The sequence below is a fragment of the Desmodus rotundus genome, chromosome 5 (genome assembly GCF_022682495.2).
Source record: "Desmodus rotundus isolate HL8 chromosome 5, HLdesRot8A.1, whole genome shotgun sequence".
NCBI lineage: Eukaryota > Metazoa > Chordata > Mammalia > Chiroptera > Phyllostomidae > Desmodus > Desmodus rotundus.
In genome coordinates, this window is record NC_071391.1 from 145,887,254 (window position 1) to 146,031,375 (window position 144,122).

At 44.7% G+C, this 144,122-nt stretch overlaps 1 protein-coding gene across 2 annotated transcripts; it reads right to left on the reverse strand.

Annotated features, from left to right (window-relative positions):
• Nucleotides 1–964: 964 nt before the first annotated feature.
• VIT (vitrin) lies at nucleotides 965–97,084 on the reverse strand. 2 transcript variants are annotated; one of them, XM_024553031.4, is made up of 16 exons: nucleotides 97,032–97,084; nucleotides 96,433–96,536; nucleotides 74,747–74,816; nucleotides 65,112–65,177; nucleotides 53,139–53,295; nucleotides 48,462–48,595; nucleotides 44,381–44,458; nucleotides 38,741–38,935; nucleotides 33,651–33,707; nucleotides 28,649–28,693; nucleotides 26,992–27,054; nucleotides 23,173–23,320; nucleotides 11,416–11,519; nucleotides 7,415–7,641; nucleotides 5,281–5,794; nucleotides 965–2,055 (listed from the first exon to the last, which is right to left on the reverse strand). In XM_024553031.4, the coding sequence occupies exons 3-16, from the start codon at nucleotides 74,796–74,798 to the stop codon at nucleotides 1,877–1,879; spliced, it is 2,019 nt and encodes a 672-aa protein (XP_024408799.2). In that variant the 5' UTR covers nucleotides 74,799–74,816; nucleotides 96,433–96,536; nucleotides 97,032–97,084; the 3' UTR covers nucleotides 965–1,876. The 2 variants fall into 2 exon arrangements, with proteins under 2 accessions (XP_024408799.2, XP_045045262.2); XM_045189327.3 differs by lacking the exons at nucleotides 33,651–33,707; nucleotides 97,032–97,084 and having other exon boundaries at nucleotides 96,433–96,640.
• Between the last annotated feature and the right edge of the window lie 47,038 nt (nucleotides 97,085–144,122).

A 144,122-nucleotide genomic window follows, 5' to 3' on the forward strand; every position in this document is an offset into this window, starting at 1 on the left:
CAGGGCAAAATTGTATAATTTCTATAACTAAGGGTGACTATATAATTTATTTCCCAAACTGGGACAATTTTGTGAATGTAGGAAGATACCAAAATAATTAAAAATATTATTTTGGGGAATATTTACTTATTGATGACAAAATGGTTTTTATACTAAGGCCCCTATAAAATAATTATATTCCAAAACTATTTTCTAAAAGAAAATTTTTCTTTAAAAAATTAACTTACTTGTGTATGTACATTGAAGTGACATTGAAAAAAACTCCTTTGTATTCATTATCTACACACTTAAAACTATAGGCAGAATAATTCCTCTAAGTACTTAATTAGTTTCTTAGCTGAATTGGTCACGAGTAGTGTGTCACTAGTGTCTTTACAAAGAATTTCCTCTTTGAAAATAGTTTTATATTTTGAAGTTTTTGAACATATTTGTTTGCAATTGCCTTTAAATTTATGGTTAATAAATGTGAAATTGCTGACACCTTTAATTGATTCTTCTCTGTAGCCCACGTTGTAAATTGACAATATACTGCTCCCTAGGTACTGAGAGATTTGTTAAGCTTTATGCAAATTCTACTAAATGGATGATACATTTAATTCAAAAATTTTAATGTAAATCTTTTGTCCCAGGTATTTGCACAGGTACCATCTTTTTGCCTCCATTCAGAGTAGCATTTTTCTACACACATTTTACAAAACATAACTTCTCAAATGTCATCTCTATTTATGGTTCTTCATTTCCTGGTGGCACACGATTTCACATCCTAACCCCTGAGTGCTTGGCAGAAGCTGGAAGCAAAACAGTCCTATCCTAGGATAGGAGTTCGACTAAAACAGAGTTCACCCAAACCTATTCCATCTTATTTTAATAATAATTCTAGTTATTAATAATAATATCTAGTTAATATCCAGCCATCATTGATGATGATATCTAGTTAACAAATGAAAAACTCCAGGACAAATGCTAAGCTGAATGGAACCAAGAAGAACAGGCGCAAACAGGGGCTGTCTCAGGAAATAGCTGTAACACCGACTGCTCAGTGGTGGATTGGGTCCCCTGCATCCACTCTAGTCCCCCATTCTGGCAGCATTTCAGCTTCAACAGAGAGCACTTCAAACATGCCAGTAATCAGGCTCCATTCCTGGAGACTCAGATTTCACTGGTGTTGGGACGGAGGCTGGTAACCAGCATTTTAGTCTCCAAGTGATTCTTAGACACAGCAGGGGCTGAGAGTGTCTGCACCAGCTCAATGCACCGCTTTTAAGCCAGATCGGCTTGGTTCTCCAGGGCTACTTCCTAACTGGTCCTAAAGCTAGAAGTTGTGGGAACTCAGTCGCTCTGCACCCCGTGGGTGAGTCGGCACCGTGGGCCAGGAGTGAGTGCACAGCAAGTTCTCTGGGGAAGGCGAAGAGCAGAGGGTGTCCCTGTGACAAATACTGTGACCACTACCCATGACACAGAATTATCCATGGAGTCCATATTTAATGAAGCAACTCCTGTGTTGTCATGACAAGCATGAAACTTGTGGAAGGTTACAGAGTTCTAATGAGCAGTTAAGTTTTTTTAAAAACCTCACAAAAGCTTTGGTTAAGCTTGTCATAAGTACTGTACTCTACTCTGAATACTTATTTTGAAAACAGTTGTCAAAATGTAAACCCTCAACATCCTCAAAAGGATGTATCATTTTGGCTCACTCTACAAAGGTATGATCATCTCTCTAACTCCAAGTTTTGAAGTGTGAAAAACCCACAGTGGCGATGAACCATAACAACACAGTGTTTCTCAAGCCCTACGTGCCTCACGGCCCCGTGCGTGCCCGCGCAGCACCGGGACTGTCCCAGAGTCGTCAGAAAAGCAGCCTTTGCCTGCTCGGAATTCAGTTCCGAGGCCGTGAGTTGAACTCTGTGCAAATGTTCTGGATGACTGTGGGGACCAATTTGTAGAGGTTGTCAAACTCGTCCACAAAGAAGGCATGGTCCTTGGCAGGGTGAGTGGCGATGACTTCCAGCTCGTCCTGTGCAGCCCAGACGATGCCAATGGCATAGGTGATCACGCCTGTGAGGACAAAATTTCAATGAAGCAAATGGGCCCAAGAAAAGGTACTGCTAATGAATCCTTGCCTTCCTGATGCTCTGCTGGCTATTGTGTTTGAATGCAACCAAAGCTAAAATCAGAAATGTGCCTCAGCCCTGGCTGGTACGATTCAGTGGATTGAGCACTGGCCTGCAAATCAAAGGGTTGCTGGTTCGATTCCCAACCAGGGCACATGCCTGGGTTGTGGGCCAGGTCCCCAGTTGAGGGTGTGTGACAGGCAACCACACAGTGATGTTTGTCTTCCTTTCTTTTCCCCTCCTTTCCCCGCTCTCTAAAAATAAATAAATAAAATATTAAAAACAAAGAAAAAAACATGTGCCCAAGGCATGAACATCTGCTACATGCCCACAGTAACACAACTGATACAGTTGCTATCTCATAGGAGTTTATCATCTTTTGAGGGCACAAAACAGACAAGATCAGAATTTCATGTCCACGAGTTGCAGAGGGGATTTTGGGACAGGTGAAACTTTTCGTGCCATGCAGATCATACCACATGGCACTCTGCTCAACCTGTATGTAGAGCCAAACAAAATTTCAGAGTCTTAAATGTATCAAAGAGTCAGCGCAAGATCTTTTTAACTAGAATGGCATTGAATCACTCTAGGCTTGCTTGAGGGTGACTTTACAAGCCATAAAGTCCAAGCTCATTCCCAGTGCAGGAACAACGCATCTGCTCCATCACCGCCACGAAGAAAGGGTTTCGAGATAAGGGAATGGCCAACAGTGTTGAATGCTGCGGGGAGGTCATGTGGGATGGAAACAGAAAAGTACTCATTGGGTTTAGAAAACACAAAACCAAGACATTGTTCGTCTGGAGAGAGCAGTTTCAGGGGAGTAGATGCCAAAGAAACCAAATGAACTGCTGTGAGTTGAGGGTGGAAAAGGAATGAAACTACAGGACAGCACAGATAACGAACCCTTCCAGAAGTGTGCTGTAAAGAGGAGGCAGGTTGGAGTGGGAGCAGAACATGGAGTCAAAGAAGATTGTTTTGTGTTTTAGGAAGGGGGAGGCTCAAGGACGTCTAGATGCAAGTGGGAAAGAATAAGGCAGAGTTAAAGGGGTTGGACTAGGACAGGGAACAATATGCCCCCGGCAGCAGAGGACAGGTTCAGAGGCGAGATGTCTATTCTCAGTGGGGAAATGGAGACTGCCTGGTATATGGGTCTTGATTTGGGTTGGGGGCAGCTGGTCAGCAGGTACAGGACCTTTCTCTGCGGAAGTCTATTCCCACACCACCTGCAGGCTGGCCAGGGTTGGGTGAGCAAGATGCCCATGAAAGAGAGGGCAGAGCCTGGGTACGGCCTTTTTGCCCAGGCCTCACTCCCCCAGCTGCCCACAGGGTCACTATCTCCGTGTGGTTATCTCCAGGGTCTCCTGGGTGACCCGCCCCGCTGATTAAAGAGCCATCCACCCCTCACGTGGTTCTGGTCTCAGCTCTTTTCCACTGGGGCTCATTAAACTGCAGTTAAGCTCTCAGCTCTTTTCTTACTTCTCCAGTGTCTTCTCTGAATATTGTCTACATTGCGCATATTCAGCTTCGAGCTTCGAAATGCTGGCAAGTGGCAGAGGACCAGCTTTGCTGCAGGATGGGTCTGGCTTAGAATGACAAAGCCCTCACGTCTGCTCACAGAAAAAAAGGCTGCCCTGCCCCCAAATAAAGACATGCAAACAGTATTGAAATGTAGTTGGTCAGGTCCTTAAGCCCACCCTTGTCATTGAGAACCTTGAACTGGCGCTTAATGAGAGATGTTCAAGCAGCCTTGGCTTGGACGCTCCCAGGGACATGGTATCCATTGCCGCTCTGTCAGTTGTATCTATTGGTCCCAGTTCTTTAGAGCTGCCTAGAATATGACAGCCTTTGTAGCTCCTAGGACATCTCCGTCAGTGTGCACTTTGGACGAGAGATGGCCGAGGCCACCCCGGGATGAGGCCCAAGGGAGGCACATATAGAAAACTAAATGAGAGTGGAGCTGAGCATGAGGGGGGACAGGTGCGTGGAGAATGCAGGAGAGCCCTGGACCTGTAGTCAGGAGCTGCCCCCTTCACTCTGCCCACTCACTTTGGAGCTTTGGGCAGGGTTGCCTCTGAGCCTTAAACCATCTTCACTCTGCTGACACGAGCCCAAGGGACACTGTGACGGCTGGCACATGGGCCATCTACCGCCCTGCCGTTCTGAGAGCGCTCCACAGTGGCAAGCACGGGAGGACTCTGCCCAAACCTGGTGTCTGGTTACTTCGGTTTCCAGAAGTCAGAACTGCTGGTTCATTTTAAGGCTTGTTTATTTTTACCCCTCCTTGTTTCAGAAAAGATTAAAAGCAGCTTTAAAGAAAACTGAAGATGCTGCAGACAAACACAAATTAGGAAGAAGAAAGAAACCGCTGCAATGAGTGAGCCCCGTTTACTAGTCCTCCTCTCTGGGCCTTTGCTCTTTACTGGCCACCTGGAGGCAGGTCGAAGCTGGAACTACATTATCAGTATTGTTATTACTGTCACTTGGGGTTTTGGTTTTCTTTAGGTTGTTTGTACTTTTATGATATTTTATGATCTTTTTCAAGATGGTGATTATACATAGATTCTGTGAAAGAGGTATTAAAATGTTACTGATTTTCTAAACATTTACAGAAATAACCTGGTTCATTTTTCATGGTTTTCAACTTTCTGTGGCCCTCATACAAATTTTTATATGGAAATATCTCTTTGCATATTTTGAATGGAAATTCCCTTGTGGTCTCCCCTAAACCCCCAACATCTGGTTAGCAGTTGCTTACAAAAATAGTACTTTTCTTTTAAAACATTCATTTTCTTCAAAATTCTAACACAATTTGGTGTCTTCAGTAACAGTTAAAGAAATGAGCCAAACTCCTTTTTCATGTGTCACACCTTCCTGTGCAGTGACTCGAGGTGTAGGATGTAAAGGAGGGGGTGATGCTCCCCGTCGTCTGCAGCCTGGGGTTTGCCATAACGCTGGGAGCCGCCTCTGTGTGCCCTGCCTTATTTCTTCTTCGTTGTGCGGAGGGGCGAGTGGTGTTTAACTGCACCCCCATACTCTCCTATGGTTTTGAGCATTCTATTAAGTGGTAGACAAAAGCAACACATAAAAACACAGCCCCTTCCTCATCCCACTGGCCCACCAAGCCACAGAGGGATGCTCGGCACCAGAGTGGTTAGTGAGACCAGCTTACCCTTGTGATGGGCAGCCATGGCTGGTATTCGGATGTCATCGTAGGACCTGCCATCAGTGATGAGGATCATTAACTTCCTCTTGTTGGGCTTGGACTTCTTGAAGAGCTGTTCCAGGGCGTAGTTGATGGCGGCTCCCGTGCTAGTCCCACCACTCCAGTAGCCCACCGTCTTGATGGCATTGAGGATGTCAGGCTTGGTGCTGTACGTGTCAAACCCAAACTCAAGCCGCTGCTCGTAGGTGTACTGCACGGCCCCGATGCGTGTGTCCGTCTCCGAAATCTCAAACTCTTTGCTGAGGTTGGCCACAAACTGGAGAACTGTGCGGAAGTTGCCCGTCCCCACGCTGCTGGAGCCGTCAATGACAAAGCCAATGTCAGCTGAGTTGAAGCAGGTCTTGCTGCAGGCCAGCCGGTCAGTGTCACAGACCCGCTTCACCAGGGGCTGCACTGTCTTGTGGAGACTGAACCAGCTCTGCACACTGAGTGAGTAGAAGCCATTTGTTCTGCACGCAGCCTGGAAGACAGAGCGGAGGGACCCCTGCCAGGTCAGAGATTCAAATATCCAGTCTGTCACAATTACCCTTGGCCACCAGCTCAGGGCCAGTAGCAGACAGACTCTTTTTTTCTACACTAGTTAGTCCTTCTGAAGCTCTTTCTCTGTCTCTGTTCACCCAGTTTATCATTCCCTGGGGCAGAAACCCCTCATGTTATCTCTGAGTTCGCTCCCACTGCCTCAGCCAGGTCTCTGTTTAGAGGAGAGCCATCCGTTAAGCAAATCCAAGTGGAGGGCTGAGGCTCTGCTTCAGCTTCCTATGTCTGCCCCTGCAGATGTGTCAGCTCATTTGCGCCGGCAGCCGGCCATAGACCGGCGCTGGTGGGCACCAGCGTGTGGGAGGGTTAAATCACGCTTTTGATCTGATTGGGAAAACAAGACACACGGGAGAAATAGCTCAAGAAATGTCTCCAGAGCAGCCCTGCACCAGTGACAAGGGGGCACTATGTGTCAGATGTTGCAGGCCGTGCCCTGGGAGAGATTCTCTGGTGGCATCCCCACCCCCTTCTACCAGTTGGAATTATAACCCCTCTGAAAGGAGGGCCCACTGGGAAGGCACATCCTGAGTCCCTGAGACTGGAACATAAGTCTCTCTGCCTTTAAAACCCCATCGCTGTCCAGCCAACAACCCTGCCTCCAGGCAAAAAACTATTTACTTGTGCCCAAGCTTGTTCCAGAAAAAATATAACGCAGCTGCAAGTAAGCGCTGAGCCACCTGGTTGTGTGCCCCTGGAAGTGACCGGGCTGGTGTCCCCAAAGTGGAGCCTCCTCCTCACCGCTCCCTGTGCAGGGGTCACAGAGGAATCGCAGACCCGATGTCGCCAGATGAACTCGTATAATTAAAGTTTTATTTTAAAACAAGAAGTGACTTAAAAGTGCCCCAGGAAATGTTTTTAATTGGTTTTATAAAAACCTAAATGCAGTTAGTTCCCAGAACTTTCCATGGACTAGGTGACATTTGAGGTGAGGGTTGAGGCTGAGCTGAATTCTAGGTGATGGGTGGAGAGAGGGGTTCCCCCCATGAGTCTGAGGAAAGGCCTGGCAGGAGAGAGAGGCGGTGCTGGGTGCGGACAGGAGCCCAGTGGCTGCAGATAGGGCCTGTGTGTGGCAGTCGAGGCAGGTGGCCAAGAGCAGCGTTCGAAACCATGATCTCCCTGACCTGGCTCAGTACCACCCTCGGCTTGTTTATCAGATCGGTTAATTTGCAGTGTGCGTGCATGCACACGCATGTGCGAGCTAGTGTATGGTGCCCGTGTGCATGCTTGTGTGAAGGCTCTCTGGGCTGCCTGGTTGATCCCATGCACTGTGGGAGGAGCCTGGGAAAGCCTCTTTGTGAGACCTGGGGGACACCAATCTTCGAAGGTGCTGGCGTGGCCATAGTTCACTAGTTCTCCTGAGGGGTTTTGCTTAAGGAGGGCAATTCCAGGTTCCAGAAGTACTAGTCCCTCATGGGAGGCCTTCCCGCCTAAAAGTTGATCGGAACACCCATTCGAAGGAACAAAAACCAGCCTCTATGGCTCTTCCAGCTTTGCAGAGTGCAGGGAATCCTTACTACGGGTGGGTCTCTGGGCAGTTACATACCTTGTTTGCAAAGTTGGGCTCTGTCACGTACTGTTTCTCATTTTCCACGGCACCTTCAATGGTGATGAAGAAAATGTTGATTCCTGACTCTCTCGCAAGCTTAGAAGCCTCCTCCACCTTGTCGGTGGGCCAGCCATCCACCATCACCACGGCCACGTTGGGAGCGCCACCTCTGTTTCCATTGGCTTTGGAAAAGAAGTTCTTGGTCACGAAGGAGATGGCCCGGCCTGGAAGAAAAGGAAAATTCATGCTTGGAGTGACTATGTCGATTATAGTTATAGGAATAGATCGCAGCAGCACGAAGAGGTCCGTATTAACACTGCATTCCCCCCCTTGTTTGTGGCTTTGTTTACCACGTTCACTGTTTTCAGACGGACAGTTCAGTGCTTTTGTGCATCACAACATTGTACAATCGCCATCACTATCCATTTCCCTTTCTGCTTTCACTTTAAGTCTTTAATTTCTAATTGTCTCATATTAAAAAAAAAATCCAGGGACCAGCAAGCAGGTAAGAAACACTTTCATGGGACCAAAAAAGTCCCTTCTCTGCCTAGGTGCTGGAACCCCACCCAGCCCCTAAACTGGCCCCATATTTTTTTCGAGAACATGAGGTGGGGGATATTGAGCTGCATGACAGGAGCCTCTGCTTGGCCTCCTGCTGCTTGGGATGTGCCTGGTGCTGTAGGAGCTGCTGGGCGTGGAAGCTGGTATTCCTGGGTCAGTGGTACCTTTTGTCCAGTTCCACGCCAGGGGTACAGGGGTGGCTTGTCAGGGAAGTGCTGCACCCACTAAGAGCTGAGGCAGTTGTGTTTTAGCCCTGGCTGTTTGTCGCCTGCTGGCTGTGTGGCCCTGAGTAGGCCACTCCCTGTCTCTGTGCCTATGTTTCCATGACAACACACTGCATCAGCTGGGAGTAACTGTCCTGAGGTGTAAGGAAGCCTCTAACATGCCTTTCCCAAGCATGCGTCAAGAGCCTCAGGGTCCTGGCAGGCATGGCTCCATTGGTTGGGTGTCACCCTGCAAAGCCAGAGAGGTCGCATGTTTGATTCCCCGTCAGAGCACGTGCCTGGACTTCGGGTTTAGTCTGAGGTTGGGAAGCCCCTTTCAGGGAACATACAAGAGGCGGCCAATCAGTGTTTCCTGCATCAATGTTTCTTCCCTTCTCCTCTAACAATAAATAAATAAAATCTTAAAAAAAACAAGAGCCTCAGGAAATTTTTGGAGTCAAGTGGGGTAACCAGCTGTCCCCATTTGCCAGGACTTTCCCAGTTTCAGGACTGAAAGGCCCATATGCTCCTGGGCAAACTGGGATGACTGGTCACCCTAAAGTCACCATAGTCGTATATAGTAAAGCAGGGTCTTTAAACTAGGTTCTGTGGACCCCTAGGGTAGGGCAGTGGGGGTGTGTATCCCTAAATCCCCTGAAATTATACAATGTTTTATGTGTATAAGGATTATGAGGGGGACCTAAAAAAACAGAATTTATTTATTAAAAAATTGTATATTTATTCTTACATGTTTAAACTTCAGTAGCCTTCAATGTACTCTCCATTTGATGCAATACACCTATCGAGACGTTTTTCCACTGCTCAAAACAATTTCTGAATTCATCAATTTTGCTGCCTTTTAGTGCTTCTGCCATTTTTTGTTTCACCTCTTCCACATCAGCCAAGCATTTCCCTTTGACGATTATTTTTCATCCAGGGGAACAGAAAATGTCACTCAGGGTGAGATCGGGTGAACAGGGAGGGTGGGGCACGGGGGCATGCTGTTTTTGGTCGAACTGCTGAACACTCAGTGCGGTGTGGGCAGGTGTGCTCGTAAATCACCCTTTGTGAAACGGGCAAATGCTTTGAAAGAGTCTTCAAAAGATACTCACCGAAGCTGAACACAGCCTCGTATATCACCAGCTGGTGCACTGATACAGATGGGTTCCTGGGACACTCACCCAGTGGGGGAAGCCTGTACTACAAAGGGCCTGCCCTCCACAAGATAATTTCAGTTTTTCTTGGGTTCCCCCTCGTATTTGGGTAGAAGGGTCATAGCTTTCAGGTGATTCTCAAAGGGGTTCTCAATCTAAACAAAAGTTAAGAACTACCTTCCTAAGGCTTCAGGATTGGTGTCATTGCACACAATGCTTTTCTGGTTTGGACCAGCATCCTGGCCCATGGGGCTAGTGTGATTTTACCTGTCAAATGAAAGGATCAACTGGTTGCTGGAGATTCCATGTGAGCTGATTGCAAAGAACACAGTTGCTAAGGGCAAACCTTGGTTGCTGAGAACTGCTTTCGTAAGTAAAGCGTGATTTCCCTCAAGGCCCAGGGGCCTCTGGCTTAATGTTAGGTGCCTGTAGGCAGAACACAGGGAGCCATAAGAAGATCACCTTGACCTTACCCAATCTTAAATTGGGGGACCATAGTCAATGAGTGCTCAACAGACATTTCCTCCGCCTTCTAGTGTGTCTTGAAAACAGAGGCTCGAAATCTGACAACTGCATTTGTTACAGACTCCTGCAGACACAGCTCCAGATTTGCATTAGCTTCGAGGACTGATGTACCTATGTGAGACTTAGAAGGTGAAACTGAGGCAGACACCATACTTTTGATTGTGCTATTTCTTCTGACAAGTATCCGTAGAGTATTTGACTTCTCTGGGGCAGTGTTAGCGGAGGTGCCTATGTTTGGTCCCTAGCTTTGTCGGCATTGAGGTGGTAAGGTGCAGAACTTCGGTTTTACAGGTGTGAATGGAGCAGGCAAGGCATGGTTCTGGAGCTGGCAGTTGTATCAGAAGCTCCCTGATCATGGTGGCTTCCTGGCTGAAGCAGATTCCTGAAGAGACTACTGTGGCAGAATTGAGAAAGTGATTTCCTGGTCTTAGAAGAGGCAGGCCCTTGGAGTGCTGGGTCTGCAGGAAGCTTTTATTTATTTATTTATTTATTTATTTTTTATTGTTATTTAATTACAGTTGTATGCCTTTTCTCCCCATCCCTTCACCCCACCCCAGGTGAACCCACTTCCCTCCCCCCTCTCCACCCTCCCCCTTGGATTTGTTCATGTGTCCTTTATAGTAGTTCCTGTAATCCCCTCTACCCACTGTCCCCACCCCCACCCCCCACCCCCGCCTTTGCTATTGTTACATTGTTCTTAACTTCAATGTCTCTGGTTATATTTTGTTTGCTTTTTCCTTCTATTGCTTATGTTCCAGTTAAAGGTGAGATCATATGGTATTTGTCCCTCACTTCCGCAGGAAGCTTTTAGATGCCATCTTTGGAAGCTGGAGTTCGTTTCCCTGTGTGTGTACCATTCCAAGTAACTGTGGCTCACTTCTTCACTTTCTTGGACTTTGATGGTAAGAACACATTCCCTGGGAAGTGGACAATCAGCCCTCCCTGTGCCCCCAAAGCCAGACCGCCATTTAGAAATCAATACATTGGCATGGGCTCTTTAGCAGCCCGTAAGCTTGGTTAGTGGGAAATGGTTTCCTAATGCTGGGTCACTGCTCAGCGAACTTAATAAAATGGAGTTTCTGGACCTCCCTGGCTGAGAACCAGAACTTAGACTCCTGGGATTCCCCCTCTCCCACGGCTCAGAATTCACAGGTGAACACGAAGAACACGTCTCTCTTGGCACAGTCATCACTGAACAGAAATGGTTTAGAACAAGATTCCCAACTGAAGCTTCCTGCGTGCCACTGGTTGTGAAGTTTAATGGTAAATAGCTGGTGCCTGGTGGACCAGTGAGGAAGCAGTCACGGTAGCAGTCCTGCTGGTCCCGAGAAAGCTGCCATCCTGAGGACCTGGGCACACCGGAACGCTCCAGCGCGGGTGTGATAACAATTCTTGCCCCAAATCCTTGATAATACTTGAGAAAAGGCACAGGTATTATGTGAATCATTCCTTGAAGGATTATTATTATTATTTCATCCTCTTATTTATAAACTAGAAGACAGTCGTGGTGAATGAGAACCGAGATAGCAAGGCAGAATGAATCCGGGCCACATACCTGCATTAGACAGCCCTCCTCTCTGGGTAATTTTCTCTATGGCTGTCTTCAGATCTCGGGAATTCATGTGAGTTTTGAGGTTAAATTGGGTAGCAGGGTTGTCTCTGAACAAGAAATAAAAATTAGGTGGACAGTTATTACCTTTGGAGGAAAGCAGAAATCATAGTCGATTCTTCTATATACACATTGAATGGAAGCTGCCTCACTAAAATGCCCCACTGTGGACAGAGGTAATGGGGGTGTGTGGCGGGGGGCACTGGGCTCCTCCCCAGTGTGTGGTGAGGGGAGGAAAGCAGGCTGGTTCAGACTTCAGAAGGGGTGGGTTCTAGTTTTGACTGTGTCAGTTCTTACCTGTGTGACTTTGAGAAGTCATTTAACTTCTCTGGGTTTCATTTTTTCATCTAGGTAAAAACAAAGGTAGTAACAGTCATACAGCTAAAGAGCAGGACTGTTGTCAAGTAGGATTTTGCAAATGTGAGGATGTCCCCAGACTGCCCCAAACCCTCCTATCCAGAAAGAAACCTCAGCTGTTAGCCACTCCCTGGGCTAGCCCTGCACTGGAATTGTACCATAACAGCTGTGTCAAGCAAAGGACGCCCCTTCAACTTTTCCATGTTGTAGTTCCTGTGACTGGGTGAGCGTATTCAAATCTCACCCAGAAGATCAACATCTATTCTATTGAAGCCTGGCAGAGATGAGCTGCAGAGGAGCTGGAGTGAACTAAGTGGGGAAACAGGATGATAATCCTTCTCGAGGGAGGAGAAACCCTGGGGAAGTTGTGGGAACAGGCCGGGGGCCATGGAGCAGTGGGCGGGGAAGAACTTTTATGAGCAGGTGGAAGGCATGCAGGGTGGGATGGGGGTGCTGCCAGGTGTGTGTGTGTGTCCACGCCCAGGATGAAGTGCAGATGTGCAGTAAACCCCCATCTTATGAACCACCAACGCTCAGCGATTGGCAGGGGCTCATGGGGATGTGACTTCTGTGGCCCCACAGGGACCCCATAAAGAACCTGCATGTGGTTCATTGCTCTGATACTGCTGTCTCGAAATATTTAATAATTTTTGGATAGAGTCCCTGCAAATTATGTGGCTGGTCCTGGCTGCAGGTTTGCTAAGTCCCCAAGGAGAGGGTGAAGGAAACGTTTAAAAGCAGCCTTTTAAACACCAGCAGTGGGTCCAGGAAGAAGCAGTTCAGGCAGCTCCAGACTGGATGTCGAAGGGGCCTACAGTGGAGCCCGTGAGTCTTTCAGAGGACCCAGCAGTGCGGTCACCAAGGAGCCACACTCCCGAAGACCTGTGAGGGGACATTCTCTGCCTCCCTTCCTCCTTCCCTTGCTCTGTCCCTATTTGCTGACCTTCCTAGCTATCTCAAGGTCACCTATGTCAGAGGAGAATTCTAAAGATGCTGGGAAGATGGCCCTTGGTCTTCCATTGAATTAATAAATATGGGAGGCTGGACTGGTTCTTAGACAAAACCAAAGCAGCCACCTTGAGGGAAGACAAAGGAAGGTTGAAAACAAACTCAACAAAGGTGGATGTTGGGCAAAATCCAACGAGGTAAATGTTACCAGATGAAAACCAAGTTCTAGTTTAAGATTAAAAAACAATAACAACAAAGCAAACTGTAAAATGGAGAAATGTGGGCATTTAACTGACTTAAATTTACCATCACCTACAGTGTGGAGCCTTGTGAACTGTGGCTGCTGTGATACGGCCCACACAGGGAGGAGGAATCACAGTGATGTCACTTTGTCACTTTCTCTCTGGGCACCAGAGCTTACAGGTTCATATCCTTGCAGATCAGTTGCCTCTGAGGCTTTGAGGCTCAAAACCTGGACTCCGTCTTTATTCATGGAACCTGTCAGTACCTGTCTGTCAAGTTCCATAAGTTCCTCTATGTACGATCACTGGCTTTTGTTCCCTCCTCTGTGTTTCCATGGTGACCCTGTGAGTTCAGGTCCCTGTACTTCTTGCCGGTTCTGTAAGAGCCTCTGTGTTGATCTCTGCAATGTCAGCTGTGCACATGTCTGCTAGAGAACCCATCATCACATTCAGCTCGGACCATATAATTCCTCTGCTCAAAAATCATCAGAGGCTCCTATTGTTAAACTTCATATTTTGGCTTTCAAAGTCACCCATAATTTCATTCCACCCTATCATGTTTATACTGTTCTGTCTCTCGAGATCTATATTCTACTCAGAATGAGCTACTCACTATTTCACTGGTTTTCTAGCTTTGTGCTTTTGCTCATCCATTCCTTAATCTGGAAAATGCAATCGCCCACCCTACAAGCTGCAGCTACCTGTCACCCCGACCCCCCCAGCCCCAGGTGACAACCCCTGTGCCTGACTCAGCTTTCTCTAACACTCGACAGTGTGCACAGTGTATGGCACCTGCAGGTACACCTCAAAGTTTTGAAGAAACAAATACTTCTTTCTTCTTCCATCCATCTCTACCTCCAAAAGCTTGTGTTCCCCAGGGTGCTGCCTCCATCATGCAGGCCTCCGTAATTAATCTCTTCCCTGGGAGATCCCATCAACTTCAGCGACCATTCACCTGCCAGCAGCTGTCCCATGCATGTTGGTCTGTCCACTCTCTCGAGCCCCAGATGCACACACAATGACTTCCATATGTTACCATCTGAAATGCACCCTGTGGCACCTGGGGGTGGTCCACCAGCACCTCAGGTTTGATATTTCCAAAACTGAAGTCATTCGCCTCCCAAACGTGCTCCACCCAACCACCCATGACTTCTGCTATCATTGCATGAAATTATAAGTTCAGCTACTTTCTCATAACCTCAACATGTACTATAGATGTTACTTTACCACTTTCCAGAGCAGACTCACATACAGATCAGTGAATTCCCTTTCTTTTTCTAAATGTATCAAATCATTGATTCCTGAACATTGAACTCATGACCAACAGCACTATAACTCGTGCTTAAAGGCAACGTCCCTAACACTCGTGTTTTCCCCATGTGCACCTCACAGCCTTCTCCTAGTGAGAGCCCTGGCCTGCATTTCAGCACTACACTAGGGGCCATTTCTTTTGTTTAGTTTTTTAAAATTGAGATATAATGGATACATGACATTGCATTCATTTTAGATGTATAACATAATGATTTGATGCATGTACATATTGTGAAATGATTACCAGAATAAGTTTAGTTAACATCCATCACTACACAGTTACAATTTTTTTCTTGTGATGAAAACTTTCAAGCTCTCTCAGCAACTTATACAATACAGTATTGTTAATTAGTCACCGTGCTCTACGTTACCTCCCTGGGATGTATTTATTTTGTAACTGGAAGTTTCCACCTTTGACCACCTTCACCCATGTCATTGGAGACCATTTTAAGTAGTGAAATCACCAACAGAAAAGTGTAAAAGTGCAAACAAAAGCCGCATTAAGCAGACTGTGGAAAGAGTACTGGGTTACAGGACGAGAGCTGCAACAAGAGTGCAGAGTGTAAGTAGCCTTGTTTGACCTCCGGGAACGTGCGTGTTGAGGGACTCAACGTTTCCCCGCTCTGTGCATGTCTAGAAATGACCGAAAGTGCCACAAGGAATTGATTTGGGAGTTACAAGTAAGTTTTAGGGAGTAGGTGTTGTGCAGATACGGAATCTGTGAATTATGAAGATCAGCAGTAACCTGCTTGAGAACGGGCACTATGTCTTAGTATTTCCTGTCCCTAGTACTGACCGTACAGGGGTAACAGATACAATTGTGGAGTAACTAAGTGAAGAAAGAAAGCTCAACTGTCCTCTCCTCTCTTGGAACATCCCGGGTAGAGGTGAACGCCCTGCCTCGGAGCTCCACACAGAGCACACCCTCCCTCTATGACTTCACTGAGGTAGAAGAATCCATCTTCAGAGGCAGACACACGAGCTATTCACATACCCAATGAATAGATGCTTTTAATTTTATTTAATGTTATTTCTTTTAAAAATATTGCCTCCCATACTCGATGGTGAAATCCTGAAGAACAGAATCTCTATCACATTTATTTATTTACTTTTAATGGATTGAAAGTTTGGATTGAGAGGACCTCTGAAACTCCTTCCAATTGCTAAAATTATGATTAGGGGCAAAAACCGCAGGTCATCCACCGAGGGACTTACAGGCAAATGTGATCAAACCACTTAGATTAATTTTACCTCATTATCCCCTGCAAATGGCATGGTGCTTGGTACATGGGAAACACTCCATAAATCTTTATTAAGTTGTAATGAAATCATAGGAATGAATGATAAGTCTTTTACCTGCAGGCTGTGGCAGCTCTCGGCCCCAGCGCACAGTGTATGTGCCCTTTTTTCAGGATATATGGCCTGGTGGCCTGACAGCCTAGCCTGGCTACTTTTCAGAGGTGTAGACTTTGAAATGTTCAAAGAAGTGCACCACTACGTTTTCATGTAAATAACCTTTTAATTTGTAATTTTATGACAAGGTCTCATTAAAGGAAAACACAGGTTTTTTTTTTCTTAGCACCATCAAAGCTTTCCTTTGAAAATAAGAGAAAAAATAAAGAAGTTTATAGCTCAGAGAGAAAATATAAAGTTGTTTTTATGTTTGGAAGAAGAGTTAGAACTAATGAGGAGACATTCTGGAGATGCAGAATTTGGCTCTGCATGTAAAGGGATTATTTGTGCAATAGAAAATGTTCAAGAAGAAAGAACACCTGTAGGAAATGGGTGATTTCTCTGGATGTTTGGGGGCCTGAGGGTAGGGAACTGGGGCTGATATCAGTGATTTCAGACCTCCCTGATGACCAAACTCACCTGGGGCATTAATTAAACTACACAGATCACCAGGCCTCCTTCTGGGAGAGACTCAGTTCAGTAGGTCTGGATTAGGGCCTGGGAAGTTTTTAATAAACAAAGGATTCAGCTGAACGTGACCCTCAGGAAGGTTTGGGAAGCCCTGGATTCCAGAGGCCCTCTGAAGCCCGTTTTCAGTCCGAAGGCTCCCATTTGGTTACAGTCCCAGAGTCTGCTGATTTGCCCCACAGCACTTTCAGCTCCGTGAAATGAGCTTCTGGAATGAATTTTTGTGCCAGTAGAGACATATTAACTAATCATATTCCGTATGGCAAGAAACTTTCAATATGTTTCCTTCAAGAAGATGTCAACTTAAGGGTACAATAAAATAACCTAAATATTTAATTTATTCTTTTAACTTTCTTAACGGCTAAAATGTGGGGATGGGTGGACTTAGTCACTGAGGTGAACTGTGCCTATGAAATCAGGAGGATGTCCTAGGGTGACCCTGGTTGCCCAAGGACCTGCCGGCAGCTGCAGGTTGGGTGGCAGACTTGGCCCTCGAGGGCAGTACCTGGCTGCGAATGAAAATTACTTGGTCCCATGCTCTCAGAGGGCTGAGCAGTATGGCCAGCCCAGTGGCCCCTTGTGAAAAGACCCTGGCCCTTTCTCACACTTCCTAGGATCAGAGATGGAGAGTGGGGATTTATAATTGAATTTAGTTTTTAGATGAGTGTTTTTTAAAAAATGATTAGTAACGATAATTCCACCCATCCACCAAAAATTCAAAAATGAACCTGCGTGCCTCTTCCTGCCCAAGGAAAGGTGGGCATGCAACCTGCTGACCTGGGAGGAAGTGCAGGCTGGCTGATCTGGTCTGTAGCCACATCATGGGTCTCGGTAAGTGCTGGGACAGCAATGTCTTGGCGTCAGAGCATCCTGAGCTCATCCGATCATCAATCACCTGGTGGATCTTGTTAAAATGTAGGCTCTGATTCTGTTGATCTGAGTGAGGGCTGAAATGCTGCCTTTCTAACAGCATCCCTGATGGTACTTTAAGTAGCAGTGTCTCAGAGGATGCTGTAAGCATCAAGAACATCAGCAGTGGAGCAGCTGATGACAATAGGAAGGGAGGAGAATGAATAAGAAGCCTAGAGCAGGGAAGAGAAAGGCTGAGAAAAGGGAGGGGAATGGAGCTTGGGAGGCCCTCTAGACTGGTAACCTGGGGGAGGTGGGGGGCGGGGAGTCCAGGGGCCCAGGATTCACTGGAGGACAGCACAGGCCTGAGATGATATTTGTGCCTTCACTTTCTGCTTGCACAATGGAATCCTTGGGGGAGCACTAAAAATTAATGATGCCACACTCAGGAATTCTGATTTAATTGATCTGAGGTTTGGTATGGCCATTAGAAGTTTTCAAAAGCTCCCCAAGTAGTTCTAATGTGCATTGGGGTGACCATCTGCTTCTCTACGGATCTAGAGATCTAGGGAGAATGATCTCAGGGGGCCTGGGATAAGCTCTGTGCATATGCAGTGGGAGTCCAGGGGGAGCCGTTGAGGGGAAGTGGAGGAAGTCAAGTGCAGTCCTTGTGTTATTGGTACCTCTGGGAAAGCTGTATGGTGGGGAATAGAAAAAGGATAAGATTTTTGCACAAACTGTATTCGCAGCTCATTCAGCCTTGAGACTGTGTCCCTGCGGAGTGTGGCTCAAGGGTTCGCCTGCCTGTCTCAGAGAGGAGAGAAGTGGCACGGTGAGGTCTTTGCACGTGCCGTTAGGCCCTGAGAGCCCTTCCAGGCAGAAGACTGGCACCTGCTCTGGGATCCCATTAGTTGCTGTGAAGGTGAAGGAGGCCGATGGGGCAAAAATAGTGCTGGGTGGGGTTGTGAGGACTGTGTTCCAGGTGGGTGCTGCCACTCTGGACCTGGGAAGCTGAGCAAGTCCCTTCCCCTCTCGAGAGTTGGTGATTCTCAACCTGTGACTAGAGATTGTAATTAAAGGTTAAAATACTGACTTCTGGGTATTTGCCAGATTCTGGTTTAATATTATAGGTTTGGGTGAGGGCCAGGCCTCAGCACTTTTACAAGCTCCCTGGGAAGTACCAACATGAAGTCAGGTGGGCAGCCCCTCCCTGCTCTGTGGTCCTGGGGTCCTGGCCCCCCTCCTGCTGCTGGGTTGTGTGCCTGGGCCCTTGCACCCTGCCCTGGAGCAGACTCAAGACAAGGTGACAGAATGGTCCTCCCTCCAGGTGTACTTGCTTTCTATTTCTGCTATGACAAATGATTGTAAACTCAGTGGCTTAAACAATATACTTATTAGTTCCAGAGGTCAGAGGTCCACTGTGGATGTCCCTAGGCTAAAACAAAGGTGTCCTGGCTGTGTTCCTTTGTGAAGGCTCTGGGGAGTCATTTCCTTGTCTTTCGCAGCTTCTATCGGCTGCCTGCATCTCTTGCTCATGCCCCTCTCTCCATCGTCAAAGCCTGCAGTCACCTCTCTGATGATGCTCCCATAGGCACATCCTCTCTGACTGACGATAACTGGGAAAGGCTCTCTGCTTTTAAGAAATTGTGTAATTAGATCGGGACACCCGGATAATCCAGGATAATCTCCCCCATCTCAGAATCCTTAACTTGAATCACACCTACAAAGTTCCTTTTGCCAGGTGAGGTGGCAAGCATCGTCGCAGGTTCCGGGGATTTGGATGTGGCCAGCTGGGGGCGGGGAGGCTGTTATTCGTCCCCCCACACCAGACCTGACATTTCACTTCTTCCCTCCCCTCTGGTTGTCCCACACTTGGTGGCTCAGCTGATCCACAACAGCCTCTGAGCATCCTTCCTGCTTTTGGGGGCAAGAAAGGAGGCTCAGGTGAGTGCACGACGGAGGGTGCTCAGTCTGCGGGTGAGGGGAAGAGAAAGGAGATGCAGCCCAACTCAGGGCCGCTCCCTGAAACACAGGGCAACTGTCAGAATCATGAGCCAAAAAAAAAAAGAAAATCTACTTCCTTTTGTAGTGAAGAAACACCCACATTTTGCTTTGTTCGGAGCTGTTGTCTAACGTTGATACCCTAGGGCTGATGACACAGTTCTAAAGCACAGGTGCCTTTATGCGACCTGGTCTAGGGGGCACTGACCCTGTGGATCCGGGCCGCCGCCCCAGGCTGCTGGGCCTTGTTCATTGTTTACTCGAGTTCACCCGAGAGCTACTTGGTCTGCCTGTTCTTTCATTTAGCCTCTTAGTGTTCCTGTTGGCATCAGGTGCAATCGTGAGCTCTCGGCTGCGTAATTCTAAAGCAGATTGTGTGGGCAAAACAAGGGCTCGATCCTTGGCCTTTTGTTCAAGTGCAGTGTCTCGGTCCTCAGCTTGGTGGAAAGCGTCCGTTATCAGAAGCTTTCTGGGCAGGTGAGAAAATCTCTGCTTTGAAGCCCATTTTGTTTGACATTTTAGGGATGAACCCAAGATTTAATATCCGCCCTCTCCCTGGTGGTCATGCACTTAACAGTGTGTGCTTGGGAAAGTCCCCCAGCCTCTCCGAGTCAGTTTCAAATGCTGCCTCTCTCACAGGAGGTAGGTGATGATTGTGGAAAGGATGCTGTGGTTGTTGAGAGGGTTATGTAACTGGGGGTCACAAGCCTTTGCATGTGCAGAGAGCGGGGACGTGGCAGAGGAAGTATGCCACTATCACAGTGGGGGACGCTCACCTCTGGCCTGGCCAGAGGTAGAACACAGTCAGTGCAAGGAGAAGTTAGGACGGAGCAGAAACCAAGAGCCTGGCAGAGTGCGATGCTGGTCTGCTGAGAGGAGAACTGAGTGGACCAGTAGAGAGACAAAGAGAGGCAAGGAAAGGAGGAGGGAGAGAATGACCAATGCCCTGTCAGTCCTGTGACATCAGTCTCCCTTCCCCGGCTACCAGGACTGGCTTTCTATTTCTTGCACCCAAAAGATTGGTTTGTAGGCTACTTAGGGATCAGAATGTGGAATGAACATTGCATTTGGAAATCAGGCCATGTTTATACTTCTTGTATTTTTATTTCTTACTTGCCTTTCATTCCCCTTTAATAGTTAATGTATTTTCAATTCTAAATTTAAGTCTAAATTTAGATGTGAAAGTTTAAATCCTGACTCAGCTTTCCTAAGGAAAAGCAAGGGAAGGAACCTTCCTGGGGGGGCTTGAGGACCAGCAGCCTTGGTAATTTAGTGCAGGTGAGAAGCCTGAGGGGGGGAAATGCCAGGTACAGAGGCCTCCCTCCTTGACCCACTCTTGCCCAACCTGTCTCTCGTTCCAGTACTTGTTCTTGAGGGGGTGGCCTTTTAGAGCCTCATTTCCTCATTGTAACATGAGGAGGTGGCACCAGGAGCTTTCTAAGTCCCCAGTGTACAGGGGTCATAGAGTGGGCATTGGAATCCAGTGAGAACCCCAAATGCAATGGGAGGACTGTTTCCCGGCGTGCCAACCACTGGCTCTTCCTGCTTTTCCTTTTCCAGAAACACAGGCCCCATCTTTGCATCTGCCTCTGTCTCCTTACCCTTTCCTGCCCCGCTGCCTTCCTCTCTGTGCACCAAGACCATTTGGTAAAGAAAGGATTGGAGGGGAAATCCCCAGGCAAGCAAACCAGACAGCTGCAATCAAAAGCAATTTTTGCTGGGTGCATGGATTTCCCCTTTGGCCTCATCACACCCTTCTAACGCCGCATGCCAAACTCTTTCGTTCCCCACGTCCCACTGGTAGACGTATAACCTCAGTGCATGCCATCATTCCATTATTGATCGTCCCGTCTAATGGGAACCCAAGGCTGGAGGGGAGAGGCGGCTCATCCAGTCTGCTGGCCCAATATATTCATTTATTGGATGTCTTCTGAGTCCAGAGCCGGCCCTTGACTTAAAGGATGCCAGGTCTGGCAGAGACCCGATAAATCATCTGCTCTGCCCCAGAACGTTACAGATGGCAGCACTTACATGGAGAGGTTAAGCGACTTGTTTAAGGTCACACAGCAGGACTCAGGCCAGATTTCAAGACGGCCTGTCGCCAATTCATTGTACTTCCCGCTCCACCCTGGGGCTGTAGGAGGGTGAAGATGATCGATTAGTTTTTATGAGCACTAGAGAGAGTGAAAACAGACACATTTTCCTTCCGTGCTCCAAATTAATAAGGCCCTTGGGTGGGGAAAAAAGACAAATAGCAAGGACGTTTTTAGAAGGAGGAATTGGAAAGCATGGAGGTAAACTCTTAGCTGCAAATGGTGATCACATTAGGAAAATGTAGGGAAAAGGTTTTGTGGGTTTTTTTATTTTTTTGGAGGGGAAAGAGTCTTGAATTATTTTTCCTTCTCTGCTATATTTGTTCTTTCATCCACATTCTTTCTCATCATCACACAACACTATTCTGCTGTCATCTTTCTTTTCCTTGACATATTTATCACCTTATTTTCATATTGTGCTATAAGCCTTGGTATACACAGCTATTAAAGCAGCTATTTTTAATGCAAGATGACACAGCAAGCTTTGAACCCCCAATAAAATTGACCGGGGACATCTGGCACTAAAACACTTCCATTTCCTCCCTGGAGAAGCTTGCTATTCATTTTCTATCTTTGCAAAGTGACACAGGAATGAAATAGGTTGACATTTTGAAAACAAGAAAACAATGACCCAAAAAACCACTTATTTTCCTATTTCAAGTTATATAAAATCCTCAGAATAGAGCGTTTGACATTGAGAGTTGGCATTTGCAAGCAATTGGTTATTTTTCATATGTTTGACTTGTTTGACTCTAACTACATATGAGCCAGTTAACTCATCTATTAATTTTTCTTCACAGGAGGAGAAGATGGTATGAAATATGTTATTGGAATTTAATTCTAAAAGTACTTGTTATTGTTATTATGCAAATGAGGCATTTTTGCTTATTTCTTTTGACAACTCAAAAATAAGTATTCTAGTGTCTTTCATAAAACAATCTCAGTTACAGAGCTGCTCTGGGAAGTCCTCAGGACAGGTCTGAAGGGCCTAGAGACCCCTGGATGTTGTCAGGTATGAATGTTGCTGCTTTGCAGGAGGAGCAAATCAGCTGTGCTGTAGCTTCTAGCAAGAGGCACCAAGGTCTAGGTCAGTTTCCAGTTCAAGCTGAAGCTACAGATCTATGGGGGGGGGGTGTCATATTGTGTCCGATAGTCCTTTGAGGAAAGTGAGATAATTATCCTGCCCTGAATGTCTGTTGGTTAAAAGTTGACCTATTATTTGAAATTTGTGTTTGCCTGGCCTTTTCATTGTTTGCTTGTTTTCTGCCAATATCTGTATATCTGTTTTAGGGAGAAACCTATTTATACCAGAAATAAGATAGCCTTGTTATCCCAAATGAGAGAAAAGGTTGAGATTGGATGTCACTCAGAGAACCCTCAATTTCTATTCTAACGAGAATAATAAAACAGGTTGGGGACAGACACCTGGTGTTCAGCTAAGTGATGGGCGCTACTCCCCTCCCCACCCAGTCTCCGCATTGACTGGGGAGTGTTTCCATTGCTGGTGCAAGGACCTAAGGTTATCTGGAGAAAGAGAGAGTTCATCCTGAAGCACCACGTTGTCCATGCGTCTTACTTGCATGTGGGAGCACAGGGCGTGGCCCCTCAAACAAATGCTCTAATAGTCAGGGTTAAAAAGCATCCACCTTGATCTACAGATGAGGAAACTGGTGATGAGAGAGATGAAGGCCTAGCCCAAGGCCACAGAGCTGAGCTCAGACTTGAACCCAGAGTTCCTACCACCCAAATAAACCCTCTGCCAATCACAAGCACAACTACCATTTACTTACAAGTCTTAATTAATCTCTCCCTTCTGGAAGTCTCAGATCTCTCAGATGGCATCTGAATTGCTTCTGTTTCTTTCATTTACATTAGTATTATGGAAGCGAATGAATCTGTGCTCCAGGATGTGTTGGTATTACTTGTGGCACAAAATTAAGCATGTGACTTTACTTGGTGTCTGAATTCAGAACAGCACTTACCCATACTGAACAACACCCATCAGTGGACCCGCCGGGCCAATGTCAAGAGCCTGGGCGATGTCAGCCAGGAACTGCTTCTGGATTCGGAATCGACGTTTGCCGATGCTCGCGCTCCCATCAATTAAAAACGACAAGTCAACTTTGCAGTCTGAGGAAGGAAAAGGGGCCCTGTTATTCTGATTCTCTCTTGCTGCATTTACCTGTGTGTTCTCTCACTCCCCTCTTTCTCCACCAGAGACCCCTAAGATTCAATGAAAAGAAAGTCAAAGAAGTAGCAAGATGCAGGGGATATTTATTTATTGACATCCATCACGGATTTTCTCTGGGCACTAAGATCCTAGATATATAAGCTAGTACTGATTGCCATAGCTGCTTTAGAATTCTCTGTATCAGCCATAATCCAGACTCCGGGAGCAGGGACCTCCCAGTCCAGTTTGGGAAGGCCCTCAGTAAGTTTCTTGGGCTCAGACCATGTAAGTACAGACCCCCAGACAAGGGAATTCACTAGGACTGACTCTCAGGAGCTTGTAGTCTTTCACACTCATTCTGACTTTTTAGAATTATGTATTGGGTCTTTATAAAGGTATGAAAAATTCTGCAAAGCCAGTGCTGAGGGGCAGGAATTACAGGATGAGAAATTGATACCAATCTTCTCCTTCACTTCTCTGGGCAAGGCAACCATAGAAATTACCCACATATATCTACAGATGTCAGTTCTTATTTGTAACCAGCTTAGATTTTTCTCCTTTCTTTTAGTTGTAATAATGACTAGGACAGCTATAGTCAGTACCTCTGGACCTCTGTGAATATATATGAAGGTTATGATGGAGGAGAGGAGGATGGTGGGGCTGCGAGCTATTTCAACCTTTCAAATGCTTATAGGAGATTGTGGACAGCGCCCTACAACTGGTAGAAGTTAGTGTCTTCTTTGCTCTTGGCTGACGTGATAACATTTCAGGATGATGAAACTGATTATTCAGTGCTGATCAAAAGTTCTTATTGGGAGGTATAGTGCCCTTTGGCTAATAAGAAATGAGAGTGAATTATTTAACCACTGCAATTGGGAGACAAAATATTTCAAAACCAAGTTCGATGGGGAAGAAAAAGAAAGAGAGACAGTAAAGTTAGGAACTTCTGGGCTGGAGTATTGTGGGGTGGTGGTGCTCAGCCCAGATGAGCCCGGATCCCTCTAAGTGGCTGCATGGTTGCCCATGGGGCTTCTCTGGGCATCTGGTCCTTACATTGCATGTTGTGTTGATTCCATGTGACCAGAGGAGAAGCTCTGTAAGCAGCGAGTTTTTTATTCCTTTTTTTTATTCTTGTTTATTCTATTACAGGTGTCCCAATTTTTCCCCCTTTGCCCTCCTCTGCCCCACCCACCCCTCCTCCCACAGTCCATCTTTCTTTTTTTTAAATGAAAGCAAGAAATGGACATGAATTTACAGTTTTAAGCAGAACTGATGAGAAATACTTAATAAAGGGTGATATTACAGAACTGGCAGATTAAGGGGAAGAGTTACATGTGAGAATGTGCCTTATTTTTTGCAGTGGTTCATGGCAATCTAAACCAGAGAAGTGGGCTGTGACAGAGACCTCTCTGGGCTGGTTCCGCTCCATCTGGGGTTGGTGACTTGGCTCATCAGCAGATCTTGTGAGCTTGTACTTCCTTTCTGCCTGGACAGTGCCTGCTGACTCTTCCTGTTCAGCTGGCTTCCCCTGTCCTTGCTGCCCCCAAACTGCCTATGCCTAAGCACGATCCTTGAGATAAGGATTGGAAGAAACAAATTAGGAAGTAGAATTTAAAGATGCCACCAAAGCCTTGGACAAAGCAAAAGAGAAGCAGAACTGCTTTATGGCTTATCAGGTGGTTGTACCCTAAACGGCTTGCTCCTTCTTTCCTAGGTCTGGGTTTGCAATGTAAATTGTTGCCAGTAGGTGGCAATGGTGTTCTTTAGGGCTTGCTGCCCACTGGCCCCATAGGGTTTGCTGGAAATGCAACTCCCAGGCTCCATGCAGGCTATAGAGTTAGACCTGCATCTTAACAAGATCTCCAGGTGATTCGTGTGCACATTAAAGTTTGAGAAGCACTCCTGCAGAGGGTTTGCCTTCCAGATGTCAGCTGAGTATTTCAATATGCCTTTTAAAATAACAGGTTTTTTTTTTGAATAACTATTCATTAGAGTGAGGGCCAAAGGGGCTTTTCTTTTTAAATGAATGAAGTGGAATACATGGATTTTTTAGCCTGTTTTGGTTCTTCATAGACCACTTTTTCTCCTTATGTCCTACATCTTGGACTGTGTTCAGGATGGGCATGTTCATTTTGTAGCTAGGTTTTAAGAAAGTGAGGTGTTTTTCTATTTGCTTAGTTCTCTTCATTCACTGGACTGATGGCTGATATTGGGGTCACCTTTGCACCCTGGTTCCATCTCAGAGCCTGTGCTCACTGAGACCTTGTGGCTTTCTCATATTGAGATGACATCGATATCGAAGGGTGGATTGGGCTATGAAATGTTTAGCGTCAATGATTTATTATGGTAGACCTTGAAGGACTGGGAAGAAAAGGTAAGATATATCGTCTACAGGAATCAATCTACCAATTTTCTTAATTGCTTTGGTTTTCCCCAACAAAGTACAATTTATAGATTGATGCTTTGTGTTGGCCAATGAAATACATCAGGCCAGTGTTTCTTAACCCTTGGTAAGTATCAATAGCTTATGCAGCATCAACCAATAAGGACTTCTGGGGATCATTCTGGGATGTGCTTCTTAAGGGCTAGTGAGCAAAGGCGCCACTTGGTTCAGTAAGTCTGGAGTGGAGCCTGGTACTCTGCGTTTCTAACAAGCTCCCAGGTGATGGCGATACTTCTGGTGCCCAGACCACACTTTGAATAAGAGCAAGATCTAGACAGAGAGAGTCAGATTCAGTAGGTGTGAGGCAGGAACTGGGCATCTTTAATTCTTAAAAATGTCTTCAGGTGATTCTCATACGCAGAGAGGTTGTCATAGCCCAATGGCTGATGGGTAGTGAATTTCTGGGGGAGTTTGCAGGTGCTGTCCTTGGCTTGCACACCCAACTCCCTCCTGGTTTTCCTCTTTTCCTCTGGTCTGTCCTTTCTTGTGTCCTCAGGCGGCTTCTCTTCCACCTATTTAGCATTGAAGTTCTTCAGGTTTAAGCCCTCCGTTTCTTCTTCCTGTTTCTCCAGATCACATTTTCTGTTCTCATGGCCTTTGTTTGAACCATAACTCACCATCTTCCAATTCTAAATTTCTGAACGTCATGTCTGGGAAATCAACTCTCTACTAACCTGAATGTCTTGCAGATGATGACAGACACAAGTGATCTCCTTGCCCTACCCGCTCTGTTCCCAGTAGTCCTCATGGCCGTACTCTCTACCCCAGTTGCTCAACTCATCCTTAAGTGCTCCCTCTCTTGCACCTCCTCCTCTAACCCTACATTCTGCCTTCTTTGTATCTGTTGAATCTGCCTGTATCTCTTCAACTCTGAGCTCTGTCTACTATCATCTCCATTGGACCACCACTCCTGCTGACCAGCAAGTCTCCTCTCTTCATCTGTCCTTGTCTCCCCATTCCACCCCAGGCTGTTGCCATAGTGGTATTTGAAACATCTGATCCTCTCTCCCGCATGCACATATCCTTTAGCACTTCCCTTTCCCCTTAGAACAGAGGGACAGAAGAGAGGAGATACTATATCCATGGTAGGGTAGGAGGGTTAGGGTTTGGGTGGAGTGAGTGCATAGAGAGGAGAGAGCAGATCAAATGTCAGAGCCTTTCTGGGTTTCTAGTTATTAATTAACTTACTTGGATCTCCCTGGAACATGGGGTCCAACGACTGCGTGCTTAATTCTTCTTTTGGAACAAATCCTGGGGAGGGCAGTAAAACTTTTGGTGACTGGAAAGAACAGGAAGCATCTGGCCCTACCCGGGGGATGGAACATAGTGGATATTCACACCCAGTTCAGGGGGGACTTGGCTTATTGGTAACGGTTCCCTTCTCCACACAACCCCCATCTTAAGAGATGAGAATAAATTACTATTTACTCACAGCCTACTGAAGACACAGTATTCTGCTGGCTCACAGGGATTTGAAGTCAAAACACTTGAGGTCTGTTTCCTACTGCCTGTTAACTTATTCTATTTGAGCTTTCATTTCCTTATCTAAAAACGTTAAGTGCTTTGCCAGTATAATTTATCCCTCTGTAAAATTCTGAAAATGTCGAGGTCAGGGCATGTGCTTCGCTCATCATATAAACCTTCACTGTGCCCATCACATGTGGGTCCTCGGCCAACAGTTAGTGATTGAATCAATACACAATGATGAGTGAGACACAAGGAGGACCATCTAATGAGGATGGATGTATACGCTGGGGGGAACAGAGAAGATACAAGTAAACACACAAACAAGAGGGTCTAAAATGCAATCCCTCTGAGATTTGAGGTAAAGATGTGGAAGAGTTTGGTGCTTTGAGAAGCTGTGTGTGTGAGCTGCATTTGAGCCTCTGGGATTTTTTTCTTTTAGAAGCCATGTACAAGGGAGGCAAGATCACAAATATATCATTTAAGGAATTAAAAGACAATACATAAGAACGCTTTTAGGCTTGGTAAGGCCAGTGAGCTTCACAGGCAGAGTACCACACCTGAAGGGAGTCTCCCTGTTTTCGGGATGCTCAAACCCCCATCCCACACCACCCCAACACCCCTCCCCCCTAGTTTCCAGCAGTGAAGGAAGGAGCTAGGGGTTCAGCTCACTCTTGGCTGCAGTGGTGTCTTGGAGCTTTCTCCTGGCTTGTTAGTTTTTCCAATTTGCAAAGCACATGATTTCATCTTCCCATTAAAGGTCAGCTTGCTCATCCCACTTCCTCACATCATTTGAAAAATTCACTTTGGGTGTCTACTGGCCTTTCTCAGCCAGCAGCCTCTCAGAGAAACTGCCCAGGGCTCCACGTGGGAGGTAGGGGCAGAAATGTGAGTCCAAAGCCTGAGTCCCTTCCTCTACCTCCATTTCTTACCTATCAGTGAAATCTGCCCTTGTACCAAAAGCTGGAGGGCTGAGTTTATTGGAGTTTCCAACACTTAACGCAGTAAATGGTGAACAGCATTCATTCAGGGGAAGGGAAAACCTGAATACCCATTGCAAAAGAAATAAAGGGGAAAGAAGGAAGGCAAAGCTTTTACAGATGGAGTGAGTATATAAATCCACTTTGGGAGCAGGGAACTCACTCCCTTCTGGCGCATTGTCTTCACAGTTTGCTTTTCCTTTGTTATCCAGTGTTGTCCTTTACCCCAGGCCTCCTTGTGGGCATCCCAGTGTGCCCTCTGCGTGGTTGTCAGGCCCCAATGTGGGAGGCGAAAACTGCCTCTGTTCCCCCCACCCCCGCCCGCTGTTGTTGGACTCCCCAGTCTGAAACCCTGAGCATCTCGATCTAGTCATGGTGAGGAGGCTGGGCTGTATCATTACCTGCATCTAAAAGCACCAGTCCAGGTTTCCACAAGTCCGTGTCCCCTGATTTTCAAAATAAAAAAGAAACAGACTTGTTATTTAGATGACATCAGCAGAATCTCGCAAGTGAACTCCCAGGATGGTTGTGGCAGAAAGTTTGGTGAAGGGGCATGGGGCCAGACTTTTGGATGAAGCACCCTGAGATGCATGGGATTTTCTCATGTAAAGGTCTTGAAGCCAATGACAAAAACATCTTTGTTCTGTTCTTTCTTTCACTGTGCATCACGAATCGTGGAATGATGAAAACCTGGGATTCAAAGGGAACTAAAAGGTCATCTAACCCAAACCAACCCTCCAGCATGCTTCTACAACATCCTTACCAAATGAGTGGATGGCTAGTGCTTGAATACCTCCAGAGACAGGGAACTCATGACCTATACAACCAAAGTAGTGCATTCTTTCTTGGACTATGGAGACTTTGAGAACATTTTTTCATTGTATCTATCTGAAATCTTTATCCACCCATCCATCCCTCCACACTAATTAAGCATACAGTGTGTACCCAACATCATCCTAGGTACATTTGTCTCACCCACCCACCTGTTTGTGTTCTCTTCCATGGAATTACATGGTGGAACTGTGGCCCCAGCAGGGAGCAGGCACTCATTTCCCGAGGCTCTGCTCCTCACCGTGTGCCTCCGCAGAGTAAAGTGAAGTGCCACCTGGCACCCTATCTGCAGTGAAATGCCGCATGCTCCCCTGTTTCCCTCCACACACACGTGCACACGCACACACGCACTGGTGCTGGTAAAGTAGAAAGGGTGCTGGGGAAGGGGAGATTCTGACCCAACAGTCCCTGACCTGTTTGGAGGAGTCACAGCTGGGAGGAGCTCTGAGGCAGCACAGACGTGTTAGGAAATCTCAAAAGGACACCAAACAGCTGTTTCTTTCCCTCCCTCTCTTCTTCCTCCTCCCTCACACCCCCACCCACCTCCAGTTCAGAAAGCCAAAAGCTGAGGCATAATCAATTGTGCGATTTCTTAAAGACCACCAGCGTTACTTCATGCTAGAATTATTAACACACTCAGAAAAAGTGATTTTTTCCCACACTGCTAAGATGCCAAGCTATTTGGAAAGTCATTCTGTACCCTTGCACATTCTGGTTCAACAGTGAGAGCTGAGTGTAGTTTAGCTCGGCCATTAACCAGTCGTGTGACCTTAAACAAGTCACATGCCCTCTGGGAACCTTAATTCCTTTGTGAGTAACATTAGCAGATTGCGTGAGATGATTGCCACGTTCAAAGTACTACAATTTATATGTTTAAATATTCTGCTGCTTTAGCCTTTTAACTCTATTGCCACCTACTGGTAAAAAATATGCACTTTGCCCTTCCCCTAAAAAAAGAAGAGGTGCTGGTGACATCTCAGGTGTTGCCCAAGGCTTTCAGCACCCTCGAATGGAATGAAGAATTAAAATGCTGGGTGCTGCATTGCTTTAGCAGAAGACAGAGAGTTCCCCAACACCAGGGATTCCAAGCCTCTTACTCCTGTCCTGGAAGCCGGTCCTATTGGTGCCACTTCCATTTACTTGGGACAAGCTCAAACCAAATCACTTTTATCCAAAAGCCGAGGGCTGAAAAATATTTGGACAGCTGAGACTTGGTGTTTTCGGACTTGATTGTAATGAGAAGGAAGTAAGTCTGGAGTCTTGTGTGGGGGCATAAGGGTGGAGTGGAAAGGAGAAGCTGGAAGACTTGGCCTGTGCCTACCAAACACTAGCTGCGGGCCTGCGGGACTCGCCTACCCTCTCTGGTCTTACGTCTTCCTTGTTGGAGCTGAAGTCACAGACTTGTCCTGCCCTGCCTCCCATGGTGGTAAATGTATTTAAAAACTCACTCGGAACAGTGTGAGGCACTCCTACAAAAACAGGGAATTGATTTTGTAACAACCCTTGCTCGGCCACCTCATAGAGGCAGCCAGTGTCTAAGACAAGTATTGGATCTGATTGACTTCCAGGGTAAAAATGCAGAAACCATTAACATTTACTGTTACCGAGAGTGTACTTAGTGTCAGGCACTGACCACGCACGTGACAAGGTTAGGTCGCAAGGACCCGTGGAGTTAGGTACAGCGATGATCCCATTTCACAGATGAGAAAACTGCTGCCCAGGGAGTGGCGGAGTGAACTTCAAGCCCGGCAGGCAGGCCCTGAGCCCGCACTTAACCACTATCTGTGTATCACTCATGACCAGTCATTGTTGCTTCAGCGCTCCGGGTACTCAGGCCGCTGAAGAGCTCACCCCCTGGCACGCTGCCTGTAATGTGAGGGCCCAGAACCACTCCCGCTCTAAGACCCCAGTGATGTTTTTGCACTGGTTACAGCTCCTTCCCTTCCCAGCACATCTGGAAGTCACCAGCAAGGGACCCAAGTGGGAGCTGCAACACATGGCCTGTAGGCTTATGGAGCAGAAGCCCAGGTGGCCCTTCCGCTCTCTGGTTTCTCCCCAGTGACTCCCCTGGGGTGCAGTTTTAGGAGTGGGTGGCATCTGAGAGGCAGCTGGGAGAGTCTCCACACTTCCCTTTGCGGGTCCTGGCTTCCTGCCCCGAGAGCTGCACACTTCCTGTGAACTTCCTCTTGCTGCAGTGCACCAGGAAGCACGCAGAGACAGGTGCTGCTGTGTGGGAGCCGTGGCCGTGAGAACACTGAGGACAGTCAGAGGTCCTGCACGTGAGCCGTCACAGCAGAGAAGTTGACAGGCCCAGCTTTACAAATGTGTTACCCTCCAGAGCTTGTGTGGCGTATTTGTTTGGGACCTGGCCCAAATGTTGTTTTTCCATGGAAACAACATTAACTCCAGGGTTAGGTTTCCAGGCCAGTGAAGATTATTTGATCAAACAGAGATCATGGTACCATGAAGCCAGATGGCAAAAGGGTGGTTCTGAGGAAAAGTCACCTGTTCTAACTGAAGTCTTCAGGAGCACACCACTCCTACTTCCTCCTGGGAAAACGGCAGGAGCAGCTGTACTAGTGCAGGTGGGGAGGGTGGGGTCCGGCAGAGGGTGCTACCTTTACTCACAGTGTACAAGGGAGGCTTCCTTCCACCTGCAGGATCTATTGGGGGTGGGGTGTCTGGACTAGGAGAGGCTCCAAGTCAAGGGCTCTCTGGGACTTTGTGGGAAGGTCTGAGGTTACAGGGAAGCAAAGTTGCAGTAAGGATGGTGGAGGGAGCAATGATGGGTAGGAGTTGGGGGTAAAAGAGGAGCTGGGAGCATCTGTGTGGGCCAATGAAATAGGGCGTAATTATTGGGAGCATGAAGAGAATGGAGAAGAAACAGAGAGAGACTTATTCAATGGCAGAGAGCCAGAGGCTAGGGGAAGAGAATGAGGGCATATCGTGAAAACAGTCTCGGGTCGCTGGGCAGTGAAAAGTAGGACCTGGAGACGGGTACTGTGTCTTGTTGCCAACCATGCCCCTAGCTGTGTCTGATCCGAGTGGTGTGTCTGGGTGTTGTGCTTTGTCCTGGGATGGGCAAGGTGAGGGCATAGGCTGCCCAGGTGGGGGCTTCTCCAGAAAACCCAAGCCAGTGGGAACCCTTGGGTATCTGGACTGGCACATAGAACAGGCAAAGCCAAGAGACATTTTCTAGAGGTTAAAACCACTTGGCCTGCCCACAAACTTGGGTGACCTGGAGTTGAGGGCAGCAGTGTGTGGGGAGGAAGGTGATTGCAAATGAAACAGAGCGGGAATGGTGAGCAGCGGGCAGCCTCGCCAGGCTGACCTGGCTCTGGTAGGTCCCTGGATAGCAGCTCCCGGAGAATCCTGCCTTGGATACCTGAGGGGATTACACAGGGTCAGCTGATGTGCCTGCAGCCAGCAGCCTGCTTCCTTTCCCTTAGTTTGCCCCCTGATGAAAATGCCTTAGTTCACATTTTTCCTTGGAAGTCAGCTTGGCTCTCTGTGGTTGGCCTTACTTTGGGGGGTTGCAGAGGAGGCTGAGATCCTGGCCAAGGGAACGGGAGGAAGGAGTGCCCCATGCTTGGCTGTCTGAACAGTCCCCTGGGCCTATTAAGGCCTAAAATGGCCTTGGAGTCCTTGTCTTGCCCAGCGATCTGATTCTTAAGCCCTTTGTCCCGAATGACAGCAGGTACATTAGCAAAGGTGCATCGTGGAGCTTGTAGAAGCTGGTAGCCCTGTCCGAGGACCCCATGGAGCCCCTGCTCCAATCTGGTATCAGGGTAAAAGAGAACCTACAAGTTTCTAGGAATCTTTTAACATGTGGAGGACGGGCAGGTATCCCCCAGCAAAAGAAATGCTAGTCTCTTTTCCTCGGAGGCCTGCACCCCCCCGCCCCCCCCCCCATCCTAATGCTCCGTGGCTGCAAAGGGAATTTTGTACTTCTATCAAGTCTATGAGCTCAGGGCTCAGAGTTAGCAGATGGCCTCTAAGCTAACTCAATTTTCCCTTCTAATTGCCACAGACTTCAACAACATCAAAAGAACTTGCTTCATCCCTTTGCATTCCCAGTGCTTAGGACCAACCTTTCAGGGGCGCACACAGAAGTGAACAGAGGGGAGCCAGGGAGTGTCACAATTCATAGGAGAAATCCTGGAGGAGAATGTATTTTATTCCCCATATCACAGAAGTACCCAGGCTCTGCCCTTTCCTGGGAAATGATAAAAATTTCTCTTTCTTTTGCCCTAGTTCCTGAAGTATAAACCCCAGAGAGTATCCCTTTTCAGGTTTGTAAGAACCTAGTTACTGGATCCTTAGGAATTTCTATCACAAATCCCCCAAAATTGCCTCCCGGGGATGGCAATGAGTGAAAGCTTTGCTTATTTTAAGGCTTTCTTACTTTTCTTACAAGTTTCCTTACAAGTTGGGCCCTTGAGCGGTGTCTTTTGTTAGCATAACTGGCTTAATGCTCTCTGTGCAAATTTAAGCGACATGGCAAGGGTCTGAAAACCAGCACTCTTTAAACAAGCTTAACTCTCATCAGTAGCTAGAAAGCTTAACTCTTACCTGGGTCAGCGTGGGGGCTGTTTTTGCTGCTTGGGTGGGTGGGGGTGGACCCGAGATCTGTAATGACATTTGACTGGTCAGAGCATGAATTTTACTCTAATTGTTCTCATTCTTTATATGATCTAACCTAGAAGATATTACCAAGACCAGAACCAAGTTAAAACTTGTCCTTGGGCGGTCTGAACCTGCCCTGGAGGAGGCATTGAAATGGAAAAAAAAGAATTTAACTCCAAACACTGATTGAAAATTCCAGGTAATAATAACCCTTGTATTTGACATCCTTTGCAAAAGCTGCATTTCCTTATACTTCATCATTCTTGCAACAATTCTCCTCGACCACTCCTGCGGAGGTTAAAGTAATCCTTCAACAGAAATGTCACTTAACATTTAGCAATTTGCTTAAACGGTGTTAACATGGCATTGAGGCAAACAGCATTAGCATCCCGTCATTTTTAAAGGTACACAATGGGTTATCCTTAATTACTCTGTGAGAGAATGAAATACGCTTCAGCATTCATTATTTATTGGGCAATGTCTCTGAAGCAAGGTTTTAAAAAGGAGAAGGGGGATGGGAGATTCTGTAAAGAGAGATGCAAAATCCCTGTGGGGAAAAGAGGGTCATGTAAAAACCAGCTGAGGGAAAGAACCAAACTTCATGGGGGGAAGAGATAAGAGGTCATGGAAAACCATCAGCTTCTCGTGCAACCGTATCTGTCAGCCATCAATTTTCCATTCCCTTTGCCTTTGTCCCAGTTATTTAGACACGACTCAAAATAGCTCTAGTCTAATGATAAAGACAACCCATGCTCACTGTAAACGTACGTGCTAAGGAGAGTGAGAAATCTCCTGCGACGCAAACCCTTGTGCTGAGTACACAGTCTACGCTGGTGTGCAGTTTGGTATACGGCGTTGTATCCCCTCCTTCATGCGATGTTCTCATGCACAGCACACAGCTACAAACAAGAGATCGGTGCCCATGCCCTTTGTAGCCCACTTCTTTGAACTCGCAGTTTCTCACAGGCCAGCCTTCTCCCGTCAGAGTGCGTGTCGTCATCACAATTTTAATAGCTGCATAGTAACTTGTTTGACTGTCCTGATGGTGGACAATGAACTCTTTTCCATTTAGTTTTCTGTTATGAACACCATCCGCATCCAGGCTTCTTTTCACCCGTGGCTGGTGATTACCTTAGAATATGTTTTTGTGAGTGCGGATCCTGGGTCATTTTTCCATACTCTGCCATAACTGTGAATTATCAATTTCCAATGTGAATTGGTGAAAAATGACATATTGCTTAATTTGAAGTTATCTTATTGTTGGTGAGGTCGACCATTTCTTGTTACATTTGTTGGCCGTTTATAGTTCTTCCACTCTGGCTTGTCTGGTCATGACCTTCACCCATTTTTCTTTTGGAATGTTTGTCTTCCTATTTATAAGACTGGATTGTAAGAAAAACCTCCCTCAGACACCTTAAGGAAATTAAACTTTCAGAGATGAGATAAGTGTTGGTGGAAAGGGCAATTGCATGAGGAAGGGACGGGCAGTTACAGATGCTGGTCCCCTTCCTGCCCCAGGTTTCACCACTTCCTTCTCTCCAGCTGCTCTTTGACAGAGGGTGCAGTGGAAAGGTGAATGACCGGAGCCATCACCATGCCTTGACACTAGGTGGCGCTCTGCGCTCCTCCCTGGTCTACCCTTCCTGGTGGAGGCATTTAATTTGCTAGATCAAACGCGGCAACAAAGGAACTTCTTAAAATGAACCTGACCAGGAAAACAATGCTGGGAATAGCCACTCTACCTTGTAGACCTGTGGTAAATTCAGCTGTATCTGTAGGTAGGCCATCTTTTCCAGAGCTCTTTGCTAAGCATATGTATGGATGTGGTTCTCTAGGCTGCCCTCCACCCCCCTCCCTCCCCACCACCCCAGGCCCTGGGATGCAGCTCTGTGGCTTCCTGGCTACTGTGGGTGCCAATAGAGCCTCTCCCCGAAGAACAGTCTCACTCCTGCCTGGGAGAGGAGGTCTCTGCCACTCTGGCTCTTGGGTCTCTTACCCCCAGCCTTGAGTTTTTTCCTCAATATCTTGTTGACTTTGCACATTCATGGATCAGTTAAAGGCTATGAGGCCTCTGTGTCCAGCCCTATCTTCCTCAGAGTCCTTCCGCCCACCTGAGTCCTCTTCTCCTGTCTTTTCTTGCCGCACACTTTCTCCTTTCTCCTGAGACCCCTCCAAGTTCCTATGTCCTGTGTGAGAGGCAGCTCTGCACCTCATTGTAGAGCAAAGGTGACTCATGGGCTCCAAATGCAGGCTGCTCCTGGCCCAGCTGCACAGTCCTCAGGTGTCTTAGGCTGACGTGATCTGCTGCAGGGATCTTGGTGGGATGTGTTCACCCAAGTAGCCCAAGATCCTAGAACAGTGCCTGACACATAGTAGACACTCAATAAATAGATGTTGAATAAATAAGTGACTTAGAACACCCTTATCCAAGTCACTTCTCAAATCTTCTGACTAGAGTCAAAATAAGAGAAAAACCCACCCTTGAAAAATACAGTAACAGCAACTCCCTTGCTATCAGCAGTAGAGTTATTCTCTTATAATTGGCAGACTACTTCCAGCTCATCTGAAGGCACGAGGGAGTTATCTGTAAGCTGAATATTATTTAATATAGTTGGCATAGAACATTACAACAAACATCTATAGCCATACATTAAGGTAGGCATTCGGTGGTGAACTAGGGCTAGAGGAGGGAGAGGTTACGGTGACCTGGTAAGTGACTTGATGGGGTCCAGGTTTTCTTGTTTGGGTGCTCAAATGTTCTAAAATTGATCGTAGTAATGATTGTACAACTTCATGAACATGCTAAAAGCCATGGAATTGTACACTTTCAGTGGGTGAATTGTATGGTATATGAAAAGTATCTCAGTAAAGTTGTTATGATAAAAAGATGTAAGTCTTCACACACCAATTTTCACTTTTCTTCGGTCCTACAGAAAGTCCTTTGAGTAGGCAGAACAAGTTGTTGAAAGTCCTCTCTTCCTCCCCCTCCCCAGTCTGGCTCCTTTCTTAGCAATTCCAGGGCGAGCTGCATGGGCGCTTGCTCTGGGAGCACTTGTCCAGCAGCCTGTGGGGCAGCAGGGGTGCGGGCGCTGGACAAGGATGAAGAAGGAACACTGACTGGCGGGGAGGCTGTCGTCCAGGGCTCCTGTTCCCAAGCCAGGAATAATGAAGCTTTGCCAGGTTGGGAGCCACTACTTCAAGTTGCTTGAGGTTTTCCATAAGCACAGGCCCAACTTGTAACCGGATTTCCAAGCTTCCAGTGTAGCCAAGCAAATATGCCACATGTTTAATTATATGTGTTGAGCAAAAATTGATGTCCTTTAAGGAGACACTGGGAGCAAACAACAACTTACTCAGCTACTCAAAAATCTTTGAAAGAATCACGGCTCTATAAGTCTAGAGCTGAAAATTAAGAGAAAGGAAACGTCTGCCTAGGGGACCCCTGCCCCCCAGCGTGCCTCCTAAGTGTTTTCTCTTTTGCTGTTAGGCATAGAGTGCCTGTGTCCACATCAGCCTGAGTTGAACAAGAACAGGATGGTGGGGGAGTGCCTATTGTATTGCAGAAATTATTTGTATGGTATGTTTATTTGGGGACTTTATATCATAGCTTCTTCCATGAGTTGTTCATTGAATGGAATAATAATCATCCCTATTTCAAAGGCTTGTTGGGAAGATTAAATAAAATAATGCATGCAGGTTGCCTGGCACACAGAAAGTATGGATTGTCTATGTTCCATTATTTATTCTTAATCGTGGTGGGAGTTGACCGTGTCTAATACCCTCTAATCTTGCCACCCACCCCCTCCATGTCAAGGTGGGTCAGGCCCTGTATCTGTGACACTTCATCAGTGCCTAGGTGTTGGTTTATGGAAGGAATGCCTCCTGCAAGGGGAGTCACAGGAAGGCCAGGCTGCTGGGGTTCAAATCCCAGCCACTGCTTAGCTGTGTGATTTGGGGCTAGTTTCCTCACCATCCTCCTCCTTGGTTTCCTTGTCGATACAACGGGTCAGTCAAACTGAAAGTAATATATCTACTTGAGAGTGTTGTTCTGAGGATTTAATAGGCTAATATTTGTAAGATGGTTAGGAAAGTGTGTAACACATTGAGAGTGCTATTTGTATTTGTTAAATAAAAAGATGGAATGAGAGCTAGCTGGGCTCTGATGCAGAGGGGGAAGGGCCATTGCTATGTGGCTGTAACGTTTGGGAGATGGATGTGGGGCTGGAGAGAACAAGTTCTGAGCACTTCCTCCTTGAAGGAAATAGTGGCACCAGGTGGGAAGTATTCAGAACAAATTGCTGAGACAACGGTGGCACTTCGGCAGTGGAATTTTCCACCCCCCTGCCGGAAGACCGTTAGAAGTGAGGCAGGCACTTATCAGCCCAGGATGGCTTACACAGGGACCGAAGACTGGATTATCAGTGAGCTCCTAAGGCTCTGTTTGAGGTAATACTGAGACTGATTCCATCAACTGGACTTTGGTAAAACCTGAAACATGACTTAGGAAATGGATACAAGTAGTCAGACAAAAAGTAATCAGAACAGGAATAAACGGTTTAGCTATCTGGCTTTTCCTAAAGGGATTCTTTTGGTTTTGTTTGTTTCTAATTTTGAAAACTTCCAGGAGTCTATAATTTGTAACTTAAAACAGAACTTAAGACTATTTCCATAGAAACCTCCTATTCCTTCAACTGAGCATTGGGAGAAATGGGAATTTTGTAATGGGAAAGTTTCATGTGATATCCCACCTTCAAAAGTATAACAAAGGTCCTATTATTGAATCTATTTTAAGAGCCTTCTACATGGTTCACTTAGCTCTTAGCTTGACCCTAAACTATTATTATTGGGCTCAAGTTTACCCCTTAAATTTGGGAGAACACAACCACATACCCCTGGCCCAGATCTCAGGCATCCTCCGCCCTCACCCAGTTCTAAAGGTGGAAGAAGGCCACTACACACAGGCATCCAGACAGACGGCTAATCTAGAAACCAGTCTCCCACTTTCTTGCATGTGGAAACACAGTCTACCTACTGACCGGGCTCCTGGCTCCTGTGGCCTACGGGCTGTAGTCTGGGGCTGCTGGTGGCAGAGTCCGCAGACGGGGACGGCTTTGGCAAGGCGGTGTGGGTGCCTTCCACTGGGTTGGTCCCCAGTACCTGCGTCAGGGTGACTGGCTGTGCGGTTGTCCCTGGAACTGATGATGGCTTCTGGTAAGATTTTGTGGTCCCGCCTGTAAGAAGGTGAAATTACACTGGGGTTTTTCAAATAGCCAGGAGGCTCTTCAGGACAGAAATCAGGTAAGTGGTTTTGAACACTAGTTTATGAACAAAGCCCACCTGCCCTACAGGGACGCACAATCTAGACGGAGCAATAAACCGATACAGAAACCAAAGATTAAATAACAATAAAGTACTTAAGCGACAGTTCAAGCCTCAAAAATGTAGGCAAGGCAGCAACCTGATTAATCACCAAATTAATTTTCCAGATGCTAGAAGCAATGGGTCATGAACATACCTTTCTGGTGTTTTAATTAGCATTAGCCTATGGATAGTTGGTACTCTTGGCTTTCGCTATGACTTACTTTTAGAGAATGCATTCTAGATTACTAGTTTGGGCTGGTTCATGACTAGTCAACTAACTCCTCTGGGCCTCAGTTTCCTCATCTGTCAAATAAAGTAACAGAACTAATTAGCTTGTAAGGATCACGTTGATTGTTTCTAAACTGTGCTTTTGTCCATGTGCAACAATGTCGATTGCTTTTGCAATTTTAAATGACTCTCAGTTTGTTACTACTCTGGGTGCCCTGAGAGTATCTCTGAAGGTTTAGGGCAAGGGGACAAGAGGCTACCCACTGGGCATTGGGGATTATCTTCAGAACCATGGGTTTGGGCCAGAAGGAGATACAAAATGGTCCCACAAACAAAGAGCACCCCAGTTGTGGGAGGACAACGGGCCCCTCACTAATGCGTGCTGGACCCCATGGAGGGGGGTTCTGCCAGCTTCTATATCTGAGCATCTGAATTCGTTTCCTAGGCTGCCGTAACAAATTACCCCAGACCTGGTGGCTTAGAAGGACAGAAATGTGTCCTTTGATAGGTCTGGAGGCCAGGAGTTGGATATCAGTATCACCTGGCTTAACCCCAGGTGTCAGCGGGACTGAGCTCCCTTGGGAGGTTCTTGGGTAGAATTTGTTTCCTGCCTGTTCAGGTTTTCAGTGGCTGCTGGCATACCTTGGCGTATGGCCACACTACTCTAATCTTAAAGGCCAGTGTCCTCAATTCTCTCTCTGGTCCATCTTCCTCTGACCTCTGTTGTGTGTTAAAGCTCATCACATGTTACAGGGACACATGTGATGGCATTTAGGGCCCACCCAGATAATTCAGGGTCATCTCCCCCTCTCAAGATCCCTAACTTAATCACACCTGCAGTGGCAAGTTTTGCAATATAAGGTAACATTCACAGGTTCCAGGAATTATGACATGGACGTTTTAGGGGCAAGGGGGGCTACATGTCAGCCTACCACAGCATCCCAGCTCCAGCCTTAACCTGGCTCAGGGTTGGTGTATTTTTGGTATACAGGTCAACAGGCCTAGAGGATAGCACCTGGGATAAGAAGGTGCTGCACTTTCGTGGGAAACATCCAACTTCCGCTTTCACATTGTTCAGCATGCTGGGAAAACTGTGTCTACCGTGGCCCTGGACCAATTGTGCAGAGAAACATGCAGGCACGGTGTTCAGATCCACTGCCCAGCACTGGCACCTGCTCGTGTCCTCCCCCTGACGCCGTCACCTTCTGCAGCAGTCAAAGCGTTGACTTGGGAGAGCAGGTCAGCGGCCGCACCCTGGTGCGGGGACGCTTCTGTAAGCACTGGCCTGTCAAGGCAGGACGCAGATCCCTCATTTACCCTGTTCCACCTCGAAATCGGCCTGTGGACAGTGCCAATAAATTGCTAAAGAGCTGGCGGCGGCCTCAGGGGTCTGGCCAGTCTTCACGCCATCCTTGGGCACAGCCGAACCTGTGATTTATGGCATTTCCATTACTTTAAGGGAATTGAGCTTTCATAACAAGTCTTGGGGAAGTTTCTAATTTCTCTCAAGTACTCTTCTGTCTTAGCCTCTGGTAAATGCTACCAGCATTAATGCCTCTTTAGGGAGATGAAGCCCCAGGTTTAACCTACCTCATTTATATAGGGAAAAGCCATTTAATAGGATCGCTTATAGGTTTTATGAAATGGGATATAATTATTAATTTGGAGACAAATATATAAATAAACTGACAGTGTACTGTACTTGCAGATTATCAATCAAACACGTGTCTGTTTTTATTTAGCTCAGAGTAGCTTGAGGCTCTAGCCAAATTACAGCTGGAGCATTTACATTTCAGGAATGTCTGTCCTCAGCAGGAGCTGCCCAGGGCAAATCAAGATACTTTCTATTGTTCGAGTGAGAGAATTCCCCATGGAAGAAGGCGGTTGTGCTTTGTGGGGTCGTCCTAACCTGATTTACCTGTTAGCGCACATTCTTGGAGTGATCAGGAAGCATTTTATAGGGGCGTGCTGAGACCTGGACTGCTGCTGGCCCTTGCATCTCCCACTCTCCTCTTTCCCCCAATTTCTGTAGGAATTTATCACCTAAGGAAGAGCAGCAACACAGGGGCCGTCCTTTTATAGTTCTCACTGGAACTTTTTGTGTTGGTGAAATTTAGCCCATGGTGGGACTATCACTTTAAAGAGATGACCCTGTATTCTGAAGCTGAGCAAGATCCCAAGTATCCCTTTTTTATTGGAATCCTTGTAGTTTAGTTCAGTGCCTGGTAAATAGAAGGCACTCCATATCTGGTTATTGAACAAATGAATAAATAAATGAATGAGTGAACTTAATTTTTCCCACTATGACAACTATACATAATCTCATAATAGGATAGCTAATGCCCAGTGACAGTGTCAGTGAAGGTTGAGATGGTTTGGTGGAGGGACAGGTGACATCACTAGCGATACTTGACTTGATGTTCTGTGGCTTTTTCTCATTTGAAATTTATGTGCAAGAAAGCCTGCCTGGCCTCCCCGCACTGCCCTTGGATGTCAGTGACGCAGGAGATGGAACAGGTACTTGCTGGGGGTGGATGGTGGTGAGCTGGGCCATTGTGTGTGGGGTAGAGAGAGAAGTTTGGGAAATGATCTCTGATGTGGAGAATGTAGAAACCAAATGGATTTTATAGTCGAAGCTGTTCTTTGGCTGTAATGTGTGTCCCCCCCCCCCCCCCCGCCCTCGCCACTTCACTGCCTTTGAGGGGATATGATCAGCATTTGAATGTTGTGTGGGTCAGGTGGAGTGGTGCCCTTCGTTCGGCAAGGGATTCAACATTTCCGAGGGGCGGCTGCGTTATCTGAAAGTGGGGTGCCACTGGCCTCAGGGTCACCGCGAAGTAGAGGCATCTGGCACAGATAAAAAACTCCATCGATCATTGATAGCTACAGTTGCAGGAGGTTGTTCCGGTGATTCTGGCTAGGGCCCCAAGCTGAAGCCAGAAGGTGCCAGTACCATGTTCTAAATGAGGAGAGGTGCCACCAAGCTCCCCACAGGTGGGGCCATTTGAGTAAATCCCGTATGATCACCGGCCTCACCTCACCAGGGCCAGTCAGCAGAAGGAAAGGACCAGAAGAAGAGGAGGGGCTAGTAGCCACTGTATGGGGACAGCAGTGTTCAGGGTGAAAGAATCTTTCTTTCTTTCCTTTATGCCTTATTTTCCCCAGAAGCCAAGTAAACGGGCTTCAAGGGACTCGCTCGCTAAGACCACAGGGGCTTGCAGGGAGGGGAAACGGGCCTCTCTTTCCCCCCTCATCTTTCTCAGCCACAGCACCCAAGGGCCCACCTGGTGCAGTGCAGAAGCGTGGCTTGCAGAAAAGGTTTTAGGGAGTATTTTTGGAGTCTGGAAGTATTCTCTGTCTCAGTGTAAAAATAAGGGGTGCCTGAAGGACACATGGTCCCTGAAGTTGGGGGCTTACTTGAACATAGAGATTGTTTCTGAAGTGGGGAGGGGTACAGGGCTCAGAAGGTCAAAGGTGAAGTGAGATGTGAAGAGAAAGGACACCTCACCCCATCCTTGCTCTCCTCTAACCCTTGAGGGGAAGAAGAGCGCCCCAGCCATTTCCATGACTCTGTGCAAAGGGGCTGCCCAGAGGCTGCTGAGCTAAAGAACAGGCACCTAACTCAGCGAAAGAGGTGGGGCGTGGCTCTCTGTCCCAACAAGTGGAGACCAGGATGCAGCTAAACACTGTCCCCTGGCTCCAGATATACCCAAATGCACCACCTACTCAGAAATCCCTGAGAACTGCTGGCTTACATGAGACAACAGAGAGGCCGGGGACACTCTCCCTCCATCAATGGGCCACTTAGGGCACCTCTGTCACCTATTCCTGTTCTCTGTGCCCACACCAAAAGAGGATAGGAGGCATCTCAGGAGTGGTCCCTGAGCCACCACCATCTGCTGCCAGCTTGGGGGTAGGGTGGGGAACAGCTGTACCTTGCACTTCAACCCAAACAAGTCTATATTACCAGAATAATTTAGAGGTCATTAAAGATACAGCTGGAGAAACAACTAGGGGAAAAAATGAAAAACATTTTCTCTTTGCCAAGGCTTCCCAAATCAGGACTCTTTATATCCACTGTTATTAGCATAAAAAATACAGGTTGATGGTATAGAGAGAGGTTTCTGGAGCCAGACTGTCTGGGTTTGATTCTAAGCTCCGTTACTTATTAGCTGTGTGACAAAGGGCAAGTTACTAAACTTCTCTGTGCTGTGTTTTCCTCAAACTGTAACTAGGGCTAAGAATAGTATGTACACATGGTGTCGTTGGGATGATTAAATGCAATAATCAGCTCTTGGAACAGTGTCTGGCTCACAGCAAATGCTCAATAAGTGCTGGCTTCTATTGCTATTCTTAAACCATGTTCTCCTGAAGTGCATGAACAAAATCAGCTAGCCCATCACATTTCTGGAAGCAATACAAAATCTCATTATAACACAACTCACAGCTTCCCTTTGTGTGGGAAATCAAAGTACTCCCAGAGACACAACACTGCATAGCTTTCTTCCCGCTTTAACCCAGAGAAAGGTATTTTCATGGCCTGAGCTCTACCTGTACCCGCACTGCCTTTGTGGTCCACACGATGCTAGGCCAGCACGACCTCAGAGATGGTGTGTCTGTGGCCTGGGTTATGCAGATTAGCTGCTTGCTGTTATCTCATAAACCACATCATTCTCTTTGCTTCCCTTCATTTCATACCTAAGTGAAGACAGCCTTTCGCCTTTCAGCTGCCAGGGAATATTTCCAGACAGAATGTCATCTTCTAAAGTAACAATACAATAACATTCAAGGCAACAGTCTTGAAAGCTGAATGAAAATGACACAGACACAGAGACGATCTTGGAATTGCAAAACACAGAAAACTGAAAATAAAGCGTTGTCCCTCAGTCCCAGCCATCAGGTCCCACTGATTTCTGGGCCCCTCTTCCTGGCATCAGTTAAAATATTCCTGCAGTCGAGTGGTTAAGATGTCGACTGGTTATTCCTCGACTGGTTAAGACGTCAGTTTCTACACTATCTCCTAAACCACAATAAACGCGTGTTTGCGGACTCAGAAGGTCTAGATGAGCTCACTCGTGAACACTTGCCTGCTTTGGCAGCTGGGCTTTTAGCAGATGAATATGTAAGAGCCGATGGGTAGGCAACACCCTTTTGGGGTTTACCTTCTGCAAAAAGAGAAAAAGAAAAGATTTTATTTCTAGGGTTAGAAGTTTTAGATGGCTGTGTGCTGATGACCTGCTTCCCTCCTTCCAATTGATCTTTCTAGAGTTCAATAAGATCAGTCAGTCTTCCCCATGTTGAATTGTTGATTACAATACAAAAGTCAAGTGGCATTTTGTTTTCTGGGATAGCCTGTTCTTTATTAGTATTCGAAAGGAAGCAATAAAATCTCCATGACTCAGAGTTAGCGTTAGCAAATGTGATTTTGCCCATGAAGATGGGACATGGAAGCTGAGTTTTTCATACACGTGGCTTCGAATGCTTAATTAGGTCAGGAGATGGATGTAAAAACATTCCCCACGCTCCTCTTTAGATGTCCGAAGGCTCTGGTCCCAGGCTGGCTGTGCCTGAGTGGCCACCTCTCACTTACACGGACCCTGTGGGATCCATTGGGAGTTCCAGGCACTACAGACACCTGCAAGTAGGTAAATGCGGATCGGCCTTGAAAATACGCACTTGTTGCCCACCCAGAGAGAGGAAGTTTAGATGCCAGGCCAGGGGAGGGAATGCTAATGTGTATCAGGGAAATAACGGAGGCATGACAAACAAGACCAGTCAGAGGATAGGGGCTGGGTAAGCAAGTACAAGGCGGATAGGACTGAAAATTGCCTGAAAGGCTGTCGCCCACAGCCTTCCCTGCCATGAGGTCATGCTGGAAGCTTCGCCATGAAGCAGAAAGTATCTCTGGAATGTAATAGAGCCTCCCAAAGGCAGGTAATTTGTCTCACACTGTTGAGTTCCCAGGGCCTCCAGCAGTGTCTGAATATAGCAGAAGCTCAGTAAATATATTCAGCAAAGGGCTATCTTAATGCTTAGAGCTCTGTTAAAATTCAAATACCCATTATCCAATATTTCTATCTAATAACGAAAACATCATACTTCTCAGTGCGAGGGAATATAAGGTGGGTAGGGAGAAGATGGGGAGGGTTGCTGAATGGAGAGCCCGGGGGTGGGTAGAACAGAATCTAGTATGTGATTTTGTCACAAAAGATTATAGGGTCACAAAGCAGACAAAATAATGGGGTCTCAGGAAGAGTCTGGGATTAGGAGTAAGAAAACATAGGTTTTACTTGAAACTAATACACAATAATATTGAATGTAAACTATAGCCGAAAAAATATGTACACTTTTGTTCCTATTTGGCCATTGGTTAACTGCCTAAGCCTCTGAGACTCCTGTTTTTTCCTCCAGAAAATATGCACACCGATGTGGACCAACTCGCTACCCAGCGTTGTAGGGTCTCACAGAAACAAAGTTAAGGGTTTTGGAACTACATATCATCATAGAAATGCAAAACAAAATTTATCTGGTATTACCAATAAATGTCACTCGAAGTGGGGATGAAGCGAAATGTTCGGGCTTAGAGGAGTTAATTCGTGTCATTAGCGTCACCTGGGAGCTCAGCTTGGTATCTCCAGGTCCTCCGCCCTTGTCAGGGCCTGAATCAAATAGACAACAATGGAGGCAATTTCAGACTCAAGGGGGGCCCTGGGCTGGGGCCTGGCTTCATCAGCAGAGCGCTGCAGAGACATGGCCTCCGCTTCCAATCCTTCTAAAAACCCCGTGGTTCCTTCCGTGTCTATTCAGAAGGGAATGGAGCGCGAGCTCCATTTTCTGAAACGTGGATCAAAAAACAAACGGGCAGTTGTAGGAGGTCCCCCTCTGACCTCTTCCATCCCTAGACTTTTGAAAGATTTTGCTGACCAAAAATGCACCTTCCCCTCTCCAGCCCCATTCCCAGACCAATGCAAATTGAGTAAAGGAGTGCAGCGCCATGTGATGATTAGAAATAAAGACCCAGAGAAAGGTCTTGGAGGCATCTGGGCCATCTGAGGAGGATTCTGACATGATTCCGCAAAACTTGAGACTCTGAGCAAGAGTTAGGGAGGGCAGGGGTGGTGTGCCTTGGCCCCCAGTCAGCTGACACCCTTCCTCTGCTTCAGCGTACTTCCTAACTCGTCCTTTGAAAGATTCCCCTCACCGCTGCAGAAGCACAAATGTTTATTATTGGAAAAAAAGATTTTGGTTAAATGTCAGTACATGGAATGAGGTAACGTGGAAGTTGAGATTTATAGAGAATAATCTCAGCAAATTGGTAGTCTCGTGGAATTAATTTTTCTTTTATACCTCTGTTGGGATTCTTGGATTGCAGGCAAAGTACTTTAGATCAAAATACTCCTACTTAGCCAGGAGCTACTTGGTAAACACCTACGTGGAGATTATATTTCTCTTTAGGCTCAACAAATTTGTATTCTAGACATTAGCATTCTCACAATCCCCCTATTCTGAATTCTTTGTTCCAAGACAAACCTGAGGTTGATGACTTTCCACTCTCTGACTTAGAAACCAGTCTGATTTGAACCCTAAGTGTGCAGAGGGGGGAAAGTTTCTTCTTCATACAAAAATACTGGCTAATGAATGTGGAATAAGTGACAGAATTAGAAAAACTATAATTTTGCAATTACTAATGTAATTCTTGCAACGGCAAGGATCATCAATTAGATGTCAAAACCACTGGGTGATTCGTTGGGAAACAAGCTATTCATGCTGTTTCGAAGTATCACCTGAAGACTGCTTGCTAATTACAAGGTATCTTCACCGTGGAGAGGTAAGGTAAAATGTTCAAATAATCAAATTTAGCCTCACCAATAGTCAGACATGTTGACATGTGCCTCCCGATGCAGTCTGTGCGATGTGACATAATAGGCTTGCTGTGATGCTACCTGTGTAGTGGCATCCTTGCCAAAATATCTAACCTGAATCCAATAATGAGGATACAGTTGGACTTGTTTGTGGTCCAGATTATGCGATAGCATCAAAAATGTCATCGTTGTTCACGACTCAAAAGGTAATGTGATGAGATAGTTCTGCATTAAAGGACACTAAGCAGACGTGACAGCTAAACCCATGGGTGATCTTTGATTGGACTGTGGATCCAAAAAAAGAAGAAATTATTCTGAAGACTATTTTAACATAATTGGATACAATTGAATAAGAACTATTTTTCAGGTAATATTGTATCAATGTTAATTTTTTAGGTGTGGGGTTGGCATTGTGGTTTTTCAAGAAAATGATCTTGTTCTTACAAGATGTGAGCTGAGGATAAAGTACCTTGATGTCTGCAGCTTATTTTTACATGGTCCAGACACATGTAAGTAGATAGTAGGTGGATAAGTAGATAAAGCAAATGTAGCAACACGTTAATAACTGGTGAATCTAGGGGAAGGCAATATAGGTGTTCACTCTAATAATCTTTGAATGTTTCTGTAAATTAAAACATGTTCAAAATAAAAGGTGAGGTTGGGGAAATCCCCAAATATAAAAAGGGAGGTTCATAATAACGCAAAGGTACTTGGTTACCCTTTCACTGTGAAATCATACTAGTCATTATTAGCTCACTGACATTACCTCTTTGGAAAAGAAGAAAAAAAAGTGAAAATGATTATCGACGAAGATCCAATGAAGCTACATGGTGAGAATTGATTGACTAGCAAAACAATTATTAAATAAAAGTAAATCTCAAATAAAACTCTTGCTCAGGTCTCTGAGAGCTCATGTGCCTGTTTGTTTACCAGAAATCTCAAGGAATAAGGTTCTAGATATGAGACTGATTTGGCCTAACAAAAAGAGTAGTTAAAAACCCAAGTTATTAAACATAATTCACTTAATTAAAAAGTTTGATTGGGCTTACAGACAGCTGCAGTTGTGTTTAAAATGAGTAATTGGAGCCCTTTCAAACTTCCAGACTTCGCAGTGATTTATCACTGTAATTATAATTCATTGTTTCATGATCCTAACTATCAGAAGAAGTAATGCTTCAGATTTTCATGAAATGAGGCGGGCCATAAATTAAAACTAACAGCACCTTGGAAAGAGCACATCTTGTCCCTCGAGATCACTTGGCCCAAGCCCCCGTGTGGGGCAGCACCTCCCGGTGTGTGGGCGTACCTGAGACGACAAAGGATTCTCTCCAGCGCGGAAGCGACAAGGACTGCACACCATTGGCATAGCTGCCTCTGTAGCCAGACTGCCCAGCTACTTTCTGAACAAGTATTTTCCCTCCTGAGTTATCGAGCACACCGCTGTGAAGAGAAAAAAAAGGTTTTTTGAAGGAGGAACAGAAAAAATATTATTTGAGCTGATCAATAGAATATCAAACCAGCCTCCATCTTTATTTAGAGCTAGGAAAGCAGTGAGATGAAGAAAGGTTGCCCTTGATCTGCAGCCCACCCCCAGAACCGGGCCTCCGCCCAGCACCTCACTTCCCAGCTCGGATGTCCTTCTTTTTCTTACTGCGGCACCTGACTGTCAGTCAGTCAGGGGTTTCTCTTTGCCACCATGCCTCAGATCTCTTTTCCTTGGTTTCCTCATTCCCACTATTCTTTTAAGTAAAACTTCTTTCCTGACAATTTCAGTTTGGTTTAGCGATATCACAGAATGACTCTAGTGATGTCACAGGGGGTGTGTGGGATGACGTTTTTAAAAGCAAATCATTCCTTTGATTTTGGGCCAAGGAAGAAGCTAAATTAAACTCATCAAAAAGAGTCCTCAAAGACTGGAATTGTTTATTTAATTTCTAGGATTTTGTTTGTTTTAGATCCTGACGTGACGTAACTAATGTATCTACCTCTTCCCTTCTGTGTGAGGTAGGGACTCCATCCTGGTTCTTGAATATCACGTTCACGGTGTCTTTTTTTTTTTTTTTTTTTTTTTTTTTTTTGCCCCAGAGGTTAAAATGGCTTTTTGGGGTATCTGTAATTTATGGCACAGGGGAGCTAAAAAAAAAAGTACTTAGATTTGTTTTCATCAAAACCCTTCCTTCCCTTCAGGAATAAGAGTTGCCATTTCCTGCTCTCCCACTTTATGGTGAATCAACAACTTTCAATGCTCAACTTCCCCATGGTCCAGAAGAAAAGAAAACAATAATAATACTTGATATTTAAAGCACTGAATTGCTTTAAAATCAATCCCACATGGTATCTCCCTGGGTCCCCTCAGCAAACCTATGAGCTGTGGAATGAAATGAATGTGTTATTCCCAGTTCACAAAAACAGGCTCAGATGGGTTGAGTGACTCCAGATTTTGTAACTAGTAAATTGCAAGGTGGGGATTTGAACCCAGGTCTCACTGATCTGGAATCCGGGGTCTGTCCCACTTGGTCACAGTTGCCTCTCAGGGTTCAAAAGCCCAGGTACCTCCCGAAACTAACTCTTCATGTCTTTGCAATCCTGCCCTCTTTTCTCTCAGGAGCTCTCAGAACCCTCACCTCACGTCCCCCAGCTGCAGACAGGCTGGGCTCAGCTGCCCTGATGGACCACATGATTCTCACTCCCCTGTCTCTGTGTTCAAGCTGCTCTGGTTGCTCTGGACAACCTGGTTCCCACCTCTGCCTCACTCGGTCCCTAACGCCTTCTCCACAGACATTCAGACATAACGTTGCTAGGCCCCTTCCTAACACCACCTTAAAATTCTGTCTCACAATTGAGATTTTATTTGGTCTTGTGCTATTTCCTAAAAATTTATTGAGTTAATTTTGTCTCCCAAGTAGACTGGAAATTTTCTGATGGAAAGGATTGTGTTTTACGCTTCTGTATTAGAAGGTTTGCCAGGCTCTGCTTTGTGTATAGGCTCTGCTTTCCAAAGCCAATTGTTAAGCTTTCAGGATTGTGGGGCTGGTTCATTTCACACCACTAGCATGGAATCAGGCATGACGGGAGTATTTATACCACAAAAATTGGTAAATCAGCCATGTTTACCAGCATACCACTGGCATAGGCAGAAAATTCTCATTATTGAAAAGAATTGCCCCGTGGTCCCTTTACTTATGATTAATGGGGAAAATAAAAATAACTTTCAGCTTTGTATTTCCCCCCAGAGAAACTATTCTGCTCTTGGATTTATATTCCCTTGTGTTGAGGAAGTGTGTGGGGGTGTGTGCACTCGTGCGCGTGCACGGGCACACACTTGCTCTTGTTTTAAGTCAGAGCACTCACTGTAGCTGCCACTCTGAGTGAGGGGAGGGGGCTGTGTTGCGCTTCCCTCAGGCTCTTTGAAAGGCGTGTGGAGGGCCCAGGGGGTTCTCAAGCTTGGCTGCTGCCACCCCTTGAGAAGGTTATGTGGGACTGAAAACCTAGACTTTGGGAAAGGTGAGGATGTAGACCTATTGTGTTCCCACGAGATGTTCCAGTTGTTATAGAAGAGAGTAAAGGCTCATCTTGTGGACTTCACGGAGGATGCGGGTGTTCCCAGGCATTCTCTGAGAGAAGGGCATTTCCTGGGGAGCGAAGTGGTCTGTAAACTACAGGAGGCACCAACAGTCCCGGGGAGGCGAATGCACCAGACCCTTGACAACCACAGCAGACACTGGAGGAGGGCTCTGGCAGGACAACGACAGGTGGCCCCTCATGCGCTTTGTACTTATGTTTTCTGTCTTAAATCCTGCCTTCTGAAAACAGACTCCTTCTGTCGTGTCCAAAAAAATCTATCTCTTCTTCCTGAAGACCCCCATTCGTCTGCCCCATGGGCAGTGATACTTCTTTCCAAACAGGATTCCCCACTATGAGAGACACTGGCCTGAGGCTGCGGTGACACTCAGTTGCTCAAGGAGCAACTCTTGTTTTTTAAAACACTCAAGCCGTTCTCCTCTGCTCCTCTACCCTCAACTGTGTTCTCACCAGCAAATTCCTAGACTCTAACACAGATGCTGCGATTCCTGACTTAGGGTCCTTGTCGATGCCCTTGTTTTCTCTCTAGAGGGGTGTCCATCTGTCGTAAACCCTTTGCCAGCTCTTCGTGCTCCAAAGTCCAAGCCCCCTCACACCCTCACTTTGTACATTAAGCAGTTCTGGGACACCTTATTCCTATGGAAAGGTACCACCCAGGGTCTGGGCTGGAAGTCATGAACGTGAGTTCTACCCCTGAATGTGCAACTCACTAGCAATTTAATTAACTTCCCTAACCCTCAGTTTCTCTTCTGACAAATGAGGATGCTAACAGCAGCCTCGTAGGGTTGAGAGGATGCTAAAAAGAGACTCGCAGTGTAAGGGGTCGCTGCCAGTGTGATGGCACCTTCGGTGGGGTCAGATGAACTCGTGTGGCTCTGTCCTGCCTAGGAAACATGCCAGCCCGTGCCAGAGGAAGCCCGTGCCAACCATCCGGAACCGCGGACTGCAGAGTGCGGATGTGGTGGGGCTGCATGGGCACTCGAGTGTGTGCAGGGATGATATGAGCGTGCACGTGTGCAAGCATGTGTGGGAGGCACGCACATGTGTATTCGTGCCCAGGCATGTGTGTGTAGATTTATATACCTCTTTCCTTTTCTCATGAAACTCACTTCAGAGTGAATGCAAAATACTTTTATTCCATAGTGTGGAGTTAAGAAACAACATTTAGTGTTGTTTTTCTTTAATATTCCACTATTTATCCTTAATAGAGTTTTCATAGTCATGCCCACGTTAAAAAATCAGTTAGCTCATCATCCCTGTGCAGCGTGGGGGGTGGGGGGAGGGGGGAGGGAGGGAGTGTGGCCAACAAAATCTACTAGAAATTCTTCATTCTTATTTTACACATAGATTTTTTTTTCTTACTGCTTCTCCAAATTTCAGAGAAGCTACTGACTAGAAACCTTGGAAAGGAATGAATTTTACATCTTTTCCCCTCTCTCTGGCAAAGATACAAATGAACAATCAAATGACTGGCATACAAATAAGGAAAAGGAAAAAGATACCAGAAGCCTAAATAATTCAGAAACTTCACTAGTATCCATTATCCAAGTCCTGACCCTGGAGCTACATCTCAAAGCCGGGCTGGGTAGTGGTTAGGAGCGCAGGCACTGGGCTTGGGTTCGAGTCCCTGCTCTGATACTAAATTTTGATAGTGTGGCTTTATAAAAGCTATTCAACTTCTCCTCATCCTTCAGGTGTAGATAATAGTAGTACATACTGCATAGGGGAATTGTGAGGTTTAAGTAAGATATCACAGGTGAGGTGCTTGACACATACACATTAACCTCATTATCAAAAATATTAAATAAATAGCCATTTCCTGTGTTTTGACTCTAAGCCTAAAAAAAAGACGTTTGGGGATTCTGTGACAGTCACTTTTACCTCTCCTCATTTAAGCAGGGACTTAGTCCAAAGCATGCCCTGCCCCCTGTTCTGCTGCCTGGACCTCAGACCAACAGCTGACCGAACACTGTCACCTTGCCCCCCCTTCTCACTTTTCTGGTTCCATTTGTCTCAGGCCATCACCATGGCTGTGACATTTCTTCTCCAAACTTCTGGGCCTTCTTCAGTCTCATCTCTAGTATTTCCTTGCTCAGCACGAACAGGTAGAAAAAAAATGCTTTACATTATCAAAACTTTGGTTTTCTTTTCACAAACAAGAATCTTCTTCCCCTCTTCACTAAGGTGTGAGGAGAAGCCAGCTGCCCCACCCACAGAGCACTGTAAAGGAGGTCCGGGACCACGCGCGGCTCCTGCAGAATCCCATGGGATAGGGTTGCCGGGTGAAATACAGGATGCTCAGTTAAATGTGTGCGTTTCTGTCTGCTAAGGCAGGCAACCCGGCACTGGCTCACTGCCCACACCCTGGTGGCTAGTTGTTAAGTAGCTCGGAACTGCCCACCTGTGAACCGCAGCGGCACACACGCTGGAGTAGGAAGCGTAGACGTTTGTGCCATAAACGTGGTATTTGGGGTCTTGGCATCCTGCCGGACATTTCACAACAAACTCAGGGTTGATTATCTTTCCAGCTTTGACATCACAGTTGATCTGAGGCACAGCTGAGAATATAAAATGAGGTCAAAATTACACCTTCTGCTATCAGCTTACAAATGTATGCGGTGACTCTGTTAGGTCATAACTGTTCATTCAGTTAATCTATGAACGCCAGAGCCTGGGCTGACCTTAGATGCCCTCCATATAATGAAAGCAAAGACGTAATTAATTAGGACATCCCTCAGACCAAATGTCTGACAAAGACCTTCCATTGCATTTAACTGCTGAGAGCAAAAGCAAAAGGCTCATTCCTGTATTATTCTAGACAATCAATTAATTGAAGAGAACTTTGGGAAAAGACCCACTTCCAGTGACCAGAAATACATCTGCAGTCAATGGCTGGAGAGCCCTCGTTTTTCAGGTGCTCTGGAGCTAGCCCAGGGAAAGAGAAGATTCTCAGACAACCTTACAGGGGAGCTATTCCAGGAAAGGCAAGCAGGGGAGCATGGGCCTAGGGGTCAGGACTGGCTCCGACGAGGGTGGACTGCTGCAGCGGAGGCTGTGTGCAGGAGCCTGGAGGGAGGGCTGAGATCAGCAGGGCCAGGCCAGGCGAAGGAGGCTGGAGTGCTTGTGTTCCATGTGGGGTGTGGGACGAGATGGAAGGTCTTTGGACAGGGGAGATAGAAAATGAAAGCGATCTTTTGTCTTGGCACTAGAGGGTGGGTCCTAGACCCATGGTCAAGGTGGGGGTGATCTTCTCTGCCTCAGCGTGGTGGAAAGCTGGAACTCCATGCTGAGCACCCAGAGGAATCTTCATTCGTTCTTTCCTCCCTCCTTTTTGGCTCTGTGACTACAATTGCCAGGCTAGTCCTGTCCAGTGTATTAGGCAAGTCTTCTGGAGCTGACAGCTTGCCTAGGGGTGTGGCGGGTAGATGCGCTACTGGCAGGGCCTACAAGGAAGAGTGGCTGCACCTTCCCTGAAAAAAACACTTCCTGCAAAAACTCCTACGTGACACTATCCTGATGCCCTTTGAGCTGGGAGTGTATTCCGTTCTGGGCCCCATTCTTCAGAAGGGACTCGGAAACAGGAGCACAGTTCGGAGAGCAAGCAAACTCAGCAGGGGTCTGGAAGCTATCAGATGTGAGGAATGGCTGGCAGAAATGGGTGATTTGGCCTTAAGAAGGAGAGAATTTGGAAGCAAGTGATAGTTGTCTTCACAAGTAGAACTGTTGTGTGCTGTGAAACCAGAGGCAGAGTTAGGACTAAAGGGTAGTGCTATGGAGGCAAGTTTGGCCAAGAAGAACTTTTCTAGTAATAGAGTTTGCCCTTGTAGGAATGGGCTGCCCCATTAGCAGTGAATGGGCTAGAAGTATGCGAGCAGAGGCTGAACAGTCGGAGAGGCGATTTCCACATTGGGTGGGAGGTAGAAATAAAGCCCCGCCCAGTGCTAGGAGTCTGTGATTACGTACATGTGCATGGACTCAGGATCTCTGCCAGGCCACCCACCCTCTAACTGGGTCACTGAGATGGTCTCAGAGCTGTTAATGGCTTCCAGCTGTATCCAGAATGCACACTCGTCTTCTTAACCCTTACAAACCTGAATGGAACGGAGTTGCATTTCATTCAGACTGGAGAGAATGAAGTTAGAACTCCCACTCTTTTCTTAAACACCCCTCCCAGACAATCTTTGCCAGGCAGGGCTGGGCCAGCATGGAAGCCCTTCTCCTGGGAGCCCCGGGGCCAGGCTTGATCACAGGCTCAGACAATCTGCGGTTTGCATTAAGAAGTGGAGCACTGTGCTTAGAACAGTTTTGTGGTTTCATTCTTCCCACCACAGGTTGCCTCCTCTCCCAAGTTCTTTTCTTTTTATCTTTTATTCTCTTAAACCCTGATACTCAAGGCTGCATTTACTATTTTGAGTTAGAGTATTTTTTTAAAAAGGCATTCTGGGGGCTGAAGATGCCAGTGTAGTCTCTCCTTAAATTAGTTAGTTGTTTGATCCCTGGGTGTAACTGAATGTGTTCAGCTCTCCTCATTCCTGCAGATCACTTCCCCCCACTCCAATGCATCTACTCCCTTAGATGGAAAGAAAAGCAAAGTATTCCTTCTTGGTTCTTATTTATTTGAAATAGGAGGTGACAAGCTCCTTGAACTGGGGTTGAACTGGGTTGTAACTTTGGCTCCCTAAGATTTTGGACCTCCTGGCAGACCAACCCAAATCTTCTGAAGTTGAGGCTATATCTAGAAGCTTACTGTATGAGTTTTATGTGATGATTAAACTTATTGAAAGACTTCAGTGTGCACATAGCACTTGCAATGGGATTTTCCATGAAATAATTGGTTTAAAAAGATAAGGGGAAAAATTTCGCATGGGAATATTTTGCTTCCTGCTAATCAATTTCCCCACCCCTTCCTTTAAGGGGCATTTGTTATTTATAATTGTTTTGTCTTGTTTGCACATAGGCCTGAGAAGTATCTTAAATGAGATCTGCTTCATCTGCACCCAACTGGATTAGCAAAACTGGTGGATCAGCTCATCCCACAGGGGGAAAAAAACGAAACCAAGATCATAGGCTCATGCTCTTTGGAAAAACAAGGTGCAATGGCAAAGTGTAGCTAAAGGTCAAATACCGGTTAAATTCGTATAGAAAATCAAGCTGGAGAGAGTGAGCTAATTCAAAATTTCAGAGTTATTGCCAAAATCACTGGAAATTATAATGTCTGAATCCAGCTGGGAAGAGGCAGCCATTTGCATCCTTTGGGTAGCTCATCTTTGAGTGCATGGAAGCCATGGTTTCTTTCTTTACAGTCTCCTCACAGTTATTGTGAGATTGTCTGTTGTCCTGTAACCTTCCAAGAATCTTCCATTTACCCACTTTGAGCCCAAATAAAATGATTGATTTTTGCATTTCCTCTGAACACTTTCAAGCTCTTACATCTGAGAGCTTAGGTTTTCCTTTCCTCTCCCTTTCTCCTTCGCTACTTACACTCATTTTCATATCTCCCTTCTCCATTCTCTGGGTTTTATCTTAAAAGTAAAGAAATTAGCCTATTTAAGAGGACAAGCCAAAATTAAAGCGGCTCAGGAAGTATCATCTCCAGGAAGACATTTGGCAAATGACAAAACAGAGGGTTGGGTGCTGGGGGCATACTGTGTCCGCACTCTTGACCCCAGGTGAGAACTTATTCAGAAACCACAAAAAGGTTTACTCGCAGGAACATTTAGACAAAGCAAGAAGAGAGACTCTCCCATTTCTTTGTGAGTGGACAGTTGCTGGTGGCAGTGAGGGAACCCTGAGCTAAAGTCACAGAGACCCTGGGGGAGCCCAGAACTGCTTTACTGGAGCCTTTGCACACTGTTCCTTGGCCATTTGCTTTGTTTCTCCATCATATGATTCCTCAAAGTTACCTTGACTTCTCAAGATCACGGTCACATTCATGACAGACCTCACATTGGAGCAGCCCAGAATTTGCCAAGGATTCCTCCCCAGATGGCTAGAACTGTAGGATATCCTTCTGATGCTACTCATTGAGGTAATGTGTCTGCTGTACTGATCTCAGACGGTTCCTGGGCAGAACCGGTACTGTCCGAGCCACTATTTTCATGCAACATTGGGATCTCAGAGGCAGAACTGTGGATGTTTCTGTTCTGCATTGGGTCTCCTGCCTGGTCTAGCAACAGAACGATGATTGGGGGATGCCCTGTGCAGTCAGCCACTGACGCAGCGAGCCAAATGCAACTGTGTATTCTACTTTTTCTTTTGCCATTCCTCTTTTCAATGATCCCAGGCAAGCCACGTTGCTTCTGGAGAACAAATTTCTAATCAATTGGAGAAGGCCATTATAAGTTTGCCTACTGTACATTAGTGAAGAGGAATTATAACACAAAAGCACTTACTCATAAACAGTTTTGACATTAAATGGTTTTGTTGGATGGTGGTATTCAAGTGGAGTAAAATCCTATTTTAAGAAAATTATGCAAAAAAGTTAGCTAAACCAAATAAAAATGACCATTAAATAAAATTGGAAGATGAATGATTTCTTCTCCTTGATCCTAACACCCAGCAACCAGATCAGGTTAATTCTTCTTCTGCAAAACATTCTTTTCCATTTTTCTTAGGCAGTCACTGATCATTTGATTCAATTAAATTTGAATCTTTGGTCAAAAACCATCATTAGCTTTTTACTGCCTTGAGGAAGAATTCCAGAATCCTTAAGGCCTTTCCATGGTCCCCTCCATGGAACTTGCTGGATTTGAACACTGGGAGTTTTCAAATGAATGTTACCTTGCAGACTTGGCTTGTATCATTTCTCACACCTGGAACCCTGTTTCCCTTCATGTGTTTAAATGCTACTATTTTTTCAATGTCCCAGTTCCACTTATCTCTTCATCCATCTACCAGAAAATGTACTCCAGGATGGCAGGGATTTTTGTTTGTTGTTCAACAAACTGCCGAATGATTGAATAAATGAATGAAATCAATCCATTAGCAAGTCCTGTCGGTTTTATTTCCAGATCTGCTATTTCTCTCTACCTCCACCTTGGTCCAAGTCACCCACATGTCCTCTCTCAGTTACTAACACAGTAGCCTCCTGTCTTGTCTTCTGCCTTCCATGTTACACATCCTTTGCCCCAGGCCTTTCTTCATTGAACAGCCAGTGTGATGCTTTAACAACGTAATCAGATTCTATCATTCTCCTGCTTGAAACCCCTCATTGGCTTTCTATTATCCTCAGGATAATGTCCAAGCTCCTAAGGATGGTATATAAAGCCTTCAAGGATTTGCTCCCTAACTTCCTTTCCACTTAATCTCCTAATACTGTTACTTGAATGATGAAAAGATGTCAGATAGCAACGGCCTGGAAGAAAGACCTTCCCAGTGGAAGGAAGAGCCAGGACACAAACTCTGATGTGGGAATGGGCTTGGTGGTTAGTGAACACAAAGGAAGCCAGTGTACCTGGAGCACAGTGAGTGAGAGAGGGAGGGCCATGATAAGGTCTGGGAGGTCGGCATGGACCAAATCACACGGGGACTAGATAAATTAATAACTCCACTGTGACCAAAATGTTGACAATTGTTTTTACTAGAGCTTTTCAATACTCCACGGTATTCTTTTCAGTAGGAATTTCTTGACAAAGTTACTTGGGTTGGAAGCTGAGCTTCTAAGGGCCTGTATGGGCTTGTTATATGGGAAAGAGAGGGTTGGGTATGAAGTGGTAAAGACAAGAGGGTGAGGGTGCAGTGAGGTACTGGTGGAAGATCTTGTGTTCCATGAGGTGACTCCTCCTTTTGATCCTTGAAAATCTCTAGTAAAATCGCCAAGATGTGAAAAAAGGACCAAGGAAAGGAAGTTTCTTTGAGGAGTTGGTGAAGTGCCTGAGTCACAGGGCAAAGCAAGACAGGAAAGCCATGGGAACGCAGGAGAGGCTTGGTAGATGAAACTGAGGAATACGTTTCAGATTCTCCAGCAATCACAGGGAGAGCTCCAGGCTCTTCAAAAGGTTATAGAATTGGTATATTCACAGATATCATTTGACATCTGAGGAGCCATGGTGGCCAAGCTAAGATCGAGATGACATCAGATGATGAAGCTATGGCTTTGGTCAATGGTGAGGCTGGATTCGAACCCTCATATGTCTGATTCTATCACTATACCATTCTCACCTGAGCCAACAAGCCTTTGCCAAGAAGATGTGCAGCATTGGGGCTTACAGAAACATTTTTCCTTGGTAATTAAAGATTTCTCAAGAAGGATATATATAAGGACTGTTGGGGAAACCATAAGAGATGTGATGGAAATCACCGATAAAGACAAACCTGGCAAAGGGCACTTGCCTCAGCAGGTAACTCCAAGCTCAAGCTTTAAGCACTTCAGAAAGTCTGTAAAGATTGGTCCTTCTAACCAATGTTTTTGCCAGGTTTCAGAAAATATCCACACTCCGTGGATGGGTGGTGATGGAGTGATTGGATAACTGAGTGATTGCTTAACTTTTCTGTAACATCATAGCTTTTGGACAACTTCAGAAGTTTGCGAGTCTAAAAATAACTTATTTTTAGTTTATGAAGGATGGCCATACGCATTTTTTTCACTTGACCCTTAGAGAATCCTGAGAGGCATACTGTCCTCATTTCCCAAGGAGGTAAGTTGACTTGCTCAAGCTCAGGTACCAGTTAAGTGGCAGATGCAGGATCTGAACTCAGATCCTCTGACTCTAAACCCAAAGTTTTGCCAGCTCTACCTGGCTGCCTCTTCCAAAACTGACGGGAAGGAGTTAAATTGCTGCTTCCCTACTCTAATGCCAAAGGGCTTTTCTGAACTTGAAGGTCACTGTGGGTGAATGAAGTATGTGTGTTATAAATAGGTTGTGTGTATGAGTGTGTCTGTGTTTATGTGTGTCTATCTGTGCATTTACACCAACTACCTGCAAGGCAATTCTTCCAGTGTAATTTTCCTTCCATTGTTTTCCTGTTATCTCTGAGAATGGCCATGGTAGAATTTACTTAACTAAAAATCTCCAGCACTGAGGGAGTCCACCTCCCTTCTCACCCACACATCAGAAGAGGGCTAGAAAGTTAATCCCCTTCTGTTCCCATGGTCTGGAGCGGGGCACACGCACCACTCTGTATGGAGAGCACACTGGTGTTGGCGCCAGTTGTCTAGGAAGCACTTGGGGTTACTTACAAGTTGCTACAGCTAGCAACATGTGAATCTGCTCTGGGAGTCGTATGCATGCTGTACCAAAATTCTGCGACCGCAGAGCTGTGTATCTCTCCATGAGTGTCCAATGCATGAAATAAGTAAGTCCCAGAACAACGACCTCCACCTCAGTACCTCTGGGAATCATTCTCTTTCAAGGTTGATTGCAAAAGTCTTCCCATGCCATGCAAAGTATTAAGGGTAAGTTATTGGGGAGAACTATGTGAATTAATGTTTCACGCCAGGTTAAGACTGTTTCAACAGACTTCTATATAATGAACATATTTCAGAATGCAGCTTCATTGCCCATGGAAAATATCTTGCTTTTGTTTATCTTGCTGATTGTTGTCTTCATTATCTAGATTTTCTGCTCAGAAAACTCTCAGAGTCCCCGCCCTCTAAAGTGTAGAGAAGAACAAAGCTTCTCAGATTGGCATTACCTGGTCTGAACCCATCTTCCAGCTGCATCTCCCATGACCACGACACTTAAACAAAACCACTCCACTCACTACTTCCCGAGGTCACCTTCCACCTGCTTCCTGTGATATCTGGGCTTAGTCCACCTAGGGAGCCCTCCCCTACCTATGCCTGTAAAATTCTACTGATTCATCATGTTCTTCCTTGGATGCTCTTTCATGAAACCAGTATGAATCCTATTGTAGTTTGTAATGGTTTATTGTTGTTCTTTGTCCATCCATCCAACCAATACCTAATGAGCACTAAGCATAGCTTCATGGTGCTTCTGAATTGGTTGGGAAGACAGACTGTATAGAAAAAGATGTTATGCTGCACGGTAAGTGTGTAGTAGAGGAAGTGTAGCACACTAAACTAGTTTTGTGTGTGTGTTTGTGTGTGTTGGCAGTGGGAGTTGGGTCCAGGAAGGCTTTCCTTTGCATGCATTTATTATATCTTACGCAAGACTGGATGCTCACTGAAGCCAGAGACTTTGCTGATGGACTGGCAGTAACGTGTTGGAGTTAATCATTACGGCTCTCACCTGGGTAACACTAGCTCATCCGAACCCGCTTTGGACTAAGGCCAGTGCATCTGAGCCTCTTCCAAGACTTCCTTACATGTAGAAAAGCTATTGAGGAGATTTTACAATTTAATAGTTTTTCCCTCTCTAGCACAGATACTTTGCCAGGCAGGGGGTTTTCTAGGGTGCTTGGTTGACATAATTTATGTGGAAACACTTGATGGGGTTTATTCCATTATGTGCTGAGAGGCTCCTGATTGGAGTAGGACATTTTCTGAATGTGTAGTCTACACATAAATGAAGCTAATGCTTAAAATTCATAAGGTGTCCTGAGTGTTTTAGGAGTAGAGTGCTATGAACGCACCTAAAACCTCCCATGGTTATTTGTAGCCTTCGACAAGCAAGAGAAATGCAGCCGTGCTTTGGTCGTTTGTTAGAAACTGCTTCAGTAGGTTTGTGCTGACCAAGCCTGCCACTGAGATACCTCTGCATAAGGTCCGGTCTATGGCTCCAAAACACATCAGGAAAACAAGAGCCTTGAAAAAGTTACCTATAAAAATACACTTGATAAAACTCTCATTCAGTACAGCGAGGGAAACTTTTCTATGGACTCTACAACAGGTTAATTTATTAAGACAGTAATTTATGTGTGTTCTTATTGTATTTCCCCCATTAGTATTCTAAGAAAGTAGCCAGGCTTTCACGTTCACAGGGGACCTCCTTGAATGTTCTACATTGCACGAGGCATCCGGGGACTGGGACAGGGAAGGAGAAAGTTTCCGTAATGATGGAATCTGGCTGTTTTAGCACCTGGAGCAATTGAGGGCTGGCCTGAAGCGAGGTCAGCGGACACTGAAGAGAACCGGTGCCCGCTAACGTTCACATTCCTGTCTTTAAGTCACCCTGATCTTGGTTGTCTCTCTAGTCCACCAGTTTCAAATTTTACTGGGCATTGGAATCACTCGGAGAGCTTGCCAAAACACAGACTGCTGTCCTCTCCCTTCCCCGTGGAGTTCTGGACTCAGGGGTCTGGGGTGGGTGGGCAGGAGGTTCCAGGACATGCTGATGCTGCTGGTCCAGGAACGGCCTCTGAGAACCACTGACTGAAGCCAAAGAGATTTGGTTAAAGCCTGCTTTTATGAGTTCGCTTTCCTGCTTAACACCCTCAGTAGCTCCTTGGAAGATGTATTTTGAAGCGTCAACTCTAAGAGTAAAAGCATCCATGAATACCCGCAGAGGAGTCGGAGTTGTCCAGGTATACTAGAGACAGTTGTGAGATGTGTGTATTTATCTCTCAGGGAGATAGAGAAGTCATCGTTGTTCTGTTTTCTGCTTTACTGTAAATTTGTACAGTAAATTCTTGTGAAATTCTTGGTAGACACTTTTATCCCATCTGTACATGGGTGTAAATCTGTAATGCTTATTCACTAATAAATTGTGTTCTCTTTCTTCTGTCTTTACATGTTGGTACAAAGGGATTTTTTGTTGTTGCTGTTGCCAGGATTGTTTTATTTCCCTAACACAACTCTATCCACTTTCCTCTTCTCTGAACCACCATCCCAACACAGGCCAATGCAAGCAGATTATCGCCGGCCAGGAATTCGGCATCTGGACTGAGAGATATGGTCCACACAGAGAGAGAGGGAGACAGTGAGGCAGACACGCAGAGAAGCAGAGGTGCCGATTCCTGAGGTATTTATACCTGGGGGACAGTTCAAATGAATTCTAGCTGTCCTCCCTGCCTTCGGTTCTGCAAGCTACCCTAGGTCCTGCTCTAATCCTCTTTATTGCTTAAGCAAATTGGCTTTGGATTTCTGCTAATTGCATCCCAAATAACCTGCACTGAGATACTTTCCATTGACTTCTTGATGAAGTCCAGATTCCTGGGCACGGTAAAGGGATCTTGGGGATCTGGCGCCTGCTTACCCCTCCATCTCTTATCTCAACACGTGACCTCCTACTCTATATTTCATCCATATTCAGCTACTTTTAAAAAGTTCTTTCTACTCTTCAGGACTTGGGTGTGATGTTTGTCTCTGCTCATAATACTCTTTTCTCCCTATTGCCTGGCCAATTCCTATCTGGCCTTCAATGTCAGTATATGTGCATCACTTTCTCCAGGAAGCCCTCCCAGATACACAGCTTCTTCTCCATATTCTTGGAGTAACTTTAGCTCCTGAGTCCAAGCACTTACATGTATATACATTATAATTGCCTGGTGACTGGTCTTTCTTCCTCCCTAGACTTTGAGTTCTGCCAGGGCAAAGACTGTGTCTGCGTTGCTGTTGTATCTAGCATCTAAATACGGTACCTGGCACTTGCCTGGCACCTAATAAATGCTTGTCAAATGAATGAATGATGTGTCTCTCTTGCCATCAGTCCCTTAACCCTGTGGCAGATTCACCACACTGAGTAGAAAAAATGACAATCACTTTGGCCTCAAGCTATAGACTATAATTTGGAAATACTCCTGAGGTAAAGAATCCGATAGCGGCCATGCTTTGGGAATATCCTATCACCTTCATTGTGTCTTGCCCCCCCCCCCTTTGTTTAATGATTGTGCCAGAGTTTCTAACTAGAGAAGAAGGCCTCATGCACTTATCGATTCAAAGGTGCTAGGGAGATTTTGAGAGTAAGGGTAGAGTTTAGCATATCAGAAATTCAATCCATCCCGCCCCGGGGTCATTCGGCGCAGGCTTTCCTAGTCACCGAAACTGCTGTCACGGCCCCTTTCATGATCTCTGTATGTGAGCGAATGAAGATACTGGAGACAACTCAGAGGAATTCACACTTGGGTGTGCATTTGTCTCCATATTAACCCATCATTGTTTTGAACACACATCTGCCCTTGGGCCTATTCTCTTGGCTCCTAGTCCTGACAGGAATAAATAAACAACTGATTCCTTTTTAGTATTTCAGGCTAGGAGGCTGTGGAAGGCTGCCCTTCTGGTCTCATTTCAACAAGAAATCCCACGTGGAGGGTTTAAAGGAGCAGAAGAAAAAAAGAATGGTGTGTAAAGCAAATCTCTTCTATTTCAAATTATTAATTTGCTGATATCAAGGCACCTAAATGATTACATGCCTATGAAGACATTTCGGTTGTGGAGAGCACAGGACAGTGATTATAACTAAAGCTTTTCTTTTATGGTCCTTTCTCCACGTGCCTTAACGCAAGCCTCCAGCAAGCCCGCAAATCTGGACCCAGATATCTCAGTGTGATCACAACATTGGAGTGTGAAATTTCCCATCTGTGTCCTGTCCTGCTAGTTATTTCCCAGCATCCCTTCCCCCTTCTTTCCTAGTCATGTGGAGGCTTGAAATCAAGACATTTCCTACTCTCCCTTAATGAGGGCCAATGGCGTGTAAGTAGCAGTGGTATGTTTGACTGCCTGGACTCCTCTTTAACCCCGCGGAGGTCACAGCTGCTCTGAGAGATCCAAACAAATTCTTTTCTTAAAGGGAGTGGGTATGTGCCCCTTTTCATCCCTTCCTACCGGCTGAAATGTGAAGCTGATGGATGGAGCTGGGGTAGCCATCATAGACAATGAGTGGGGAGCCACATGGAGAAAAGCATAATAACAAAGCAAAGGAATCTGGGTCCTTGAAGATTGTGAAGCTTCCCGAAAACCTCAGACTGACTATGTTTAAAAGAGGAAGAAACTTCTGTCTCAATCAAAGCAGGTAGATTTTCTGTTATCTAATCTTAACTGATATACCACCCCAAAATAAAATTTATTTTTCCTCTTTCCATGGATTGCATGTGAAACCTCATGGGGTTTTCTGGGAAATTTATCTTCCAACTCCAGGCCATGCTGGCAGGTGGGCAGGTTTGCCGGATCTTTGCATTAGCCAGACTGAATTTTCTCGTATGGGGAACGGAGACATCATCTCAATGGCAGGAAAATACTACCTGCTGCAGCTTAGCCATGGGGACACAGTGTTGCCCTTTGTATGTATATTTCGAATTTTCCCAGTGTAGTGGAATTGCGTTTCTTTCCCCCTAAACTCAGGACTCCTACCTCAATTGCTTTTTGGAATGGGGTGGGTGATAAATAAGAATCATAACTATTTAGTCTGAGTGCAGAGTGATAGAGATAAGGAAAAAAAACCCCAAACAACCTTCCAAATTATCTAAAACAAGTGTAACAACTCTCCTCATGGGAGACACAAGCCTTATGTCAGTGAGGAATTACAGTTTTACTTACTGAATTTAGGCCTTTTAATCTTCTTTGTCATTTCTTTATTTGAATGTATTCCAGTCACCAGCAAAACTACGTGAAGAAAATACAAAATAACTAATCAATGTTATTTCACTTATACACTTTCTCTCTTTTGACCCTGATATTTGTGTTGATCCCATATTGAAGCATTCTTACGGTGAAACTGACTTTCCCTTATATTAAGGTTAGGAAAAAAGATATGTCTTTTGTATACTTAGCCTCTGTTGAGAAAGATCTTTCAGAAATACCTTTCAATGCCTATCCTTTGTTTTCTGTCTTTAAATTTCAACACAGCAATCCTACCATCTCCGTTTTGCAAAGGAGAGAGTGTCATTTTCTTGGTCCCGGGAGTGAACGATAGAGGTAGATGAGCACCCGGACCCTTCTCGTGGCCTTTCCTCTGTGTCACACTGAGTGTCCAAATGGCCAGAAGATGACATATGTTTGTGTGCATGTGCGTGTGTGTGCATGCGAGTGCGACAGAGGGAGGGGTGAATGGAGGGGGCAAGTAAAAGACTGCAGAGTAGAGCTGTCCTGGAAAGGAATACAAGGAGAAATGTGATCCAGGTGTGACCTGAGTGTCTTCAGGTAGCCCACCCAGCAGCACTGGGTTCTGCACCTCCCCACCCCCAAAAAGGCCAACTGCAGATGGGTGAGCTTCCTCCTCAGGAAGTGTAACAATAGGGGAGGAAGGGGACCTCTTTATTCTTTTTAATTCTAAGTCACTTACCAGTTTGAGCCTTGTGTTTTACAAAAATAACAATGATATTTTTTATTACCAAAATAATGTATGTTCCTTGTAGAAAAATATTAAAAAAACACAAAAAGCAGTACAAAAATACAGAGGAACATAAAAACATATTTTCAGTTTTTTTTCTGTATGTGTGTATGTATGTATTCATGTGGGTACCTTTAAACAAATAATCCTGCTCATACTGTTTACAATGTTTTAGAACTTGTTTCTACGTAAGGATATACACAGACTTTTTTGTCATTAAATGTTACTCTTACAATAATTTTAATTGCTTGTAAATGTGTATACTGTATGCATATATTGTCTTTTGGCCGATTTCTAATCTAACATAAATAGCTCCATCTTTGTACTGATCCATGATCATTTCCCTAAAATAAATCTCCAGTTAGGATTTCTTGTCTGGAAGCTGTGCCCACTTAAAATTTTGATTTATATTGTGAATTTTTTTATTGGCAAAATGCTTACTTCTCTATACCTATACTACTAATTCTACCAGTAGACAGAAAAGCAATGTTTTTCCTTTCAAAGTGCTAGTCCAGTCAATTCTCTATTTTTCTTCCCTCTCCAGGCATCCTTCCTCCTTACCCACCCAAAGGTGGTACTGCCTTAACTTACCTGTATTTTAGCCACTTTTCGAGAAACCCACTTTCTGCACAGGGTTCGGACTCTGGATATGAACACGAGGCAATCAAAATAGGCATTTTACTTCTTAGATTATGGGTTTGTTTTTTAACAGAACACAGAGGCTCAATTTAGGCATAAACAGACTTAGAAATTCTTGAATTGCAAGCTCTCTTTAAAGTAAAAAGTGGCAATGTCACCAAATGTTTGTATGAAAACTTTTAATTTATCTTGTGATTCTCTAACTAATCTGTGCGATTGTACAGCCTCTGAATTGTCCCCAGTTCTGACTATGAGCATCAGTTGAGGCCGGGACAGTTGACATACCATGTCCCGTAAGAACAGAAACATGAGCGAGCACTCAGCGAGAACCCGCCGTCTGGCCAAGTAGAATGAAGGCAGACTCTCCGAGGTGTTATTCACTTCTGGGGTTTGGGTGTGAGTGTTTAGGAGGTTTTATTTTTATAGTAGCTTCTGTGTCATTTAACATTGCAAAGATCACATTTTCATTTATTCAAAAATAAATAAATATTATCCTTGAATATTTTTAAAAACAAGTGCTGGATAAATATTATACAGAAATAAAATGGCACAAGGTAAGTAGATGAAGTAAAGTAGTCATAAATTTGGGTATCCATTTTTGTGGGAACACCAAGTCCTGTGCTGAACCTGTGTGTCTGGGACAAGTGGTTTGTAAGTCTCGGTGTCGTCAGGACTACAAATATTTCACCAAGACCACCCATCACTTGCATTTGGTCACCCAAGACCCTCCAGGCTGAAAACGTGCATTGCCGGGTTCAGTTTTACATTATAACCGTGGCCAATAGAGCCACGATTTTCAATGGCACTCAGACATCCCCTCGTCTTTGATACTTGTCCGTTAAAGCTGCCCAGAGGTTACTCCTCAAGGTGAGGCCTGGTCAGTGCGGCTGCAAATGTGCTTGTGCCCTGCAGCAAGTCCTCACTCCTCCTCAGCAGGACTTCTCTCGCTACTTTGCAAGTGACGAATTGTGTGTTGAACTTAGATGAGAGAAAACTCTGTCTTGTGTTCCTTTTCTCAGGAAGCCAGTCAGAGCGCTGAGACGGCGGGTGCTCACGTCTAAGTACGAGGCCAGCACAGGTGGGAAGGCTAGTCCCTCCTGGAGGAGCAGTCTGTCGTCTGGCTGCTGAGGCCCTCAGTGTCTGCAAGCCTGGAGGAAACTGTGTCTAGACGACCGAGTTCCAAGGCAATCGCCATTTGCTAACTCTGCAGCAATCCTTTCAATTTTTCAGAATTAAATGTTTCAGTTCAGAATAGCATGAAAAGTTCTCACCTTTCCTGAGTAGTGCTGGACATTTCAAAACAAATAAATATTGACATTATTTTTCCAATAAAATACTCCCCCCCACTTCTCTCTCTTCCTCTCTAGTGTGGCCGTCAGTACCGTTATCATAGCTGAGGTGTGATTGTTTTCAAATTCAATTTAAATCATTTATAGATTGAGAAAATACAAATGAATTAGCTTGAAACTATGCTCAGTCTCATTAATGATTAAAAATACAAACTAAAATAAGGTGATGAGATGGTTTCCCATATCATGTCAGTAAATGTTGACTAAACTCGAGATTAGACTGAATCCTGTGTTTAAGGGTTGGGTTGGGTTGGAGGTTAGGGCATTTCTGTTGCTAGAGTCTGAAAAGGTAGTCATTCTGGAAAGCCTTTGTTAATATGTCAATGGCCTTGAAATATTTATATCTATTTCTTAGAATATACACCCCTAGGAATATAGTTCAAGTTACAATCAGAGATGTAGACAAAGATTTATGTAAAAGATGTTCATTACAGCATTATTCCTAGTGACAATCTGGAAATAATGAGATATTGGAAATGTTCCAACAATATGGGACTCCTAAGCATTTATTACAAATGATATGTAGAAGATTAAATGACCTGGGACATGCTCAGCTCTAACCTTAAGAATGATCCTGACAAGAACTCCTACCCTTCGTGATAGCGTGGATGGAGCTGGAGAGCATTATGCTAAGTAAACTAAGCCAGGCAGTGAAAGACAAATACCATATGATCTCACCTATAAGTGGAACCTAATCAACAAAACAAAACAGCGAGCAAAATAGAACCAGAGACGTGGAAATAAAGAACAAGATGACAGCGACCAGAGAGGAGGGCAGAGGGTGATAACGGGGTGGGGTGGGGGCAGGGAAGAAGAAGGGTCCAGTCAGGAACATGCATAAAGGACCCTGGACAAAACAATGGGGAGGAGGACTGAACGTGGGAGGTGGGGGTGGGTAGGGTGAGGAAGAGTAATGGGGGAAAAATGGGGACAACTGTAATTGAGGAACAATAAAAATTTTTTTAATGATTCTGACAAAATAATATATGTAGGGAGAAATAACTGGAACAAATATAACAGATGCTAATAAGGAAAAAATTATAATTTCTAATTTCTATTTTATATTTCTGTGTTTTCCCATTTTGTAGTATACTTCTCAAATATGTTTTATATTTTATTCAGAATATGTTTCTTTTATAATTAGAAAAAGCCAATATAACTGTTTTATTTAAATTGTCCATATTGAAATCATATAGACTTTTAATAAAAAAAAGTGCTTTCTAAAATCATTGACGCAGCTCATAGGAATTTGTGTTCTGGTTTTCCTGTCAGTAATGAGTTATAATTTGAATCCATTTACTTTCAAGAAAAGACATTATATATGATCAAATCAGTAAGTACTTACTGAATGCTTATTATGTTTCTGGAACTTTTAAAGAAATGCCTCATTCTAGCCCATAAACTTCTTGTTAGATCCATTTAGCACCTAAAGATATTAACTCAGGAGGTGTTGACCTAACTGTAGTCAGGCTCCTCTAAGCCCTCTTCTCAACTACGCTTTGACCTTGGGCTGCAGTGTCCATCCTTGTTGCACCTGCGCCGCCCAGTTTTAGCAAGAATCCTGTTCAGAGGGAACCCTCCCCCGTAATGTCTGACCACCCTCGTCTGCCCTTAGCAAGAATTCTGTCCAGTTGCTTCAGCAAGAATCCCCCTTCCTTTGATGTCTCTTCTTAGGAATTTCCATCCACTGACCCCTGCAGCCTCCTCCTCGGCTGCAAATCCCCACTTTCACTGTTGTCTTCGCAACTGAGCCCAATTCCACACTGAGATCTCCTTTCCCCATTTGCAATAGTTCCTGGCTTAAGTCTGTTTTTACTACTGCCCAGCTCTGGTTCTCTTTAACAGTGTCCACAATGCCTTCCTGAACACTGATTTTAAAAGCAGATCATTTTTTAAAAGTTTAAATTCCCCCCATGCTTCAATTTAGGATTACGTACTTAATGAAACATCTAGCGTCAAGTAAATCAGAGCTTCGCAGCAAAGACAGGACACCACTCTCTACAATCGTATAAATCACAAAACTGTGCTTTAAATAATAGAATATTAAAGCTGGGAGGAGCTTTGGGGGTCATCTCTTTATTTTATAGAAAAGAAACCAAGGTCAGGGTGTGCACATTGGCTAAGGGTATAGTTCTTTGGGGGCGAAGTCGGAACCTGAATGCAAGTTTGCTGGCCACAACCTTTGCCTCTTCCTTCCACTTGCTCCTCGTAGGAGCAGCCATTGATTGTACGTGGCGCTCCAGTGACAGCGGGCAGCACAGATCTCTGCTGTGTCATAAATCTAAACCTATCCGAACCAACAAGCTGGCTCTGATATAGATTAATCAACTTAGAGGGCTTTGGGGGGATCATTGGGTGACCCTATGTGATTGTGTCATGTGTAATGAATATATATTTTGTACTTCTGGCCACAGTTTCGGTCACAATCTAGCTCACAGCTCCAAATTACATCACAATTTCCCAAGCAACAAGAGCAATGGGAGCATCTTTTAAAAAAATAGTCCTTGGTATCTTGTCCTCAGTCCCTGCAATTGCTTCAGAGTCATAAAGGTGAAAAGGGTGTTGTGTTATTCATAACAAGTCACTTTCAGCCACATCTGAGTTTATGTTAATGAGATGACTTTTGGGAATCCCCTGAAGATGAATGAGCTGGTTGCCAGGGGAACCAAGCAGGAATAGTGGGTTGGAACTTTCCCTTGATTGATTTCCCCAGAGGGGAGAGGGGCTGGAGGCTGAATCAGTCAGCATGATCAATGAATTAATCAATCATGTCTATCTAATGAAGTCTTCATTAAAAAAAAAAAAAAAAAGGATGGGGTTTGGGAGCGTGTAGGTTAGGAAACCAGAATGTTTCTGTGCGCCACTCAGCCAGGCCCTAAACTCCATGAGCACTGAAGCTCTCCCCGGACCTCACCCAACATCTCTTCATCTGGCTGGGGATTCATATCTTTTAATGTGATTTGTAATAAATCAGTAATCTAGTGAGTGAATGCATTTCCTGAGTTCTGTGAGCCACTCTAGCAAATTAACTGAATCCAAAAAGGGGTTGTGGGAAGCACAGGTAATAACCTGGACTTATTAGTAGCATTTGAAGGCAGATGCCAATCTAGTGGCACTGAGCCCTTACCCTGCATCCTGGTTCTGTTTCCAGGTAGGTAGTGTCACAATTGAATTGGATTGTAGGACACTCAGCTAGTGTTGGGGCGTTGCTCGGTGTGGGGAAAAGAAACCCACAGTGAAATTGGGTGCTGTTGTGTATTGACTTGATAGGATTTCAAATCCGCTTGTTTACAACTTACGTTGTTTTAATCCATTTGTTTATGGCAAAGACAAACAAAGTTGGCTCTAGTAGTAAACTGCTTTGATATGAGAATTAAGTAAGGTGCGTCAGGGCGTCGTCATCTCGTCTGTTGTTGCTGATGGGCAGCCAGCAGCCCAGCTGCTGAGAGGCCCTGCTGGGGCTTATCCATAAGGACATGTGGAGCAACAACTATGGCAAGAAGACATTTAAACTATAAATACTGAAGGGTTGCAAGGACTATTCAAGACTTTTGGTCTGGGCAAGGAGGCACTTTGCTGACCTAAACAACAACTCTTGGAAGACAGCTGGGGCATTAGCCCCTGTCATGGCAAGAAGACTCCTGGAAGACGGTGGTGAATGCCACACACCGACCTCGTGGCAATCACCCCGCCCGCCAGCACAGGGCTGTCCTTCCCTAGAAACGTGCTCTAACTACAAGCGACTTTTGTTTTTGCGCTGCCAGCTGTAAGTCAGCGGCCAGCTGGTTAAGCCGACTCTCCTGAGTGCCTACTCATATATTGGGTTGGCCAAAAGTTTTGTTTGTTTTTTTCTGTAAGATGGCTCTAGTAGAACTTAGTTGTCTTTAACTTCATTTGAAACAATTTTGTTAGAATGCACTGTGATAGCTGTCATATCAGCATGCATTTAAAAAAAAACATCAAAATTGGTGAAGTCTTGTGTCGCCATCTTAATATCAAAGATGGAAGAAAATAAGCAACATTTTTTGGCATACTATGCTTTATTATTTCAAGATAAAAATTCAAATGAAACACAAAAAAAGGATTTGTGCAGTGTATGGAGAAGGTGCTGTAACTGACCAAATGTGTCAAAAGTGGTGTGCAAAGTTTCATGGTGGAGATTTCTCTCTCCATGATGCTCCACAGCAGGTAAACCAGTTGAAGTTGATAGCGATCAAACCAAGACATTAATTGAGAACAATCAGTGTTACACAACATGGGCGATAGCTGACATACTCAAAACATCCAAATCAATAAAGTTATGGGTGAAAATGAAAAATGTGTCTTTTATTTTATGGGGAAAAAAACCCATATGGACTTTTTGGCCAGCCCGGTAAGAAGATACACCTCACCTAAATTTGGACTTCACTCCTTTCATCCCCCCATGTCTGAAAATAGTGTAATTAATTCATCATTACTTTGGAGTATGTTATTCCTTTATTGGCTCATTGAAAGACATTATCCTGTGTGCGGTTGGCTTGTGAAATCCCTGCAGGGAACCTGTGTTCAGTGCATTCCTGGCAAAGACACGCTCAGTCTCTGATCATAATTCGTCACCCAACACAAAACGGGGGCAGAACTGGACTCTGTTACCTTAAACATCCAGCGTCCCTAGGGAGAGTAATTTACGTAGCAGTATTTCCTGAGTGCCTATTTGATGTGCTGAACACTGCAAACGCAACAATGAGCAAGACAGAGCTTTTGGGGGGAGACAGAACAATGGTGAGGTGAATGCCACACGGCTATGATGAGGTTCAATAGGGGCACCAAGAATCACATAGCTCGGTGGCCTGATAGAATTGGGGGAAAGAGGGAACCTTCCTGAGGCCCAGCAGGGTTTGTGGGGCTTGGGAGTAAGAGGAAAGCATTCCAGGAAAGGGAACAGCACAGTCAAAGGCTGGGAGGTGAGGAATGATGGGACCCTCAGGGTAATGGGAAGGTCAGGACTTTCCAGAAACCTGGAAGTCAGGGTGGGCGTGTGGTAGGCAGGGGAGCAGGAGAGGGTAGTAACAGCCATACCAGGGAGATCTAGATGTAGGTTTCATTGTAAAGACAAAGGGAAACACTGAGGAATTTAAGTCAAGAGACTGGTGATCAGAAGTGTGGTGGAGAGTGAGTTAGAAGGGCAGGAAGGCTGTCACAGTACTAAGGAGAGGTGATGGGGGACTTACGGGAGTGGCCCTGGGGTGGGGACAAGCAGACAAACGCCAGAGATGCCCGGGAGGCAGACGTGTGAAGATGTTGAGGGAGTTTGTGATAGGAGTCCCCTTTCCTACTTTGATTTCTTGCTTTCTGAATGAGCAGCCCTGAGGGGAGAAGCGCAGGCTGAGAGAGGCTGGCACCAGAAGGGACAGTCAAGCTTCCTTTCCTGGTTCTCTGATGCCTGGCGGTGGCAGCTTGTGAAATAGCCTCAGGGGTTGTTTGGTTTGGTTTACAGTAGCTAAATCCTTTCCGTTCCTAACTCCCCTATCCTGCCCTACACTAGAAACCTGTGAACCTGTAGGTTAGCGTGGAAGGGACACAGCCTCTCAGGAGGGTTAGGTGGAAAGGAAGGACCCTGTGCTTCCACGGTGGATATTCCTTAGCAAGCTGACGGTGGGGACAGGACCCGGACCATATCCTCCTCCGACTCCTAGTCCAGTGCTCCTTCCACACGCCAGAGCCTGCGTCACCTTCTTTTCTCGTCCCCAACTCTGCCCTGAAGACTCCCTCTGCACAGACCTTGGACATTCTGACTATACTATGGGTTGACTTGTGCTCCCCATTCATATGTTGAACTGCTACCACCCAATACCTCAGAATATGACCTCATTTGGAAAGAGTCATCGCAGATGTAATTAGTAAAGTTACATAGTCATACTGAAGTAGGTTGGGTCCCCAATCCAATATGACTGACTGGTGTCATTATAAACATAGGAAGTTTGGGCACGCACACATACACACAAACACGCACACGTGAAGAGTGCCATGTGAAAATGATGGCAGAGATGGGCTGCTGCCAAGGAGCGCCCAAGATTGCCAGCAAACACCAGAAGCTAGAAGAGAGGCATGGAACAGACTTTATCCTCTGAAAAAACCAACCTGACTGACACCCTGGTTTTGTACATCTGGCCTTCAGAGTCGTGAGAGAATAAAATTCCATTGTACTAGGCCCCCTGTCCCCCAGTTTGGGTGTTTTGTCATTGCCACCTTACCACTCTAGTACAGATCGTCTGAACGTCTCTCCTGGCGACAGTTTGACCCGAGAGATCCACAGAACCACAGGGGCAAGATTAATGGAAGATTACCCTCGATGCTAAACCCATCAGTGCTTTTCCCTCTTCTGGCTGACCTGCCGATTCTTCAGGGCCTACCTGGAATTGCATTCTCTGGTGATAATGGATAAATGTAAAGGGTTTCATCTCTGAAGATATGAGTTGCCAGCCAGTGGTACAAATAAGGCCATTGTCAGCGGTACAATTTTTTTTTGAGAGATTAAGAAATAAGGAGATCTCTAAATTCAGAATCTGTGAGTATGTTCTATCTGAGATATTTGTTAGTTGCTGAAGAATACATACACAGATATGCGTGTGTATGATATGCAGAGACACTCAAATGTAACGGGTGTACATTCTATACATAAAAGTGTATATACACATATACCCTGAATTCGATCTGTACTTAATGTTCTCGCTTCAACTTCTCTCCAAAAGGTTTATCGTAAAAAGATACTCTGTGCTGTTTATATACTCTGTTTAAACCTTTTCTTGGCAGGATTCTTTGGACCTTAGGAGAATGTTAACAGTGTATCCAGATACACATATAACAGTACTTACCAAGGAACATTTCAATAACAGATGCCTTCATAGTGAGGACAGCAATCCCCATAAATATCAAAACGGCACCCTGGAGAGGAAGAAACAATAACATCATCATATTTCAGCCAAGAGTTCTGAATTGGATGCATGGCACGTGGGCGGGGCTGCTTCATGTTGCCTTGCCCTCTAGAGTCTTAGGGTTTAAGCTGCAACTTCCTATAAGAGCTCATGTAGATGGTAGTGGCCAGTGTGCTGGTACCCAGAGAGTCTGTTCTCATTTAGAAAAGCCATTCTAGCTCTGGCCGGGTAGCTCAGTTGGTTATAGCATCATCCTGATACAGCAAGGTTGTGGGTTCGATCCCAGGTCAGGCCACATTCAAGAATCAACCAATAAACGTATACATAAGTGGCACAACAAATCAATGTCTCTCTCTAGCTCTCTCAAATCAATAAGTACAAGTTTTAAAAATGTTAGAAAACCCATTCCAGCCACAAGTCTTCTGTTCTTCAGAGATTTGGTCTTAGAATTAAAGAGGAAATAACCTGACAATTTCAAGAATATGTTCAACCAGTCTTCAAATCAGGACGAAAGCTATACTTATGGTATTGAGAGAACATTTTTAGTTTATAAATAATTTGTTCATTATTCATTTAATCAATATTTATTAAATTCCTATTATTTGGCTTGGTATTGTTAGGTAAGAGATGATAAAAATGCTATTAAAAACAATTCTTGCTCTTAAAAGACATAGTTTAATAGAAGTGGAAAAACATATGTGGTAACAAATCATCATAACATTAGAGTGCGCAGGCCCCATAGGGTGATAAGGGGAGTTTATACAGCAGTGGTTCTGAAACTTTGCTGCATATTAGCATCATCTAGGAGTCTTAAAGCACTCTGATGCCCAGGCCGCACCCCAGACCAACAGAATCAGAATCTCTTGGGTGTGGAGTCTAGGCATTAAGCTTTTAAGGAAACTCCCCAGGTTACTGCAATGTGCAGCCGAGTTTGAGAACCAGTGGTGTAGGGTAAGGCTTCCAAAATCTTAATGTGCATACGAATCACCCAAGAATCTAGTTAAAATGCAGATTCTAACCCGGTAGGTCTGGGGTGGTGTCAGAGATTCCCCCAAGAGGCCAGGGAATTTTAGAAGAAGGGAGATATGTCAGCCAGGGGAATAAGAGAAAGTCTCATAGAGGTGGTAGCAATTGGGTCAACTTTGAAAGATGAGCAGAGTTTGAATATACAGAAATAGGGGGTGGGGGGGGCAGTGGCCCAAGTGGGGCAACGGCATCAACAGAGGCTCAGAGAATACGAAGCACAGTGAATGTGAAGATGCTGATGAGCTATAAAGGCTTCCCCCTTCTCTTAAGGCTGTAAGGAAACTTGCCAAAGTTTATTAATACTACCTTTAATTGAACGTATACTGTGGACGCTATATTGTCTCAAATCCTCACAGTAAACCAGGGCGGTAGATTTTATAATCCCCATTGAACAGATGAGGAAACTAAGGCTTAGTAAGGTAAAATGTCATACCCATGATGACCGGGCAGTGAGGAGGATTAGAATGGAGGTGGGAGTAGGTGGGAAGGGTGTGCCCTGGGCACAAGCAGTAAGAACGAGCATTGACTGCAGAGAATTTAAAGACTTAAAGCCCATCTGACTTTTATGATCCTTATAAGCTGGCAATTCTGAATATCAATGATAGAGAATTGCTTCCTCCTGGGACAAATGGCTTTCATTTCCCTTCCCCTAGGGACACCACTGTGCAGCCTAAAGCTGGCATTCACAACCCTACACTCTGCTATGCTCCTGGAATGCTGGTAAACCTGCTGGCCGGGCGGGTGGGGGCGGTTCGGGGCGGTTGGGAGCAGCAGGGACCCTGACTCGCAGTGTTTGTCTATTTCTGTGGTGTAAACCCTCCTACCATGGCTGATTTTTGAAGCCACCAATGTGACGTCACTGAATAGAGATTTGGAAAGAGAGAAACGCAACTTGGTACTAGCTAGGTTCAGTGCGAGTTTATATCCAATATTTAGATACAGCGCCATGCAGGGTTTCTTAACAAAAATGAACTATTAGGTGATAGTTGACGTAGTAATACAAGTACTTCATATGATTAATCTAAATAAAGCCATTTACTATATAAAGGTTTTATTACAGTTAAATTAGCAAGAGGAATCCCAAGTGGAACTGATCACTTTGCCAATTTCCAGCAATAGCTGTGACGTGTTAAATTCCCCAGTTAAAGCAGTTGACCTCTGGTTAAGCAATGGGCAAATAATGGTCTTTATCCTCAAAGTAGAAAATATTATACACATAATCTGTTTGGCAGTTTGATGCTTAAAGTTCTAGGTCATATTTTGAAAATAGTGTGATACAAATATAATTTTCTTGTCCTTTACTAATTTGATATGCTCTAGAACAACTTACATGTTTTCAGGCCTAAACATTTAACTTTCCTGTGGGGAAAATGCAACTTGTCAAGCTGCCCTTCCAGACCCACCTGACCAGCCCCACCAACTGGCTGTCACCTTTCAGCAATGCAGTCATTCTGACCTCCCCTTCTCCTATAGCCCACTTCTTTCCATCAGCCAAGCCTGGTGGCCCTACATTCTTAATATACCCAGGATCTGACCAGTTCTCATCATCTTCTCCATTGCCATCTGGTCCAGCCATGCCTGCTCTCTCCTTGATTATTGCAATCAGCCCCCTACTAGGCTGTCTCCACAGTCCACACAGCAGCCAGCATGATCCTGGTCAAAGAAAATCAGTCCCTGGTATTCCTCCGGTCAACACTCCACAGTGGTTCCCCATTTTACTCAGAATAAAAGCCAGAGTCTTCACAAGTGGCTCAAGACCCTACATGGATTTGGTCATTGCGCCCCCCTCTCCGCCCCACCTTATTTCCTTCCTGCTGTTCTCCCCCATCACTTATTAAGCTCCAGGCACACCAACCTCCTGGCTGTTTCTGGAACACACCTTTCACCTCATGGTCTCTGCACTTATTGTTTATACTCTCCCTAGACCCCCTACCCCCAGATAAAAACATGATTCACTCTGTTCTTTCAGGTCTTCGCTTAAATTTTTTCTTCTCTTGAGACGTTCCCTAACCACCCAACTTCAAATGGTGACCCCTCTCCCACCACTATCCTTTCCTACCATTTCCCCCCCATGCCACTTATCATCTGTGACATACTCTGTAGTTTGCTTATTCCATTTGTTTATTGTTTTTGTTTCCCATGAGGGATGCAAGCTCCATGAGGGCAGGGGTTTTTATTTTATTTTTTATGTGCTCACCAAATATATGTTAGATTAGTGGATGAGGACTCTCTCCTTTCCCTGGGAAATGAAAAAGGAAACACACAAAGGGAAGACAATCTTGTCAATGCACTAAAAACTACTGAACTGTACATTCTCTAAGGTGTGTTTAATGGTATGTAAGTTCTATTTCCCTAAGTATTATTTATTGATAGTCAACGAACAAACCAAAAGGGAAGACGGATTGCAGACAGCAGTGCTCTCAGATCCGTCCCACAGCTGTAGAAGACACGATGGGCCTGATCTTGATGGATGAATCAAAAGACCAGGATTCCAGGGAGCACACTATGCCCCTGGAGGAGCTACCACCCCAGTGCTGACTCATCAGCAACGGAGCCTGAACAGAGTCACTGTGGTCTCTTGGAATCAGAATGTTTTCAGTCTTCCTGCTTACAACACCAGTTTCTCTCCTTGCTCAGTCCATTTACTCATACACGTAAAATGTAAATGTGCCTTTTGAAATGTGTGAAAAAAATTCTAACCCTCTCTCAACTATTCAAGAAGCTGGGGATGAGGACAGCCACCAACACTGTTAAGTGGTTCCTGTGGGTGGACCAGTGTCACGGAGCTGTGGGGTACACAGTGGTAATGTTGGAGCCTTAATTCCTCATGTGCTCACCAGGGTTCTAGCAAAAATGGAACAACAGGGGTTTCCAAAAAACATGTCACTGATTCATAGTTTTATGGATTGTGCCGTGAGGTGTAATATAAAGAGCACTGAATAGGAAGTCCTGGTGAGGCCAATGAAGCCTGATTGTGAAATAAAAACATACACTAATGTAAGTAGAGTAGCCAGCCAATTTAATTAGCTCTCTTGTTGTCCAGAGCTAGAAAAGAAAAAGTTGGTAATAAACAATAAAATGGTCTTATATTTATGTGGTTTTTCACAGTATTTTTCTCTTAATTTTTTTATTGTGGTAAAACACACAAACATAAAATTTACTATCTTAACCATTTTTAAGCGTGCACTTCAGTGGTACTAAACACATTCATCATGTGCTATTGTCACCACTATCCATCCCCAGAACTCTTTTTGTCTTATACAAACTGGAGCTCTATGCCCTTAAACAATAGCTTCCATTCTCCTGTTCCCCCCAGCCCCTGGCCACCCCATTCTGCTTGCTTTCTCTATGATTTTAACTACTCTAAGTACCTCATTTAAGTGGAATCATAAAATATTTATATTTTTGTGATGACTGTTTCTTATAGCATAATATTCTCAAGGTTCATCCATGTTGTAATATATGTCAGAATTTCTTTCCTTTTTAAGGCTGAGTAATATTCCAGTGCATGTATATACCCCATTTTTTTATTCATTCATCAGTCAATCATTCTTCAGTCAATGGACGCTCAAGTTTCTTCCAGGTTTTAGTTACCGTGCATAATGCTCTATGAACATGGGTGTGCAAATATCTCTTCGAGACCCTGCTTTTGATCCTTTTGTGTGCTTACCCAGAGTGAATTGCTAGACCATATGGTGTTTTCTTGAGTGGCTATACAGTTTTACATTCCCAGTAACACTGCCTGAGAGTTCTGACGTCTCCACATTCTCATCAACACTTGTTATTTCCTATTTCTTTTGATAGCAGTCATTCTAATGGGTGTAGTTTTGATTTGCATTTCCCTAATGATTAGTGATGTTGAGCCTGTTTTCGTGTGCTTCTTGGCCATTTGTATATCTTCTTTGGAGAAATGTCAATTCAGGTACTTTGCCCAGTTTTTAATCATGTTTTGTTGTCAAATTTTTGGTATGTATACATTCTGGGTATTAATTCCTTATCAAATATATGATTTGCAAATATTTTCCCCATTCTATGGATTGTCTTTTCACTCTGTTGATAGTATCTTTTGATGCAAAAAATTTTTAAATTTTCATGAAGTCCAATTTGTCTATTTTGTGTATCTATGGCTTTGCATGTTATATTCAAGAAATCATTGTCAAATCCAATGTCGTGAAGCTTTTGTCCTCTGTTTTCTTCTAAGAATTTTATAGGGGTTTTTTTTTTGCCTCATTTTTAGATCTTCGATTTATTTGAGTTATTTTTTGTATATGATGTTAAGCAAGGGTCCAATTTTTTCCTTTTGCATGTGGATATCCACTTCCCCAGCACCATTTATTGAAGAGACTGCCTTTTGCCCCCTGAATGGTCTTGGCATCTTGCCAAAAATTACTTGCCCATGTGCATCAGGGTTAGTTTCTGCATTCTCTCTTCTATTCCATTGGTTCATATGTGTATCTCAATGCCAGTCCCACTCTGTTAGGGTTACTGCAGTTTTGCAGTCCGTTTTTAAAACCAGGAGCAGTCCTTCAGCTCTCCTCTTCTCCAAGATTGTTTTGGCTATTGGGGTCCTTTGAGATTCCATATAAATATTTGGATGGGTTTCCCTATTTTTTCAAGAAACACTGTTGGGATTTTGATTGTATTGCATTGAATTTGTAGATTGCTCTGGGTACTATTGATATCTTAACAATATTAAATCTTCCAATCTGGAAACATGGTATATGTTTCCATTTATTTAGGTCTTCTTTAGTTTCTGTCAGCAATGTTTTGTAGTTCCCATTGTACAAGACTTGCACCTCCTTGGTTAGGTTAATTCCTAAGTATTTTACTCTTTTAGATGTAAATGGAATTGTTTCTTAATTTCTTTTTTGAATTGTTAGTGTGTAGAAAGGCAACTGAACTCTGTGTGTTAACTCTGTGTATTCTACTACATTGCTGAATTAATTTATTAGTTCTAACAATTTTGTTATGGAATCTCTAGGATTTTCTGCACATAAGATCATATCATTTGCAAACAGAGTAATTTTAATCCTCTCTTTCCGGTTTGGTTGCCTTTTATTTCTTTCTCTTGACTAATTTCTCTGGCTAGAACTTCCAATACAATGTTGAATACAACCAGTAAAAACAGGGTGCATCTCTACCTCGTTCCGGACCTCAGAGAAGAAGCTTTCAGTCTTTCACCACTGAGTATCATGTTTGCTGCAAGTTTTTAATTGTGGCTTTTATTACGTTGAGGTAGTTTCTTTCTATTCCTAGTTTGCTGGGTGTTTTTATCTATCATAAAAGAGTGTTGATTTTTGTCAAATGCTTTTTTTTTGGCATCAATTAAGACGATTATGTATTTTTTCTCTTTCATTCTATTAACATGGCATAGTACATTAATTGATTTTTATATGTTCAACTATCCTTGCATTCCAGGAATAAATCCCACTTTGTCATGGTGTATAATTATTTTAATATTCTGCTAGAGTTAGTTTATTAATATTGTGTTGAGCGGTTTTGCATCAGTGTTCATAAGGGATATTGTATCAATGAGGAAAATGGTAGCTTTCTTTTGGTGTAGTGTCTCTGTCTGGTGTGGCATCTGGGAAACACTGGCCCCATGGGATTAGTCAAGAAGGTCCCCATCTTTAGTTTTTTGGAAAAGTTAGAGAAGGACTGATGTCAGTTTTTCTTTAAATGTTTGATAGAATTCATCAGTGAAGCCATCAGGTCTAGGGCTTTTCTCTGGAGATTTTTGATTACTGATTCAATCTTCTTACTATTCATAGGTCTGTTTAGATTTTTTAAATTTCTTCACAAATTAGTTTTGGTAGGTTTTGTGTTTCTAGGAATTTGTTAATTTCATCTAGATTATCCAGTTCATTGGTGTAACATTGTTCATAGTACTCCCTTCTAGTTATTTTTAATTCAATAACAGTTGTTGCTTCAGGGAAAGAGAACTGGGTAAGTGGTGATCAGAGATGGGAGTGTGTCTTACAGTTTTGTTTTATTTAAATCTTTACTCTGTGCACATATGTTAATAGATCAGAAATTAATAAAATAATCCCTTGGGAAGATTTACTGTATACCAACAATATTGATATCAAATGAGGAGCCACAATAATCTCCTAAACCACTCCATGCTTTCTTTGCTCCAGGCCATCCTTCTCTCCCGTTGGAAAGAATCAGCCTCCTAAAGCACATTTCTGATTATGCATTTACCCTCTCAGAATGCTTTTTCACAGTCCCCTCATTCTGTACAGAATAAAACTCAAATTCCTTAGTGAGGCATTAAAAACTCTTCATGAAATGGTCCAACGTATCTTTCAAATCATCTCACCATAATTCTCTTCTGTAATCCTTTCCTCTGACCTCAGCACACTCCAGGATTTTGGTCATTTCTCTACACCCTGCAAATCAGTGCCTTGGCTCATGCTCTTACTATTGTTCTAGCTGGAATACCTTACCACTCCTCATCTGCCTCTCATAGCCTATCCATCTTTCAAGGTTGAGCTCATGGGCCATCTTTTCTATGTAAATCTTCCCTATCTCTTCAAGTCAAAATTCATCTTCATTCATATATCCATTTAATCATTCAGAAAAAAAAATTTGTGTGTACTCTGTGCTAGGCAGACAGGAACAAGATGCAGGTTCTATCATCAAGTTGCTTTGAGTCTTTTAGAGGAAGACTGATGCACTCATCATAACTAACATCAATTGAGCACATACTAAGTGTCAGTAATATATCAACTCATGTAATCTTCACAACAATCTGATCAGGTAGATGGTTTTCTTGCCTTAATTTTTGAGGTAAGGAATTGGAGACATGCAGAGGTTAGGTAAATTGCCCAGGGGTACCTGCAAGGTTGGAGAGAAGAGAAGCTGGAATTCAAACCAGGAATCCTGCGTCCAGAGGCCCTGCGTTTGCATTCCACCACATGCCATAACTGTTTCATAATAAGCAAGACACTCCCCTCATCTACACTCTGATTTAATTGGTCTGAATTGATGTTAACATTGCTTTAAAGCTCCCAAGCGACTCCACTGTGCAGCCAGAATTAGAACCTATCCTGCAGAGGACACAGAGATGGCACAAAAGGTAGATGGTCAAAAAGGCCCGGAGCATGGGGGCTGGAAGAGGCTTGGATTAATTTAACTGGTGGGTTGGAAAACAATGATTTGTGAAGAAGGGACATGTGGGCACAGGGAACAGAGAAACTTCAGGAACTGGGATCTGCTTGGCCAGGCTGGGAGAGGAACCAGACTGTTAGAGAGCAAAGAAGGGGCCATGTCAGCCTTGAATGTCATTCCTAAAGAATGTGGAGTTGATCCTTTAGGCCATAGGGAGACAGAGGGGGCTTAAAAATTATTTTTGCATTCATCATTTTTAATAAGCCCCCTAGAGGCTTACTTGAGCCACTCAGTTGCAGAAAATGTGTCCTGTGGACATGTAGGATTTATACAATGCTGGTGCTTGTCGGATCCATGATGCTGTATCGGGGAGCACCTAACAATACTCTTTGTCCATGAGGCCAAGAGAGCCAATATCCATCTGGAAACATTTAATAGTTATGAGAGGCTTGTGTTGTAGTTCCAAAATGCCAAAAATCCCTTGAGGACAGACATCTCTGAATGGGGAGAGGCCACATCTGCAGTCTTGCTTGCCTCATCTTGGCCTGATATAAAGCCTCAGCTGCTTGTCAGTGGATGTGAGTTTATCTGGTGAAAATGAAACAAGGAAGGCTGGTACTAAGAGGGGCCTTTATACTTGATCTTAGCCAAAAGGCCAAGAGGCGACAGGAGGGGCCTTTACAATGTGGAGGTGGCCTCGGTCTCCATAGAAACCTTTATGTAAATCATCTTGCTCTGGGCTGGGCCTGAAACACTGCATTTCCAGTTGCTATGATACCAGAAGTCACTATTATAACCCCCCGGGATTCTGTGAAGGAGAGTGTGAGCTAGAGAGGACAGTAGTTTTTCTTTCTTTCCTTATTTTTCTTCTCTTTCCAGTCTCTTCCTTCGTTTATCTTAAAGAAATGCCAACTGCAAAGTGCAAGCCAAATAGGCAGGGGAGGCAAGGGAAATTTAGCCTTTCCTCACAATGTTGGCTCCTAAAGATGCACCATGCTACTTGAAGAGGCACGGTGAGCGAAGCATTATGGACTGGACACTGTTGGTTGCCTATGCAGAGCGCTTGCTTCCCCACTTCCTCTTTGCTAACACAGCCCCGGTTTGGGAAAGATGATACATGCAGCCAGAGGACTCAGAGGAAGCGGGTCCATCCACGGCTGAGCCAAGGGTAGTTATATACATACACATATTCCTCCTTGCTGATGGTTGCTTCAAGACCTCAGGCTTGAGCCCTTCAGCCCAGGGCTTTCTCCAAGAGCCTGTGACTAGTTCAAGGGTGGGCATGTCCTGAATTGTTTTCAGTTGGAATGGAGAGACTTTACTCCTGTGTTTTTCAGGGCGAGGTTACCTGTCTTATTGGACATGAAGAAAGGGGAGGATTGTTCTTGGTCTGCTGGCAGCCATCTTGTGACCACGAGACAGGTCAATGTTAGGAAAAACCAACACAAAAAGCAGGCAGGCAGCTAAGTGAGCCACATGAGAAATGGAGCTGGAGGTCTGACTGTCTCATGCCTGGAGGCTGGGCCCACCTCTGTTAAGTGAGATAATCGACTTCCCTCTCAGTTGGACTTGCAGCTGAGAGATGACTCCTGACTGCTCTCTTACTCACAGTGCCTGTCATTACAGAGCAGACAGGTTTATACCAGAGCCTGCAGAGTGTCTTCTCAATGATTCTCTTATCCGGACCGCCTACAAACCTCTTGAAGTAGAATGGACATTATCATTCTTATAATTCCGAGCAGTGAAGTCACTTGCCTAAGGTCACACAGCCCAGATCTCCATTTATTTCTGTGCTCTTTTTACTACATCAAATTCCTGATATGACTGTTATTATAAATTCCAAGTGGTTTCATGATTTATTATAGAATATTGTAAAATAGAAATCCCACTCCTAATTCGTATAGTATCTTCAGTTTAATTTTTTAAATTTTTTAAAAAAGATTTTATTTATTTTTTAGAGAGAGGGGAAGGGAGGGAGAAAGGGAAGGAGAGAAACATCAATTGGTTGCCTCTTGCACAACCCCAGCTGGGGCCATGGCCTGCAACCTGGGCATGTGCCCTCATTGGGAGTTGAACCTGCAACCTTTCAGTTCTCAGGCCAGCACTCACCCCACTGAGCCACACCAGCCAGGGCTAGTATTTTCATTTTTAAAAGCCTGGTTACACATATAACTTTAACTTCACAAGACCCCTGAAGGATCCCAAATATTATGCTCAGATGCAGAGATAACACTTGCTGAAATTAAGTCACTAAGCTGGTCACTTAATGGTCTGGCAAAAAAAAGATAGCTTGGGTGAATCAAGATCTCCCTTGGGATTTTGGAATTGGAACACTGAAAGCCTGAAAAGCTTGGGAGCCAAGCTGAGGGCCCTATGGGGCCCTGAATAAGATGTAGAAGAGGAGGGCAGAACGAGATGGAGAAGAGAAAGCTTGTGCTCCTGGGAAAAGCAGAGAGAGCAGATGCCTTATTTTCTGGCCACTTCCCAGGTCCCATTTCCAGTCTGAAAGACGTCCAGCTGGACTTGGTCTCCTATGCATGTCATCGATGTTTCTGGGCCCTCTTACTCCAGCCAGTTTGAGTTAGTTTCTGTTCCTTGAAGCTTTGATTAAAACCTTTTCATCGTTGTTGTTTTATTTATCTCCTGTTTCCCTGAAATGATTAGCAGTAAGATGAAAACACTTCAGATGAAAAGGGCACAGGTACTTGTCTTTTGGTTAGCATCAAGACAAGGGTTGGAGGAACCGTATGCAGCTCTGGGGCCAGGCTCTAGGCAGAGAAGACTCTTCTGAGCTGTGGCAGCCGCTGAGAAGGAGAAACACAGCCTACCTACCCGGGATGCTCTGGGAGGGAAAGGGGAGTGTGTGAACTTGAAACTATGCTGTAAGAATGTCACTGTGGGGTCAGGATTCATTACCAGGTGTGATTTTGCATCCCCATCCCTCCCCACAGAAGGGCAATGTTGAAGACAGTTTTGGTTGTCATGACTGGGGGTGATGCTCTTGGAGTGTAGTTGTTAGAGGCCAGAGATGCTGCTAAATACCCCATAATGCACAGCACAGGCCACACAACAAAGAATGACCCAGCACGACAGATATAAGGTGGGACCCAAAAAACTGGAATTTATTTATAAAAAATTGTGTATTTTTTCTTACATCTTTAAACTTCTGTCACCTTCAAAGCATTCTCCATTTGATGCAATATATCTATTGAGATTTTTTTTCTACTGCTCAAAACAGTTTTTGAACTCAGAGATTTTGATGCCTTTTAGTGCTTCTGCCGTTTTTTTGTTTCACCTCTTCCACATGGACAAAATGTTTCCCTCTGAGGACTTTTTTCATCCAGGGAAGCAAACAAAAAAAGTCACTTGGGGCGAGATCAAGTGAGTAGGGAGGGTGGGGCACAGGGGTCATGCCATTTTTAGTCAAAAACTGCTGAACACCCAGCATGGAGTAGGCAGGAGAACTTATAAATAACCCATCATGAAATAGGCAAATTCATCGAAAGAGTCTTCAAAAAAAAGTCACTGAAGCTGAACACAGCCTCTCACACAACACCAGCTGGTGCACGGACACAGATGGGTTCCTAGCACGCTCACCTAGCCGGGAAGCCTGTACTGCAAGAGGCCTACCCTGCAGAAGATGATTCCAGTTTTGGGGGGCACCCCATATATGTATATAAGAGTGTTATGTTTATTGATGTTCCAATCTAGAAATTTTCCACAAATATTATAGGTGACTTTTTGATGACTAGAATGTGAACTACTCAGGATCCCTTTATCTAGGATCACTTTTAATTGCCATATACAGCGGTATATATATATAAATCCTAAAGCAAAGATATTCACTCCTCTGCCGTTGGGTGGGTTACAGAGCTCACACATGTGCTCGATGACAGATCGAGGCCTATGCCATTAGGTTCATTGACCCATGTGGCATGTTTCTACATGTCAGAAAACCACGAAGGGAAAGCCTGTTTTGGTGCGTGTGTTTCAGCCTGTCATTTTTACTTCGTTAAGAACCTGACATATGGTAATGCTTACCACATCCACCAAGGCTTCAACCAATAGTGATTTCTAGTGAGGCTGCAAACAGTAATTACGTTTCTGAAGTGGTAGTTTAGATCTTATATTGCCAGTGGGAAAAAATACTAGTTTGCAGGCATGCCCCAAATGAGCTCTAAAGAACTCCTTCCAAGAGTTATTTACCCTCTGTAATGGAAGGGGGCACGAAGAGCAGTAAATCTGGGGGGAGGGGGAGGGCCTCGTAAAAGATGAGGTGGGCCATGACCGCCCCTCTTAGTTACTCTGGAAACCATGCACAGTTTCAAAGTTTCTCATGGAGCTCTGGAAGATGAGTTTCTCTCATCTGAAGCTCCTTTACCTAATGTGTTTGACACTGGATCAGCCCTGCCTCCTCCCAGTGAGTTTGCTCCCTTGGGCACTGAGGTTTGTGGTTGCCAAGCAGCCGTCCACTGTGAATTTGGAGCTGGGTATTTGGTTCAGTCCAACTGTGGTCCCCAGAGCCTTGACTGGCCTGAACACTCTGTTCTTTTCCGCCTGCCTTCAATTCTGAGGTACAGAAAAACATTTTTCGCATCTGGCAAAGCCTTCCGGCTGAGGTAGGAAGGAGGATGAGGGTGTATCTGTAAAATCCATGGTATCTTCCTGTCTGTCTCTTGGTCAGGAGTGGGTTTGTCCCAGGACAGCACAGGGTTCCAGCTGTCCCCATGCTGCCGAGAGGCAGGCATGGGGCTGTGGGTCAAAGTGCATTCTTAAATCCCAGCAACCACTGGGGAAATAGAGGGTGTAGTCCACTTAGTCCACAGTCTATAGTCCCAATGGAGCGGGGGACTGACTGTGGCTGAACAACCTAGGGCTATGGAGGACTAAGTCCCAGAAGTTGGTAGGAACCAGCAGAAAGAGAGTTATTTTTCTCTCGGGAGGAAATCACGCAGCCTCCCGCTCCGGAGGCCCTCTCTGGACCGTGCCCGGCTCTGACGGAGCCTTCGAACCCTCTTTCATGGCTCTCCGGCCAATTTCGGCCCTGTGATCTAGTGAGCTGTTATACAAGATGGGGTCGGTACCTTTGTTCTTCTTCATGGAAAGTTTTAGGAGTTCAGAGTCCATTCCAACAATAGTGTCATTTACTGAATGCTTACCATATGCTACACACTGCACACACATGACCTTCTTTAATCATCTTGGAGACCCTATCAGGTAAGTACTCTTATGCCCATTTTTCAAGTAGGAAATTGAAGCTTAGAGAACCTGAGTAAGCTCTCCGAGGTTGTAGAACGAGTATGTAGAAGAACCAGAATTCCATCCCAGGCCTCCAACATTGAACCCCTCTCGGTAAACCCATTTGACCACCCTGCTGATGGCTTCACTTATTTTTTGCCTTGAAATATATATCTTAGGCCTTTTGAAATGCTCTGTTCACCATAGTTAAGACATACACTGTAAAATATATATATATTGTGTAATAAAATTGTCTTGGTTCTAAGGTCAAGAGATTGTCTTGAGTTATATTTGGGCCTGAACTCACAGCTTTCTTGTTCTCACACAAAAATGTTATTTAGGGTAAAGTGATGCATCAGGCATATTTTTAAGCTTCACCAGGCATCACACACCCATCTAAACAGACATTTGAGTGTATTGTAATTGACTGTGTCGTGGATGTTAAAATGGGATGATCCTTTGTCTTAGCTTCAGCTGGAGGAAGTGCCAACTACTTTCATGTTCCAAAGTGGCCCCGAGGCTCCTCTCACTCTTGCCTGGAGTGGGTGGGAGTGTGGGGAGGGGCAGGAGGGGAAATGCTAACAGCTCTTCCCGAAGCTATTCTTGCTCTCCAGTCTTCAGCTATCGTCTTGGCTTCTATAACCTCTGGTACAGTCTGGCAGGCAGCTGAAGGTCGCAGTTCTTGGTTACCTCCTTCGGAAGTCCAGCTGGAATGCCCAATCACCCCATTTGAAATTACTGAGTAGTGGTGTTCCTTGGGATTGGGGCAGAGTGCACTGGTGTCTGACTCATGACTAAGACATCTATGGGAGAGGGAGTAGCTTGTGGCAAATGAGACTGTCTGAGAGGCAGCCTGGAGTTGCTTTAGGTCTCTCCAAAACCAGTTGTGTGTGAAGGGCTGAGGGGGCCACAGCAGAAAGAAGCTGGGGGTAATCACCACTTGCTCAGGGGCAGAGGGAGGAACGGCAAACACCCAGCCTGAACGGATTCTCACATGTCAGCACCCAGAGAATGTGGGTGAGGGGTCCCCCGCAAAGTGGGAAGTGCCCCGTAAGAACAAGAAACAGCTGTGAATGCCAGCTGACAACAGTAGTACCTCGGAAGGCCTCTCTGCCACCTCCACCTTTCCTCTCTGCTCCCACTTCTACTCTGGACACAAAGAGGTGATCAGCAGCAGCCAAGGGGATGTGGGGCAAAGGCACAAGGCAGAGAAGGAGAGAGTCCAGTCATGCCCCCTTCCCACTGCAGAAAGCAAACCTGGAGGTGGAGGATGATACTTCAAACTGTGAAGGCCATTGTAAGGTCTTTAAGTATTACCTGAGTATTATATCTATGTTAATGACAACTAAGATTGTTTGGAGATATAATAAAAACAAGGTCTTAAAAAAAATCTGAGTGTGATCTGCATGTGAAGGGACCTACTCCGATTTCATCCTGGGTAGAGGCAAGAACTGCCCACAGATACTGTGTGAATGGGCAGTGGTGGGCAGCTGAGGGAAATCGAAGAGCATTAAGATGGCGCCTTCTGTGTCTGCTTGTCCAAAGTACTCCCTGGGTCTCCCTTCCTTTCCTCCGCACCCAGCCTGCTCCAGAAATGCTGGCCTTGCAAGCACGGTCCATCCTCAGGGCCTTTGCATTTGCTCTTCCCTCTGCCTGGAACACTCTCACCCAAGTATCCACAGGGCTTGCTCCCTGGCTTCCTTCACCTCTCCCTCTGTTACCGTATCCCTTTATCAGACATTTATCTGGCCACGTAATGTAAATCATCACCCACACCTCACTGCTCAATCTAGCCCCCTTATCCTACTGTCTTAAGCTTTTCAGAGGCCCGATCACTGCCAGACCTTGTGTGCGTATTTATTTATTGTGCGCCCGCAGACTGGCAGCTCTGGGAGACTGGAGACTTATTTTGTTCACTCGTCTTCCCAAACACGTAGAATTATGAATAACACATGGTGGTGGCCCCATTAATATTTGTTGCTGCTGTCGTTGAATGTTGCCTCTGCTTCCCTAAATTCCTTTTAGCTTTAGGAGTACGGATTTACTGACCATGCTATACAAGGAAGACAGTGTGGGCAAATTGACTTGCACCTTTGCATCCAAAGCATGTTTCCTCTGTCTGGGACACAAAGGAACACAGAGCGGGGAATTCACCCAGCACCAAGATGCCAGTGACCTCTTCCCTTGGAAACCATACGTTCGTTTGCCCCGAAGGAATAGATTTTTTTTCTTTTTGAGAAGAAGGAATGCAGAAACAGTTTCATCTCACTCTAGCCTGAAGGGCATTTTCATGAATTTTTACCACATGTCCACACAAAACTTTTGCCTCTCTCTCACTGAGGGAAAGAATTTGAGAAATTTCTACAGGAGTCTTGTCAATGTAGAGAGCCTTATCAGGGAAAGTGATGTTTTAAAAGTAATCTGAGTCATAGGGAAGTCATCCCTCACAGCTTCTTTCTGTGACTCACTGAGAACTTTACCCAAGAGGGGAAGGTAAAGGACACCTTTTGGAGACTGGCTCCTCGAAGGCCTTGATAAAGACACCTACTCCTTGGCTTTCCTCCTGAGAATCATGTCTTCCCAACACACCTGAGACGCGATTCTTAAACCAGGAGATGATCCAACAAGGCAGGAATTACCCCCTTTTATTTCCCAACGGCCCTTCTCCTGTGAGTTCCTTGCTTTCAGTCCTTTCCATCATAACCAGTGCTGTGTCTATACTTGCGAGAAAGAACAATTTTCTTACCAATTTGACTTGGCTTGAAAACAATGTTTTCAGGGGTGGCAAAGATTAATTTGGGGCAGTGGGGGAAAAACCAGGATGGTGTAATTATTGCCTGATAGGTTAAGAGTGTGAGCCCTGGAACTAGACTGCTTGGGTTGGAAGTTAAGTTCCATCACTTTCTAGCTGTGTGACCTCAGAACATTTCCTTAATTTCTCAGGGCCTCAGTTTTCTCATCTGTGCATTGGGGACAGTAACAACCCTCCCCACATGGTTGCTGTTAGGGTAAAATGAATTAATATGTGTAAAGGGCTTAGAACAGTGATTGGCGCATAAGAATAGCTGTATGTTAGCTATTTTTATTGTTGTTGGGGGGGTGGTTAATCATGATTACCATCATCTTTCTCATCACCATCCTTTGCAAAACATAGACATTTAGATTCTAGTTGAGGACTCAACAGAGAGGTAAAGCAACCAGTGGGGTCTCTCTGTGCAAGCTGCGGCACAGGGTTAGCCATGCTTGATTCTTGGACTACTTGGTGAGGGAACCACGTGGGTTTGTGACTGCCACTTGGTTCAATTCTTCTGGGACCCCAGCAACACAGCAGTTCTGTAGTTTTGTTCCTTCCCTCTCTGCTCCGAGATCTGTAGGGATCTTTAGCCCATTGCCATGAAAATCTTCTGTGGTTCTAGGACAATTGGACCAATCAAATAGCTGAAAAATGACATCCAGCATTCTTAAAAATAACTGGAAAAAAACCCCACCTAGTGAAGTAATATGAAGCAGCAATGGGCTCAATATTTTTTTTTAATTGTAGGGCCAGAATAAAAAAACAAACACCGAAATATTTTCTAAACTGAATCAAAGCCAAACTAATATGTATTTGTTTTGTTCCAAGACCCTGGCTTGTGGACTGGACTCAGGAAAGGATTTTGGCATCGTTATCTCAGTTCACCTTTCTCCCTCAGGATGCAAGCCCTGAAATTCGGCAATGGATTTCAGCCCAGTCACATCTGCTGCGTGGGGGATTGGCCTTTTGCAGGTTGCCACTTGACATGCAGCTTTTATAAGTCTCAACTCCCAGCATTCCCTGGTGCCTGCTTTGTGCTCTCCACCCCCCCTCCCCAAGCCCCCCGCGGCCCCTAGCAGTTCTGTTAGGCAGTCTCTAAGGATTTCTTTAAGGTTTGCAGTCTGTTGAAGCAGAAAAGTTTTCTAGTTGATTAGAAACAAATTCTAAGTCCAGCATCCACAACTGTTTGTTTTACAAATGAGGTAACCGTAGGAAAATGCAGTCAACAGAACTGAAATAGCCTTTGCTCCATTGTGAACGCCCGGCTCTTGGAATCTCATTGGATTTTGGTCTTTCACCTCCTGGTCTGTAAACAGGAACTCATTTAAAAGATCTCAGACTGACTTAAATTTGTGTGTGTGTGTATATTTTTTTTAATTAAAATTTTGTTCTTCGGCTCCAAAATTTCCATTTGGTTCTATTTTATGTTGTCTCTTTGTTGGACTCATTTTTTTCTTTCATTGTTTTCCCGATTTCATTAAATTATTCATCTGTGTTCTCTTGTAGCTCTCTGTGCATCTTAGAGCGTTGTTTTTTTTTTTTTTTTAATTCTTTGTCCAGTGGTTCATGCATCTGTGTTTCTTGGGGGTCAGTTACTGGAGGTTTACTGGGCTCCTTTGGTGTGTCATGTTCTTCATGGTGTACCCCAATTCTACATGATGCCTGTAGCCTGTCCTAGACTTTGTGGACTGACTTCAGTCAGGAAAGACCTTCACCTGTGGGTGGAGGCATGCTGGGGCATGCTGTGACCCGGGATCTAGTGGTGCAGGGCACCCAGTACGGGGGTTGTGGTGGCCTTGGGTCCAGAAAGCCATGCTGTCTAGACAGCTCAGGCTGCTGGGGTTCATACCACCAACTGTGTAGTACTTGATGAGCACTGTAGGGGATCTGCAGTGGCTGGAAGGGCTGTGGGGTCCTCAGTGATGCTTCAGGGTTTAGCAGGTAAAGACCAGGGCAGGCAGGGGTGAGAGCCAGAGCTGATGGTGCACACGCACATGGTGGCAGAGGCCAGCTGTAGATCCCTGGGTCGTGCAGTGGCAGCGGACAGCTGCAGACACACATGTAGCGGCAAGAGCCAGGACCAGCAGTGAGGGCCAGGGCTAACTGCAGGCGCGCTCGCAGCTTCAGTGCCCTCAACTGTCCACGTGCGCTCCTGTGGCTTCCGCGTCTCACCACGGGCTGTGCAGAGCCCCAAAATGTGTTGGGAGTTGGGTCAGCGGGGTGCAGGTGCACAGCTGGAGTGGCTAGCTGCAGGTGATGCCCATGGTACAAGCTGGTGACCGGAGTCAGAGCTGCATCCGAGCCAACAGTGGCTGTGGAAGCCTCAGCTGTCGGGGTGTACAGCTGCAGCTTGATTAACATTGAACAATCCGCATTATCAAAAAGGCATTGCTGATGCCTAGCCTATCGCTCCTTTTTGCCCCATTCTCTGCACTAACAGAAGCTGCTCACTCCCACTTGAAGGAGGGCCTTTCATACTTGCAAAAAGTACCAGGTTTCCTTTGCCCTTTTCTCTAGCTCACACTATGTTTGTTCATGGGGCCAAGAATTCCACCACCTTCTGCAAACCCCAGAGAGACACAGTTTTAGACCCCGAGAGGGGGACCCCTGGGATTTCTCTTTCTATACACATCACCGAAGTTGCCTCTTGCTTATCATTTGCTGATTGATGGATTAGCTGAGATCCTCTGAAGGAAGAGATGGCTACATGTTTCTAATAATTGTGTTGATATCACATACATAATTCTGCAAGTCAATTTACTTACCATATCAAAGAGTTAACATTTTAAAGTTTGAAGAGAATTATGATTGCTTTGCTTCACAGCGGATCTGATTTCTCTATTCTAGTCACATATAATGAAGAAAATACTCGCTAACATTTGGATGCTGACAGTGTGCCAAGCACTGATCCAAGCTTTTTGCCATAATCCTACTATGATGGGGACACTAATAATAGACCCTTTTTAGAGATGAGAAAACTGAGGCTCAGAAAGTTTAAGTTAACTTGCAAAAGTTAATACACTTGCGAAGTAGAAGAGCCTCCTGCCTGACAAACTCCCATGGGATCCACAGCACCACTGGAGGGCCACTTGGCCTTGGTCTTGGCCTTGCCTGGCAGGCCTTGCATTTAGATATTTGGCATTACCCCCGCATGATGTGTTACAGGCAGCCGCGGAAGTACAACAGAGAACTGAAAGAAGTCTGTCAAAACTTGGACCACACTGCGCTCAGTACACTATGGAGATACACAGACACACACAGCCATGCATTTCAACTTTGTCTATGATAAAGTCTTTAGTTAGGTAAGCATTTTAAATATCCTAGAGCTCTGAAACCCCATCTTGATATTTCTTCATTTTGTAACATACAGAGAGTCTCCGCAATGAAATTGGCCTGGCCATGCTTCCCATTGGAGAGGTCCCATACCCAGAATCATAGGACTAGGAGGGAGATTTAGAGACTATGTTGTCCAACTTCGTTTCGTACGTGAGGAAATGGAGGCACAGAGATGCTGAGTACCCTCTCCAAGGTCACGCAGCAAAGAGTGCCCTTCTGCGGATGCAGAGACCAGTGTGCTTTTTCCTGTGCCTCCTGCTGTTGATACCGAGCTCATGCTTCCTAGCGAGCAGGGAGAGAAGTCACACATGTGGGCACAGGTAGCAGGAGCATGTGGGGTCCAGGAAGCATCCATTTGAAGGCCAATGGCTCCTTCCAGTGTAATCTTTTTTTTTTTTTTTTAAATATGTGCAGAAAAAGATTACATTTCTGTAGAATTTTTACATTTAAAAATCTTTTTGGAACCAAGATTCATCACTGGGCCGCATAACCACCCTGGGAGGGGGTGTGTGCAGGCATTACTATTTCTTTTTTCTAGATGGGGAAACAAAGGTCAGGAAATGTTACACGCTCTTCCTAAGGTAACACAGCTAGGTAGCGGCAGAGCTGTTCCTATGATTTAGGACTCCTGGACCGAGACAGCACACTGGACAACACTGCCTTCCTGTGTCTCACAGGGATTGCAGATGAGAACAGTGCAAGCGTTTCTGTTCTTCTGATGCTGTTCGTAAGCCATTTGCAAACCCAGTGCATTTTCTCTGAAAGAAACTATTCTACATGGATCCGTAACTCAGGGAAAAAAAGATAATTAGATCTTCTAAACTATATATTCATAAAGTAAACACTACTTCAGGATAGATAATTAAGCATTTCCAACGTTCCTAAGATGTTTCCTTTCAGTGGTGAGGTGTAAGATATATTTAAATGAAGCTTGGTCTGGGAAACCATCATATTGCAATTTAAAATGCAGCTCTTGTAGTCTTAGAATTCTTTGTCTAAAGCCCTTTTACAAAAGTGGGGATTTTAATTCAGTAAACAAAAGCCAGGCACTTCCAGCTTTCCTACCAGCGCAGAGCTACCACTTGCAGCTGACACATACAACAGAGAAAATACACAAACAAACAGTATTTGATCTCGCCTTGCTGCAGGGTGTTTTCATCTTTCAAGAGACAGAGGGAAAAACAACCTCAGAACTTTACCACCAAGACTTCCAAATTTGTTGCAACACAACGTAATGGTAAAATGCTATTTCTTAGTGCTCACATTTTTTTTTTGAATAATCACCATGGCCAAGAATGCCTTGTTTTATTTTTACAGTAAACTCAAAGAAAATCTTGAATTCACTCTCGATTTGGAGATGGCAAAGATGCCATGGGTTTTTCAGAGCAAACCATCAAGTCTAATAATTCAATCTTATCCCCTCTGTTTAATCTATACTTGAGGCATTTATTTCATGTTTATACTGGTTTGACACTAATCATGCTTAAAAGAGATTTTGTACCCTGTTTTCTTGTGCAAAGCTGAGCTACAAAAGTAGGCTTAACAATGCCAACCCTTTCCCGGGCTTATCAGTAAAAAAGCATTCAGCCTAAGAAAACACTTCCAGTGTAAACAAGATAGAGAATTGCCCACCTAGACACATTCCACTGACATCTGTCTGAATAGAGAGAAGTAGAGAGCCACATTAAATAATTTCCCTTTTAATTTAGCACCAATGTGCCCATTTCTCATGCTGCTTTTGATACACTGTTATAAGCAATATGTTACATTGCTATTGTATTATATACAGGAAGCAAGGTATAAAAAAGCCTTAAATACTTTAAAGTTCTACACAATGTCATACTTCTCAACTTACTTTAATTATAATTAAGTTGGTTTAAAGATACAGTGAAAACCTTGTACAATTTATTTATAGTTGACATATCTAATATTAGTTGTTTAAAGGATGTCAACAACCACCCACTCCCATCTCAATTCTCTTGAGACTGAAACTTGCACAGGCTGGTTACTTGGACAAAGCATGTGTTACAGTTTCTCAGTGATAAATACATTTTAACGTTTTCATCCTAAGGAATGGAAAGCAAACTAGCTGCATAGCTTAATAATTCATCAGACATACCTTGTTTGAAGGAAGCAATTTTTTTTCAAGAATTTTCCACCACACAGAATGGATATCCTTTTTTCCTTAAGCTTTTCTGCATCACAAATTCCATCCAAATTATTCTAAAGAAGAAACAACAACAAGAGGTCCAAGCACCTTTTCTTCTCAGAGGAGCTAATCAAACATTCCCATCAACCTCTGAGCACTTTGAAAAGCACGTTTTACACCACACACACACACACACACACACACACACACACACACACACACACGGCTTCTCACACTGGTTTTAGTGCTGAATTAGGCGGTCCTCTTTCAAATTTCCACTCCCACTTGCTTTTTTTAGTGGGGGCATAGGGATTTCTAAATATTCTTTTCTAGCCCAAAGCAAACATTTTCAGTAAGCAAATTCTACAATTAGAAATTCTGAAAAGTAGAAGAAAAGCGCCTCGATAAAATGAAAATATGTAACATAAAGACAACTTCAGCAGGGCAATTCAATTTTCTCTTTCTTTTTCAAATGCCAGCGAATCGCTGGATTGAACTGCATAAAGACAACTGCAAACGCCACCAAGCTGAGTCTACTAGCCTCTCATTTTTGGAGCAAAAATGCTTACTTTTCCTACATGTCAGAGCTCTGTTTTGGTGTAGTTCGCTTCGGTCCCTTCTGCATTTTGGCAAGCTTGCTGTAGTCTTTGCTGCTAGTGACCGGACACAAGATAATGATACTTGGAAGCAAAGCCTGACTCATGCATGTTTCAAAAAACCTGACGATGAAGAGCTCACATCAGAAGTGAAATCTGTGGATTTTAGTAACTTACATATTAGTGTCATCAACTAAATAGAAGGGATTAAGACCCAAAATATGCATTTGCATGTCACAGCATTACAGAAACCAACCAGAAAAAAAGTATGTATCTGGTGCTCCTTGAGATTCAAGTGTATGTATCATCGGGTCAGAGCATTTTTCTGCCAGCGGGGTGGGCGGTAGCACAGAGCCGTTCCTCCTCCTGCTGGGGAGCCAGCACTGCACAGCAGCCCGGGGAGTCTCCGGCCTCATCTGCTGGCCCTGTGATCGCTCCTTATGTAAGATTACAGTTTGAATGTTATTCGATCTTGTATTTTCTTCATTTGGTTCTGCATTTAAATTATTTCTCTGTCCTGTTTCTTCTTCTATAAAATCCTGAGCTCAGGTCCCTTGGTGGTAAGGCCGGTGCTGTGACACGGAAGGGGGCATATCCCACTGTCTGAGTTAGGGAAGGCTCAGATGAAACGGCAGTCCAAGAATTCATATAACATCATTAATATTAATAATAACGCTAAGTGCCACTTATCAAATATCTACTTTTGCTAGGCATGGTGATAAGTGCTCCGCATGTATCACCCCATTTAATACGTAGAAAAATGAAGAGGATTCAGTACTACTATTTCATTTTACAACCAGGTGCTATGTTAGGACGTAGAACTTCTTTTATTAGTTTAATTTGTTTTCTTATGATGAATACGGTAGAGTCAAAGGTACATGTATTGAAAAGCATGTGAAGAGATGATGCTCAAAGAGAAATGCAAATTAAAAAGCAATGACGTTCGCAGGGATGAAAAATTTTAGAAATAAATAGCAGTGGTCGCACAACCTTCTGAATGTAATTAATGCTAATAAATGAACTTAAAAGTGGTTAGAATGGTAATGTTTATATTTATATATATATATATACATACACACACACACACTACAATAAAAAGTAGTTAAAAAATACAAACTCCTTTTTTTTAAGAAGCAGTGAAATGTCTTTATTTTCATCAGATTGGCAAAAGTGAAAAATCTGGAAAATGTCCCTGGCAGACACACGGTGGCCCAGATGGGCGGTTGGTAGCATGGACCAATGCGGCTGCTCTGGAGAGCCATCCAGAAGTCCCCCGTCACATTCCGTGTGTGCCCTAGGGCCCTCTGGTGAGCTTCTTGCCCAGGGCCAGGCGAAATCCCTCCCTGGAAAAGTAATGAGTTAAGTGAAGGAGATACATGGTATGATATATTTTGCCGCAGCTTAATGCAAAAGACTAGATGTGGTGTCTGAACATCAGTCCCAAGGCTGGATCACCTAAGTCTGACTGTTGGTTTTGGCATCTGACATTTGGCAAGTAACCTAATCTCAGTTTCGTAGTTTTTTTCACCTGTAAAATGAGAAAAAGAGTAAAATGTATATCATAGGGTCATGACAAAGGAATTAATACTTGTAAAGTTCTCAGAGTCTTGCCTCATAGGAAGCCAGTACTAAATAGGTGATTTTTTAAAAATAAAATGTACATCAACACTCATTTTTTTCTTGCAGTGTAACAAATTACCAAACTTTCTGTCTTAAAACAGCACCCATTTATTATCTCGCAGTTCTGTAGGTCAGAGACTTGCTCAGAGTCTTACAGGGCTGAATACAGTGTCAGCTGGACTGGATTCTCATCCAGAGGCTCTGGAAAAGAATCTGCCTTAAGTTCATTAAGTTGGCAGAATTCAGTTACTTGCTTTTATAAAACGAAGGTCCCTGTTTTCTTGCTGGCTGTCGGCCAAGGGCTGCTCTCAGCTCCTAGAGGGAATCCCACTCCTTGCCACGCGGTTCCCTCCACCTTTCAGCCACCCACAGAGCGCCGCCTCTTATTCAGGCTTGGATTCTCCCTGACTTCCTCTTCTACAACAGCCCAGAGACACTGCTTTGCAAGGGCTCCTGTGATTACTTAGGCTGATGGGATAATCTTATTTCAATGTCAACTGATGAGTAACTATAATTACATCCTCAATGTTGCTTTGACCTATAAGACATCATCATCCTGCCCCGGGGATGAAGACCACGCATGCCGTCTGAGAATTCTGCCTACCACAACTACTGATCTTAAAAACATTATTCTGGAGGAAAGGAAGAAACGGAATGAGAAACATAGTACAATACGGGATGGTTAATTTTAGGTGTCAACTTGGCTATGCCACCAGGACCTGGGTATTTGGATAAACACTATTTCAGGTCTATGAGGGTGCTTCTGGAGGAGGCTAGCCTTGGACTCTGCTTTAGTCTGTAGACGGAGTAAAGCAGATTGCCCTCCCCAGTGTGTGGGGGTGGGGCTCCCTCAGTCCACTGAAGGCCTGAATAGCATGAAAGCCTGAGGAAGAAAGAAGTCTCTCTGCCTCTCTTCCAGGTGGGACATCGTTCTTCTCCTGCTTTTGGACTACAGCCACACCACTAGCCCTCCGGAGTCTCCAACTTGCTGACTGCGGACCTTGGACTTCTAAACCTCCATCACCACATTAGCCATTCCTTATTGTAAATCTGTCTGTCTGTCTGTCTGTCTGTGCATCCATTCATCTATCTAACCTCCTATTGATTTTGTTTCTCTGGAGAACCCACACAAGTATAAATACAATTATAAAAATATATGCACATACAACAGTATGTTTTGCAAGAACACATACATGAATGTGTGCTCATGAACCTCATGTGCTTCAGAGCCTGTACTTGCTGTTCTAGGGCTTCTCTCAGATACCTTCCTGGCTCACACGCTCACCTTCTGCACGTTTTTGCTCCTGTGTCACCTCCTGAGTAGGGCGTTTCCTGGCCGCCCTGTTTAAAAATGGCACCTTCCCCCGCCCTGCACTTTTTTCTCCCTCTTATCCACTTTATTTTCCTCATAGTACCTACTGCCCTTTAATAATATTTACTACTTATTTTTTTGTTATGCATTCCTACTAGAATGTAGACTCCTGGAAGGCAGGATTTGTTAAATCTGTTTTGGCCACCGATGTGTCCCTGGCCCTTGAAACAGACACATAATGGGCACATATAAAAAATATCAACTAAATGAATGATTACAAGTACATTAGAATACTTGCCTATGGGGAAAGAGAATTGGGATGAAATAGAATAAAAAGCATTAGAGCAAAAGTCCTGGAGGCTTGTGTGGACCAGTGATAATCAAGCTGAGAATTGATTCAGCCCTCCACACCCAAGGCTGGCAGCAGCCACATTTTCCCTATAAAACAGTCCAGCTGGTAGCCTTGGGGAAATCTAACTTCTTTAACTAACACAAGATAATGGCTTCCTGGTAAGGGGCCTTGAACTGGCTACACGGCATGAACTGAACTTCTAGATTATTTCTAATTCAGAACGGAAACTGTGATGTTCCTGCATTACTACTCGAGGTTCTGTTTTGCTTGTAAATCACTTATGGTTGCATGAAAGCATCGGTTCTTTCTGAATTAGCTGTTTGTCACTATATAAACTTAGTGGCACAGTCTTGTACTGTATTTAGTACAAAAGCTCAGATCTCTTTTAGAACATTCTCTATTAAAAGTTTTTATTATTTTCATAAACATTGAATTTGATGGCTCTTTAAAATAGCGCCTCATTTTTTCTTTTTTGACTCTAGAGATGGAACTCAGGGAAATAAATGTGCTCTTCATATCACAAACCCATTCTTTTATGTAAGTTTTAAAAAATGCAGGATGGCAATTTAAGAGGCTAAACAATGAGGTAGCCTTTTCAGATACCCCTGATACATTCATTATGTGCTAGTATAAAACACAAGAACTACACCTTTTATAACCCAAGCACACTGAAATGTTCAGGTGATTTGTCTTTGGTGCTACATCAATTTTACGCAGAAGTATGATTTGCCTTGAACTCCTCTACAACACTTTTGAGGCTTTTTTCTCCATGCACTTTGGTAGAAGCTTACTGCACTAAGCAGGTGTCATTGTAGTTCCCTGGCCACCGTTGAATGTTACTGCTGAAAACACATCTTCTGTGTAGTGTCAAGGTGAATGGAAAATTTGCTAACATAATTGACTTTTGTTCAATTTATGTTATCACTATCTGTGTGAAGCAAAGAGGTTGTTGGAAGGAAAGCGTATCTTTCAAAAATTTATAGAGCCAAACTGAGCTCACCAATAGCTGACAAACAGGTAGGTAGACTATAGGGGCCAAAAGAGACTCTGCAAAGGAATGTAAAAGAGCCTCCAAAACTATAAGGAAGAGTTCCTGAATATACATCAGAGGGAAAAATTGATTAGAGATTTGGTAGGTGTTACTATGATGTAACAGGTAAATTTGGTGGTACAAAGGAGATGGTGACCAATAGAATTTACCTTTTTTTCTCAGGCTATTAAAAAATCTTGGGAATATTACTATTGCCAAATGCTTCCCTGAAAAAAATGAGATAGAACCACTGTACGAGGTCTGTCCAGAAAAAGTCCAGCCATTGTTAATATAACGAGAACAGTTTGTGTGACATCGATGGAACCTGGCAGCCAAGGAGAGTGGACTGGAATGCGCATGCGTCAACAATGACAAGTTCACTGTACTAGTCAGTGGGGGCGGTAGATGCCGTTGAGTGAGCATGTGTACTGTGCAGCCATTGCATTCAAAATGACTGAGCAAGTAGAGCAGCGAATCTGCATCAAATTTTGCATGGAGCTTGAACATTCCTCTGTGGAAATTATTCAGATGATTCAGAAGGCTTTCAGGATGATGCAATGAGTTGCAGCACACATAAAAGTGTGGCACGAACTTTGAAGCGTGGCTTCAAAGATGGTTGAGAAACTGTTGGAAGTGATCCACGTTCTGGAAGGCCTGCAACAAGCAGATCACCTGAGAGTGTTGAACGTGTACGGGCTGCAATCAACAAAGATCGACTAGAAGCTGATCTGGGAATTCCAAAAACTACTGAGTCTGGGATTTTGATGCAGGATCTTGGCCTGAAACATGTCGTGGCAAAATTCATTCCACAGCTTCTGCTACCAGAGCAGAAGGAACATCGTGCTGCAGTTGCTAATGACTTTATTCAAACTACTGCCAATGAACCAGATTTCCTGAAGAAGGTCATACCCAGAGATGAATCGTGGGTCTATGGCTGTGATCTGGAAATGAAGGTGTCCCAATTGAAGTCGCCTGGTTCTCCATGCCCAAAGAAGGCGCAGCAAAGTCACAGCAAGATCAAGACCATTTTTCATTGGGAAGGTGTTGTCCATCACAAATATGCCCCTCCGGGCCAAACAATTACTAAGGAGTTCTACCTCAGTGTTCGTTGTCAGTTGAGAGATGCAACACAATGAAAACAGCCACAGCGACGGGCTGCTGGCAACTGGCACCTTCATCACAACAACAGGCCTGTTCGTGCATCACGTCTCATGCAGAGTGTTTTGGTGAAGCATCAAATCACCCAGGTGACTCAGCCCCCCTACAGCCCAAATTTGGTGCCCTTAGACTTCTGGCTTTTCCCAAAACTAAAATCCCCTTTGAAAGGAAGAGATTTCAGACTGTCGATGAGATTCAGGAAAATACGATGGAGCAGTTGATGAAGATTCCAACAAAGGATTTTACAGAGTGTTTTGAACAGTGGAAGAGATACTGGGAGAACTGTGTGAGGTGCCAAGGTGACTACTTTGAAGGGGACTGAGGTGTCATTGTCCTATGTACAATGTTTCTTGTATCTTGTATCTTCAATAAATATCTCTATTTTTCACATTACATGGCTGGATACTTTCTAGACGGATCTCATTGTATGTTGGACAACACCCACGATATTCTAAGCCAAACTGACAGAAAAATAAATACAGATAAATCACTGTGACTGCAATAGCATGAAAGAGATGGAAAGACCAAGAGGATGCTATTGGGAACTAGAGGTTATAACATAGATCCTAGCATTAAAAAAGGCTGCTGGTCTGGCAGATTAGAAAAATACAAAAGTACCTTATTCAAAACAAGGGCTTAAAATATTTGGCAGGAGATTATAGGCCTTATATCTCTCCCTTTTATGCCAAGTAAGCAAATGGAGTCTAAAATATAGGACTGGTTCACTGGACACGGGACAGCTAGGGCTCTGCCGGTGTAAGATTTATTGTGCTGAGCTGCACACTCCTGCTTCTCACTGTAGGTCTGTGGGTTGGCTGATGAACATCTGCTCTACCTGCGTTTATTTGCTGCCTGTGCTGCAGGGTAACAGGTGTACAGGGAAAGGGCTTCTCGGGACAATGACAAAGTCACAAGAGGGCAACAGGAAACATCTAAGGTCTCTTCAGGCTTTGTCTTAGAACTGGCACACTGTCTTTTCTGGCCCATTCCATTGGCCCAAACAAGTTTTAGGACTAAGCCCAAAGTCCAGGGGCAGGGAATGAGACTCTACCCGTAAGGGTGTGAATGAAGAGAGGAGTGAAGATTTTTATAGTTCATACACTGGCATATTTTATCAGTGTCTGTTTGCCATTGTGGCTTTCTCCCCACGTCTTCTGTCTGGATTCACGTTTATTTTTGCTGATAATATTCAAGACAATAAGGATTGATAGATATTTTAACACAATAAAATAAATATGTATTTGTCCTAAAATATATCATCTTACTCAACGGGGAAACTCCAGAGGCATTTCTATTAAGATCAGAAGCTCAGAAAGGTACCTACTGTCTCTATTACTATCCACTTTGTGGTGGAGACATTAGCCAATGCAATTCAACCTGAGAAATCTATTAAAGGACAGATAATTAGGAAAAAGCAAGTAGTACTATCCTTACTTACCAACAGAGAAATTGATATAGGTGTGTGTACATACATTTATCTCTTAGCTTTGTTTGCTGAAAATGTATAAAAGCAATGAAATCCCACTATTGATGAGCATATGTAGAACAAAAACTTGATTTCTAAATATTATTCTTCAATAAACAGAATTGCATATCCTAAGAAAATACCTGATTCTGGGTTGGGGATGGGAAGGTACAATATATGCCTGGAACATTTAGAGCCAGTAAGTGAGAAAAATGATGGTGTCAAGAGGACGCAGTAGCTAACTCAAAGGAGTTCTCAATGCCCCAATCTGGGACAATTCGAACAAACCAAATAATGATATTAATAATTAAAACATAATACAATGACAATTTGGTGTTTGTACTGATATAAATAAATAATTGAATAAATAAATGGGAGGAGGAACAGCTTTTCCTTACAAAAGAAAAGATAAAAGAATGATGAAATAGAAAATTACTGTTCAGCAAATAACACAGTAGTGAGTGGAAAGATGATGAGAAACAGGATAGTTGTGTAGTATCAAAGTATCTGCCCTGAAGCCACTTATTCATGGAATAAGGGAAAACAGTACCTGTACAGTGGAGAAACCTGGAAGATACCACTTAGTCCAGTGGTCACCATGTACATTATTAGTAATTAGACAAATTGCCATCATGTGCCTCCCAACACGATGAGGAAAACACAGTAGCCCTTACTTCTAAGGTATCCTTGCTAAAAAACTCATAACTGACTGTAATTATGAGGACACATCAGACAAACCCAAACAGAGGAACAGTCTACAGATGGAGTAGGCTAACAGTTTTCAAAAGTGCCAAGGTCGTGAAAGGCAAAGACTGAGGAACTGTTGCAGATTAACGGAGCCTAGATATTACAGTCAAGGCAATATGCTCTTAGATTCAGTCTTGGCCCAGGAAAAAAGATGTTAATGGGAACACTGGTGAAATTTAAGTGAAGTCTAAAGATTGGATAATGATGATGAATCAACGTTAACTTTCCAGCCTTGATAATGAGTTGTAGTTATGGAAAATGTTAGTATTTGGGGAAGCTGGGCGAAAAGTATACAGAACTTTTTCATACTATTTTTACAGCACTTTTGTAAATCTGAAGTCACTTCAATATAAAAAAATAAATTACAAAAAAGCAAAAGATGATGTAATGAATAAAAAGCTGGATTAGAAATAGATAAGTGTTGGTACCAATAGCATCATCTTTGTGTCAGGTGGCCTATCTGCACATCCTCGGCTCTTCAGTTGGAATCAAGTCATTTGGACACTCAGATGCTTCATTTGTAAAATGAGAAAAATAATCTGCCTGACCACTTTCACTATTGAATGAGGTAAAGTTGATAAAATAAACCACCCTGTTATCTGCAAACTGCTAAACAAATTATTATTATTATTAATGATTCTTATTATATACCCTTGTTCTGGATAAGATCAGAGTATTCAGGAATCAGATCCTTTTCTTAATATTTATAGCTACTCTGGGGGAACGGATACAGCAAATTTTACAGTGTTTCCATGGCATCCAACTGTGGTGGCTTGTGAAATCTATGTGAATGAGAAGTAAGTGGAAGCCAGGCCTTGATGGGGAGCAATCAAGGTGATGCCCCTGGCGATAAACCAAATTCCCACTGTGTGCATAAAGGAAGTGCTCAGAGTGCGCTTTAAATGATACAAAAAAGGGGTCTGGCTTCTATAGAAGGGCCCCCAAGGATGCCTGCACAGAGCCCAGGTCACAGATCAACGTGTTCGTCATAATGTTTGGGTCTTAATGTAGAAAAGGACGACAGACTACCATTTGGAAAAGCATGTGCAGGTGATCCGCCTCAGGGTGGAGGGGGCTGGAATGGTGGGAGTTTTGCTGCCAGAAGGTGGTCCCGTGAGTTCCCATCAGAAGCACGAAGAATAGCATTTCTGTTTGAAAGGGCAAAGTCTGAGATGGGCCCAAACTAAAGTGGCATAAAAGCCATGGGAGAAATCACAAAAGAAAAGATCAATAGGTTTAACAGGTTTATTACCAATAAACCTATAACATGGTTTTTTTTAACCCACACATACATTGTGAAGAAATTAAAAGACAAATGACCAAATGGGATAATGTATTGGTAATAAATATGACAAATGGTTAAGATTTGTAAAATATAAATACTTCAAGTCAATAAGAAAACCTCAAAAAATTCCAACAAATGGAAAAAACAGGTCGATGACATAAACAAATGCATACACACACAGCAAATGGGTACAAATATGTGGGAAAAACCATTTAACCAACTGGACATTCGAAAAATACAAATTAAAATGACACTGAAACACTATTTTCAGTATGTCGACTTGACACAGATTTGTTAAAGAAAATACTTCACATTAGTAAGGGCGGAGACCAGCATTTTCATGTACTACTTATATATAACAAGCAGTAGAAATTGGTACAACCAAATTTGTTGTAAAATTTTGGACAACAATTTGACAAGAAGAAGTTTGTGATCTTTGACCTAATAACTTGCCTTCTGGAAATCTCTCCTACAGAGAAAAAGCAGAGATGCATTTGGTTGTACCCACACACAAGACAAATGAAGTCATCCTTTGGTTCCAGGTCTCCCATGGCTACCAAAATCCATACCTGCTCAAGTTCCTTCTATAAAATGGCATAGAATTTGCATATAACCTTACACACACCATCCCATATACTTCAAATTATCTCTAGATTACTGAGAATACCTAATACAATGTAAATGGCATGTGAATATTTGTTATGTTGTATTGTTGAGGGAATGAAGACAAGAAAAAAAACGTTTGTACACGTTCAGCAGGGGCACAACTATCTTTGGCTCACTGTACACAACAGCAACAATGTAATGTGTCTTTTTAATAAATGTTTTATCAACCGCTGGTTGAATCTGCAGATATGGAACCTCCTAATACAGAGGCCTGACTGCAAGCGGATAGTTTATGCAGCACCACTGGCCAATTGGCTCCCACAGGAGGAGGGTGTGGGCGGGGTCTTTCCAGAACTCTGGTCTGAGAGTCCCTCCATGATTTAGCACCACCCAGTGTACTTCTGGGGTGTTCACTAAGGCACGGGGTTGTGCCCCACAGCCTGGGTTGTTATTAGCATAGTGGCTGAGGAGAAAGTAAGTGTCCAAACTCCTAACAGATGGAGGTCTGGAGTTCAAATTCTGCTATGTTGAGTGGCTTTGCCTTTCTATGCCTCTGGTCTTAGGAAATAGTAATAATAGTATCTGTTACACTACAAGAGTTCCCCATTATCCATGGTTTTGCTTTCTGTGGTTTCAGTTACCCATGGTCAACTGTAGTCTGAACATAGTAAATGGAAAATTCCAGAAAGAAACAATTCATGAGGTTTAAATTGCGTGCCATTCTGAGTAGTGTGATGAAATCTCGTGAGGTAGCACCCTCAGCATAAAAATCATCCTTCTGTCCAGCGTCTCCACGCTGTATGTGTTCCTGGACTGTTAGTCACTTAATAGCCATCTCAGCTGTCAGTTCTACTACCACGTATCACAGTGCTCGTGTTCAGTTAACCCGATTTCACTTAATAGTGGCCCCAAAGCACAAGGGCAGTGATGCTGGCAATGTGGATATGCCAGGGACAAGCTGTAAAGTGCTTCCTTTAAATGAAAAGGTGCAGGTTCTCTACACAGTAAGAAAAGTATCATATGCTGAGGTTGCTAGCAATAAAAACGAATCTTCTATCCGTGAAATTGTGAAGAAGAAAAAACAAATTTGCATTAGTTTGCTGAGACAGAGACTACATTCACATAGCTTTTATTACAGTACATTGTTATAATTGTTCTATTTTATTACTATTGTTAATTTCTTACTGTGCCTAGTTTATCAATTAAACTTTATCATAGGTGTGTATGTATAGGAAAAAACACAGCATACATAGGGTTTGATACTATCTGTAGTGTCAGTCATCCATTGGGTGCCTTGGAAAGTGTCCTTGGGGGAAAAGGGGAGGCTACATTGTATTAATAATCTTTATTGAGCATTTACTGTATATCAGGCACAGTTCCGAGCATTTTGCACATATGAATTTATTTAATCTTCAAGCAACCCAATGAGCATCATTCACTCTAGAAATGGGAAAGCAGAAGATAAAAGTGATATCCGTTGGGGCCACACAGCTAAGAAATGGAGTCAAGGTTTAAACCCAAGTGGTCTCTCACCTGACCGTGCTGTTTCCACCCCAGGTTGCTGTGAGGATCAGGACCGAAAAAAATATATGAAAGAGATTGCTTAAAGTAATAATTCAGGACTTACACTTAAGCCTCTTTATCGCTCGAAAGGTATTAATACAGGACATAATAGGAAGCACCTCTCTTCGCATTCGCTGGTAATTCTGCATCTGAAATTCTGATGAAGAAATCCCGCCTAGATATAAAAATGAGGACTGAAAAATCTTTATTTTAAACCACTTGCTAGTTGAGAAGGGATGCCTTGCTAACTGAGAAAAAATGGGAAAAGTTTAGTTTGGTTCGGGTGAGTTATTTTTCCAATTTTCTGAAGGTAAAATTCCATGCAGACTGGAGAGTCAGTTTTCAGCAAAGGGAGGTTTTCATTGGACTGATTTGCCTAGCTAGGTTTCCTTCCACCCTGCGTTTACGTTGAAAGGCTTTTAATTTTCTAATAAGAAAATGGTTTGCTTTCACATAGTTTGTGGTATATTAATGTATAAAAAGATTAATTAGCATAAAAGATTAATGACAAAACACTTGAATTAAATGAATGCTAATTATGATGACAGCGGAACATAACCACTTCATTAGCAGAACAGGAAAATGAAAACAGCACAGTGAAGAGAGTACGAAGTTCCCAAGCAGGTGACAGGTGAGCAGGGGCATGTACACGCTGTTCCACGAACGTGCCGAAGTGCAGTCGTCAGTGTTCGGCTAGTGGGCTGAGCCATGGGGCAGTGGCCATCTTTAGAGGCCAGGAGGGGGACACTCGACCACTAGGTTCCCTAATCTAGCACACTCCTATTTAGAGGTGCTCCCTAGTACTGGGTTGGCCCAAAAGTCCATTTAGTTTTTTTCCATAAAATAAAAGACACAACTTTCATTTTCACCTATAACTTTATTGATTTGGATATTTTGAGTATGTCAGCTATCTCCCACTATTGGCTTCTAGTGGGTAGAGGCCAGGGGTGCTGCTAAACATCTTCCAATACATAAGACAGCCCCAAAGCAAAGAATTATTTGCCCAAAATGTTCATAGTACCAAGAAACTTTGCAAACCACTTTTGTCACGTTCGATCAGTCACAGCACCTTCTCCATACATTGCACAAATATTTTTTTGTCTTTCAGTTGGGTTTTTACCTTTCTTGAAATAACACAGCATAATATGCCCAAAATGTTGTGTATTTTCTTCCACCTTCAATATTAAGATGGCTGCACAAAAAATCACCGATTTTGATGTTTTTCTTAAATGCACACTGATACGACAGCTGTCATGATACACTCTAACAAAATAGCTTCAAACGAAGTTAAAGACAAGCAAGCACTGTGAGAGCCATTGTACAGAAAAACTAAATGAACTTCTTGGTCATCCCAGTATTTTGAGACAGTGAGGTAGTGACTGGCCTGAACTCGGGGAGTGGGCTAGGGTATTTATTTACCTCTTCGCTTTCTGACAGCCTCTTTTCACCTTCCTTTGAGGGCACCTCCTCTTTCTGTTCCTTAAAAATGACTGCCCTTAGCAGTGCCCTCTTAGTTTGTTGAATTCACTTCCATAGATTTAAATACAACATATTTGCTGATTCTTTCAAATCCTTCTCTCTGGACTCTCGTACGTTCCTGTAGCTATTATTCCTCATCATCTTGATGCTTCATAGGTATCTCATACCACATGTCCAGAAATGTCCAGAAAGGGGCTCGTCATCTTTCTGAATTTCCTGTCCTGATTTGGGGTGACTTCAATCACTCAGTTGTACAGGTCAGAATCAGAGAATGGTCCCCACTCTTGTCCAGTCCCATTGTCTTTCATTAAAAAATATTTTATTGAGGTGTAATTCGCATATACATTTAACCCATTTAAGGTATACGGTTCAATGGCTTTTAATATATTCAGAGTTGTGCATCTTTTATCAGTCAATTCTAGAACATTTTTATGACCCCACAAGGAGCACCCCTTGGCTGTTCTCCCAACCGCTCCTCCTCCCAGCCCCTGGCAACCACTAATCTACTTTCTATCTCTATAGATGTGGCAATTCTGGACATTTCACATGAACGGAACGTGCAATACGTGGCCTTGTGTGCCCGGCCCCTGTCACTCAGCATAACGTGTTTGAGGTTCACTGTGTTGTAGCATATACCAGTACTTGAAATCTTTTTAGGGTTAAATAATATTCCACCCTGCTCATCATGTTTTCACTAGACAATTGTGCACATTCTTAATTTGTTTCTTTGTCTTATCACCTCCAACCCCTTCTCTGTGCTGCTTCCAGAGGAATCTGTAAGCAGACATCTGATTACGTCCTGTTTATAACCTTTTGGTGGCTCCCCATTCCTTGCAGGAGGAAGTCTAAATTTCTGGGCATGGCATACCAGTTCTATGGTACGTCCACTGACTTACCCAGCCTCTTTCCCACCCCTGTCCTTCTTTCTGCCCTGGCACAGCCAGAGGGGCCATCTGCTCTGTTTGCTCTGGGCGGTGTGACTCCTTCTTGTCTTTGCAGGTGCAGCTCTTTGATCAGATCAGGTATGTCCTTCATCCTGGACTCCGCCCAGCACACTCCTGCTCATTTTTGTCATTTTTCATGTATATATCTTCTCCATTTTGAGTTTCCATAGCACCTGGAAGGCAATTCAGGGTAGGAGTCACTTGCTATAATTATTTTATAATTATTTGTGAATATCTGTGAACTTGAATCCAGGAGCTAAGTTTTGCTCCTCTCTACCCTCGGGGCCTGGTGCAGAACCTGGAATACAGGCAGAACTTGATGAATGTTAAATAATTATAGGCTTAGAGATGGAAATATAGTATTATTAATATTCCTGTTAGTAGCTTACAAAGTCATAAATAATGTGATTATTTTTGTCTGAGCACTTGTGTAATAACTGAGGTTACCAAATATCAGACTGCTCTGAAAAAATTTAAAAACAAAGCAACTATTAAAAAGAAGAGAAATTTATTTTCTGGTAATAGTGTAACTTCTCAAACACTCACTGGACACCTGCTGGCCACTCTGCCGCACTCTGACACTAACAGCTCAAGGATCTCAGTGAACAACTGGTTGTAGAACGAGTCTGCTTTTAAATTTCAATGCGCAAAGTGCCTTTCACCCAGATGCCCTGAATTTTGATCATGAAATTCTTGTGATACCTGAAGGCATGATCAGTAAATGGAGGTATCGAAGGGCCTGTTTTCACGTACTAACTCTAAGATGCCAAAGTAGAATTCTTTCTTTTTAGGGTGTGCGTGGCTGCCTCTCACTGAACTGATCAGCAATATACATGTTGTTCTGATACTGAAGTTAATTCCATGGCTTGTGTTTGATCATCCTGAAGATTTAAAAACAATTTCAGTTTTGTAGAGTTCTTCTCTCTTTCATTAACAGCAACGGTGTGAACATGCCCTTTTGGAATTCTCAGATCAAGGTGGAGCTGTAAAGTCCGTTGATTTGGCAAACTGGTCCGCAGGCGTGTGATATTCAAGGGCAGATTGTAGCCTTTAAGTGCTGCAGCTCCCTCCTGGATTTATCGCCCTCCCAGACCCTTCTCTCCATCCTCTCTGCTGGCACTTCCTCCTTTGCTTTTCCTCTATTGGTGTCTCCAAGGCTCAGCCCTGGGCTCTTTTCTCTATTTCACTCCTAGGTTCCCATAGTTTTCCCTTCTCTATATGCCAGTAGCCTCTATTCTGCACAGGAGGGCCCCTCGTCCCAAGCACCGGACTTCTGATGCCAGTTGTCAGGGCAGGCAGTACACTTGGAGTGCGGTCCCTTTCCCTGTCCCACGACAACGCCTATCCTGCCTAGTTAGCAAAATAAGATCTGTATTGGGGGAAAAATAAAGTAGAATTTATGAGTTGAAAAGGCTATTAATTATCATTAAAGAAGATTTCTTATGATAAATTATTTTATGATTTCAGCATTGGAAAGCTCATTTCCTGCCACACGTAGCCAAATGCATTGCAGTTTGTTTTAGTTTCAAGCTTTCTGGCTCTAAATGTAAAAATGAACTCAAGCCAACCAGAGATCAAATTCTCTGTGGGTGGTCTGCCTCCCTCTTTCCCTAATTTTGTAGTTGGAAACACCTTAAAAGGAAGAAAAACTCCCCTTTGGGCAAAATGAAGCAAAAACGTAAACCGCTTCTTAACGCTATCTTGAACAAATGTATGTTTCCTATCATTACACTTCACGGTTAAGAGTAGGCTCTTGAGAGAAAATGGGGCAAAGAAATAGAAAAATATCAAAGCATATGCATAAAATCATAAAAATAGCAGGGAGGGCTCTGTGAGAGTTTACTGAAAAAAAAAAAAGTAAACTGATCTATTTTGTTCTCATGCCAGCTGAATTTTTAGCATCTCTAAGAATAGGTTGGTAAGAGTAAAAAAAACAGGCTTTCTCCATGCTTCCCAGTATCTACAGAATTGAGGTTGCTGGGTACTCTTCACCATCACCTCTTTGGACAATTAGTTCAACCCCTAATTCAGCCTGAGAATCTCCAGGGCATTACACCCTGCAGACATAACATGTTACTCTGGACAGTTTTGAACTCATGAAACATGTCCCACCTCTGCTTGGTGACTTTGTCTTTGCTTTTCTTTTTCAGATGAAAAAGGGGATTCTGGTGGCATAGGACCCCCTGGCCCTAATGGAGAACCAGGTATTGCATAAAGGGTCCAAGAATTTTTACAACATGCATTGAAATTGCACTTTTGGAAAAAGTGTAACCCATGAACCAAAACTGCCCCAGGCTGGGAAATGGGAGTGCTACAACTGCCATGCGCTCTCCTGGTTTGCCACACCCTCCCAGACTGCTCCAGCACCCCGTGTCCCCCGCACACTCTCACGTCCTTCTTAGGGCTGCAGCCCACTTGCCCACAATGACGGTGCCATCCCCCACATAGTTCTGCTCAGACACAGCGCCCTGACGTGCAATGGCCCCTCTCAACGCCTCTCTGGGTGCCACAGGCTCCTCTCTTCCTCTGGCCACCAAACTTGTGAGGAAAGCACACCTGTACTTTCTGGTTTTTCCTCAGTTCAGACGTCCTTGCAGCCAGCTCCCCCACAACACTCCTTTACTCCACACACATGCCAACAATGCCCGCGTCACGCCCTGACCCAGGTGCCACCTCCAAATCTCCGCTTGGATGTCTCAGGCACCGTCAGCTCACGTGTTCCTCTTCCCAACCCAGTTTAACAACGGCGTCACCTCCCACTGAGTCACTGAGGCAGGAACCTGGTGTCCCCTCCAACCCCTTCCATTTCACCGCAATATTCAATCACTGTGTCCTGGTTCCACCACCACCATTGTTTGCAAATGGTTTGTCTTCTCTCCACCTCCACGCTACCACCCTGAGCCAAGTCACTGAAGTCTTGGCCTCTGAGGGCCTGTGGGGTCTGTGGAGAAACATTCATATTTCGGGGAGTGACTACTTCCTTCTTTTCTGTGCCTCACCCTTGATTCATCTTCCTAACAACAGGTCTCCGCCCGTGCCCGTGTGAGTGCAGCCAGCGAAGGAAGGCCACTGGGGAGATGGACAACTGGTCACCCAGCAGACAACAGAGGTAAAATTCGTTAAAAATGGTATGTTCGTCTCCAAGCTTTCTCTGTCCCGTGCATGTGGGCTCCATGCCCAGGAGTCAGAGGGCCGCAGAGAGGAGGCCCTAGCCCTCTACCACAGTGGCAGTGCATGGGAGCCCCATGTCCCAGTGCCCAGCACCAACATGGCCCCGGTCTCCCATGATGACAGCACCTTCTCCCCCTGCCTCCCCACCCAAACATGACTCTTCTCTCCCTCCTCTGTCAGGACCCCACTGTCTGTAGACTAGGGACCACCGGGGCTGAGGCAGTGTAGATGGATGACAAATTCGTTTCTTCATGCCACCCTCTCAGCGAGGGCCACGGCAGGCCTGGGGCTGGGAGGGTTGGCACTGTCCCATGGCACAAGACAGGCAAGGCTCCAGCTGCACATGGTGTCAATTCTAGGGGACAGCAGAAGGAGGGGGAGGGGACGGTTGTGTGTCCTGATGTCAAAAGGCTTTTGACAAGAAGCCAGAGGTTCCTTCCTTTCTCTTCCACCACCATCTAAAGACCCTGGCTGGGCTGAATTATGTAAATTTATTCTAACCATTCATCTGTAAAATGGGCTGATGCCCACCCACCCACATTACTACTATTGTCTCTTCTTAACAAAGAAGTGGTTCATATGAGAAGGAAGTTGTGCAGGTCAGAGAGGGAGGCTGTGCAGGTCACACACAGGGCTGGTGATGATCACACACAGGGCTTGTGACGATCACAACCTGATTTACAGGTGTGGTGGCACAGGAACAGGCAGAGAGGAAGTAAAAAGCTGTTCCAGGTGCCCAGAGGACCAGAAACATAAAACGCTTGATTCCTGCTGGAGGTGGGTTTGGGTGAGATGAAAATATTATTTTCCTACAGATGCGACTCTTAGTTTCACTGAAGTAACGGGCTTCAGGCAGGAAATCAGTGTCTACTGTTACCAGCCTGGGGGAGGCAACGAGGGCCCAATCCCTGGGCTGCTGCTGGGAAGCGATTTATTTGAAACAAAGGCCAGAGCCTTGAGGCTAATGGTGTCTGAAGGTGGCCCTGGGCCCTACTCTGGTTTGAGCTTAGTGCTGGAGAGCTGCTCAGTGGCACAGGGACAGCTGAGGGCACGTGGCCTCTGCTCAGCCAGGTCCGGCCACACAAAAGAAACAAACACCCCAGGCAGGGCCAGCAGGGCCGGCAGGGCAGCCTCTCCGTCAGTCCGGGACTCAACCCTCAGGCCCTGCAGTCACAGTCTCGTCCACACGCCTTTGCAGCAGAGTCAGGGGAGCCACTGGGCCCCGCAAACACCGCAGGGGCCCCCAGAAGCTGCTGTTCTTTGTGGGTCTTCATAGCATGGCTGAAATGTCAGCAAGGAAAAGTCACTTTTGGGCCTGGCATCTGCCACTGTGCCCGTCATTCCTGCTTCCTGGACACACACGGTGCAGAGCTCACAAAACAGACATGTTCTGCAGAACCGTTTTATCTGGGTTTCCTCAACAGAGCGCACGCTGTCTCTTAGTTTTCATAATTTCATCTTTGGAAGGAAAACTTGTCCCTCTGCAGAACTGCCTTTTGATTTGCTGGTGTTTCCTGACGGGAAGCGTTTCCTGACGGGAAGCATTTCCTGGGAAGAAACAGCCCTCTGCTGCGGGCAGCCATGCCTGCCCCTCCTGATTCCAGAGCACCTGCTTGCTTTATCCCAGGGAGACTGTCCAGACAGCCGGCATCGCTCTGTCTCTGCAACTGCCCCTGGGAACCTCAAATAAAACCCGAGGGGAGCTGCCGTCATGGGGACAGCCAGGCAGTGGGCCAGCTAGTAGGCAGCCTCAGGAGGGGCTGCCCAGCACCCCCCACACCCCACTCAGGCCTGCGGCCACCAGCACACAGCACCCGAGCTGCCCCCACAATTCCTGGTCCCTAGTAAGAAATGACTGAGAATTTGAGGAGCTAGGGTCACCAGGGCCATAACAACCCTGGGATGGGAGTCCCCCAGCCCTGCCAGAAGTGACACCAGGGCCACCTGGCCACCGGAGACCAAAGGGCTGGCCTGGGGGGGATGGGGGGCACATCCTAGTGTGAAGCTGGTCTGCTGTCAGGACCTGCCCCCTCCATGAGCAGCTCACAGAACGGCAACTGCATCTCTGACCAAACACTGAGAGCAGGGTTTGACCAAAAAAAAAGATACTTGTTTTCATTTGTGAATTTATTTATTTGGGATGTCCTAAAGAGGTTTAACAAATCAGATATTAACGAATCGGTTTTATTACAAAAATAAAATTTTATGAAGTCAGAAACATGTGTGCCTCCTCTCCGCACTGTGCCTGGGTCTCGGGCGAGGCCTTTCAGGTGCTGGGGGGCTGAGAGACAGACAGGTGAACAAGAACCGCACTATTTCAGAAGATACTAAGAGCCATGAAGAAAACGGACTTAGGTGATGTGACTAGGGAGTGATGGGGACAATACTGGTTTTCCACTGTGGCCCTAACAAACGACCTCAGACGGAGTGGCCCACGGCACAAAGTGTGGGGCCGCAGGTTCTTGGGTCAGAAACCTGAGGCGGGTTCATCGGGCTGTGTTCCTCCCCACGGGCTCTGGGAGGCCCCGTCCCCTGCTCATGGGGTGCTGGCCGAATCCGCTCCTTTGGGACAGTTCCCTTCATTGTCCCTGCCAAGTCCACCCCAGCTTCCAGGGCCCCTGAAACCTTTGGCCCATGGTCCCTTCATCCAGCCTCAGCTGATTACCTTGGCCCACCTGGCTGACCCAGGACGGTTGCCGGGATACCTGTATGACCAGTCTCACCACTGTGGCCTGTCTTCATTCTGTGACCTGTTGCCGCGTGCCACCCCACAGTGCTGGGCTGGGGCCTCTGCAGTGACTGCCCAGCAGGGTCACGGAATGGCTCACCCACATCGTATCGTATTCACACTCAGCCTTGGCTGTTGAGACAGACCTGGCCACACGGAGAACCAGGGAAGCTACTGCCAAAGCGACAGCAAGCTCCTCCAGGGCAGGGAGAGGCAGGCTGGCTGGGGCGCAGCGCGGGGTGGTTGGGTGGGCAGATGAAGGGCCCTTGAGTGTGTTGAAAATGTTATCACACCATTAAGGCTTTTAGGCATGAGAACGACATAATCTGATTTATATTTTTAAAGATCACGCTGTGATTTGACATTAGAAATGATAGTTGAGATGTGCCTCGAGAGCACAGGTAGGATTCAGACCGATGAAGAGGGTGAGAAATGTGCTTCAGGGACAGAGACCTGGGAAGCAGCCTGGAGGCAGGAGACATGGAGACCAGAGACCAGAGCGCATGCCAGGAAGAGGCCTGTGAGTGACAGCACAGAGCAGGGGAACAGAAGCCCCTCCATGAACAGGACAGGCAGGGGTGGGGGGAACCTCCATGGATGGGGCAGGGCAGGGGGGATAGGGCACCCTTCATGGAAGTGACAGGGCAGAGGGGCTAGGGGACCCTCCACGGAGGGGGCAGGGTAGAGGGAATAGGGTACCTTCCATTGAGGGGGCAGGGCAGACGGGGTAGAGGACCCTCCATGAAGGGGGCAGGGCAGAGAGGGTAGGGGACCCTACTTGGAGGAGTCAGGGCAGAGGGAGTAGGGGACCCTCCATGGAGGGTACACAGTGGAGGGGTTAGGGGACACTCCATGGAGGGTACAGGGCAGTGGAAGTAGGAGACTTTCCATGGAGGGGGCAGGGCAGAGGGGGTAGGGGACCCTTCTTGGAGGAGGCATGGTAGAGGGGTAGGGGACCCTCCTTGGAGGGTACGGGGTAGGGGGATAGGGGAGCCTCCATGGAGGGTACAGGGTGGTGGGGGTAGGGGACTTTCCATGGAGGGGGCAGGGCAGAGGGGGTAGGGGACCCTCCATGGAGGAGGCAGGGCAGAGGGGGTAGGGGACCCTCCATGGAGGGTTCGGGGCCGAGCAACAGGGGACCTTTTATGGATGGGGAAGAGCTGGAAGGCCAGGGAATGAGGGATAGGTGAAAGGGGATACTGACCCCTCCATAGAGGGTTGCCTCTTTCCTGTCCCCTGCCTTTTTCCAGGATTCTCTGTACTTTCTGCCCTGCCCCTCCCAGGGTCCCCTGTCTCCCCCATTCTGCCCCTCTCCTGGTCTTTTGTTTCCCTTGCCCTGCTTCCTCTGTGGAGGGTCCCCTTTCCCCCTGCTCTTCCTTTTTCATAGAGGGTCTCAGGGTCCCCTTTTCCCCTGCTCTTCCTTCTTCATAGAGGGTATCCCGTTCCCCTGCCTGTCCCCTCACTCTCAGGCCTCCGAGGGGTGGTGCTCTGGTCTGCTGTCTTCATCTCTCCTGCCTCCTGGCTGCATTCCCACTCTGTCCCTGAGGCCCACCTCGCCCTCTTCATCTGTCTAAATGAGCGATTTTCATCCGTGTGACATGAACTTTTAAAACATGCAATATCTGACTGTTTAGTCAGGGGCACTGACCCTTTTCCCTTAGACGGTCAGACTTTAAAAATGACAACATGGTGTCAAGCAGGAGCCTAAAGACTTGTCTTTCTAGGTCTGTTGGCCATTTCAGAACTTAGGAAATGTAACGGTCAATTCATTAGGGACATCTAAGTAAAGGGGTGAAAAAAGAAAAAAAAATGAGAACAAAGGAAAGAAAAGAGATGAAAAGAAGAGAAAAAATGATAAAAAGCCTTGAAAAGAGGTCAGTGCCCTGACTACATAGTCAGCTTCTGCATGTTTTAAAGATTCTCGCAGCACGCCAGCGTACCGCGGCACACCGGCTGAAAATCGCTGGTCTAAATCCTACCCCCTCTCAAGACACATCTCAGATATCACCTCAAATGTCAAGTCACAGTGGTCTCCACAGGGGGAGTGGGGTGCGGGTGGTAGAACAGGGTCCAGGAGGAATACGTGGGGATGGAAGACTTGGCTTGGGGAGGTGAACACATGCTATACAGGTGATGCTGTGTAGACGTGGACACCTGAAACCTATGCAATTTCATCAACCAGGTCACCCAAGTAAATTCAGTTCAAACTAGATAAAAGGTGCGGACCTTTGAGAGTGACTAGGTCACGAGGGTGAAGCCCTCCTGAGTGGGATTCACACCCTTTTACAGGAGACCCCACACCGGAGTTATTGGGGGATCCCTTTGTAAGTTATATAAACATCTAACTACGGTGCTGCACACCCGCAACCGATATGGAATGTCAACTCTAACTGAAACATTTAGAAAAACTATTAAAAATATAAGGAAGTGAAGTAAAATAAATAAAAATTATAAATATACACATAAAAATGTAACTCAGAGTGATCCTTAAAGAACGTAAATCAGATCACATCGGACTCAGGTCCGAAAGCCTTACTGGCTCCAGCAGCAGTCAGCCGTGCAGACAGACTCAGGGGGCGGTGTCACACTGCTGGGAGGGGGATGTCCTGTCTTCTCCCTCCAGGTGCCCGTGTCCCTGTCCTGGTGGCCTCTGGCACTGGTTCAAGCCAGAACTGTGCTTCCCTGAGAGTGTGCTAAGCGTTCACTTTGGCTGCTTAGTTCTAGGACAGGAGAAGACACACACACACACATTTTTTTAAAGTTTTAATGGTTGTCATAGCATTTTAAACCCACCCGAGAAACCTTTATTCACCCACCTGTCCTCCCCGGCACCCCAGCCAGCCTGGCTCACCCAGCCCTGGGGGCGAAGGCAGGGAGGGTGCTGCCCAGTAAACCTGCACTTGGCCGGATGTCCAAACAGAGCTGCAGTTCTCTTAGGAGGGAAATGGAGGGAGGCATCTGCTAGCATCAGCCACACAGGAGAAGACTAAACTGTTTGTGACAGTGACGGGATCGCAGCTGCATGACCCCGTCATGCTCTCACTCCACTGCCATGTCCCAGGGGACCCATGGATCACCCACAGCAGGAAGCAGCTCCCTGGCCTCTGAGAACCCACGGACCCTCTGAGGAGCCCTTGAGCTCACCCAGCTGATCTTAGACTGTGGATCCTGGACACCTTAAGTCCGGGGATGTGGCCTGTTTCAACCCTTTAATTCCACTCTTACAAAAGAAGCCAGGTCTGGGTGCCTTGTACACTGCTTGAAGATGTGTGAGCACCCAATGGGAGGCAGCTAGATCTGGTATTCCCTGGAACATGTGCTGAGTAGCCGGCCTCAAACCCAGCAATGACACCGAGTTTAAACCTGTTTCAGTCTGGTAAACAGATTGTTTCTGTTCACTTGCTTCTACCTGTTGACTCACTGAGAACTTACCTCATGCAACTCGAGTACTGCCAGAGGCTCTTTCAGTGACTGAGCCTCATAGGCAGCTAGCAGGTGGTGGCATGTGGAGACAGGTCTTGAAGTACCTTGGGACTGTTGCTGACCTGCCCCCGGGCCTAGTGCTGGTAAAAGGCAGCCTTGAGGCATTGCTTGGACCTTTCTGTGCTCACTCAGATCTAGAAGAGGCAGCCATAAACTGTGATTCGCTTTATAGCTCAAAACAGGTTGTCCAGGGCCAGTCACCGAAAGCATCTGACATTGGCCAACACCAGAGTCCCTTCTAAGAGGCCGCAGAGCCAACGCACTTATTGGACAGCTTCAGACAACATCAGAGCAGGATCCAACTGGCTTCACAAGTGGCATATGCAAAGGGGGATCGGGACGGGCCCCAGACTTTACTGAGGGGAATCCCACTCCGTGTGGTCAGTACCTGCACAGCAACTCATACACTGTGGTTGGGGTTGCTACTCAGTCAGCCGTCCTGAAGGTCAACCCCATGCATGAGTGGGCCAACAGCAATCAGGACTCAGTTATGATAGGAGGGCCCACATAACCAACACAAGAGATATTCCTGGAGGACCTGGCTCAGGTGATCAAGGAGATTGTGCCACTAGGTGCCATCAGCCACCCTATCAAGACTGGGAGTCATGGCATATCCACCTATGGAAACAAACACACAGGCAGTTAAAATGGGGAGACAAAGAAACATGCCCCAAATGAAAAAAACAGAAACCTCTAGGAAAAAAAGCTAAATGAAGTGGAGGCAAGCAATCTACCAGATACAGACTTCAAAGCAATGGTTATAATGGTGCTCGAAGAACTTAGGGGAAGAATGGATGAAATCAGTAAGTACTTAAACAAAGAGTAAGCATGAAAAAGAAAGAGAAACCATAAAAGAGAACCAGTCAGAAATAATACAATATCTGAAATGAAGAATACACTAGAAGAAACAGTCAGTTGGATGAAGCAGAGGATTGGATCAATGATTTGGTAGACAAGGTAGCAGAAAACAATCAGAGCAACAAAAAGAAATGAGAATTTTTTTAAAATGAAGAGAGTTTAAGGGACCTTTGGCACAACATGAACCATAGCAACAACTGCATCAGGGGTACCAAAGGAGAAGAAGAGCAAGTAATGAAGAACATATGGGAAAAAATAATGACTGAAAACTTCCCTGGCCTGGTGAAGGAAAAGACACAATTCCAGGAAGTGCGGAGAGACCCAAACAAGAGGAACCCAAAGAGGCTCACACTAAGACACGTCACAATTAAAATGACAAAGCTTAAAGACAGAGAATCTTAAAAGCAGCGAGGTAAAGACAGTTACCCACAAGGGAGCTCCCAGAAGTCTGTTAGCTGATTTCTCAACAAAAACATTCAGGTGAGAAGGGACTGGCAGGAAATACTCAAAATGGTGAAAAGAAAGGACCTCCAACCAAGACCACTTTAGCCAGCAAAGCTATTATTTAAAGTTGAAGGAGAAATGAAGAGTTTCTAGGACAAGAAAAAGCCAAAGAGTTTGTTATCACTAAACTGGTATTACAAGAACTGTTAAAGGGTCTTCTTAAAAAAGAAGAAAAAAAAAGAGGACCAAAGTTAAAAAAATAAAATGGCAATAAATGTGTACCTATCAATAATCACTTTAAATATAAATGAAAATGCTTCAATCAAAAGACAAAGGGTAGCTGAATAGATAAGAAAACAAGAGCCATGTACCAGAAAAAGTCCAGTCATTGTTAACATGACAAGAATGGTTTGTGCAACATCCACGTAACCTGGCAGCCAAGGAATGTGCATGTGTGAACAATGATGACTTCACTGCACTAATGAAGATGCTATTGAATGAGCCTGTGCACTGTATGGCCATCGCATTCAAAATGACTTAGCTAGTACAACAATGAATCTGCATCAAATTTTGCCTTAAGCTTGAACATTCCTCCACTGAAACTATTGGGACGACTCAGAAGGCTGCAGCTACAGGCAACTGGTGATTGGCAGCTTCATCACGACAACACGTCCACTTGCTCATCACGTCTCCTGCAGAGTTCTTTTGGCAAAACATCAAATCATCCAGGTGACTCAGCTCAGATTTGGAGCCCTGCAACTTCTGGCTTTTCCCAAAACTAAAATCACGTTTGAAAGGGAAGAAATTTCAGATTGTTGATGCAATTCAGGGAAATACGATGGAGCAGCTGATGGCGAACACGCCCCATTGGGCAGGAGGTTAAACTAAGATGAGAGACAGAAAGTGACTCATCAAAATTGACATTTACAAGTGGTCAAGCCATGGAGATTCTAATTGCCCATCAAAGACTGTAGCCATTAGGGTAGTAACATGGAGCTGCCATAACAGACCTTTCAGCGTCTGAACCCAGTGAAACCCTACTTGTTCCTCGTGTGCCCAGTCTGATGTGAGCCAGGCAGCCTCTCCATGCAGTGACTCAGGGACCCAGGGCTTCTCCGACATGTGGCTCCACTGAGTGCCCTGGAACCCTGTTGACCTTCCGCATTCAGCTGGCAATGAGCACAGACCAACGGCGTGCAGGATGGATGCCCAGACGGTGTCAGGAGGGCCCTGGGGGAGCCAGTCACTGCTGGTCCTGCCTCCAGCCAGACTTCAGCCACATGGCGAGAGAGGCTCAGAAACGCAGAACAGCGCGAACACCATGCATCTCAGAACCCAGGACAGCACGCCCACTTTCCTGTCCTGGTGTATGTGCAGCCAACTTCATCCACCTTCTTCAGGAAGAATATCCAGAGAGAAGAATAAAACAAAAGTATCTCGTGCCAGCCGACATAGCACTTCAACAGGCTGTGAGTAAAGAAAACACTGTCCGCTTATGTCTAAAGAAAGTCTACTTGCTGTCCAGACTCACTTTCTTCCTTCCCTTTCTTCTTCTTGAAAAAGAAAACATGACTCTGGAGCCAGCCAAGACGGAGCAGGCCCACGGCCAAGTGTACCCCCACTGATGACAACCACGAGCTCGGGACAGAACAGAGTAGCTGGTATCTGCAGACTCTGAAAAGAAAGCAGCAGTGGGCAGACTGGAGACAGAATTCAGAACTTGACGAATGACCAGCACGGCGGTGACCTGATTGGTTTTCCCTCTTTGATCTCAGCTTTGTCCTGAAGGTGGTGAGTCTCAGCTCCGCTCCATGAAGGACAGGAATGACATGGAGAGGACGGGACAAGGGGCCTGTGGGGGACTCCCTGGGGCCCTTCCCTCTTCTCTCCTCTCCTGGCCTTGCTCCTGCCCTGAAGCTGCAGCCACACTAGGATGTAAGCTCCTGAAGTGCTGAGGGCAACCTGTCCCTGGCAAGGACCTGGGGAAATGGGCCCCTGTGTCCTCCAAAGAATTTGGGGGAATCTTGCTCATTTTTTTCCTCTTTTACTCTTGCTAGTTTGTCCTGAAAACCACCCAGTATGGAAGCTGCAACAGCTCATGGGGGGAGAGGAACCTAATTAGGATTCTGAGAAAGCAGAGCTTCTAGCCAGAGGACAGGGAAGGTGGCAGAGACCTCCGGAGAAGAGGCGCTGACTGGGAGCTGGGCCTGACCGGAGCGCACCCTGGAGGCCAGCACAGCTTGCTGCCACACTGGTGCTGAGGTCGCCCCCACAGATGCTGGGCTAGAACTGTGTTCTGAAGTTCATGTTCTCACAGACTTAAACAGTGGTCTCTTAACCTCCGCCCTGCAGTGGTGGGAAGACAGACTGTGGAACCCTGTCTGGTAAGGGAAGCACATCGTTAGCTTCACATGAGGTTCGGAGAAAAAAAAAAATTGAATTTGAATAGGCACAGAGGTGGAGTGGAAGAAGGCTGGAGCTCTGGAGCCCCAGCCTGCAGACCTGCCCTGCCCTGGATTTTAGTTCCGAGAACAAATTCATATTTGCAAATAAATCTTTTTGTTGTTGTTGCATCTTTAGTTTTTTTCCTACGTTTCCTATGTGAAAGACTCAATTTCTGGTCTAAAAGGTACACACAAGTGAAGAGCAGCTGTCCGTCGTGGGTGTGGCTGGGAGAGGGAGGTGCTAATTCACACTGAGTTCCAGCGAGTGCACAGGCCCATCTGGACCTCAGTGCCCCAGCAGGGAGACCAGGCTCAGTTTTATGCCCTTAACTGGGTGTATCAGATGGAGTCTGCCTGGCCTTGCCAATGGCCCACCAACCCTCCTGGTTCAGATGGTGATTGTGGAGATGCCGTGACTAAATCCACGCTCCTACAATATAACCAAGCTGTGGCACCCTGCTTTTAAGTCATGTGGGCTTTACTCAATTCATCCAACATTCTGACGACTAAACAGAGATTCTGTGCCAGTCGTTACTGGGGGGAGGGTATGAGTAACAGGCCTCCACGGAAGTTGCCCCACGAGTCCCCTCAAATGCCTGGCCTTCCATGATGCGCGTTTGGTGCCAAATCACACTCATGACTAGGACGTGGGGACTAACGCCTGCATATCTGCACAGTCCCTTTTCTGCCTTTATTCCCAGTGACCCTACTGTGTGTGTGACTTGTTCTACAGGCCATATCACATGCCTGGAGATGGGCAGGAGTAAAAAACAGAGAAATAGGGAGGTCTCTGCCTTTCCTAGGAGCTCAGAATAACAATTTGCTGGGGAAGAGACCAGAACTTTCTGCCAGATTCCATAGCATTTGAGGCATTTATAAACTATGGCATATTTAACCAGCTCTCAAATGACTTCAACTCCTCCGAGGCTTGCTGGCCTCTGCTCCACCTCCACGAGACCCCTACTCCATGTGCTGGGTCACTTTGTAAGTAAAACCACTACTGGCCTACAGGCGTAGAAAGCATCAGACAAAATGACCTCAAATTAAAAGAAAAATAATATCCGCCCTCACAGACATGTCTGGGAAGTCAGTCCTCCTCTGACCACACACAGGTCTCACTTGAGAACATTTTAATGTTATTCCTTTGAGTTTATCACCCTTTCCCCCACCTGCTGTCAAAAGAGGAGAGAAAGACAAACTGTCACCACCTTGGGGCACCTCCCTAGCTACTTGAGTGGGAGTCGGACCGTGACGAATTGCAGGGACAGGCAGGAGGCAGCCCCCTCACACCGGATGGCAGCAGGAGTGAGGGACTGAGTGCTCTTCATTACCAGACCCTCCACCCTGCCCAATGCCACCCCAGTGTCCTTTAAGCAGAGAAACATAATTTATCATCACCAGCAGATTAATTGGTCTGCAGCTTGACTCGTGGTGTGAGGTCAGCTGAACTTCACTCCGTAATCTCCACTCTGCTCTGAGGATTCAGGTCTGTTCTTTGGCTGGTTCCAAGGCAGCAAACTAGAATTCTTTTATAACAAGAAAAAAATTAGTTTATCCACAGAAGGAAAGAAATAGAATTCTGTCTTCTAGAAGGAAAGACAAGGGGGAAGGTATTGATTTATATACAAGAACAATTGACATCATGCAGGGTGCTGGTTTTGTGGTTATAATTTTAAAAGTGGGTTAGGAAACCCTTTGCGACTGGATGGCTGTGGGATGTGTGCTCAGCTGATGGAAATTTCCATAGTGTTCATCAATAAATAAGAAACCAGATGAACATAAGTAAAACTGATGTTTTATTGAACCTAACTTATTTGCTTTTTTCTGAGTGTTGTCCGTAATCACCAATGTCAATTACCAGTGTTTTGCAGCTGGGAACAGCAGGTTCTAGGGTGAAATTCTGACTGAGGAAGATTGAATTCTGATGCATGTTTATTATTACAAAAGAAGCTGGGATGAGTGTCTTATATGGGTCTCGTCTCTGATGTGTGTCTCCATCTCCCACATCCACCTTTTCCCCTTCTGCTTCATCCCGCTTTGATTTCCTCTAATCCTGCAAAATCCACACATACTAGACCATTTCCCGTAAGTATTATGACAGCCCCCCCACCCCGGCTGGTCCCAAAGTCTCTCCCCGGCAGCCTGAACAGGTAATAATGTTCCTCTAACCTAGGCTCCTGTGCTTGGCATGCACACACGGACCCGCTTGTGCCTCCTTGGCTGTCAACACACCTCAGCTCATCAGTGTCACCTGTATCTGAGACCCCGTCACCTTCCTCCACATTCTGACTGCATTTCCAGATAACCCCTAGGAGAACCTCTATTTCCTGCCCCAACGCCTGCCCGTCACTGTTTCTAGATCCAGACTTTCCCCAAATGTCATCATTTGCCTCTCCACCAATCAACATATTTACCCTTTGACACCCTTCATATTTTACCCCTTTTTAAATTCTTCTTGGTATTAAATCAGCCATTCACCAGTCTGTCCAACTCATCTAGTCTCAAAGAAAAACCAGAGCTGGACAGTAAAGTGATAAAAACAGACTTTATTCAGGAGTAAAGTAGGAGAAAAGAGGCATCGAGACAGAACCAACCTCCACTGGGAGCACAGAGTGGGCATGTGCAAACCTACAGGGAGGAGCAGGAGGGTCAGTGGACGCAAAACGACTAAGGAAACATCAGGGGAGATTGCGGTAAAGCAACCCCGCAGGATGCTGCTGAAGGCAGGCCAGTGGGGTCAGAGATCACCTGGGGTGGGGCTGGGGTGAGGATCAGGTCGATCAGGTATGCAGGGTGGTCAGATATGGCGGGTGGGGGAGTCCAACTAAACCAACTCGGCAGGATTCTCACTAAAACTTCACAGTGCAGGGACGAACATGGAAGCCCCAAAGGGTATTCTGAATTCAGCCGAAACGCCCAAGTTTAGAAATCCAGAGCCCCCAAACTGTTCACTCTTGTTCCAGCAGGCTTGGCTGGAGCTTTCCTGCAAATCCCACGTCAGGATGTGACTGTCGGCCTGTGAGATGCCCTTCTTCCAGCCTCCTGCAGGCATTTACACCACCCCGAGAGGAGAAAGGGCAGAGAGTAACGTGGCCCTGGAGTCCCCAAAAGTGCGGTGGTGAGCCTCCCTCATGCGTGAGACCTGCCACTGGCCGGGTGGGGCAGCAGGAAGTGCTGGGCTCAGTGCAGGGCCCCCTGTTGGCTCAGTGCTGGGGAACAAGTCTGTGTCCTCCCCCTGCTCACCTGCTGTTAGGACACTGGCCTTGGGGGAGCTGGCTGAGAGGAGGTGGTGAGGGTGAGGCCCACGATGGGCTCGGTGTAAGGACTGGCCTCGAGCACGCAAGCCCTCGTCCACCCGCAACGTGTGAACCCACAGGTCATCCAGAAGATGCCCGCACCAGGACGTGTGGTCACGCTCACCGGAAGTGTGAGAAATGTGTGTGCTCTGGAAGCCCCTGCCCATGGAGACCTCTCCGACACGTCCTCCCAGTGACTGACCTGACCGAGAGCTGAGCAGTTCCTGCCCATGAGACGGGAAGGGGCCTGGGGCTGGCTGAGCCTGCAGGAGGCACCAACTGACATCGATTTCGGACAGGACGCCACCGTCGGTAGCCACCCTGTCACCCATGTGGGTGGAGACCAGGGTGGAGACTCGAGGGCGAGCTCACTCAGCCTTGCTGTGACCTCAAGTCACTTTCCTCGGGCCGGCCACCGGGAGTTAGGGGTTCCCATTATCTGCAGCCACGACCGTCCTGACTGATGCAACGCCTATGAGAATAACTAACAAAGGCCAAAAATCACAGCACCTCTGGGGGAAAGCCATGCTCAGTTTGGTCACAAGCATGGGTTTCTTAAAATGCTTATAAAGGGGAGACTTTCATTTCACGGGCTTTAACATAGGAGTCACCCAAGCCATAGAGAACACAGGGCACCGTTTCTTCAAAAGGAATGGGCAGCAACTGACTAAAGGGTGTCGGTGGGGCTCTGCCCTCACACCCTCTTTTCAAGGCTGTCCACAGGGCTATTAATTATCTATCTATCTATCTATCTATCTGTTTTATTGTTGACACTTACAGATAGTATCATCCCCCACCCTTTGCCCAACTCCACCCAGCCGTCACCACCCCATCCCCACTCCAGCCTTCACCACACTGTTGTCCATGTCCATGGGCCATGCATACATGTTCTTTGGTTAAACCCTTCACCTTCTTTCATCCAGTCCCCCCTCCCCTGCCCCTCTGACAGCTGCCAGTCTGTTCCATGTATCCGTGCCTCTGTTTCTGTTTTGTTCATTAGATTCCACATATGAGTGAAATCCTATGGTATTTGTTTGTCTCTGACTGGCTTATTTCACTTAGTATAATGTTCTCCAGGTCCATCTACACTGTCACAAAGGGTAAAATTTGCTTCTTTTTTATGAACGAGTAGTATTCCATTGTGTAAATGTCCCATAGTTGTTCTGCCCACTCATCCACTGATGGACAGTTGGGCTGCTTCCATATCTTGGAGTTTGTAAACAATGCTGCAGTGAACATAGGGGTGCTTATGTTCTTTCAAATTATTGTTTTGGGTTCTTTGGGGTATATTCCCAGAAATTGGATTGCTGGGTCAAAAGGCAGATCCATTTTTAATTTTTTGAAGTATCTCCATATTGCTTTCCATGGTGGCTGCACCAGTCTGCATTCCTACCAACAGTGCAAAAGGGTTCCCCTTTCTCCACATCCTCACCAGCACTTGTTAGTTTATTTATTGATGGTTGCCATTCTGGCAGGTGTGAGGTGGTATCTCATTGTGGTTTTAATTTGCATTTCTTTGATGATTAGTGATATTGAGTATCAATATTTCTTTTTTAAACTTTTTTTTTGCTTTTTCTTAAAAAATTATTTATTTATTTTTAGAGAGGGGAAGGGAGAGAGAAAGAGAGGAAACATCAGTGTGTGGTTGCCTCTTGAGAGCTCCCTACTGGGGACCTGGCCTGCAACCCAAGCATGTGCCCTAGACTGGGAATCGAACCAGTGACCCCTTGGTTCTGAGGCCGGCACTCAATCCATTGTGCCACACCGGCCAGGGGTGAGTATTAATACTTCTAATCACAACATTACTGTAACTCAAAACCATAATTTCTCATTTATAGTTTAGGGGATACACACACGTTCATAGGGACCTTAGCTTGCTGTACCTTCTCTAGTACCAGCAATGGAAAATGCACGATATCAGCGAACAACACAAGCGTGAGGAGAGAGCTGCCCTGGGCTCCTATTTTGCTAAGATGAGGGCCATGCTAATTTTCAAGGCACTGTAGAGCTAGAGGATCAAACTCCTCCTGATGGCTTGTTTCACAGGCAAGCTGAAGTGTAGTGAAGGCCCAGGGGAAAAGGGGGAAAAGGTCTTGTCCTGGGGAGGACACACACGTATCTGCTGGACACTGCCTGTCTCAGGCAGCTCGGCTGCTGTAACAGAACGCTGCAGGCCCAGGGGCTTAATCGGCAGACGTTGGTTCCTCACAGTTCCGGAACGTCCAAGTCTGAGACGGGGTGCCAACCTGGTGACTTCCTGTGAGGGACCTCGTCTGGGTCACAGAGGGCCATGTTCTCGCTGTCCTCACTTAGTGGGGAGCAGAGAGTGGAAGCTCTTTTGCATTTGTGATAAGGGCACCGATCCCATCATGGGGGACCCACCCGCATGACCTCATCACCTCCAAAGGCCCCACCTCCTAATACCAACGCATTGGGGATTATGGTTTCAACATACAAAATTGGGGCGAGGAACAAAAATGCAGTCCATAACACTCTGTATCAGGGGCAAAAAGTTTGATTAATCTGCTCCTCACCAGCTGCGGTTATAGCTGAGGTAAGTCCCCACCTGCAACCCACACCCGAGCTGGGCCGGGGACGTCTGCCCAGCTGTGCCGCTGACCACAGTGAAAGCCGCTGCACAGGGAGCGTTAGCAACACTGCAGCCTGGCAGCGTCACCGCACAGCTGCGTGGGGCCTTTAACAGACGCTCCAGAAAGCCGGGGTCCCAGGTACCTAACAAATCACAGGATGAGAATTAGCCAGTTTGATGGCAAAGATTGACTACCTAATTATGAAGCAAAGTTAACAGTTTGTAGATGACCCACATCTTTCCCACAGACCATTTTTAATGACACCCAAACACGGGTCGTGGATGCCTTCTTTGGCGCCAGCTGGGTTGAACTCCCCAATCTTTCATCCTCTCTGGAAATTTACTGCAAAGCCTGAACAGGTAGGGGGCCTGCACTGAGAGGCCATTTTCTATGCTAAGGTTCTCTCTCAAAGAATCTCAAGGACAAGATCATTGCTATTGATTTTGAACCATTAAAATGATTAACTTGGCTTTCATTCAAGCCAGGAGACTTTTATTATGTTTTTTGGAGGTATTTATGCCCAAACTAGTGGAATATGGATTTACTGAGCACCAGGCTTACAGTCTAGTAGAGACTACAAATCCATCAATAACTATAAAACAAGGAAGAATTAAATAAATATTATAAGAAAAGTATGAAAGTGTGCTATGTATGGTTGAAGTGAAACCATCAAAATACGCGTACACTTACACTTTGACTCAGCAATTCACTACTAGAAATCTATGCCCGGGGAATAATTGAGCATTTCCATAAAAGTTTAGGTGCGGGGATGTCTACCCAAGTGTTATTTCTAATTGTGAAAAATGAAACAGTTTGATAGGTAGGTAAATATATTATCAAGCATTCATAAAAAACCCAGCCATTTATTTGAAATGATTTACAAATATGTTTATTATGCAACAAGCAGGAAGTATAGAGAATCTCCAGGGGCCAGAAAAAGGAAAGAAATGAAAACCTGGTGAACAGGTGAGCTGATGCCGCAGCTGGTCTGGGAGGAGCTGTTAGTGTCAGTTATCCAGGGACTTAGGTTCCGGCATTTACATGGGGACAGGAGATAGGAGCTAGGGTCTACTAAAGATACTTTTTTAAATTGTATTTTTTCCCATTCCCATTATCCCCCTTATACCCTCTCCCACCTCCACCCACCCCTCTACCAAAGACAAATGACTGCCCAGTGTATGGCCAGACTCCTTGAGACTCCTTGAAGAACTACAACCTTAGGAAGGGGGTGGATTAGGAAAACTCCCACTCAGTAGCAAAAGTGACATGGAATTCTGTCTTGGTTTATCTCTGGGTAGAAAAAATAAATTTTTTTTTTTAGCATTTGCAATCATGGACCTGTAACTCATGGAGGCTTGGAGCCCAAATTATACTGTCTGAGTTCGAGAGGAAATTTTAAAATATTTTCTCCTAGCCTGAGGCTCCAGGGCGCCGACCGGAAGGAAAGTCGTCTGCTCTGGGACACATGCTTGAAATGCTGAGTGCACAGGTCACCAACAGATCAAGTTCAAGGAAGATAAGTACATGATCCACAATTCAAGGTCTGTTTCTTCCACTTCATAGGTTTTTTTTTTTTTAAACAAGATTCTTTATTTTTCAAAACCCTGAATAAAAAATCCGAATTCACTCTTACCACTTTCGTCTGTAAGTGTTTCTTCTTGTTTCTTCCTGGCAGTCTCGAAATGTTGCCTTGGTTAAAGTGTAAAATTGTGACAAATATATGTCAGTGAGGAGGATTTCTGAGTGAAACTGAGTGGGCTCTTTTTATTTACCAAATAAGAACCTGCTGAAATTATCCTTCAGATCAGAAAATAGTTTTTGTTTTGTTTTTTTTTTAATTTCCTGCTTATATTTTCTTCATCACTGGTGTTCTGTGATGGCCCCATTACTTGTAGTCACTGGTACTCCTATTGCTTATCAGCTTCTTTGAACTGTCGTCATCAATTTGTCTAATTGCGTGGCAGTTTGGCTTGGTAAATGCCCATCAGTTTATCTGTAATTCTTTGCAGCATCCTCTCAACCTACGCTTTCAGTTTCTCCTTGGTGCTTACAAATACTGCACGTTCTTCAGGTATCTTAGCGCCTCCTGCTTCAAACACCATTACTTGTTTTTTAAGGAGTGCCATTGCATTCAGACTTGGGAAAAATGTACGTTATTGTTGTGATGAGTGTAGTACCACTTTTGGATTTTTTTTTTTTTTGCTCTAGGTTTCTGTTGACTTGTATTTCTTTTTTTTTTTCTCAAGATTTTATTTATTCATTTCTAGAGAGAGGAGAAGGAAGCAAGAAAGAGGGGGAGACAAACATCCACGTGGGAGAGAAACATCAATTGGTTGCTTCTCACATGCGCCCGACTGGGAGCCTGGGCCACAACACAGGCATGTGCCCTGATGGGGATTTGAACCTGTGACATTTCATTTTGCAGGCTGGTGCTCAACCCACTGAATCATACCAGCCAGGGCTGACCTGTGCTTCTTTAATGGAAACTTAATTTTTGGAAGACGTGTTCATTGCTCTTAAAAACTCATCTGGCTGTATATTCTTGTTTTTATTCTTTCCAATAACTTCACTTTTCATGTTTTAGTTTAAGCTCGGAGGTGGTGTCCTTCACAACAGGAGTCCTCTAATTGCAGTGAGGGAAGTGAGAGGCAGGGAAATGATGTCTTAAGAGAGCATTTAAGACCACGAGGAAAATTCACCTGAAAAGCAGATTCAGCGGGAAAGCCTTGAGGGCTGCCCCAAATGTTGGGATAATGGGGAAGAGGAGGCGTCAACAGGGAAGAAGTTCTCGCTTTAATATGCAGAGAAAATGTTAATTGGAACCAAGCATCAAGCAGATGGACCCCACTGCAGACCAGGTGCTTTTGGTCGTGGGGTTTGAAGGAACAGGCACAGTTTTCAAGCCCAAAGTCCCAGGCTTTGCTCTCTTCTAGACCTGCACAACATACCTTCCGTAATAGAAAGAAAAAAATAAATGTGTAAGTTATATACATAGTTCTCATAAAATTTAATTGATATAATTATGAAATGAAGCTTGGAAATAGGGTGCCATTATATTTTATGTCCATTTTTGTCTCTTACCTTTAGGGTGAGAGAATTTATGATGTTGCTAATGTTCTTTTTATGATTTAAATATCCTTACCTTGAGGACATCAAGTGCAAAAATAAGAGAGCACTTTGAACAAGTATCTTTTATTTTCTCTATACTCTTTGGCGCAGTCACAGTATTTAAGGATATATGAAGGGCATTTTGTTTTTAAGAAATATAAATTCATCTCTAATATGTGTATGTTAATGCACTCATGGAAATGATCCATTCTTTGCTTTTGTTCAGCTCCTAAGGAATTTAGATATAGCTTCTAAACCAGAGAAAGTTTCTCTGATAAAGAGAAACCCTTGTAACAAAACAAAGCAGAAAGAAAAATAGCAAAACCCTGACTAGCTGTCACTTTTCCCACAGTTCCACAATGGGGCGCTATTGGGTTTTGTAACTTGCCCTTTCAATGGGCAGAAAGGGAGCCTTGATACAAATGATCATCTAAGGCAATGCTTTGGTTTCTCATAAATGAATTATGTAACATGTATTGTTCTTAAGTGAAGATAACATGTTCTCACCAAAATATTGGGCATATAATAGTATAATGTCACTTCAAAAGTGCCATAATCTCCTGCTGAATGGTATCAGTTGGGCCTTAATTCTTTGGAGATGTGAACAAGCACAGTGAAATTTTAAAATATGCGAGTGGTGTGCTACATTAAAATTTTTCTTCTAGGCTTTGCATTTGTGCATATGGAAAGAGTTATTTCAGTTATTAGATTATTTTTAAAGATTCCAAAGGCCCTAAAGTCTCATCAACTTTGAGTCTTTTCAAATGTAATGCGTATACCAGTTTAGGCTGAGATGGTATGATACACAGATAATCCGTGATTTCAGGTAATTTGGTGAAGACAGCAGGCTGGTTGTTTGGCACTGTGTGCGTAGATGGAATGACTAATTTATAGGTTCTATATTCTTTTACAATTGTTGTTTTCTCTCTTATTAATAAGTATACTCAGATATTTATTTTTCTTACTGAAGTTTTTGTTTCTTTTTGGATGAAATAGCTCTTGCATAAGAGAAATTCTGAAAGGAATGGGGAAAATGAATGTGTTATGTAAAATGTGCTTTCATTTCTATGTATTTCTTAGAGAGGGGAGTACATGTACTCCACCTTAATCTGTTGGCAAAATCACGTACCCAATGGCCAAGGCATTGCAGAAATACGTGGAGCATCAGTGCGAACATTTGTTAAGGCTCCCTTTCTCCCATAAGCCTTTTCTGACTCTCTCAGTCCTTACTGCTCTTACAGGAGTATGGCATCTAGAGAACACAAGGAATTTCAGAGGATATTCCACCTAAACGTGCATCCAGAAAGATCTAAAGTGTTCCAGAAAGACATTTGGCTTCTGCTTAGCTACACCCAGGGAAAGACAGCGCTTTACCTGTTGGGGCAACCTCCTCACATGGCAAATTCTTCATGGTCTTGTCCCTACGACCTTGAAAGGCTCTATGTCATTTCTAAGTTGTTTCAGATAGGGTGGTCTCTGGGTGCCATCATAGTTGTAACAGCCCTACCAGCTCTCTCCTGCATGGAATGTGACCTCCTGGAAGACAGGATGGTGCATTGGTCATTACCGTATCCCTGGCACAGGGCTGGAAAGTAACAGCCACGGAAGAAATGTTGGCTGCTGCATTCACATTTCTGGGGACAGGAATGGCTTGTGATTCCAGCCTTTCCATCATTGTTCTGTTACATTCACACCAGAGCACAAGGAACCTGGTCCTTAAAGACTATCACATGCATATGCCGATTAGAGCTGATTTAATGGGTAGAAAGAGAGACAGAGTTCTTTCTCGCAGGAGTTTAAAAGCTGAAATGCTAGCACTTTCCAGAGATTAAGGCCTTTTTCAGGAGTGAATATTAAGGTCATCTGTATGTTGTTTCTGTATAACACTTTGTTTTCCTCTTTGAAGTTCAGGTTTCCCAACGCATTCCTCCACTGTCTGTGTTCTTGTAGCAGTTACCTGGAGTGGCTCTGCTGTCACATTGGTGGATTTCTGCACATCAGTTATTCAAGCTTGAGATCAATTCATTCAGCCCATTACCTTCTCCTACCTGTTGAGGGCGTGTTTTCCATTTTGAAAAAGATTCCAGTTAACTGAAGTACCCTGATAGGCTGGGCTTTTCCCAGTCGTCAGAGATCCTATGGAGTCACGCTGAGTTCATTTTGTTTTTCTGCTTCTCTCCCTTTCATCTGCTTCTCTTTCTTTCCTGGCTTCTGTCTTTTAGTCATTCTGAAGATCTTACGGTCAGATTTCAGTTTTTAGATGCACATATTACTTTGAAACCACATACTCTGAGAATAGCTAGGCATCGAATCTTCCCCCTCTTTTTTCTGATTTATTTGAAATTCTCTTAGGTAGCAAACTTTTTTTCCTGATTATAAAAGTAAATGTGGCTCATTGGCAAATATTTTCTGGAAAATACAGAAAAGTACTGAGAATAAAACAAAACAATTTGTATCCCTTGGAGAATTCCATTTTGCAGTTTAGGGGGTGTGGGTGTGTGTACATGTGTGTGCATATATTTATATATTTATATTTATATGTGAAAGAGAGAGAGAGTGAGAATGTGCCTTGTACATCACCTTGAGTGTGTGCACCTTTGTCTTTGGAGAGTAGCAGAATATGAGGCAACGTAAAAAATCCCATTCAACATTATGTTTTCACATAAATATGTATGATAGTTTATATATAATATAATAGGGTGACATTTTGGAGTACTGACTGGTTTTTTTTTTTCTCCCCATGCTTCTTTTTGCTCCTATAACATTTTCCCGGATGGGTCAGGAGAGAGGAGGCCTTCTTTGTCTCACAGGAAGCTGTGATGGTACAAGCAGACTAACAAAGACTGTACATTCTTGATTTTCGGCTTCAAAATTTTAATCCAGTGTGAGACTGAGGGGTCAGGGGGAAATCTGTGATCACCTCAGCGCTCCTCAATATCATTTCCCCTTCCCACTACAAATATGAGGACACGTGACAAAAGTCACGTTAGGAAATATAATGAAGGAAAACCCCAGTGACAACAGCAACAAAATTAATTTGGATAACAAAAATTATCCAGAAATTAATTTCAAAGAAATGTACAGGACTAATATAAAGAAAAGTATTATAAAAATAACTATTGAGGGTCAGACGAGAATATAGGGATAAATGTAGAGACACACCTTGGGTGATAGGAAGACTTAATTTTACAAAGTTGTTAATTCTCCTTAAATTAATTTGTAAAGTTCATGCAGTCCCAATCAAATCTGATCAGGATAATTTGTGGAATTTGAGAATATGATTCCAAAGATCAAATGGAAGGATAAACATGCAGGAATATTTAGGGAATTCTGAGTTAGGAGCGGTGAGAAAACTTGCTCTGACACAAATGCGTTATGAAGCTATAATTGATATTTGTGTTATATATGTAGCATCATATAATAATAATAAATGTTTTATATTATCAAATGTATTGTAAAGCTGTAGAAATGTTTTTAATGTGTTACTGGTGTGGGATTAAAAATCAGATCAATGGAACAGAGTAGAAGTCTGAACTAGACCTCAAGGAATATGAAAGTTTTGTTTCCCCAAATTTACTTCAGTAATTCCCCATTTTTTTAATTATAGTCCTCCTACCTCTTTTGTTAGCCTTCTTTTCTCTTTTCTCCTCAAAACATCCCGAGTCATCACCGAAAACCATAACAGAGTTACATAAACCTTTGGCTTAAAAGCCCACAGTGGTTTTCTGTGCAACTGGAGTGAAATCCGTATTCTTGCCCGAGTCCCTGGATCCACTGGTCTCACTCACCTCATCTCAGGGCACATCTCTTCACGCAGCACGTCTCTGACACGCTGGCCCGCTTTTTCTTTTTCCCTTGGAGCCCTTGGACACCTTCCTTTTTCCATGTGGTGTCCTTGTCCTCTGGCTCTGTTGGGAGGCTGGCTCAGTCTCATTCTTTGAGCTCCAGCTTAAATTCAGTGGGACTTCCTTCAGAAGGTGTTCAACTGATATTTGTAGAATCAAAGAAGGAATACACACATAAATGAACAATAAAGGTAGATTGTCAAATCAGTGGGTTATGCAAGAAATAATGCTTGAGCAATAGGATAGCTCTTTGGAACAAAAAAATAAATAGCACTAACTTTTTATCTTCTTACTCAAAAATAAATTTAAGGCCCATCGAAGTTTTAAATTTAAATTCCAAAACTATAAGTGACTGTTTATATATCTTGTGAACTAATACATGAGTCTCATTTTATAAGATCTCAGTGATATCCAAGAAATTGTTCTTCGCTATGTTAAAAATTTTAAATCACTCCCGTCTTGTGTTAAAGTATATATTTAAATTGACTTATATAACAACTTAATGCCACTAGCAACATCACTGTCCCTCATCTTTCAATATAAACTTCTATAACAGAAAATATCCCAAAAGCAATGGTTTAAACGTGATAGGAGCTTATTTTTCTCTTTAAAAAGTTGCCAAGCCAAGCAGTTCAAGGTTGGCAAGGTGACTCTGCGACCTCAACTTGCATCTTCCATTTCTCAGCCAAGGGGAAGAAGGAGGCATAAAGGGAAACATGGGCTTTCATTTTACGGTCAATGCAGAGGTTAATCACATGAGTGGTTCATGCCTCTTTTTTGTTCCTATTCCACTTACTGGAACATGCCTAGCTGCAAGGGATGGAGGGGTAAGGAAACAGTCTTTAGTTGGACGGCCTTATCCCAAGCTCAGATTCAGTAGTTCAATTATTAAAATAATTATTGGAGTATAATTACTGATGGACATCTTGGAATCCTTGCGACAAAGAAGCACTTGGCCAATGCCACTGAGTTTATTCTTTTCTTCTTTTTCATGTTTTGCCTTATATTATTTTTTAAAATTAATTTTATGTGGATTTTTCCCCTGCTGAAACTCAAGATTCAAAGTTCATAGAAAGGGTTATACTTTCCTTGCCAGTATCATTTTCCCCAGTCTTTGAAATAAATGTATTCACTCCACCTTGTGTTAGGAAACTCATTGTCGTAAGGTGGACTGATGCAGAAAGCCACGCCCGATGTTTCAGCACCATCGATGTCCCAGGAACTCATTTTCAAGCCCCCTTTCCCTCTCCCAAATTCATGGCCTTCAGTCTGATTTTACAGAGTAGGGGTCAGTATGGTGTTCCTGTAAGAGGCCAGGTAACAAATAGTTTGTGGGCCGTGTCTGGTCTCCGTTGCACACTTTTTTGTTTGGGTTCCCCTTAAAATGTAATAATTATTGTTAGCTTTCAGACTATACAAAACCAGTCGGCCGGGCTGCATTTGGTGCACAGCCCGTGGTTTAAGGATTGGTCATGCATGTCTGTGTATTTCTCTCGAGCAGTGAGGGAGTGGAAATTACAGTCTCCTGCGCCAGATGGTAGATATCAAGGAAGTACGAGGGACACCGTGCTGCATCTGAGCAGTGACTACAGCTCTGTAATGCCGATACAGACAGGTGTGCTCTGTCACTGAGTCTGATGGTCAGAAATTATGATGTAGTCAGTAGCATAAACTGTACGCTCCACGTCACGTCACCAGGATGAAAGTTGCAGTGTTTTAGATAGGTCTCAGTGCCTTTTTAAGTGTTATACACATAAAGTCCAGGTACACATAACTTTGTTAGGAGAATGCTGATAACATCCTAATAGTTCAGACAAAACAGCTGGGAAATGATTTTCTAACTCCTAACTTGAAAATACGTACAGATTGCATTCTGTCTGAATACGCATGAAATCATTCATTACATGATTAATCAGCAAGTGTTTATTGAACACCCGTCATAGGTAACAGGCCCTGTACTAGGCTGAGGGAATGCAGCAGTGAACAACGTCCATACTGTCCAGTAGGGGGAGCTCACATTCTAGAGGAGAAACGTGGGCAATCAATAGAAAGGCACATTCATTTGTAACTTGCTGGGTGCTGACAAGTGCTGTGAAGACAAATAAAGCATGCAGATTAGGAAATAAGCATTGCTTGAAGGGGTTGTCATAGTCAGGGATCTCTACAATGAAGTGAGAGTTGAACTAAGTCAGGAATGCAATAGAGACCAAGCTATGGAGGGGTGCAGAGAACAAGTGCAAGGCCTTTCAGTCAGGAGTGGTCAGGGGGGGCCAGCTGTCTGGAGTGGAGAGAGTGAAAGGGGAGGCTGTTATAAAGAAGGAGAGGGGGCTGATGAAGCCATATAATGTAAGGGCTTGTAATTCATTGTAAGGACTTTGGGTTTTACTTTGAGTAAGATGGAGAGCCTGTGGAGCGTTTCGAACGAAGAAGGGTTCTGGTCTGACTCAGGTTTTAAAAGGACCACTCCAGTTGTCGGGTGGACAGTAGACTAAGGGCAAGGGTAGAAGCAAGGACACTGGGTGGGATGTCATTACAATTGTGCAGGTGAGAGATGACCTTGGATAGACTTGGTGGTGATAGGAAATGTAACTTTTCATTTGGCTCAGCACACAAGAGGAGGATTTATCTTTAATTGAATATGTTTCTAATTCTGGAGGGATACAGTAGCACCTAATTGTCTGTCCCAGAATAGATGTTGCTACTGAAGTTGCCAAAACGTCTTGCAATGAAAAACACAGGCTAATTAAACTAGGATTTATTATATGGTTTATTTTTATATCTCAAAATCTAGACGTTGCCATGTTATTATTACTAATAAAGAATCCTGTCTATAAATTAAGATGACTTCATAAGGCAGTGCTTCCTTTAATATTGAAGAGCTGATGGAACTCTATTTAGACCTGAGTTATGTAGAACACTAATCTTTCAGCGATGGCTTGATTTTCAAACCTCTGCTTACATCATGGGATTACTTTGTTGCAATAAGGAGCACATTCCAACTAACTATGCCTGACAATGCAAGGCAACAACTGCACATAAACAAAGCTAAGCTCACAGTGGATTCCCAATTAATGGTTGCAAATGACAACTGAGTGATGAATTTTACCATTTAAAAATCGACACATTTTAGTGCCAAAGACACCATAGTAAATTAGAGAACTATGAATACCCTCCAAGTTAACATATTTGTCTAATTTAATGCCAGAGGGTAGCTCAGGTGCAGTGTGAATGAAGTTTACGGTTTTGTCTCTGTCTCCCATTTCTCTACCATATTTTGAAGTTCACTTCAACACTAAGTTTGGAGTTTTGGGGTTTTTTTGGTCCTGTTCAAGATTCCCCAAACATACCTACTATTTGATTTTGGTGTGGTAACTTCTCTTTACAACAAAACAAAACAAAAAAAGGGGCTATCTTATCAACAGAAATGGGTCCTTTGGCTAAGATTCTTTCTTTTTTTTTTTTTTTATTTTTTTGATAGGCATAGCTTATATAAGGAATGTCTACCAGATTTAAGTATATTATACTGATTAATGAATTTTCATATACATATACACTTATGTAACTATCACCCAGGTCAAGATATAGCATATTTATAGCATCCCAACTAACCCGTGTACCCTACCAGTCAATATGCCAGCAAGGGAAAGAAGTCATGTTCTGTCCAATAGCTTCACTGTTTTGCCTATTTTTGAACTTCATAAAATGAAATCATATAGTACGTAATCTTTGGGATCTGGCTTCTTTGACTCAATACTATGCACATGAAATTCATCCACATTGTCCCATGCGATGGGTGTTCATTTTTATCACTGCCATTTAGTATTCCGTTACATAAATACACTATACCTGATTTACCCTTTGTGCTGATGATGGACTTCGGTAGGCTCCAGCTGTGAGCTACTGTGAATAAAGCTGCTATAAGCATTCTTGTACAAGTCTGCCCGTGGATATACGTGCTCACTTATGCTGACGCCGTATGCAGAGGTGGAATGCTGCGTTAGCAGGTCTGTGTAGGACGACCACTGTTGCGTAAACAGTGCTTTGTACTGTTGGACAAAGAACATCCGAAAGGATGATTTTGTTACTGGGGAGAGACCTGAGTCAGGGGTCCCCTCCCCCCAAGCTTGTTCCTTGGTTCTTGTCTTGCTCACAAGAGACCAGTTCAGAGAAGAGACAAACACATGTAGTGGAAATGAAAGAGCAAGTTTAGTTATGAAACACTCACGGCCACGAAACTACAGGCACCCAGCTAGTCTAAACGCCCCGCGTGTACAGGAAATGAAGCTGTTAGTAAACTTGCTAACTAGTAAGTTCTATGCACTTGAGCTGAGGCTAAAAGTGGGCACTCAGCTAATCTGAGTACCGACTTTGGGGTTCAGGGACTATACACCTTAGCTAGAGGATCCCCTTTATCCTCCCCTTCCTAAACCTTGGGAATAATATACAGCTATAAAGCCTTTCTTTCTCAGCCAGTAAAGGCTTTTTGTCTTACTTAGTGAAATTGCTACAGAGCCTTCTTTTCCCAGCACAGAGTCTCAAGGACCCCCTTCCTCCTGCGCTGTCCCTGCTTGTGATGTTTGGAACACCCGGCAATCTTACTGGGCCAGGCTTGGGACTGCTGAGTCAATGGGCGAGACAGGTCTCCCTCCTCCTCCCTGCCTTAGTTTACTAACTATTCTACCTAACGATTCCACTGATGTGAGCAAAGGGAGAATAGTCAGATCACAGAGACAGACAGCAGAATGGTGGCTGCCAGCAGAGGGGGCAAGGAGGAAAGGGCAAGTGGTTGTCCCGTGGAGACCGTTTGCTTTGCGGTGTGAAACGGTTCTAGATACCTGTTGCACAACAATGTGCATACAGTTAACACTACTGCACCACACATTTAAACATGCTAAAGATGGTAAGCAAAAAAGATAAATGTTATTAAAAAGTCTTATAGCCTTGGTTGAAAATATTTGTACTTTTAGGCAAACATGTTTTAAAGAAGTAAAATGCAGACTGGTATCTACTAGATATACATATTTCTTAAGTTTTTGTAAAACATAAATGTATTTGCTCACACAGGTAAATACATATCCTTGAAATTGAACTAAATTATATAAATAATTTTTTAAGGGCAGTGAGGAGTGATTGCTGATCTGTAGAAATGAAGAATTTACAAGTACAAGACAGTTATTCTCTAGCTCTCTCTGATTAACCGAATCTATTTTTGTACTTCTGATCTTTGCCTGAAACAAAACACCCTGAAGTTACAGTGACTCATAAATAAACTGAGTGGGGCATCCAGCCCGTGACCTAGCAGGCTGCAGGTTGTCAATACATGTGATTGAGTGGACAGACCTCTTGCCAACAGCTGTGCTCTCGCTGATGGCCCTCCCGCACAGCACGTATGCCGCCTCGGCGGTGGGACCCCTGCCTGCGACGCTGTTGGGGGCAGCAGAACCTTACGAGCAAAGGTGAGGCTTTCTGTGAGATATCGCACCCCTCCCCACAGGGCCGTGAATTGACGTGAGCCAGAGAGCATCGCACACTTGCAATTGTTGATGAACGGCAGGCTTTCCAGCCAAGATTGTTATTAGCTCTTTGTTGTGCTAAACTCAGTTTCCTGGGTTGACCTTAGTAGAAAATAGACTGGGTTGTGCAGATGCTCAGAAAGAGTCGCCGTTTATTATTACGGAATTTGGGGATTAGTTTTCACCCCTTCAGGACAGGAGCCTTTGGGCTAGTTTTGGGCAGTCTTTGGCTGGGGGCCACCTGCTGCCTGTCTTACCCTTGCCATAGGGCTCAGGACCTGATTTCAGAGTAAAAGACAGAAAAGCTGCTTCTATCTTGCTACTTCCTAAGTGGTACCCAGATGGCAACACTGCAGTGGTTAGAGGCAGTATTGTTTTTCTCATCTGTATTCCAGTTTTCAATACAGCCCGTAATCTAGATTGCAATACATTTCTGATGTGACTAAATACATTTCTTTTTATTTAGAATGAAAAATAGTATAAACATTTTAAATTTTTTCCCCTGAATTTATTTTTTTTCTATCCTTCTGTCTCTCTCTCTTTCTGTCTGACCCCATGTCTTCAGTTACCAACTGAGTCAGTTTGGGATGGAGGCCTGGAGCATGAATTCTAGAATCCAACCGTCCCACCTGGGTGCTCACTAGGTGTGTCATTTTTGTCCCCTCAATGCATGTGTTTCTCCCCTTATACAATAAAGAGGGTGACTGCATATTCCTTAGAGTTGCCGTGACGACCACATGAGCTTTTTGTGCGTGGCCTATTACAAGCACTCAAGATTGTAAGCAATTATACATCATTAACATGCTGGACCCTACAGCATAAGCAACATCAAGAACATTTATTTGGAGCAGAAAAAAAGAGAAAAATTCGTAAGTTCCAAAAGCTAAATGATATGGCAAATGTTGAGCGAGGTCTTAAATCTTAGCAAATTAGATACAAAGAAAAAAGTGAGCAGTAGGAAAAATATATAATTTTAGCCAATGAAACAAGAATAATATTGTTGTACTAAATGAACAAATATTAGTTCAGGCCACAAGCCCCGACAAGGAATTTTCCTAATCATGAACACTGTTTATATTGGTAAGACTGTTTTAGGAGGTGATATTTCTTTGAAGTATGTCAGAGACCAGAAAAATGTTGAGCTTAAAGATCACCTGGTCCAGAACTCAGTCATTTCACAGGTAGAGAGGCTGGGATTCTAAGAGAGTAAGCAAAGGCTGCTCATCTCCCGCTGGCAGAGCTGGCCCAGAACATGGGTCCCCGACTGGATCCCAGGGGGCCATCCCACTGGAGCGTACAGCTTTAGAAATGTGACAAGATCAAAAAGCCCAGTGAACTTTCATGCTGGAGTGAGCACAACTTTGCATTCACATCAGGGACCATTTTCACACCCGGAATTCAAAGCATGTAAAACCAGATATCCTATCCCTGCTTTACAAATGGAAAAATAGGAACAAAGATCAGCTCTAGGTCCACTGGCTTTGTTGCCCAGCTCCAGGCTCTGTAAATCTACCGCTCTGGCCTGGGCAAAATGGTATGTCAATCTGCGGCTGCTACCCACCCCTTGTTCTGGGACACCTTCCAGCTTCATTTCTATTCCATACTTCTACATTCCTCCAACGTCGTCCTCTCCCTACCAAACGTTAGACTCCCCAAGGATGAGTAGTTTTGTTGTTGTCGTCCATAGCCAAATCCCCAGCTTCTTGAACAGTGTCTGGCATCTATGTGATGACCAATTAATTTTTCTTGAATGAATGAACCAAAAAAAAATGATACTCAGGGTTTTTCCATCTTGCCCCTTGGATTGGCAGGTGCATTTTTGGCCCTGTGTGCAGACCCTGACTTTGATGCCTCTGTTGTATGTTGGCCAGTCCCATGGTCTGCAGCCTTGGGCAACCGAGCTTGCCTGTGCAGTGCACCCTGGATTCCGAGACACAACCTGCTGAGAGAGTTCCTTTCTCCACCAAGGACTGACAAGAAAGGTGGCCAGACAGGATGATCGGACTTCTATTTTACAAAGGT

What these genes read in the sequence shown, in the direction of transcription:
- VIT (XM_024553031.4), bottom strand. Translation starts at nt 74,798, where the DNA reads ATGGGGATTGCTGTCCTCACTATGAAGGCATCTGTTATTGAAATGTTC. An exon ending in CAGCCCCCACGCTGACCCAG is followed by an intron (nt 28,694 to 33,650) that starts GTAAGAGTTAAG and finishes TTTGAAAATCAG; the next exon opens with GGGACACGGACTTGTGGAAA. An exon ending in ACTGGTGCTTTTAGATGCAG is followed by an intron (nt 27,055 to 28,648) that starts GTAATGATACAG and finishes TGCCCTCCCCAG; the next exon opens with GATTTGTTCCAAAAGAAGAA.